Consider the following 129,432-nt stretch of genomic DNA (forward strand, 5'->3'; position numbering starts at 1 on the left):
CAACCTATTCTCGCGGTATTTGTGAGATCACAAACTCCCGAGAAGCCATCTTGTTGGTTCGGACCAATCACAGAGCGACATTGTATTTGGGGGGGCGGGATATGCAGCTGTGACGAAAAACGGTCGTGGGAAGAAACAAACCAAACACGGCGACAGCGGTGGACGAATGCGCGGACGCTGCAATTAATTCTGTTCTCGCTTCTTTTTTTTTCCTCCAGAAATTTTTTTTAAAAATTCTCGCCGAATTAGTCTCTTGTATCCGCATATCAACATTGCAAAACCCACACCATAAACTCAACGCCATGATATCAGCTCGTCGCAACAGTCGCATGTCGGTGACGACATTTTCATCCTTTGCCGTGATTGGTTGAAACAAAAGTTAGGTAGACGCGCGCACGATTCTGCTTGGTCCAATCAGCTCGAAGTGTTGTACAGCATGCCCCGCCTTTCCCGAGCAAATCAACGCGGAGTCCCAGACTGATATTGTGGAGAACTCTCTAAAGTGAAGCGCAAATCAATCTGGCTATTGCCAGGCTATGAATAAGCACCTCCCTTAACACTTCCATATTTAATTTCTCTTGCTTTGTTGTTATATATATATATATATATTTTTTTTTTTACAATTCTTGGGACTTACTGGGGTTATCTGCCTTATCTGGGACCTCGGGTATCATATTTTGTTTGTGAAAGTGTGTGTTGGTACGACAATAAAAAATCCTTGAATCCTTGAAAAATCAACTTTAAACATAACTTGAAGTTGAAAGTAAAATAAATGAGCAACAAAGTAAAATAAGAAAATTTAAAAAATTTAAAAAATAAATAAATATCAAATAAAAAATAATAATAATTAATAAAAAAAATAAAAAAAACAAAGACAATACTGGTTGTTCCTGTTGTGCGTCATAGAGGCAGTGTGGTGCTGTATATGCTTGCAGTACACACGAGATAGTAGAAGAAGAAAGTTGCACTTGAGATCTATTAATATAACCGTTTTTCAGATTGGGAACAATATCTGCCTTTTATTCTTGTGTGTATGTGTTTCTACACTGTTTGTATGTGATTATTCATTATTTGAAGGAATATCATTCCCAGATGTCAATGCTAATTAGCCGTTAGCATGTCAATGGGATTTGATACATTGGCGATGTTTTCTTTACAACAAAACTTATTTCTAAACATACAATTTAAGGTCATTTTTTTGTTGTATGTTTAGTTTTACGGCAAACTCCAATTGGGGTATCATTAATGCAGCAGTTTATAGCACGCTGAGGGACGGCAGAATCACATTAATGTCACACATTTGCTATGCTAGCAACACGGCACATTAAGGGTACTTCAAAAACGTCAGGAACTTTGGAACGCACATTAATCGTTTTTCTTCTATTGTAGTGTTTTAATAATCGTTTCCGCTTTGTTGCAGTTCCCCGTTAGTTGCTGGTTTTGACAGTAGAAACACATTGTTAGTGAATAGAGCGAGTAGGCGGCGCGCCGTGGAAAAGGACTACGTGTCGTCCAACTTCCTGCGATCACTTGCAATGTCTTAATGGAGCTTTTATGCTGCACAGGCTTGCTGCTTTAGAGTTCACAACAAAAAAAAAGCTCCTTTGATTTTTTTTTTTTTTCCATTTCAAAGTGTGGTATCATACAAATATGTCGGGCACACACATTTGTACATGCGGCTCTCATCACGGAGAATGGACTGTATCCCTAACAACTTGCAGATGTCCCACTTTTTGTCTAGTGCGGTTTACGTTGGGCTATAAATTGAAGGTAGATCCTTTTTTTTGTGTGTGATGTAGAAGACAGGTTTAAATGGGCCTAATTTCACTTTGAAATGTGCCACTCGTTAAATGGTGCCACTTTCAGCCCCCTTTTCTTTTTTTTTTTACTGGTCACGGGACATCTGGCACCCATTCCGGGTCGAGTGCCAACGAGCGACAGACCAAGCTGCTCTCGACTTTTGAACAAAAAGCTCATGATGAGCAAAAAACGGAAAGCTTTTGTTGTTTGTTTCGACTTTGTGTTCCTCTTAAGACTTCCTTTCGCCTTGACGCGCTCAGCTAAGAAACTGATCCTTATTGAGTTATATGTGAGGGATTGAACAACCGTGTAACGCAGCCGCCCTTAAATCCACTGCGGTCGGCGTGAAGAGAGTGCTTCATTTATGCGTTAGAGCAGCCAAAGGCTCGCGGGCTGCAGACGGTCTGCCATGTAAAACAACAACTCAATGCAGTCGAAGAGATAAGTACCTGTGATTGTCTGGCAACCATCCACGGTGTCTTTCGCCCCAAAGCTGGGATTGGCTCCACTTACACCTGACCTGAATGACAAGTGGTATGGAAAAAAAATTAAATATATATATATATATAAAATGTAAATATAGGTAATACACAGTAAATAACAAATAAATAAGTAACAAGTCTCTTAATGTATGGATATACTGTATGTATAAATTTGAATTTACATACAATGGAATGAAGACATAATATCTAAATATAATATTGGATACATAGTGAAAATACTGGACTACATAATGATTACATCTATTTAAAAAATTTTTTTTTAAATTAATGTACAAAACACATTTGCTCCCAAAAACGTATAAATACGTTCTATTGTATCGGTTCAATTTTAAATGTTTTCAGGGTCTCAAAAAACGTATTTATACGTTGTTGTTTTTCATGCTAGAGCATACAGGCTTCGATGCAGCCTCAAAGAACGGTTGAAGGAATGGTAGTTATTACAAAAACGGCCAGCAGTTGGCAGCAGAGCAAAAAAGATCAACCAGGGCCATGTTGAAAAAAAAGCTTATTTACTCACAATTCTAAATAGATTTGTGAATAATGATGAAACTTTGCTATATTCTAATGCTAATTGCTGAAAACAGAAACAGAAGAAGAAGAAGAAGAAGAGACTCTAATCTTTCTTTTGTTACGTTCCATGTTTTTATAGCAATAGAACACAATATATTCTGTGGGTCTTGCAAAATCAGTCAAAATCCATTAAAACAGCTGTGAGTGAAGGGGGTTGCTTCTGTGAAAATGGCTGGAAGTGAATGAGTTTAAATGACAAATAATAAATTATTTAAAAAAAAATTGTAAAATATGCACGTATAATGCAAATAAATAAAATGTATGAAGACAGATGTTTTGGAAGTATTTAAGGAGTGGAAAAAGTAAATAACTATCTGGGTTCCAAATTTTGCTTTTCCAATTATTCTGTATTACATACATACAGAAATGTATGTGTTAATGCACAGTATATATTTGTTATTATGTTGTAGTAAAAAAGTTGTGAAATGTATAAAGATCATAAAGGAAAAATACATATGTAATGCACACAATATATTTTTTTTTGGGGGGGGGGGGTGACATTTTCAAATTAAGTCAACAACAGTAAGTCTTATGATTAAAAATAATTATGACAATTAATATAAATTCAAATATATATTTTTTTTATTTGGCTTAATTGTAAGAAAATGTAATGTAAGAAAAAGATAACACATTAACCATAGCACATAAAAAAATGACAGACTGTATAATACATAATACAATAAATGAAGGTAAATTTGACTATTGTCATAGAGATGTTTCCCTTACCATTGTAGGCAAAAAGCTGTGATCATGTATATTCCCAATCTTGCACGGAACAACTTATTCTATAACCCGACACATTTATTTGACAGACAGCAATCGTATTCCACAAAACAACAGCCCAGTGTTATTTGTTCCAGGGAGTCAGGGAATAACAATGCCATAAAAAATGTAGACCTTTCCAGTTTTTCCATGGAGAGAACTTTTTGTGGCTTAGAATATTTAAATGCGTATATTTAATATTATTATGCCCCGTAAAAACAATCATTTTGGCTTATTATTTTGCTCCTTTTTATGGGATCCAAAGTGCACAAATAAAAGCATTGGTTTACATGTGCTTAAATTGCCTAAATGTGAGACATTTTGGACTTGATGTCAGAGTTTTTTGCACAGGAAAATAAAATCCTAACACCTCCATGTTTGAGTCCTTACTGTATGCTGGTTGCCAACATTTGTGGCATTTGCTGTGCCACTTTCTCAGGAAAACAAAAACATGGCCGCACAGCACTTCTCCGAAAAAGTGATCACTTGTACATTGACAAGAAATATAACCTGATTTTCTCTTACACGTCATTTGCGGAGAATTCTGTATTATAAGAGCAGCAAACGTACTGGAAGTTCACAAGCTCACTTTATTAAAAAATAATAACAATGGGCTTCTCGGCGCCATCACCGTGTAAACATTGATAACCAAAAACGAAAAAAGTGCTGCATATGCCAAACAAAAACAAGGAGGCGCCACACTGCGGATTGTTACCACACTCCACACCACAAGATAATCGTTCAGGATCTTTCAGGGTGTTCGAATTCGCCCAACCCCACTTTAGTATACAGGGTTTAAATAAATCTGCAAACTGAAATCAACAACATTTCTTCAGCACTACCTCTTTTTTTTTTGTTTCTGGAGAGCTCAGCATTGTTCATTCGGTAATTTTACCGATTTGACATGTCATCATCATTGCTCTTTTTTTTTTTTTTTTTAATATATACAGTATATATATTTTTTGTATTATTTTTTTTTTTTGTATGTGGGTGTGTGCGTGCGTATTCATTAGTTCACCTAAAATCTATTTAAAAAAAAAAAATCCCATACCGTTCAGCACAGCACAACACAGCACTACCTCTGTTGAAATTAATGAAAATTAGCTTTTCAAATTTGTATCGCTGCATTTGGAATTCCTCCTACCAGTTCCAGCATGAAAGATCAACCCGGCACTCATCTCTTCAAGCTGTTTGCGGGCCTTGTAGGCATTATTCAACCAGCGTAGCTCTCACTGACAATTAGCCCTCGCTGCAAAACATCCTGGCCCGAACCTCTACGTAAGTCTGTGAACGTGCCTTTTGCATGCTTTTGGATGACGAGGATGCAAAGAAAGCGGCCGCCGAGCACACAAGGACATGGCAGAGAGTTTCCAGATCTGTCACTCCGCTCTCCAGATGCCGTAATGCACATAAATGGAGGATTTGCGGTCAGCCTTGGGAGCACATGTGCGAGGGAAGTGAGGAGGAGTCACGGGGGGGGCGTTTGGGGGTCCGCACGAGGGCAGCTGCGAGGTTGTCGGCGGGGCGTGCGGTGCTTTGATCCATCGCCGCTCAGGTGTGACGGGACGTTGACGGATGGCGAGGCGGGACGGGTCCATGTGGTTGCAGCGAGAGCGTGAGAAAGGGCACCTGTTGAGGTGATGGGGAGCTGAAAAAAAATCATTTTAGAGTCGATGGGCCGCCGCTCCACTCATTTATACACTTGTTTGAATCAGCTGGGAGGTCCAGATGTGTGAAAGTGTACCGGCCAGTGATGGTATTAGGTCTAGGGATCGGCATTTTCATTTCCCCGTCCACATGAAAGCCCGTTTCAATGTATCCACACAAGTTTCTTACCGTTTGTTTGCAGTTCGTCCACACGGCGGCGCCGTTACGGAGTTTGAAACAGATAACTTTTGTATCCAGAGTGGAAAGATTTCAAAATGCGCCTCGTACATTCCAATGTGGACACAATACTCGATGACGACGCATTGTCATAGTTTGACGATGTATGCTCCAATTCTCGCGAACTGCCAGTCTGTCAACAACAATGGCGGATAGCCGTGTCATAGTCGTTTTGCGCAACCTCCTAAGCTTGCTTAAGCAAAATATTTTCTATGTAAAATGTATAGGTTCTAATGCCGAGAAACGTTTTTTGGGGAGGAGTAATATAGTGGCCTCGCGGCTTCAAAAGTCTTGGCCTATCGGCTAGCCAGTCATATATTCACATCAGTGGTTTGTCTTCTTGGCTAATTCTTCTTCTCTGCTTTCTGTCAACTCCCTGTGGCTACGCTACAGCGCCACTCCAGACTTGGCATACACATTACAGCCGCTAAACGTCCTCAGCGTCTTCTTTTGGACACTCGCATGTCTTGGAACGTTTCTGTCTGTAGAAGATTTTTGGAGAACGAATCCTGCTTTGCTTCCGTGTGAACAGGGCCTCCGCTATATTTAGAAAAAACGACAACTCGTCACAGGCCCATGAAAGTGCGACAACGGACAGCTAAGTCGAATAGTGCAGTGGTCCTCAACCCTGGTCCTCGAGGACCGGTATCCAGCCTGTTTTCCATGCCTCCCACAGCCAACACAGGTGATTCATATCATCAGCTAATCAGCAATCTCTGGAGAAGGCTAGATAACGATCTCCACCTGTGTTGGCTGTGGGAGACATGGAAAACAGGCTGGATACCGGTCCCTGAGGATCAGGGTTGAGGACCACTGGAATAGTGTATACAATTAGAATAATGACCAAGCGTGTAACGCAATTTACTTGTATAGAGAATCAATTCTCTTTTGTTACATTTTTATTTATCCGTCAAATGTTATACCCGTTCTAGAGAATATAGCCGTCCAAATGTCTACCTACCTTTCTACCCATCTATCTATCTATACATCTAGCTAATCATTGTATCATTCTAGTGGTGCGTGGCTTTCTTCCAGGAGAGCCCAATAAAAAGCTGATTACCTCTCAATTAAAGCTCAGTGCATCTTGATTACTGACTTGTCATTGCGTTGACCCTTCAGCAGGCAAGCTTCAGAGGAGCCTAACAGACTGTGCTCGCACAAACATGGTGCAAACATCATCATCATCATCACTATCACCTTCTCAGCAAGTTCATGTAGCAAGTGGCCCTCAGTAAATCAGTCCTGGCGAAAGGATTTATGTAAGTAGCCAAGTGAACCCAAAAGGTTCACGGGCGGTTTCCTTTCATACTTGACTGTAAATCCTCTAATTGTTTTTCATTGCGTCCTTAAAGTTTATACCACAAAACGAGCAGCTTGCATATCTGGATACGACGCAAGATCGTGCCTCTGGACACACCTATGTTTACTTTAATTGAACACTTGATTTTGCCCAATAAAACTCGTCTGGGGGAAAAAGGTCATTAGCCAACGCCTAATGAGTCCACTACAGATGATGCTTTGTGGAGATGTTGCAAAAAATAAAAAATAAGTTCTATATTTGCAAAGTCTTGTGGGATTATTAAGACATTAGACATGCTACTAAAACATACAAAATTAAAGAATTGTGAACGCTCTTGAAGGAGTTGTTCCAAGCGTGCGGGCGAGGACTCGAGGCTGAGGTTTTTCGACCGTCTGCAGCTGTAAATCTTGGCGGCGGAAGATAGTCTGCGACCGCGGTGACCTCCCTAACCTCGTCCATCTTCCTCAGCAACTCGGGGACGGGATAAAAGTTCTCAACAAAAGGTCACCGTCCGTGTACAGTGCCATTAACAAGCTCTGTAATGAGAAACAATATCTCGGGGAAATATTCCGGGTGTCAGCGTATGTTGCGGCCTGATGGCTTATAAATGGAATGTATCAGCGTGTTTATGTTGCCTGTTTAGCAGCACATTTTCATGCCTCGCTGGAGCACAGATGCTGTGTCAGTGCATTAACGCCAATGTCACTTGCAATAAGACTAAGATTCGGTCCTTGTTTGCCCTGACTGGAGCCTTTAAGCTTTCTACCTCCTTAATTGTGCAACACTAACATATTAAATGATACAGAATCCATACATAGAAAATGCTTATGTATGTAGTTAGTTACCTACATAATGTAGAAAATATTGGATATCGGTAGGTCAGTAGCCAGACCATAGGTTTGTAGGTAGATCGCTAGACTGATACTCTCGGTTTTGGTAGGTAGGTAGGTAGTTAGATAGGTGGCTTGGTAGATGGACAGATGGATAATTGTTGTACAGGAACAATATGGAGTTGCCAGACGAGGACAAGGAGCAGTAAATGGCTTGTGGCAGCTAACTAGCTAAGCGAAGTTAGGCTAGCTAGCTGATGAATGGACAGACGAATAGACAGACACTTGATAGAAAGCTGAAAAGAATGCTACATAGATAGATAGCTCGCACCAGTTAGGTGTGTTAGCAAAACCATTACTTGCTAGCTAATGTCAAACTTAACAACCACCACCTGAGGAAAAGCCCCAGAGCTAGCGCCGCTAAACTAGAATTGGGTAAAAAAAAAAAAAGTTCATAACTTACCACCTTGAGAATTATCCACGGTCCACGAATGGTGAATGACAACATTTATATCCGCCCATCAGGCAACAACCCTCGCATTTTGCCGGTATCGTTTCTATCTCCTAGCATCCAATGCACTGGCACGCTTTTGGTGCGCTCTGAATTTCGGAATGGCAAATTCGAGCAAAGAACAGATTCCAAATGGTCAGAGTGAACCAGTGCACTCTCGAAGCGTATATCCAAATAAGCTCTGTAAACAAAAAAAACATTACACAGTATTGATTGGGGTGCCAAATTAATAAAAATATTATTTAGGCTGTGATAGCTAGTTGGCTATGCCAGGTAAGGTTAACTAGCTGATAGTGACATACTTAACTGCGTGTACCAAGAACGCTAACCGAACCTCTATGTTTGAACGTCAAAGTGTAGAGGAAAAAGACAAAAAGTTCCTTCATTGACTCATTCCGCCTTTTGACCTTCTTCCCTTGAACACTCCTGGAGTTTTCCAAAGCTTTGTGTTGTGTGTTTCATTGGGCCAACGCACGCTGTCGGTGTAAATTAACAAGATTGACAGCGGCAAAGTGAGAGTGAGTGTGTACACAAGTTGCAAAAAAGCAAAGGGAAAAAGAACAGCGAGAGAAGCTCAGTGCGGTTTATTACAATAGCGATCAAAGGCTAGGGATGCTGTACGGCAGCCAGTCGCTGTCCGGCCGCCGGCGGGCCACTGCGGAGGAGCTTGATAGCATGCTTTATTTGAACGGAGGCTTCTCGTATTAAAAACAAAGGCTTTGCATGCCGCCTTATTCATGAGGTGCACATTCCTTGCTGTTGTTGTCATGGTTGATATTGCGGTGGAGCTGATACACAAACCAAAAGAGGCCATGGAGAGTCGCAATGAACTGAAATACAGTAAGCGCACTGCAACTATTAATGGAACGTAGACCGTATGAATAATAAGCTAGCAAATGCAATTACTTAATTGTAATTCTTGCTTCTTTGCTGTAGAGCAGTTTGAAGTTACTATCAGTGACAAAATCCATTTGTGTTTTTTAACATACTGAGCCGATCAACAATTCCGAACATCTGGGCATTTCTGATATTTCCCAAATTCAACACAATGCGGTTTAGTTGTTGTGAACGTCGATCTGTTGCCAATAAAGAAAATATGAAAATATATATTTTATTGTTTTTCAATTTTGTCAACTAAAAGATACTACTTTTTTTACAAATACAAAATAACTTTAGCTCTGAATTTTGCCATAGAATGAATCCATTTGAGCATAACGTGTTTTAATTCCCTGCCATCTGCCTGATTTGATTGACAAGTCACTTTGGCTCCAAATAGATATGTGCACACTCGCGCTGCCATCCAAAAGCGAAAGGGGGAGGGGGGGGGGGAAGCAAACCTTTTCCGTTGGTTCTGCGCGCTGCACGCCACAGCGTTTGTATGTTGTCCAGTAATGACAATGTCAGGCACAACGAGGCCCCACAAGGCTTCCTGGGCCGCAAAGTGACACATGCATGCGAGGAACCCTCATCACGGCTGCTCGCAACCGCAGCCGCCACCACCGCCACCCCTGGGCCTTCGTAGCCAAGACGTGTTCAGTGACCAGGATAGCATAACCTCAAGTGGATGACATAGTCCCGTGGCAGGCGCTCACAGAAAACGCTATGTTTTTCTACAAGGGTGTAACCGCTCTGTCTATTTCCCCTTTTTGAGACTTCGCAGTGCCTTCAGACTGACGGTGGAAAACAAAGCCACATGTCCACTGTTTGCGTTGGGATTTATGGAGCAGTATGATCCTTTAAATGGTCATTGGAGTGTTGCTAATTCTTTCAGCACACGGCCATCGTGGTTAAGTTTAATTATAACAATCCACAGTTAGCAAAGTATTCGTTGTGTCTTGAACAGATTAGCGTACGTGACTTGCAATTCTTTTTATTCTCGTCAAACTAGTCAGCAATAAACGTAGCGGTAAGCAGCTAAAATAGGGATGTTTAATGGTTAACATACCAAACATTACACCACAAATATGCAACTTAACTTTATATGTATGCTACGTACAGATGTAAAGGTACAACTAGTACTGTTTGGATTTTTTAGTATGGAACTTTGGTTATAAATTCTCATCTAGATTATGTAAGGCAGTGGTTCCCAACCTTTTTTGGCTTGTGTACTTGTCTGGTGTCAAGCGATTAATTTTTTTTTAGCGTAATTAACCGCATGACTTCAATAGTTAACTCACAATAAATCAAAACATTTGAATATTATAAAATATGAAAATGTCATAATAATTCATAACATTGAGTTCAAATTATAAAGATGTGTTGAGGTCATTTTTCTGCCACTAGATGGCATAATTGCATTTGCAAGACATTGGTGACGGCTCAGTGCATTTTTCTTTTCATATGAAGAGCTATATAATCATTAACATGAAGTAACTTGTGAAATTCTGCACATTTTTAAAATTCAAAAATACAACTTGACCCCAGTCTCCACAAACATATGCATCATTGATTATTAAATTTATTACTGCTAGATTTTGACGTGGACGTGTCTCCTCCCTTGTGACTGGAATTCCCCGAGTACAAAAAAAAAAAATGGCGTGAAATCAACTCAAAATGGCCGCACCAATGTTGACAACCCTAGTCTTAACAACACAGACATGATACGCGCTTTCATCAAAATACGTCAATGATCAAACAATTGTAGCACACAGACGTTGCATATGTTTTTTGGCAGCCCAATTTTTCCATTTTGTGTGGGTGTCCATGTCTCACACCAATGAGCCATTGCTTACCCTAGCCTCCTCCACTAAAGAGCCAAAATTGTGCATGGATTTTGTTGCTACGACGACTATTATACTAAAAGGTTTCCAAATGTTTCAAGAACTACACTTGACATTTGGTTCCTCCCTGAGACCCAAACTTAGCAAAATATATCACGTTGCCAATACCGAAATGTACATTCATGAATTTGCCAAGAAATTGTGCGCCCGCTTGATGATCAATTACATGGCTTACAACATTTTGCTTGGCCTGGGACCCATTCAGGTTCCCGAACCTAAGATTGTGAAACCGTTAAATCACAACTGTCAACATCTCCTTTCAAAATGTAAACCTCCTCAGAACATTTTCCAGTTGCTGTCACATTTGTCGTCCAGAACAAAATTAACCAACCATCTGTCATGCCGCCATTAAGAATGAGAGACGTGCAAAGTGAGCCAAAGGGTGACTTACTTCATCGGTTGTTGACGAATTCATTGTTAGTGCCTCACGCTACATCATAAATACACACATATGCATGTAAACCACTAAAAGGCGAAACCAAACGGGAAAAGCAGTGATCATTTTTCCTTGTTTGCATTCATAGTCAAGCTGAAGAAAACATGACATCGGTTAAAGGGAAAAAGTGATATTTACGAGATATAATTAATACCATCAACATGACATGAAGCTCAGTATGTTGAGTTGAATTACGCCACTTTGCCGCTCTATTAGTTCTAAAAGTTTCCTCCAAGGGGGAAAAAAAAATCTTACACACAAACCCGCTGTGGTTCGGCGTTGATTCTACCTGTGTCAAAAATGTTCGACGTGCCTTCAGAAGTCCTTCGCAAGCTGCCATTTCAAAGACAAAAAGAGTATGGCGAGCGTTGTGATAGAACACGGGACGCCAGTGTAAGCGACGATGCTTTACAAAAAGAGGCCCCCAGCGTTCCCAGGAGATGTCCTCGCGAGGTAATGCCGAGGACAAACCGCTCTCTCTCGCCTTTAATGTATATTTATAGAGCTTCACGTGCATTTAAAAAGTTTAAAACGCTATCCGAGGCCTGATGAGGATCTTTGATCTGCTTCTGAGCATAATGCAAACAGATAATTATGTTTGCTTTCTTATGCCTATTGATGCAGACAAAGTATTCCTTATGAAAAGACGAGGCGCTATCAAAGACAAGCCTGTTCTTACAAGCAATCTCCGTGACTGCAATTTGTCTCTGGTATATTTATATTCGCTTTTATGTTACTACTGGCTCGCATAAACACAATAAGGTTTATACAGATTATCTTCAATGCGATTTCATTAAGATAAACACTCACAATAGTCAAGGAACCATGTACCCATCCTTGTGTTTCAATATAGTCTAACCTTGTAAATAACCAACCATGATGAGATTTTATAACATTCGATGAGAGACGTGTCCATCATCATTGTCATTTTTGTTCCCCATATTCGTTAAAGAACGTTCAGGGTCATAAGAATGGACAGGAAGTATAACAGTCTCGTGCTCTAGCCACACACCTAGTCTGTTAAAAAATATGGAATTTGCCTGATAAACTCTCAGTTCTGTTTGGATTTTAAACTACTGTAAAGCTATTAAAAATGTATCACATTCTTAAAGTATTTTAAAGCTATTAAACATTCATCACAACATTAATAAAAGTGGTCACTGACATTACTGTCGCATATGATAATATATATATATATATAATATTTCAAAAATGAGATTTTCATTGTCCCTCAAAAATAGTCACTTTTAACCCCCAAAAACGGCACATTTGTTCAACCATTAACATTGCATCATCAAAAAGAGCGAGACATTTTCAACACTAATAGGTCAGTAATTTGTAAATAAATAAATAAATAAAAAGTAACATCCATATGTTTAGAATGACCAATAGTAGACTATAGATTTTTGAATAATAAAGAAAGAAATGTACCAAATTGTAACTTGAGGTTTCGGCTCAACGCCAGCGTTATGCGGCAGAATACTTCAGTTAAAAAAGTGTTTCTACCCTTGTCTCGTTATGTCTAACCATGTCCACCTGTGTGTGTCTTCCCTTCCCCTTCCCCCAGGTGTGTCTCATTAGTGTTGGTGTATTCCAGTCGGTGTGGGTGCATTGCCCATGTTATGTGTGGAAGTTCGTGCGTCAAGTCTTCGTCACAGCCAAGTCGTCTTCGTCACCGCCAAGTAGCCATCGTCACCGCCAAGAAGCCTTCGTCGACGCCAAGTAGCCTTGGCCACAGCCAAGTCCTCGTCACAGCTAACCAAGTCATCCCAGTCACAGCCAAGTCGTCCTCGTCATAGCTAGCCAAGTCGTCTTCGTCACAGCTAACCAAGTCGTCCTCGTCGCAGCTGACCAAGTCGTCTTCGTGACAGCCAAGTCGTCCTCGTCACAGCCAAGTCGTCCTCGTCACAGCCAAGTCGCCCTCGTCACAGCCAAGAAGCCATAGCCCCAGCCAAGTCAAGTCAAGGCAAATCAGGTCCTGCCACGTCATGGCGACCAGTCTACTTCCGTCCAGTCCAGTCATGGCGACCAGTCTACTCATGTCCTGTCCAGTCATGGCGACCAGTCTACTCATGTCCTGTCCAGTCATGGCGACCAGTCTACTCACGTCCCGTCCAGTCATGGTGACCAGTCCAGTCACGTCCCACCATGGTTATCTGTTCACCTGCTTCCCTATAGTTAATTAAAGTTCCACGCATTGCACTTGATTCCTGTTTCCCTGCATTTTGGTCCACCATCCCTCAACCACTCACGTTCCACCCTGACACCATGTATGGAAAAAAATGACAAAAGAGACTACTCTTGGGTATTCCCAGTGTTTATCATCCTAGGCTAATATAGAAATATTAGTCACGGTAACGCTGTAACGCCATTGGAAGGAACTTCCAAGATAAATTTTCCTCATGTGCTCATATTTAAATACAAGAAAAGCAAACAACCCATTTGCGTGCTCGCTCGTAGCTATTGGGTTGTTTTCCTCAACAGCTGACAGTCGATCAGTCACGCTGTTTTTTTGATCGCATCGCCGCTTCATGCTAGTCAATCACTCGCAACAATAAACTCCGTGGGCCGCGGGCGTGGCGGCTACTCGTCAGACTAATTAAGCAAACAGACGGCGGAGGGAAAGGAGGGGGCTGGTTGGCGTCATAACCCAAGACAATTCCAATCAGAGGGTCTGTAATTGAAGTGACAAGTTAATTACAGGCTGATATTATCGTGCGGTCCTTGTAACGCCGCCTTCATAAGACACTGGTCGCCTTCCCCAACCTGCTCCAGCTCTTCAGATGTGTTCATTAACAGAGGGACCCCCTGACCTGTTCACCCGTCTTGGATGTATAATTAAACGGGAATAAGTCCACTTTGTCTCGTTTTCATTTACAACATTTATGAGCTGCACTTATAGCGGGCGGGCGTCGGCCTCCACGCGGGGCCCTCGGGCGTCGCCCTCCTCGCTCCCCCCACGATCCCACCTCGGCGCACCTCTGTAATTAGCGCTAGCATCTCCTTTAAACAAGCGACAAGCAAAGTTTAGCGGCGGGATTCCGTCGGATCATTACCATAATATGGCGGGCGCAATTTGCCCCCTATCTCCCAGCTTTTCCGCCACATCAAAGTCTGGCAGAGCTGTGGTGTAATTGGGCCATGCCGCCTTGTCAAGATGATTCAGCCTGATGGCTGCAAAAGGAAAAAAAAAACCTCCTGGGCATGATAATTAATGGAGAAGAAAGTCAAGTCAACGTTGGAGAGCGGAAGGAGGAAAAAGTTTGGACAGCTTGGCATGAATATTTCACACCTATGACTTATTTAAAGTGATCAATTTGATGTATAATGGATATTAGCTTTCCCAACTGTGTTTTTCTTTGAATCCACACGTTTTCATTTGTCGACAGGACAGGACAGCTGCAATTCATCTTTGACACGTCCAGCAGATTTCCTTTAAGTTGGGGCGGACTCAGCCATCGGCACTTTTGGGAGTTTGCCGAGCCGAACGGCCAGTGGCTCCCTCTCGAAATATTAATCGGCGCACGTAGCTGCATGCACTCCGTTCCCCTTGTCAATGAATATGTTTCAGCACATGTCCCGTCGTCTCATCCGCATGCACAATGTTGATGAATATTTTCCAAGGGATGAATTTTGTCCTTGGTCCCTGTAATGACAAGTTTGCTCTATATTATTTATTTGGTTGCTACTAACATAACTATGAAATTCATTTTTCAAAAATCATTTCCAGTTTAATACATTTTGTAGAAAGTTGAGGTACGCCGCCATTGTTATTTACGGCTGGCTCTCTGTCGAGCAATGTGAAACGTCTATAAAGAAAGCAAGGTAAGTCTCCGTAGCGTTCCTAAAGGGGCGATCAATTCAAAACTCTTGAATGCGTCTGGTGAATGACGAGAGCATGACGTGGGGGAGGGTGTCTCTCCCGATCGCATGTTGTTTCTTTAGGAACGCTACCTTACACCCTTAACCTTGTGTTTAGATCTGTCATGATAACTTTTTGTTAAACACAAGACCAACACAACCCAAATACATCCGCTCCGTGGGTCACTGTTGATTTGTTGCAAATTAGCAGTGTATGTTTTATCTCTGTATTTCCATATGAATGAGTCAAACACAAACAAGGGGCTTGTTTAGGCTGGGGTGGGAGTCATCCGTATCTGTCATCTGTTCAGCCAGGACAATGCCTGTGACAGTTGGTGACAGCTGGTCTTCCTTACCCTAAAAAGTTGGGGGGGAAAAAAGTCCAAAATAAACAGGCCAGATGCCTTTCCTCTTGGCAAGAGCCAAAGACCCCCGAATAACGCCTCGCCATCAAACCTGGAACCTTTTCTTGCGCTTTCATTTTTTACCGACCCCAAATTTGAATATGAAAAGGGGTCTCTCACTCTCTCCCAGGCAGTCAAAGACCATCACTGTAATGACATTTGGCAGTCATTTGATTTATTGGGTTTTCGAGGGAGGGGAGAAGAAATCCACTAAATATTTCATACGCCATGCTAATCCTTGTAATATTGCCGGCTGAAGCCGTGTACCTGCGCCTGCTAAGACGCCAGCTACGTGGATCTCCCTCACAGTCTGCAAACGCCTGCAAGTCTCCTGAATAATAAACCAGCACCATTGAAATATTTAGACTTTGATTCCCATTAAAGGAATCTTTAAAACATGAGATTTACATTTCTGGAAGAAAAGAATAGCGATAGCGGCAATCACACCACCTCCAGCCAGTCGGAATAAGAGTCGCTGTTGCCGTGCAGGAAGTGGATTTGGGGATAAACATCAGGGTGCAGACAAAGAGATAAAATGCGGCGATGAGAGATGAGAGGTAAAACATGAAATGACAAAAAGCAGCTACAGAACCGGGAATGAGGTGTCAGCAGTTTTAGCGGAAACAGCGACACGTCTCTCGCGTGTTTCCGTGGCGGCTCTGAACTAAAAAGTCAACTCGGGTGCGCCAGCATCGCCTTTGTTCGCGCGACACTTTGCCATTTGGGCTGCGATCCAGACACGCTAGGAGAAAACACAAAAGACTAAGCGGAAGCATGTGGTTGAGGCCGAAGCTTGAGGGGCTTTACTTGGTACAGAGTACAGTGAACGGAACACAATCACATTCAGGACCTGATTGAATCAGGTCCTGAATGTGATTGTGATTGTGAATCAATAGCGTATTAGACCATCATTTTAAGGATTATTTCGCTTTGGCGGAGGTCTGCGATTGCAGTTTCTTGGCCTGTTCAATTTAGGCTTGAGCCGTCCGTCCGTCCGTCCGTCTTCTTCCGCTTATCCGGGGTCGGGTCGCGGGGGCAGCAGCTTTAGCAGGGAAGCCCAGACTTCCCTCTCCCCAGCCACTTCAGCCAGCTCATCCGACGGGACCCCAAGGCGTTCCCAGGACAGCCGAGAGACATAGTCTCTCCAGCGTGTCCTGGGCAATTTAGGCTTGAGCCATGTAACGTATTAGGGATTCTGTTCCACTTAAGCATGGATACAAGACAAGACAATCCACAAACTGAACCATTACAGTGTTCCATGATTTTTTGCAAATGATATATGTTCCATTATTCCCTGTGATAGGCAAATTTCCGCAAAGTAGAGGTTGACTTTATCTTGACAGTTTTCACCATTCTAAACACTTGTTACACTTAATAAATTGAACTTTTAAAATGCAAACTGAAGAAAAAATATCCTTGTTCTTTCAGCAGAAGTTCTTCTTCTTCAAAAACAGCAATCTCGGGAACTAGTTTTCAGTTTCCCCAACAACGGATTGACTGCACATAAAAGGTGCATTAACCCAAGAGGATTGTACCTTGCGGCATTCTGATCAAGGGAAACCATTTTAATCTAAATAGAAAAACTTTAACATAATTAAGCGGACAACTGTTTACTTTCCTTGTACTGCCTGACGTACTGGGCTCGCGTGCTCAGAATATTCGAATGACACATTTGAACAACGTTCTGAGTTTCCGAACAGTCTGAGCGAAGCAGTGTGCTTGGATCGTACTTCCGAATGCACCTAGGATGAGAGAACGGGGAATTTGGGTGCGAGGAGCTTTAATGTTAATGGTCTTGGTTTTTGTAAAAAAACGAAAATACATTTTTTGACTGACTTTGAAGGAGAAAAATAGCGAGAAAACATGCAAAACAGCAAGGTAAATCCGCAATAGATGAAGTGATGGGCACAAATGAAAATCTATCACAGTAGAGTAAAGACGCATTAACTAAACCAAAGTAAAGTAGCGAGGGAACACTGTATGTCATCTGATGATTTAGATTGAGAACAGCAAGGTCAAGGTCACCACTTGTAAGACAGTAGATCAATTCATAATGTAGCTAGGTACTGTAGGTAGTTATGTTGGCCATTTAAGCAGCTTGGTTATGTTTGTATGATTGTCGCTAGGTAGGTGGATTATTATGAAGAAAATATTAAGGAGCATAGTTCCTGTATTTACTATTAGACAATATGCCATACAGTAAATGTTGCCACCAGGAACACGTCACTAGCATTGCTAGCTTAGCCCGCTAGCTACTAGCTGCCTCACACACCCGGATGCTGTATCTGTTTGACACTGACCTCACCGGGACCTCCCCCGTCAAGCTACCGTGGCGTCAGTAGTGGTGACGTGATGAAAAACAACCATCATCAGGCCACCGTGCCGGCACACAAATCACCAAGGCCGCCATCGACGCAATGTGGCGCTCACATGTGGACCACCACCACACAGTGGAAATAAGCACGTTTCTTTCCGCACATAAGTGCATCGCTTGAGGCTATTTGCAATATGCAATACCCAGTAGGCTTTACGGCTGCGGAAGACGAGCGTTCGCCGTGTTGACGAGAGAAGAGGCTGTGATCTTTCCGTTGCTCCCCGTAGATGTTGTTTAGATGCGGGAATGAGTGTCACATGACAAGTGTCGTTTGGAAGTGCGCTCGCAGGAGACCATGTGCTTACATGGGGTGTACAATCTGCAACTGCACTCACAAAATGAGGTACAATGCAGGGCCGCTCATAGTGGTGGAAAGTGATGGAAAGTGTCTACTTAAGTTTGAATTTTCATGATTATTTCTTACTTTTACTTCCTGCAAACAGTGATAATTATATTTTATACTCATAACATAAAAAAGGTATGTGTTTCCCCATATAGATAGATAGATAGATAGACAGCTAGCTAGTTAGCTAGACAAACAGCTAGCTAGCTAGCTAAACAAACAAACAAGAGGAAGTGAATTCACTAGTGCTGTCACTATTGAATATTTTTAGAATTGATTAAACTATCAATTATTCAGTCGATTAATTGACTAATCGGATAAATTTGAATTTTGCATTAAAGTGTATTACAAAAGCATTTTTTATTTTTTTATTTTATTTTTTACTTGATTACGGTTTATTAACCAGTGATTGGTGGTTATTTCATACTTCATATTTGTATAGCGATTAAAAAAAACAATGTTACCGGTTCGGTCATTGTTTTCCGAAGTAAAAACATATGTTTGTAAATGTCTTATTTTGATTAAACAACCACAGATGATAATCAGTCTTCTTTCATGAAGGACTACAGAAATCGGTGAACAATTACTGTTGATATACTAAAATCAGAGGATTTGGACAATATTAAATTTAAAAAAAATGTCTCCAAAGGATTACTCAATTATTAAAATAGTTGTCGATTAATTTGATACTTGTCGGTTAATCGATTAATTTTGACAGCTCTACATTTATTATATTCACCAAAAGTAAACCGCAAATAATCAAGGGATTACTGTATTAACCATTGCAGAAACATGTGTTTTGGTTAGCAGTGCTTATCATTCAACTTTGCACTGGGTGGTGGTCTAATAAGTCTTCAGCTAACTTATTTTTACACAGTTTTTTTTCCCTTTCTTTTTCTTCCTGCACTGTCAGCGCAGGCAAATAAATGAGCAGCCATGACGTGCCGCCAAACGCCCCGTCGCTTGATTTGCCATCAGGGCTGCGGCGCCCAGGTAGCACAATTACTGCACACGAGCTCCCCCTCTAAATTGTGACGCGGAAGGGAAGTGACACCCATAAGGCGTACATCACTGTAATCGAATCTAAATGAAGCCTGTGCCAAACAGCGCGGCGGCCCACCTGAGACGCCACCGCAGCAGCCTGTCAACACCGTGTCAACGCCGCCGCTCACAGACCCCGTCCGAATGCATAATCACACCCATCATTAGGGTGTCACTGATGATAAGGTTAATAGAACGAGTGGAGCAGAAAGATGGAGAAAAAAATAAAAGGACAAAGTTGGGATTGTGACCAATGGGGAGATCACTTTAAATAAAGCGCACACAATACTTGAGTTATGTCATAACAACTCATGACACGTGTATGCAAATCATTTGACTGCTATGGTAAATAATAGCATTCTTTCTGGGTGGGTATTCAGTAATAAGTGTTGTCATGTAAGTTTTTACCAGCACAGTATATCTGTTTCAAATGTAAATTGACAGACATGTTGAGGAGGTAATCTTGGGAGGTAGGTAGGGTGACCAGAGGTCCCAAGTTCGATTTGAGTCCCGGCGGTCCCACTATTAAACAGGTCCCGTCCTGGTGTCCCTGCTTTTTCTTCGTTCCGTTCAGTCACCCATACATTAAACCGATTAAGAAAGAATTTAACACTTAAATCGCTTAACATGCATGTTTTTGTCATACGGGAACTCGAACTGCTACCGTGCCGAAGGATCATGGGAAACTCGCTTAGATAACCGTGAGTGCATTGCCCCGTTTACAGCTGTTGAACCGTCAACCAAGATAGATTTAGCATAGCTGAAGTAACAAGACAAAGTGCAATTAATGCAGAAATTGCGTGGGAATGCTGAATGCTAAGATTGGAATGCATGTTCTTATGAAGTTAATTGAAAGATAATTGATGTGAAAAATAATAATAATAATTGTAGTTAAATGGTACATAAATAAAAAGAACACTTTAATTGGAATCTGTCTGAGGTGGGATTTAATCATTTCAGAGAAATTATAATCCATTTCCTGATATGATTGTCAGTTGGTATCGAACCATCGAATGTACTCAAATGTGGTCCAAGCGGGGTTTGAACCCAGGTACTCCGTGGGTGGGAAGTAATTGCTCTGAGCACTGAGCTAACTTGACTTGTTCAAATTCATAGCTAATGATGTATTTATTTTTGAAAAGTGTCATCTGATGCTGAAAGCTAACCTGCATTTAATGATTTCAGTGAAATTAGAATCCATTTCCTGACCTGATAGTCAGTGCAGCCAAGTGTAATTTTTTTTTTTTGCTGTGGTCTGACGAGTCCACATTTTTCACAGTTTGCACATTAAATGGCATGTCTATGTAGTGTATTTGTTTTAATATTTGTTGAAAATAATTTGGAAATCGTTTTGTTTTTATTTACATTTTGCACAACCCAACATCATTGGAATTGGGTTTGTAAATATTTAATGACATTTTGTTATAAGAAACTGCCATTTGCCCACAATAACTGTGTGTGTCTGCGTGTATGCCTCGCAGAGCGAATGTATGAACTTTCTCTGTGTCGCAGGAGTTTTCAAATCATTGCCGATGTCAGGTGGGACACGCTCCGTGCCACCCAGCATCATTATCAGCATTTCCCAGTGCCAAAGGGGAGGTACTAAATCCTCTGCGCCAGCGCGCTGATTGAGACTGTGACTGTCATTAACCCGAGGTGACGTCGACGGGGGGCCGCTCAGCCCGGGTTTGCGGCGATTCACGTTGACACAGATGTACTGTATTTTGTATTGCTAATGCCTCACCTTGCAACCGGGGTACATACAGTTGCAGCTTATTTGCTTTATGTGACAGAAACAGAGGGCACACTGATGCTTAAAAGCAACCAATCAGACGGGCTGCTATAATGATTGACATTTGAAAACAACCAATGATCGCATCAATTCCAACTAGTCACCATGAATACTTCTCTGGAAGTGTCAATCAAAACTAGAAGAAATGTCTTCCCATCATCATCAACACTTTATTAACTGTCAAGGGAATGTTTGTTTATTTTGACATTAGGTAATAATAAAGTAACTACTGTGTAATAAAACTATAATAAAGTAAATGCACTTGATGATGCCCGAGGACCGCAAAACTGAAAGGGAATTTATTGATTTAAAATAAGCCTTATTATATTTGGTTATATCACACACAGGCTGTGGCCTTCACACATATGTTATACTGTAAACTTATTATTTTGCCCATTTTTTGGCATCTATCTACTTCCACATAATTCATACCGATTCTTGTCATTCCAATTTTAACATATTCATGTCATTCTAGGTCCGTTTTTTGTATTCCAAATATTCACGCCTTACCCACAATTTCCGATTTTCTACCCTAATTTCACCCGTTCATTCTTAATGGCAGATTCAACATTTCCCATTTATATCATTTCAAATTGACATTCAAAACAGTCAACTGTTTCATTTCACTTTAGGGATGTTTATTATATCTATTCCCTACTTGATTCTTAACACCATTCTAACTTTTCAACTGTTCAGCTCTTTCCAGGTCATTCTGCATCATTCCATGCCATTCAATATCATTCCGAATCATTCCAGTTTTCATTCAGGCTTCACGCGCAATTTCTACATGAATTGCATTTTCTGGTTGTTTATCGATATTATTTTATATCAACATATTATTCAGTTGTAATTCCTTATTTTGTCATATTAATATTATTGAAAATTTTAATTTTATTTAAAATTAAAGTAATAATAATTCAAGTAAATAAACAACATGTTTAAATGTTATTTTCCTAATGAAGTGGTGTAAAGTGAATTACATTTTTGTACAAGCTACACAGGTAGGTAAACTAAAATGGCTTAAGGACTGAATTTAATGAGAGGGATTTGCTTAAATTAATAAAGGCTTATTATATTTACAGGACATATTTCATACTGATTGGTCCCCACCACACTTTTGCCATGATTGGTACCTTTATGTCCGCCTTTTGAGGACGGTACCACCCTGTTTAATGAGTGCATGTACGTTGCGCTGTAACATAGCATTTACACTACCCCGGAATTATTTTTTAATGGTCCAGCTGACATCTTAGGTGATGATGAAGTGGCAGCGTGTGGATACGGGAGGTGGTCCACTCGATGGAGGCGTGTGCTCGCCACAATTAGAAGCGACCGACGCCGCCCCCCCCCCCCCCCCAAGTCTCCCTCTTCTCAGCAGAAATATATTTATCTGAGGATAATTGGCCATTAAATCCTTACTTGACAACTGTGGAAAATGCCAGCCCCAGTAGTAATCTGGCTGCCAGAAAATGACAACGGCTGGCAGGGCTGTCGACTGCTGGGAGTCACATCAGGAAGGGATGGATCTATTCCATACGCGCACACACACACATCGAACGGAGCTGGCGGTTCAAATCAAATCCTGTCCTGTTCACATGCTTCAGATTTATAAAAAAAAAAATATTTAAAAAAAGAGGAAAACGAAACCCCTCATTATGATTCCTAACAACAGACAGGTCTCGGTGCTAAGGATAAAGCAATATCCACTTAAGCCCAAGTATATTTTTCGTATACATTATGACGACAGAGCACGGTGACCGAGTTGTTAGCACAGCTGCCTCACAGTTTTGAGGTTCTGGTTCATGATTTTTCACAATAACTATCGACAATGATTTAATATGGTAGCAAACATATAAATAGCAATATGCAAAACTTTTGGTAAACTCTTTTTAAAAGAGGCCTATGAGCTGCTCATGTGGTCTTTTGGGCTTGATCATGTTGCCAAAGTGGCAATGCTATTATGCTGAACTAATGTTTTATTTAGTCAGGAAATAGCTTTGTCTACTAACCCTAACCCTAAACGTGTAAAAGCGTTCTATTTTAAATATTGCCATGGTCCCACTGACCTACCTGAAGAGGACGCTTAAAGCAATAGTAGTTATGACAAAAAACGACCAGCAGGTGGCAGCAGAGTATAAGAGATCAACCACGACCATGTTGCAAACAAAGCTCTTTTCCCCGGTGTTTTAAACAGATTTGTGAATAATGATGAAACTTAGCTATAGTCTAATACTAATTGCTGCAAAACGGAAACAGATAAAAATATACTTTTTTTCCTGACGAAAGAAGATAATCTAATCTTTCTTTTGGTAGGTTCCATGTTTTTATAGCAATAGAACACAATATTCTGTTGGCCTTGCAAAATCAATTAAAATCCAGTGAAACAGCCGGGAGCGAAGGGGGTTGCTTCAGTGAAAATGTCTGGGAGTGAATGAGTTAAAAGGCCAAAAATTGTGCGCAATTCTCACAATAAAATGACAATGGTGGACTTCCTGGTAGGTTTAGCATATGGCTACAAAATACTTTTTTTAAGGTCTTAGGCTGATAATCAAGGTGATTCATACAATCAGGAATGTTTCATTAAAATGTGTAGAGGGCGAGCCGTTTATAGGAATTTGCACAAGAAATCGAATATAATAAGGATTTGTCCGCCATTTTATTAAAAACCTTTTTTTCCCTACCAACTTGACCGAATGTTGACTCTTGCTGTTCTGCTGAACTTCCTTCACAGGATGCCAAAAACATGTATCTGAGAGATGCTCCAGATTTAAGCCAGAGTGCGAACAAGGCCTCATATAGCACAACACCCCTGCATGGAGGCTTTCAACCAAGCCGACTAAGAGGTTGGGTGAAGTGGGTGAAAAATAAATCACGCTTTCTAACTTTATCGTCATCTCATCTTTTCCTGTGTCATTTATGTTGCTCGATTCAGCCGGCTTACTCAAAATCACAGCGAGCTGCCACAGCACGTTTCGGGAAACGCTCGTCTCCAATTCCCAACCAAGGAGGAGAGAGCTTTCTCGGATATCTACCAGACAACAACGGTAGGATTAAAAAGTAATAATACTAATATTAGGCCGAGTGGTGGGGAGAGAAAGAGGATGGATTGCGCTCTAAAAGCACCAGCCCGTGTTGTTTATTAATTCAAAACAGTGTTACACTTTTCTCAATCCGTGTTATCAAAAATTCCAACATTGTCTTGAGTGCAATCTCGTGTCGGGGTGATAATGGCAAGGGAAGTACAGGCAGGTATGTGGCATCAACTATTCACCAGAGAGGTCGGAAAAGAGGGAGGGAGGGAACGCGGTTGTCTTCCTGCGTCGCCATCCGCCGGCGACAACACCCCAAAACAGTCGCACGACACGATTTAACGGTTTGTCGGAGGCGCTTTTGTTTGTTCCATTGTTTTCTCCCGCTGTTGTTTTTCCGTATTGCATCGTTCGCATACTCTGGAGGATCACAAAACAGCCGCCCTTTTCCCCAGCCGGATCCGTTTGATGACCTACATTACATTCTCTACAGCAGCGGCTTATACGACGTGTGTGTGCATAAACTGCAGTGAACAAAAAGGGAGGAGCCGGGATGGGAAAATGAAAGTGTAAGGTGGTGGTTGGAGGGATGTTGCATCGTCTAAACAAGCGTTTGTGTCAAGCGTGTGTGAATAAATACACGCGGGGTATTGTCGTTTGGGGCTTTGTCGTCCCTGCTCGCACTTCCTGTGGGAAACCGTCACGTTTGACAACGCAAGAACATGGCGTGTTGTGCATCATCCAAAAAGTAATCTAATTACAATAATTACTGGATCTTTTTTGACTTGTGTTTGCCGCTTTCCTGCATGGTCTGACTGCACCGTCATTGGTCGATTGGCCATGCTGTGTGTACATGTTCAATAAATGTACGTCTTTATTTTAACATATATAAAGTAGGGGTGTCAGAATTACTGTGTTCATTTTGAGCTTATTTAAAGTTTCTTTAACACAATTAAAAAATTTACTTTCATAATTTTAAAAATGTGTAAAATTTCACAAGTTACTTTATGTTAAAGATTAGACAGCTTTTCATATGAAAAGAAAAAATTACAGAGCTGTCACCAACATCTTACAAATGGAATTATGCCATCTAGTGGCAGAAAAATTACCTCACTATGACACTCTCTTTTTTTAGCATACAGTAAAAAAATAAATAATTTTAATTCAATTTTATGAATTATTATGAAATTACTAAACGATATTATGAAATTACTAAACGATGCAGCCACATTTCTATTAGTTTAACATTGTTTCTACTTTTATGTTAACAAGAGTATGAAAACTCATTTTATTGTACAATTAGAATAATTGTAAACAATATATATATAAATCGTGAGTTAACTATTGAAATCATGCGATTAATTATGATTTTAAAAAAAAAACTGACACCCCTAATATAAAGTACGGAAGAGGATTAAGGCCAGTGAAGAAAGAAAAAAATGTTTGGCAGGGCTCTCACTTCATTCTTAGAATTATCCCTTTAAAGTCAGAATTCTGACTTTATTCTCAAAATTCTGACTTTAAAGTGAGAATAATTCTAGCACTAATAAAGTCACAATTCTTACTTTCTGACTTTATTCTCTGAATTCTGACTTTAAAGTCAGAATTCTGAGAGTAAAGTCTGACTTTAAAGTGAGAATTCTAACTTTACGTGAGAATTCTGAGAATGAAGTGAGAATCCTGCTAAACTTTTTCTCTCTCTCTTCACTGGCCCTAATTCTCTTCCGTAATAAAGCTATTTTCCACTACGTTGTTAATTTTTGTTTTTTAGAAAAAAAGTAGCTACAGAATTTCTTTCTTTTTTTTAATCTGATAATTTACTTACTAAAAGCCATCAGAATCATTTCTGCAGTTGTTTTGGTGCAAAAGCAATAACTCAAAAATCACACAATATTACTGTCAACATATTGCAATGTGGAGAGAACAATATTCTAATACATTCAATTTCTGTCAAATGACAATTAACTAGCAATAATCGCCCCAACTCTGCGCTGAAGACGCTTGGGGGTCGGTCATGGGAGCCTCCAACCATCGCCCATCTGTAGCTCCTTTGAAAAATCATCCCAAATGAGTTTCATCTGGCAAAATGGCGAGCGCCTTGTATGTGCTTTGATCACGAGGCATTGTGCAGGCGCCCCCTAACATCATGTACTTGCTTCCACTGTATGTATGAGGATCGCGCTCAGTAACCCAAGGAGCCTCTTTTTGGGAAAACCACATATGTTCAGCGTGGATGAAAAGTCAACTCCGTGATGTTCGTCCAACAATGCGCCCCTTTGATTATGGCTTTTCAGGCACGAGCAATTTCACCATCTAAAAACCCCAGAGTTTGTGAAAACGTGCTGCAACTTGTGTAAGACGTCATGCGAACGTCTCGCAAAGGAAAAGAGCCATCACGCAAATTAAGCCCCTTGGTTTCCCCCCTCTCTGCACTCTCCAAAAACTAAAAAAGTTTGGTGTTATCCCAGCGAGCAGCACTAAAGCAGGAAGCCAGTTAAGCCCTATTAGGAGCCTTCGCGCTGCGACGATCTCATTGGAAGTGCTGGATGGAAATTGCCCGGATTAATGTGTTAATCCACCTCTTTAAAATGCTAATGTCCATTTTATGCCCATTAAATCTCAGTGTGCGTTTTTTTTGATGCGTGCAATTTCTATCAATTAAACACAGAGGAATGAAACAGGCAGCAGGGAGATTAGTCGCTTTGCTTCAAGCCTGAATTTCTCCGTTTGGTTTCATATTTATCTTGAATGGCGAGAGGGGGTGCGGGTTGTTTGGAGTGGGTTTAGGAAATACAGAAGGAGAAATGTGGCGATATGAAGAATTCTGGAAGTCCCTCATGCCTTTCACAGAGCTCGGAACAAACAAATAACAAACAGTAGCACTTGCTCACGTCTAATTTATTTCTTAACAATTTGTTCCATGTATGATTTTGCAGAGGACTCCATTTTCTTGGGATAAAAATTATGTATATATTCATGTCACATATATGTGTGTTTAAGCAGACTTTCAAGTACGTCCAAATGAACTCTGTGAATGTAATAATAGCTAATTGATACCATAAAGTCATCCAAGAATTCTATTGATATTTTGCCTTAAAATTAGCGGACTTTGTATCTTAAAGGCTAATTTATGTGCTCTAAATGAAACTTAATTCAGCCCCGGGATGCCACCAGATGGAGCCAAAGTGATACCCTTGTTGTTAGCCTTAACAGCAAAACCAACTTATAGGTGAGTTTTCAGCCAATGTACGAAAATACTTAGGCAAATTTGTGAATATATATTTACGACAACACAAAATAATGGTGGTGGGATGTGGTTTGTAGCCCAAGTATTAAGGGTGGGAATCTTTGACTCCCGATTTGATTTGATTCCGATTTTTGGGTCTGCGATGCGATTCAGAATCAATATTGATTCAGAATAATTTTTGATTCAAAATGATTTGATTGACAATAATTTCTGCTTCAGTTTATAGATGTGCAAAGAATCGTCATGATCTATTCCAGTCTGACTCGCTAACGCTAATTAGCGCGATACTCCCGGCACTATATAGAGAAGCATCTTAACATTATTTACTGGCATAGGCTCTTCCTACGCTGAAAAAAAAACTTTTATTGGAATAACTTGATCGAGACTTTTTTTTTCTACTCTAATGTGGCTACAACTAAACAGTGTATCAGACCGTGTGGAACTACACTGCCCCTAAGTGGTCAAATCGTGTACAACATGAACAGCGCTCCCAATAAAGGCGCACACAAACAAGGGCAAGACCGTATAAAATAATTTGAACAAAATTGATTTGGGGACATTTAAAATCGATTCTTAATCATACTAAATGAGAATCGCGGTTGTTATAAGAATACATTTTTGGCCACACCCCTACCAAGTATGTCTTTTGGAGGACAGATCTGTTTACCATTGGAGGTTTTTATTATTATTATTATTATTATTATTATTATATAATTATATTTTTTTATGTATTTTTTTATTTAACTTTTTGTATTTTAGCATTTTATTGACTGTTTTTTAGTTATTTTGTATGACTTTGTGAATCCTAATGTGCAGCACTTTGGAAACTTGTTTCTAAAATGTGCAATAGAAATAAAGTGGGTTGGATTGGATGTGGGTTATAAAACATTTCCATAGGCGGTACAGTGTCACAATTTTAACGTTACAGAGAATTGTATTGTCAAAAAAATGCACGCCAGATCACAAAATAAGCAGTCATTCACGATGCACCACAATGCCAAATAACTGATATGAATCATACCGAATAGAAACTAACCGTGCGGATAAACCTGTGCAGTGAAAATTTCTCACGCCACAAATTGTGTGATGACTTGCGGATGCCCTTGCCATTGTGCAAAACCTTTTAGGAGCAGGAATGGAGCTTGTCCAATCGCTGAGGGCTCTGCGGCTGACCAGAAAATGCTTCCAGATTTGTCACACACACATGCACAGATTCATTGTTCGCCGTTAAAATGCTTCCAGTAAACTTGCATCTATCATGCAAGCGCTATTTTTGAGGTACGGCGCTCGCAATGATTTATGGAAGCCTTTCGACGCCACGCGCGACTCACCCTCCATCACGAGCAAAACCCGCCGCTGTAAGAGTAAAATACACTCTGGCGAACCCAGCAAAAATGTACAAAGTCATATTTTATTCACGCTGGCTTTGTGTGCCAAGTTGCTATGTGCCACTGGGAAGGGTCGCGGAAGTCTGGGAATCTATCATTATTGATTATTTTAAGTAGAGGTGAAATGGCTTGAACCAAAGGACTCCTACATTATTTAGAAAACAGCAAAAATTCATAAACATTTCCCAAGCAGCAAAAAACAAACTCCCTCTGTCCATCACCGGCATATGCGGATGATAATTTATTAAAAACTGCACCTAATTTTCTGTGACATATTATATCTTTGCCTGAGTAATCATGAGCCCCATTTCATTGAGTGAATTAGGTGCGATCACAGACCTGGAAAATGAGTGTTCGCGGGCTGCTAATGGCCGGCAGATGAGGCAGACAATCATCTTTAATGTTCAGCAGCAACACAGAGCAGCAGGACATAAAACCATGGTCTGTTATTGCTGTACTATTATTATAGCGGCCAAGTAGGAACATACAGGGGCATTTTGAAGACGGACAATTGATTATATGGTGGGTATTGTTAGTGTTGTAGATCATGTTAGAAGACTATCTTTGTCTTCCGCGTGTTCGTTGTTGTTCGGGTAGAGAGAAAGTTGATTTTCTGAATACAGACTGGAGATCGGCGAACAGGTCCTTCGAAGGATTTATTTTACAGAAGATTCTGGACACAAGCAAGTTTACAGACAAATGGCTGCAGTCCTCTCGCAAGTGTGTTGTTACAGCGGACTCAGAGCATTCTTATACTATCTTGAAAACAGCCCCCAGCCCTGAGTTCAATGCACATGACGACAGCCGGAAGTAGATAAAGACTTTTTACACTTTTACAGCATATCATCCAATACACATTGACTTCAACACCAGACACTGGCCCATTGATGTGGAAACAGACTACCCCCCCCCCCCAGACCTAATTCAATACACTCACCAAGCTCTACTGAGTAAACTAAAACAGTTATAACTAAATCTGGGCAAATGACCCTCAACAATCATTTCAGGATAATTTTTTTCTTCAGTGAAGGGAGCAGCACGCAAGATCTATCACACACGAAAAAAACTGTCATTTGTGTTGTTTGCCTGTGTGTGTTTTTTTTCTTTCCAAACGCTTTGTGACTTTCCCTTCCAATAGTCACCCTAGTGCTCTCATCTGACTTCCACTGGTTCCAGTTGGTGTTACAGATCATGATCCTTAGGGAAAGTGTTGTTGTGGAAGTTGGGTCTTTTCTGCACCATCTATTCTAACTCCATTCAACAGCCTCCCCCCGTCCTTAACGCCGCGAGCTGTCAGCGGTGTCACAACATGACGGGCTGCGACACCACTGAATCTGGCATCGCTTTGTCACCCTGATACACTTAAGCATTGGTTGCACTGTGCTCCGGCTCGGCAAAGACATGCTGTCAAGTGAGGAAAGGCCATTATCTGCAATAGACACAAAAGTACAGGGGATCCCTGCAGACAGAGAGATGATTAAGGGCTAAGTGTCATTCTTCCCGTCTTGGCGGCTGTTTTAAAGAGCTCTATTTCTTACTGTCCTTTTTACTGCGGAGCCCGCGACTTATCGTCCTATCCGCCACATGGCTGTGAGGAAGGGACACGGGCCTTGACAACCACGCTGGGGGTATTATGTCGAGGGCCTGGCCGTTCAACCGTCACCACTCCAAACAACCGGAGAGGACAGAACTCAGTAGGATTTAAACACATGTGGCAGGGAATAAGTGATGACGGGCGTGAGTGGAATTCGGCTGTGAAGTATTTGAGGAATGTCCACACGGGGATTGGACATTTGGTGCAAAGGGGGGCAACATAATATGGCTAAGCCTCGTTGACACGAATCTGGCTACGGGTGTCTGATTTCTAGATGACAATAGCAATAGCGGGTCAGCAATAGTATAGTAGTCCACTCGGCTAAATTGATTCCCACTGCTTCATTTTAAGTGTAAATGGCCATGCGATGCACTGGTGACCAATACTGGGTGTCTAACCCATTGTTTGCTTTGATAAATGTCAGCATTTCTGTGATTTTTAACAGGGTAAGCAGTAGATAATGGACAGTAGTAGTAGTACTAGTAGTGTCACGTTCTTGTGCTTGTTACCCTCTCTGTAACTGAAAAGTCATGGTTTCCTAAAATAAAATTCACACATATCCAGAACCTTCCTCAACGCACTCATAATGCAAGCAGGATAATGCATTTGTAGTTGCCATTGGTTAGCTTCTATCTCAAGCACGGATTTGCATGTGCTAGCTAACAGCCAATCAGAGTGATTATCATGACAACATTTTGCATACTGCGATTGGTGCCTTATTCTTTCACATCACATTACTATTATTATGTGAAGGCAGCATTAACTATAAAGCCCGTATCCCACTGAGGGGTGAACATTTGTGAAGCTAGTGAGCACTCGAAAAACAGTCCGGTCAAAAATAATCTAAATTGAGTCAAAAAGGGACCTACCCACAATTTTTTTTTAAAATTAAAATAACATAAAATAAGAGCGAGAGAGAGAGAGATATGATAATGATGACATGTTGACTCGGGAAGGCTGCCGAATGAATAACATTTTTTTTTTAAATTAAATTAGTAACCCATTTACAATAACTAATTTTTGGGTTGTTTTGTCGGTTATTTCACACAACGTTTTGGGTTAAATAACTCAAAATGGTCGATTCTTGACTCATTTTGGGTTATTTTTTACCCAACTGTTTTCTAGAGTGAATGCTGATTTCCCGTCAGGGTTCATCTGGTTTCCTTCAAGATCACAACGTTTACTTTTTTTTTGAACAAGTTCAAAATTTCGGCCTGCGTTTTTTTCTTTTTTAAGACAAAGTTTTGTCTTACAAAAGAAAAATCACAGGACGATATACATTTGTAGACAAGATGATTTTTTTAGCCATGTTCGCTAGCTTTTCAAATGTTGGCCCCTCAGTGGGATATGGGCTTAAGACGAGATTCTGTTAGAGCTGACATTTAAATGTACCGCCTGGACAGTGACATTCCTGACAACCGTATACCTCAGGCCAATGATGTAGATTCAATTTACTGTTTCTTTTGAAAATAACTTCATGGGCTGCTCCCTCATCTGCCCGCTATGTCCGGCAGCCAGTCTAACCATGAAGGCAATTGACTGGAAACCAATCCATGGTGTCTTCGGTCCAAAGTTATTGCGATAGATTCGAGTATCTCCCGCGACCCTGGGCAGGATAAGCAGTTGAAAAATGGAAGCCGGGATGGATGGGAGTGCAGTCGTACGCAACTGTTTCCATTCCTGACCAGTGACGACCATTTCAGGGTGTCTTTCCCTCTCGATCAAACTGCTAGAAAATGGATGGGTGGAAAACCAATCCCAGTCTGTCCCGATTTCTCTGGATTTTAAATTGAGTCCATTTTTTTCCCTGATAGACTGAATGTTTATCCAACTAAAAACGCTACAAGAGTTTTGCCTTGGGGACTTTCAGTGGCAACTAAGCGAGAGTTTGGATTTGCATTCTGCCTGCCCCAGATTTTTGCAGCCAGTGTTACGCCCTGAGTGGGAATTCCATCAACAGCCATCCGCCTTCCAAAATTTCTAGGCTAGCATGTGTCTCCCGACCGGCAGCCCGAAGAGTGGCATTAGTATTCACGCGGACAGACAGACAATCAGGCTGCAGTTTTATCACTCAGCATTTGTAAGAATCAGATCTGAGACACGACAGTATCAATAAAAGATCTCATTTCCAGCCTCGACGCTACAACTGGGCCTCTTTCAAGCAACACTGCGGGTATCAATGGCGCTCTGAATAATGAAAAGCAATTATGTAGCTAAACAAAGCCGTCGCTGTAATAGGCTTTTGTTTTATTTTTACTTTCGAAATGGAAATAGATTCTGTGGTTGTATGTGTGTGTGTGTGTGTGTGTGTGTGTGTGTGTGCATGTGCGTGCGGCTTTCTTCCATCTCCTCCTCCATCCTGTGGGTCACACTCAGGACAATCTCCTCATCACACCCGTCGACCTACAGCGTTATTGGACGATGGTTGCAAGCCGCATGAATTAGACGGCAAAGTCTGCGTTGAAAGCTCGGCTGCCAGGCAATCTTGCCCAAACAGAAAAAGAGGGAAAGAGAAGCCAGCTCCTTAGATTGTCTTTATTAATTATTCAAGTGTCAGAATTTCTATCCAATGACCCCCATCAAAGGAGCGCACATTATTTAGCAGGCAGCCACGCATGAGCATGACGATAGTGACTGAGGTATCACACACGCCATGGGAACCTCGGATCATACTGCTGCTAATGCATGGCCTCAAGTGTAGTGACTGAAATTACACATTTTATTTCATGTGTTATACAAATTTTTATTCAATAAAAAAAAATATATATATATTTTTTTAAATAAGCCAAAAGATAAAAATGATTTATTTAACTACACAGAGTACGAGTAGTTTATTAGAGGGATGTACTTGTAAAATAGCATTTTTTATTTGCCATAGTAGTATAAGGACATTTAAATTTGCACACTGTACCAATGTACTGTGATCATTTATGAGTATGAATAAAATGCATTCATTCAATTGGATCAAAATTAGTGAATCAAAATGTAAACTGTATGACATTTATTTCATTTAGCCAGAATATTGTGATAATTTGCCAATAAAATTAAAAACAAATTCTACTTGTACAAGTAGATTAAATAAATAAATTAAGATTTAAAACATCAGATTGAACATTTTGTTCACTTGGTAACAAAGTTTGATGACAACTATTTAAGGAGAGACATTTTTAGTTTCAAATTAATTGAGGCCGGTCATCAATTATAGGCTACAAGGAGAGTTAATATTTTAATTAATTCATAGTCCTTCATATTAGCATGGGGACAGTTTGGGCCAGGCCGTTTTCTGGTCTTGGTGGACAAAACCAGGCCCCTAAAGAAGCATTTGTATGAGTTTGGTGTAGAAAAACCTTGCCAAACTAATTTTAGGGGAAACACAATGGAAATGGCGAACCTCTCAAAGTTGTAACAATAGTTACACCCTCCAAAACCTTGTAGAAAGACTTCCCATAAAAGTGGAAGTAAATCTTTTCTGATGGCTTTGTGTCCCTCCATACTAGGTCACGGTGGAAAAGATGATAAAAATATGTTAGCAACCAAATACATCTTTCCGAATTTCTTCTCTTGGTGATAAAACATGTTTGTGAGCGCGTGGCGGTTTCCAAACAAAGGCCTGAACTTGTTGACACAGAACGAAATGAACTGGAACACGTGTGTGATTGGCATGGTCGTCAGCCCGCCCTGTTATTTCCGTCTTTCGCCGCACTCATTGTGTGCTAATTTGTGAGGATGAAGGGTAAACTGAACTCACAGGTGTCTTGTATGCAGTTGATTGATGAAGACTGGGCATGTCCGGGTGCATTGGAGACCTCACATGGTGGTTGTGGTTCTCATGGTGCCTGGCGGGAGAGATGGCCACGTTTGCTCCGGAGTGTGGAGGTTCGGTCCTGGAGATGAAAAAGGCTTTATAGTAATGGCAACGCTTTGCAAAGGCAGGACGGGTGCGTTCTGGAAGGACACCATCAGCTTCAACAGTGGAAACAGGCTGCCATCTGCTGGCGTGTGTCGGAGTTGCATGGCTACTGGTTTACAAAGAGGATACAGTAGTTAATGTATTGAGTGAGGTATACGCATACAGATTTTTAAGATCACAATATCTTTTTTTTTTTTTTTTAATGTGACAGACCCAATACATGACATCAGAAGTTGTGTCCTTTCTGCTCTTAAGGTGCGTACTCAACTCAAAATGAAAGAGAGATGTGTCTTGGGCACATTACACATTTCACAAAGAATGGATCCAAAAAAGTACAGCTAATCCAATCTTCTAAATTACATTTATATTAGTATTTTTTGCATTTTCTTCAGCATGTTCAAAACATGTTGGGGTGTGCTTGTGCTCAACAACAACTAAACAAATTATCTTTTTTTCCCTTTAAATTGCTGTTCTTGTCACCAAGCTTACTGTTGACTGCTGGGTTTGAAAAAAATATGACTGAGACTGGGTGCTATCTCTCTTTCCACTTGGTGTCACTTCAGAATTATGTTTTGCCAAAAGCGGTCATAAACCTGAGCTATGGTAGCCTATAAGCGATTTGAAACAAACACACACACACACACATAAACATTAAAGGGCAACGACGAGGTAAAAAATGACACACTAACATTAAACTTTGATGTCAAGTAGTGGGCCGCTAAATGTCATCCTCTGGGCCGCAAATGCCCCCCGGCAGTGAGTTTGAGACCCCTGCTCTACAAATAATCGTGAGTCTTCTCTCCCAAACCCAAATGCCTGTCGTAGTACCAAGACTGACCCGCGAGTGGCAACTTGCAACTCGCCGACCCACGACCATTTTCTTAAGCAGAACAAAGGATCATTTCTCAGGATCATTTTTAAGTTTCTGATAAAAATCCTCTAATTTGATCCGATTATTGATATGTGTGTATCTAATAAACAGGGCTCTCATGAGCATCCAAAGCACATAAAAGTAGCTTTGTTTTACTTCTTGATGTTGACCGCACATAATTTGTGATCATAAAATCATAATTATCGAACAGGTTTAAAGTTGACGATTGACAGCTCAACTGTTTTCTGAGTAAATTGGAGAAAGGGGGAAAACAATCACTCTTAATTCATTAAAGGACAAAAACTCAGGTTAATAATTTGGTGACATTCAATAATGTGGAAAATTGGTGGCTTAGATTGGAATTGGAGGGAAAACAAAAACATTTTTTAGCCTGCTTGGTAGTACGTATATTGCCCAATGCTGAAACCAGGGTGTCCAAACTTCGGCCCGGGGGCCCATTTGTGGCCCGCCATACACTTTTCGGAGGCCCGCGGCATATATTAAAAATAATTTTGGACATGGCCACAATGTTATTTTTTTATAAAAAGAGGGCGGATTAAACTTTTCTAGCTATGCAAAAACACATAAATTAACAGCAAAAACAGTAACTGAATTTCTGTTTGTAACACTGTGGAGGTCAAGATAATTCAGTTTCAGAAACAAAAGTGGTTTCATCCACTTGCTGCTTATTATCATGGTGCAATTTGTGAAAACATCACATTGGTGGTCAGTTTACTACAGATTGTTCTTGTTGTGGTTCAGAATTTTGGGTTGGGATTCAGCAGCTGCTCGGTGAAACAAACCTGAACTATTTGCCTTATGACCTTAAGTAGTAGCAGTTTTTCAAAAATAACGACATTATATCAACAATGTATAATTGCGTCATTGATTTTACCGTGTTTAATAAATAAGTTGAAGTAAAAAAAATAAAATAAAATAAAAAATTCTTCTTTTTTTTTTTAACTCAAAGTGGAACTTGCATCTTTCTATTATTCTCTATGTGGCCCCTCGGAAGAAATTTTTTGGACACCCCTGTGCTAAAATAACATTTCTGGAACAAGTTAAATTGTCCCCTGGATGTAAAACAATGCCATTTGTCATGTGAATGCTTGTGGTTGTAAAGTTGCTTAATTAAAAGAATCCAGTCGCTAACAGTCAATCTTTCCAAACGAATGAATTATTCAGTAGCAGTGGCTAAGCAACAAAAGGCATGGCCGCCTAATGTGTTTGCCTAAATAGCAGTAAAGAGCCGGGCCTCGCCTCTCGCCGTGGATAAGGTACCACTGTTCTGCTTGTGCTAAGTGTGTCTCGTTTAATTTAATTCAATAATCCCGATTAATGAAATAAATCCCCTTTGGGACACCCGGCAAGATAATATAAAATGAGTTTGGCGGCGGGAAAAAAATTAGGACATTACGGTTGATTGAGCGTTGACAAAAAGCGGGAATATTACAGCGATATTCTTTATGTTTGTAATTTTCGCAATAATGAAATGAAGGCATCCAGGCGGAAAGCAATCAGCGCCCAAAATGGATGACAGCGATTTGGCGGCTTAGCCAAGGAGGGCGCATTAGCATTTTCGCGCACTCCCAATGCAAATTGTTTCACTTAAACTTTTTAAATACCAGTTTGCGTCGTGACTTCATTTTAATAAGCGCCGGGCGATAAGAAAGCGCCCAACTTGACTGGCAGATCGCGAGCAACACTTTTGATTCACAAAATTGAAAACGAGCGTGGTTTGCTCAGTTTACGCCGAATTGAGATTATTTGACTATATAATGAAAAATATCCATATCAAAACATTCATTTGAATTTAATAGAGACGCTGGTGTAATTAAATGTGCTCTTCTGCATAAATGGAATTGGTCTTTACTCGAGGCTGCGGCTGCTTGATAATCTTTTCCTTACAACCGAGGCCTTTCTGCTCACAACGCGAGTGATTTAATTAACAAGCTATTAAATATGGTTCATACTACAGGAGCTATATTAAAACGGTGCTTGTGTTTGACGCTGATAATGATTTTCAAGACATTATAACACATACAGTTACAGCATTGAGTGCTGTCAGTTTTTCGTTTTTTTTTTGATACCTCCATCTACTGTTGGGAAAATGAAGCTTTGTGACAAAAGATCAAAAAAACAGTCAAGCTTGAAGGCCATCTTAACGTCTCTGCTATAAATGTACATAACATAGTTAAAGAAATTAAATATACACATCTTAATGGTTCTTGTTGAGAAATATGATCACACTGATCGATTCAAAATCTGAGCATTTTTTCGCCCTTTTGATCAAAATCAGCATCTGGTGGGGGCAACAAATGTAATTGCGAAACAATTGTAACTTTAAATCTTACATTTGTTACCGGTGTGGTCAACACAGCTGAGTTCCAGACTTTGTAATATAAAAACATTTTTTTTTTAAATATTCAGACATTATTCTTTTTATAACCTGACTTTTTTTTCTCTCTAATGAATACAACTTTAATTGTTGTAACAGCGCAAATTCTCAAAACAACAAAAAGACTGTTAGCGTACCTGTAAATGAGCAGGGGGGCGTGCATTGACCTTTGGAGGGGCAGGTGCTCAAAGCAAAAAAAGGGGCACATGATAACATGCCTGCACTATCCACCCACTTGAGGTTCGAACCCTTGCCGCCATGTGTGGAGGGTTGGGGGAGGTGCTGAAAGTCGACGAATAGCTCAAGAAATTGTTAGAAGGTGTGTATGTAGATATGTGTGTGCGTGGGGTATTCATTGTAAAAATTCTCAATTGAAATACCGATAATGGTTAAACAATAAATCGCACATAATAACTGTTGTTTGTCTGCAATGCCGATGCCAATCACCATAAAAACTTTTGGACATTTGTGTCTGAAGAATCATTTATGAACAACACATTTACATAAATAAAAATGATTATGTAAAATGTACATGAAATTTACATTTTAAATTACACAATTAGGATTTTCCTATAGTGCAAGTAGCACAATTTTTTTTTTACTTGATTCAGGTAAGCGCAAAATGCCTTTTATTATTTTTCTGCAGGTGTAGATGTTAATATTTTATTATTGGGACTGTACCCAACAATTAACTGCCACATCTCAGCAAGCTACATTGATTGTTTTTGATAAAACACTGTGATTTTTGTTGTTTTTCCTTCTTCTTTTTTGGGGGGCGGGGGTTCTTCATGGTCCCCTTAATTTCCAAACACACTGCTACCTGTTCCATATTAGGATCATGTAGCATTTACCACATATATTTTGAAGTTTATTTCAATTCAGCTATTATTGGGTACACGCTACAAGTTGGAGTCTTCAGGAAAAGTTTATTAACATTCTGAGAGAGAGTTACAAATTCCGACATATTCTGCGTACTTTAAACGCATCAGTAGTTGGAGCAGATGCTCCATGCCCTGTCCCAATGGAAGAGGAACGTTAGTTTTACCGGAGTTTTTTGCCGTGGCGAACGTGGATGGAAAGGATCGTTGTCTTTATAAAACTCAGGGGGACATCCTCAGAGCCAACTGCGCCCAAACGTCGGACTTCATCGCTGATTACAACTTGTGTCACGACATTTCAATTGAAGCTAAGCTAGCACGCAATATGCTCTGTGGTCATGGCTATAAGATATATCAAATAAAGGCATTTGTTTTGCTTGAGTTTTCTGTATTCTATGACCTTGGCTTTTGTTTACTGTGAGTGAGACTACGTAAATACAAACGGAGCTACCAACTTACCGACCTGGTAGAGGTGCAGCGGTGTAGTGGCACGCGACCTGGCAGAAATTAGAATGGGGCGCGTCGCGTAGTATGACGTCATCCAAGGAAAACGTAATAATAACTGATAGCAACGCCGTGATTGGTCGTTATGTGAGCCCTGAGCATTTTCAGTAAAACAGCAAGAACATATTTGGAATGTTCTTACAAGATGATCACATTTTTTTTCCTCCTAATACTACGGCTTTATTTTCTCAACATTATTGCATAGACTTGGGCCTTTTTTGTAAAAAAAACAAACACATTAATTAATTAATAAAATGTAATTCCTCACAGCAATATGTCTTTATTTCGCTCTAATTAAAATGCATCCACACTCTTCTTAACATTCCAAAAAATCTTCTCAAAATACCTGTAAAATGTAGTATGACGTCATCCAAGGACAATGTAATAATAAAAATTTGTTTTATGTAAATTATGTTGTTGAATTTTAGTTTTGAAAGGCAACAAAGCTACTTCCACAAACTATTTTTAAAAATATTAAATATAAATATAAAATAAATAAATGGACAAAGGGGCACTTTGGGCATCAGTGTCAAAAGGGCATGTGCCCCGGCACCCATATTGGAAAAGGAATTGGGCCACGACTGATGACGTGTCACAAGATCACAATGATGTAGTAACCGACAAAAACGCCAAATGAGAAACGGCTAATTACAGTCTGTGATCTCAGGCGTTTTTATCAGGAAATAACATTATGAGGTGCCACACACTTAACTATACTAAGTCTACTGCATCATTTTTTATTGAACAACAAACAACATGGCACAGTTGAGAAGAATAAACATTGTCCAAGCTGCTGTTGGCTATGTTACGATAATACAAATAAGAGACAAGAACAAACAAGTGTGTTGATATTTGAGCGGGTGGTAGCAATGATATCTGCAACGTGCCACTGTTCACCTGCGATTAAAAATTTAAAATATATCGCAAACTGCGTGACAATTCAGTGGCGTTTAGTCGATTCTTTCACGGGTACCCACATTCATTTTGATTTGTAGTTTAGGGACAGCATCCTAAATGTTGGTCTCCGCCTAATTGCAGTGTTCTTATCCAAACGCTAGCTTCTATCCACTCTCACAGACGCATGGCTGGTTTCCGGCAACGGCGGCCTCAAATTGATTGAGCCGTCCTTGAACATCTGTTGTTCCGCCAAGTCTCAAAGGTAATCCCGCTAATGGCCCTCTAAGCTATCCACATAAACACATACATAAATAAAAATGTTTCCGAAGAGAGTCCCGTCATTGACTCACCGGTAATCAATTCTGCAGTCACATCTGTTGATGAAGGTTCAGGAAGTAGAGAACAAGATATATACGGCGATCAATGCCTGGCACCGCCGGATGGGCAGAGAGTGACAGTCACAGCTCCAGCGGGAATCCAAATTTACACACCAAGTCTGACGTGATGGAGGCTGGCAGGAAAAAAGTGAGCGGCGGAATGTTGTCTGCATCGACACGAGAGGGAAATTATGGGCCTTAGTGAAGGCGCTGGAGTGGCGGAGTGACATTCTATCATTTAACGTTGGCTAAGACAAAATACGACTGTGGCCGGATGAGTGACAGTGTTTGTTGCTGTGTTGTTCGAACTAGAAAAAGCTGTCAATCCAAAATGAATCACCATTTCGAAAAAGCTAAAAAGAACCCCGACTGTAATGACTAGTTTTCTCTATATTATTTATTTGGCTGGTACTAACATAACTATGAGATTAATTTTTCAAAAATCAGTTCCAGTTGAATGCATTTTGTAGAAACTTTATTTGGACCTACGCCGCCATTGTTATCAACGCATTCAGTGCGTAGTGACGTAGAATGGCGGCAGGCTCTCTGCCGAGCAATGTGAAACGCCTATAAACAAAACAAGTTGAGCCTCGTGGCGTTCCTAAAGAAACAACATGCGATCGGGAGAGTCACCCTCCGTCATTCACCAAGACGCATTCAAGAGTTTTGATCGTCCCTTTAGGAATGCTACTGAGGCTTACCTTGTGTTCTGCCTCTTGTGACCGAAATAACATTGCCGTACGTCCAAATAAAGTTCCTACAAAATGTATTCAACTGGAAATGATTTTTGAAGAATGAATCTCATACTTATGTTCGTACCAACCAAGTAAATACTATAGAGCAAACTTGTCATTACAGTCGGGGTTCCTTTTAACAACTTGAATGGTATACGGCTACAATGAATTCCACTGGACATTAGTGGTGTGCAAGATTGGTATTGATCAGATACGATGTAAGTGAAGTGCGGATCGATACAGATGCCTGATTTGTATGCTCAATAATCAATTGTCAAATCAAAAATATCAATACTTTTGATACCTCAGTCATTCCAGGTAATAAATCAGGAACATGGTGGAAGTAAAAAAATCATTGAGAACTTGTTTAAAGAATATGAAGTTGATGAAACTGTAAGTTGTTTTTCTTTCCTGCTTGGGTAATGCATACGCACAGCGGCACGCCACACTTTTTAGTTACTCATTCTCAGTCGGACATGTACAATGGCATCACGGTGGAGTGTATATGGAGCTAATTTCACCTCTGCGAACAGCTACAATGCTGTTTGTGATGTTTGTGGGAAAATGCTAAGCGTAAAACCAGTCCTAAAATTAACTCATTCACTGCCATTGACGGCTATAGACGTCAAAAATGCATTTGAACTATTTCTATTAGGTTCACATTTTTTTTCCACTTTGGTTGACACGAGTATGAAAACCTAGAAAAAAAATGTATTGTACATTTAGAACAGATATAAAATTTGTGATTAATCTTGAGTTTAAATAATTAAGTAATTGAACAAAAAATAAAATATTATTAAATAATTAGAGGCGTCAGTCGATTATATTTTTTAATTGTAATTAATCGCATGACTTCAAGCAACTAAGCATATCATATGAGTAACTAATTAAGAAAGTACTACATCCAATACATGCAAAAATAGAAGATGTCTTTATGTCCTTTAATGCCCCCCCCACCCCACCACCCCCCCACCCCAAATCTTGATATGACAGAATCTTCCTTTTGATGGCTCCTGCTGCCGTGCAATATTCATAAATTAGATTTCACATCTGCTCTTCTTTTATTAGTTTTGGTGTTATTAAACACGATTGCTTCATTCTAATAGAATATATTTCCAGGGGCCCGCTGGATGTGGTTAGGAGCTGATATTCAAATTCAATAACATGGCCTGTACTTAGTGCATGGCACTAATAAATGCCAATGTATGATGCATATGCAGACAGGGCTGTGCGCGGATGTTGTGGCAGGCAGTAATAACGCCGTCAATGTCCTTCAAGAGGAAGCGGCCGGCGAGGAGGGGACTGTGCTGAACGAAGCCCAGGTGGCCTACATACTGCCGCAGGAAGGATGAAAGGATGGAGGTGCTGAAAGGAGGAGAAGGTAGCACATCTGATTTCCTTGTATTCATGCTCAAGAACTTATACAATAGGGGTGGGGGTCACAGAGTAACTCATGAGACGTAAGCACCAGTTTCGATAGCTGATGTTCGAATATTGATGAAGATGAGTGCTAATTATATATTTTGGAATACTGTCGAATATAGAGTAGATATTTTGTGATATTGATATTTTTTCTCATCCTACACACTATAACATAAACCAGATGGACAGCGCCAGTATTGATATCTGATTTTTTTTGTATTGATACCATTTACCTTGAGAGATAATGATGCAATACACCGGTATATCTATGATTTGTTGGACCATTTTATACGCAAGAGCTGGTAATGTAAGCCAGGTTGGCAGCACTAGTATGGATATTTGTAAGGTAACGATATGATACGTTGATATTTGTCCACTCATTATGCTTACAGATAGCAAACAGTATGCTAGCTGGAAAGTATCAAATTCTGATATTTGTGTATCCATGTACTGTATTTCATGATGTCAATATTTTGTCCTAGTGTTAAGTCTCCTAATAACTCATTCACTGCCATACATTTATAAAAAAAAAAGAAAAGAAAAGATTATTAAAAATTAGAGGTGATTACATTTTTTAATTGTAATTAATCGCATGACTTCACTAGTTAACTCGCGATTAATCACAAATTTCATATCTGTTCTAAATGTACAATAAAAAAATTCTAGGTTTTCATACTCTTGTTAACAAAAGTGGGAAAAAAATGTTTAACTAATATAAATGGTACAAATGAATTTTTTACGTTTATAGCCGTCAATGGCAGTGAATGAGTTAATAACATTAGATAGTGATACAAAGGAATGCGAATGACAACAAAGGTTAGGACTGCTCCAATGGACACCCCAAAAATTTTTTATACCCTGTAACAGCAACGAATAACCCAAAAGCTAACATTCCAGTTCACAAGCGTATAGCTCGACTGCGGTGCCTCACCTCTCGGCCTTTCCGAGGTTAAAACTCGCCGTCCCCGCTGTTGTTCCCATTTTTATCAGAGAACCTGCTCCAGCAAAGGTTGCAGCTTAGCAAGCTTAGCAGCAGCGATGAGTGACCTTTACTTTTATTATGAATATTTCTATTTCATCATTATTATGATGGAATGAAGGCTATGCATATGATCAGCACAATGGATTTCTTTTTCATTAGTTGTGTAAAATGCCAGTCGGGTGAATGAATGGAAGGGCAGTCGCGAGTGCCTGACAGATTACCCACCCTCTACTGGCGTGATCTGACAATGGGAATTAATATGCACTCTGCGTCTCGCTTTCCATTTGTTGGCAGGGCTTTTTGCAAGCAACTTTATCATAGGTAACATTATCAAGAGCTTTGCCGAGAGCTTCTTCCATCTTGCTCGCACGCGAGTGAGCCCAACACTTGTCACTGTCAATCACAGGGTGATAATACGCAGACAATTCTCTCATTTGGTTTAATAAAATCCCTGGGTTTATTTGAAGTGCAGTCATTACAGCAAATAATTGCTGCATTGAGGTTTTAGCCCGGCCATAGCCTCGGGGATAAGAGAAGACTATTGCTATATGAAGGATCTGCCGGCTGGGTGGATTTTAACCCTTGCTCCCCAGTTGTTCATATTTCTAAAATGGATATTACATTTGAATCTAGACCTGGCTTTCTTTATTCAAACTAACATTGTTATTACGCATTATCCCAATATGGAGTCATCCGTTTTCCACTCGTTCTCAGCGCTTAGGAGGCTTCCGTGGGGGAACGCCAGCTGTCATTTAAACCAAATTGTGGATGTGAAAGGGCGGCCTAAAACTCTCTGAGGAAAAAGACAGACAGGAAGGAACATATTTCATCTCCAGTTTAAATATGCCGATGGCCGTCTGGAGTGGAATAATGACTGAAAATGGCCGTTGTTGACAGGTGGTCTAAAATGAGGGAAATATTGGATTATTCCTTATTAGCTCTGATTCTCTTTTCTGTTTACAAAAAAAAAATGCTTCGATCGAAGGCAGGGGCGGGCAATTAATTTTGCTAAACGGCCACATGAGAGACTGAATTGCTTGCCAAGCATCAAGCTAACATGCTAACCTCAATTTTGAGTTTGTGTTTAGAAAAGAAAATGAGAATGTTGCTAACATTGGGACGACTGTCGTTTTTGCTAGCAAAATAGTTGCTGGAGGGTTGAATTGGCAACATCGCAGTCGTAGCGCTTGGTCGCAATTTGTCCACATGACATAAAAACACAACTTTCAAAATAAAACCACTACATATTTGACATTTTACTTTGAGAGCCAGAAACTGAAAGCGGGCCAGATGAGGCCCCCGAGCCGTACTTTGCCTAACCCTGTCATCAGGGTTTGATCTCTTGTCTCATATTAATATTTTGTTTTTCAGATATGGCAAAAATAACTGAATTAGCCTCACTGTTCCAATACTTTTGGAGGCGGGTGTACATTAGTGAGTTACTGCTTCTCTAATTGTTAAAGTTCAAAGAAAGTTGATGGTTGGAGTAAAAGAAAAAAACTGCAGCGTGTCACACCTTCAATTAGTTAATCCAATCTCCCCACAGTCATTACATCCATTAGTATATTTGTTTGACCAAAACAAGGTCACAAGTTGATGAGATAAAGGTAACTCATTAGAAAAGCAGCGGCGTGTGCATTTGTTAGCGTCGGATAGTTGATCCCAATGTCGAAAGAAGGCAAAGGCGCCATCAACTTATTTGTTTGGAGGTCGCCTTTGATTTGTATGTGTCAAAAAAGCACAAGTGACCTTGCCTCCTCCTCCTCCTCCTCCTCCCCGCTGCTCAAATAAGCAAGCAGGACACTAATTAGCTTTGTCAGTCAAGTGTACATGGGACAATATACAATCAAATAACAAATAATGAGGTCAATAATTTCTATTTACTCTCAAACTTGGACAATGTCATTCCTCCCTTCATTAATACAACCGCTCAGGCGATAAATTAGTTTTTTTTCTTCACAGCCAGAGAAATATAATTAGGCGTAATTGTTAGGAAATCAATCCATCAACGGAACGCCGAGGAAGTGTGGTCAAAAACTAAGAGAAAAGCGAGACGCAGATGGCGTGGATGCGGTCAAACCCCGAGGGACGGTTGCTGTGCACCACACTGAAACATTCGATTTCAGGCAAGTGTGCAGTGTTGAGTGTCCTCATGCACTTAGAAGGTGTTTGCCCTACCTCTGTAACTTTGCTATTCTATTTGTATTATTCTACAGTGGCTGGACAATTAATTGATTTTATTGATTAAATCAAAATTATTTTAACTCTATTTTTTTCCAGCCTATTTTGCTTTTCAAATCGCATCCCAACTGATGCATTACACTAACAAAATAGCTGCAAAAGGAGAGAGTACTTTACAAAACAGGAGTCAGTGCTGCCGACATAGCATTTTGGTCACTATATTTGGAGACTTTACTGACTCCTCAAGCAGACATTTTGATGATCAGGATTTTAAAGAACAATGAATACCTGTATATACAAACAAGTCAAATCGGACGTAATCTTGTTGAAGACTTTATTATTCATTTAATTCCCTGCAATTTTCACCATTTTGTGTGCTGATTTGAATGAAATGGGGGTAAAATGTCCACTTTCTCTCACTTTAATTATATTTGAGCTTTATAGGCTACATTTTGAACAATCAAATGGGGGGGGGGGGGCATAATAAAAGGAAACAAAGAGACGCTATGCAAAGTGTTAAGTTAGAGAAGAGGCAGAAGGAAGTAAACATTTATCTTGTCCTACCCCCTCAATCCAAATCATTACCGATAAACAACTTTTGTTTGTAAATATTGGCTTACGTATCAATTTAACCAATTTTACACATCAAAACATCAAATTATCTCATAAACATAAATATAATAATTTACCATTTATAACAACATAAACAAAGCATGTTAAAAAACAAATTAAAATAAATAATAACTTAAAAAAAATACATAAATAAATCACCACATTCTAACAACAATACTATTAAATATTATATGCTCAATGTCTTGACATTGTCTGTAAAAAAGTTACCAACTAAGCTTAATTTGATGTCTTGGCAGCTGTTAAGGCAGACAGCTGGTTGCTGAGCCATTTGCTTTACTTTATTTTTACTTCCAATATACCACACCCATGCGAAACTAGCATGACTAGAAATGAAAAACAGTCATGATTTGCAGTCGATAATTTTGTGTGGTGCGGTGGGGTTAGTAGAATTCACTAAAAAGTTACCATTTTTGTACCTCTTCTATTTTGGGGGTTTCTTTTTCAGGCTTCATCCACACGTCGTCGCTGTGGCCTCAACCCAAAGCTTTTTCCATGTTACCCACATGACCATGTTTAAACCAATCAAACCCCAAAACGTAATTTCTACCGACCAATGACAATGCGCACTCACGCATAGAAACGCCCACCACTCATTAAGTTAGATTGTGCTCCGGCTGTCAAAGTGTTTAGCTGCTAGTTTAGCCGTGTTTACACCCGTGGAAATGGCGAGCAGCTGAGCATTTGATCACACGCGAGTCGAGGTAAACATTTGTAAAGGTATTGCGCGTCTTTAACAAACAAGGTGAGTATTTTAGCGTCAAATTCCTGCGTCGTTCAAGTTGTCATCGACGCTGAATCTACTTATGCTAATGCTAAAGGTTGGGTTAAGGCAGAAGCAGGTGAGATTACGTCAGATTGTTTTTAGAACAGCCCAGCGTATTAAAGAGTCATTTTGGGCAAGTAAACATAATGTTGTCTCCTAAAAAAAATAATAACATCCAGTAACAAAGAATAGTAAGTTATTCACGTAGCCCAGATAGGCGAATGACTGTGTAAAGTGATAGCTTGTCAAGCGTGCTAGTACTGCTAACAACTTATATAACGTTACATTTCAAGATGCATTTCTAATGTAGTCATCCCACTATTGTATGAGTAAAGTCGAAGAGGTGTGGCGAAATGAGTAAAACACTCGGCATGCTAAGATTATAAATTGTCCCCCCCCCCCCCATGCACGCTACTAAACAAAACATTTCACAAAAATTGAAATATTCTGTACTGAAATCATGATCTTATCTGTTTACTTATACTTACAAATGTACAAAGTGTGAAACCAGGGCCTGTTTTAGGTGAACACAACGCAATTCTAATGTTACTATGTAAATAAAGGTGAGCTGAGTAAATGGCAAAAGGTGGATGTACTGTACAGATTATTGTACCTTCTACCATCTAGTTTAGTGGAACAACATTTACTTGTTCTGCCTCACTGTGCGCCTCTGGTTTACATTGCAGAACAAAGTAAATAAATAATATTTCACAAACCAAATAAGGGAACTTGGTTAATTTCCTTCTGCACACGTCACTTAATTGTTTTCATATTTCAGACACTATTTTCACCTGTTTTGTTTTTGTCCTCAGCTGCAGAGCCACATAAATTACTGTCTGAATGGCTTGGCCAACACCTGTCATGGGACCTACTTAAAGAAAAAAAGAGGGGACACAACATTGAACTTCTACATGAGTTATGAACCTAAACCCCTTCTGGAGCATGTCTGCCAGTACGAATCGTAAGGTAATGTAAAGGAGACTATGTTTGTAGTAACTTGGGCTACAGTGAGCTAGAACCACATATTCAGCAGTGTAGAGTAGGCTCTAATATTGGTGGGAAAATGAGGTCTTACTGTGTCACGTGAGTGCATTTTTTGTGTACATGCAAGAGGAGGCCTGACTTGCCAGGAAGCTGTGACTTTCACATGAAGCTGTCAGATTTGCAGTCACAACTTGGTGGAAGGATTAGTTAAGAATCTATCAACCATTCACACGCACATTTGTACCTATGGACGCAATTTAGATTCATCAGTGAACCTAACATGCATGTTTTTTTAAATGTGGGAAGAATCAAGAGAACCCATAGAAAACCCACATAAGCACAGGGGGAGAGCATGCAAGGTGCATAGAAAGGCTTGAGTTGAATTTCAAACAGAGAATTGGGACACATATGTTTGTGTATAATGCTAAATGTCGCTATCTGGAAACCCGTTGTCAGTCTGTCCTCCAAGCCAAACAATGCAGCAATGTGTGCATGGCACCTTTGATTTTTTTTCGAGAGCTGTCCAAGTCCTTCTTTTTCTTTTTTTAAGCTTTTTTGGGCTAATCAAGTTAAATAACTCACGTAAGAAAACTACAAGCGTAAGGGCACCTCGGAGTCTGGGTGGGGCAAACTGAGTACGCGTGCGTGTTCATGACAATGATTGACCCGTTTTGGTCCTACCTTTTTGCCACAGCATACTCCACCGGCTGTTATTGTTATTGTCACATTGTGACATGTTAAGGCAAAAAATATATATAATTAGAGCAATAAGGTGGGGCCAGAGAGGGATGATATTTTAAGATACTTTTTAATATTGTCGTGTTGGCTCATGCAGTTTTATGCAAACTCCCTTTTAAATGTTATACAAGTGTGTGTATATATACATTTAAAAAAAAAAAATGAAATTAGAAAGCAATAGCTGCATTATACAGCAACAAAACTAATTGTTTGCACACCCTTAGCTCTGACTCAAATGTACATTGAAAAGAAGTGCAGAGGATGGAATATGTTAACTATCATTCAGTTTTTAACACAAACCATTGAATGAACGTGTAATTAAATGTAGCCCACTTATTTATTGTACATTTGTTTGAGTCATTTGATCCATATTTTAGTGAGCAGCCAGGACACAGACACGAGGGCCTTTTTTTGTTTTTTTTTGTTTTTTACTGTGTGTGTTGCAGCATGTTCAGTTTCGTTTTCTGCGATGATCATCACACATTACGTTTTTGCCACTACTGGCAATCATCTGTGCTAAGGTGCATTAAAGATAAGCAAGACGTGCATGTCTGACATCACATGACATTCCGAACTAAGTTACGCTCCATTCCCGGGTACTCGCTTGAGCCGAGTGGCTATAAATTTACAAGGATGTTTCCTCTTAACTGTTCACATCAGTAATAAAACAGTGGCTGCACATTTTTGATCTGACAAGCCTCATAACAGTTGAGTAGCACCATAATCCGATAGGATGGTTAAAGGACACAGGACCTTCATAGATGGATGTTTTATTTGTCCACTGAGGAGAATTAAATGGTCACAGCAGCAATTTTCACACCTAAACTCACTAAAAGGTAGAAATATTTGGCATTTGTATGAAATTTCTGAATGAACCTAAGGTGAAAAATGAACATAATTTGAACTCAAAACTTTTGACTGCAAATATCTAACGGTTCAATGCTTCATTGCTTTCAGCACAATTTGCCGTTCTGTCACAGGGAACTGAAGGGCAAAAATCAGGCTCAAAAATGACTTTGAGGAGTGTGTTAATCAATGACTTCATTTAAAGAGCAACATTCATTTTTTTGCAGGTTAATCCCAGGGGCCTGAGGCAAGGGTTATATTAAACAATACAAATATGACAATATAACAAATGAATAGTTAAGCTTCCTTTTTTATTTCTTAAATTCACATTGTGAATAGCAGCAAAGTGTATTTTATTTTCCTCTTTCAAAACATTTTCAATGGGGCAATTTCAAACTAATGTCAGAGCTCGGTCCTACTCCAAGTAGACTTGCAAAGTAAATATTCACCCCACTCATTGCATGGGCTGATTTGTCAAAAACAAAAATCAAGAATAGTGACCCGACACCCTCTCCATGCACATTTACTGTTCTCATGTGCGAGTAAATAGAAATTGCACGTTTTAGGAGCAAAATGCCACAATTTAGGGGCAGTCTGCAGCCCTTAATATAAATTTCCTGTTAAAATAGCTGTTCTAACTGAACCAGGAAATGTATTGTCTGATCCATGTGTCCAAATACCTGTGTGAATACTGACTGCATTTTAAGTTCATCCTATCCTACCTATTTTCTTGAGTAGAGAACAAAAACGAATATTAACATTGCTTGTTGGTATATGGTAAAATCCGATTAAAATCTCGTCTAATTATGTTGCTGTAAAATTTGCATATGTTGTACAAAGTGTTCACCCCGTGCTGAGATGTCTCCCGTGTTGCATTGCAGAGACCTGAAAGCGAGGACCAGGGCGAGCTGAAAAGCAGCCCGTCCCGGCTGCCCTTCGGCAAGAAACAGCTTCCAGCCATCCCCAAGAATGTGGCCGCCGTCACCAAGCCCACGGCCTTGGGAAGCCCCGCCCACTCCACAAACGGCCCACACGCACCCTACGGCCCTTTTTACTTGGAATACTCCCTGTTGGCGGAGTTGTAAGTTGCTGTGTTGCCACGTGAGAAACGAGTTTTAGTTTATGTGCATTTTGAATTGATTTGCTTGTCATGTGACCTGCAGCACACTCGTGATTAAGCAGAAACTCCCTGGAATTTACGTGCAGCCATCTTACAAGTCAGCACTTAGTAAGTATGCACCTAATGCTTAAAATGATTTAAAGCACGTCTTAAAAATGTGTCTTTAATTTCAACTAAATTATTGCTGGTAGTATTTAATACATTTGTGTTCCTGATCAGTGTGGTTTGGAGTCATATTCATCAGACATGGCTTGTACCAGGATGGAGTCTTCAAGTTCACTGTGTATATCCCAGATAACTATCCAGATGGCGATTGTCCAGTGAGTAAAGTTTTGTCTAGTAATGGTCTGTAAATAGTGGGGCCGAACGCAGTAAATTCATACCAATTTTCTAACGTGAGGGAGCGCACATATGAAGAAAATCAGCAACTGTGTATTTACTGACCTGACACAGCCCACTGCACACGTATCAATTTCTGCTGTAGTACCAAGACTGACCTGTGAAAGGCAGCATAGTGCCACAGGAAATCCAGACCACCAGAAAATACAAGATAGTAGAAGATGAAATGGAAGAAACTTGGCTAATTTATCTTCTTATCTATCTCAACTTTGTTAACGTGCCATCTAGTGTATCTACACATTTTTCTGTTTAAACCCTTGTTGAGGCTACTTCTCATTTTGGTGCTGTTTATATTTTTAAAAATGTGCATAGTTAATAATTTACTTGGGTGGGTTGGACTCAGGTCTTGCATTGCTATCTTTTTGTGTGATTTTAAATGGCATACGTCTCCCAAAAATGTTCTAATTTAGGCCAGTCTACTTCATATGACTTCTCCTTTCTTCTTACCACTGGTCTATTTTTAATAACTACCTTTACAACTGTCTCACAATGATATTGTTGATATCTGTTGGTGTTCTGTTTTACAGAAACTAGTGTTTGACATGCCAGTCTTCCATCCACTTGTCGACCCAGTTTCTGGCGAGCTTGACGTCAAAAGAGCTTTCACCAAATGGAGGTGAACACAAATATAATTGACAAACCTTAGATCAAAGTCCAATTATGTATAATTTGGCATTTCAGGCGGAATCACAACCACATCTGGCAAGTCCTCATGTATGCACGTACTGTTTTCTACAAGATTAACACCTCGGAGCCCCTCAACCCTGAAGCTGCTGTACTGTGAGTGTCCACAGTCGTATTTTAATTGTCATATTAAAATTAGAACATATGGAATGTACCAACAGATTGTTTGAGGCTACCATGGGATTGTTGTGCTTGTGCATGTGGACCTCATGCTGTTTTTAAAGCTGGCCTTATACTGTATTGTCAAAGCGATCGATCCCAATTTAATGCCTCAAGGATTCAATCATTCCTTGAACCGTCTATCCATTTTCTATTTCACTTGTCATTATTTGGGGTGGGGTTGAGCTGGAGCCCATCCCAGCTATAGACTCACATTCACATCTGTCTTGAATGACTCTAAGGTGCATGTTTTGGGGATGTGGGAGGGAGGGAGGTCGATTCTTACCCTGGACATCAAAATGTGAGGCAGACTTGCCAACCATGCTGGTCACTTCAACTATGCAGTGTGAATTCATTCACATTCTCTGTAGGGGATGTACTACTTTTAGTAGCAGCTCTTTGACCCCACGCATGATGCTCTGCACAACGTTTTCATAGCCGTCTTCCCCCTCAGGTATGAGAAGGATGTGCAGTTGTTCAAGAGTAAAGTGGTGGACAGTGTAAAACTATGCAACAGTCGTCTGTTTGACCCGCCCAAGATAGACGACCCCTACGCAATAAGGTTCATAAGGTCATCCTCGCTCGTTGTATAATGTTCGAGTGCATGAGAAATAATGTTGCCTATCGATGTTGCAGCTTTTCTCCGTGGAACCCAGCTGTTCACGAGGAAGCGAAAGAGCGAATGTTCGCATATAAAGTAAGTCCATCACGGAGTACGTGTGCTGTCCTATAGGGTGTACTCATAAGATGAAGAACTTAACTCTGACTGCCAAAAACGTTAAATAACGTTTAGTAAAATCCTATGGAGGAGTGCCAAAGACGTTAAAAGACGTTTTTTTCAAAACAGAGGTGAAACTAACCATTTTCTATTGTTGATTACTGAAAAACGGAATAAGGTAGAAACAAACTTTTTTTCTGATGAAAGATGAGAGTCCAATCTTTCATTTGGTAGTATGTGTGTTTCCATAGTCCAAACACATAATTTTCTGTGGACCTTGAAAGATCAGTCAAAAATGCTTAAATCGGCTGGCACCCACGGCATCCCTTTTCTGAAAACGTCTGGCAGTCAAAGAGTTAACTGGAGCGGCGGTCTGTTTTTGTTGTATTTATTTATTTACAATGAAAAATAAAGGCATTCTGATATCTGCAGTTCACTTTCTCAAGTCGGAGTCAGGTATGCGAAAGAACACTAAAAAAATGAAAAACAGAATGACTAAAAAAAAAAAGTGAGCAGTGTTATGGTGCTTTCACACTTAGAACTTTTATGCAAACAAGTCTGCTAAATAATTGTTCATAGTCTTGAGACGCTTTCATCCTAAAGTGTCCTTATATTTTTGTATGCCGTATTAATATGAGTCATTTACTCTAGAGACGACCTGAGGACCACCACAAGGGAACGCATGGCTCGGGCCTATCCTGGGTCAAACCCGGGTCAACGCAGCCCTTCAGCAAAGATGACAGTCCTCCTCAGAGTTGAACCGGTGCTTATACCACCACCGGCCACTAGTGGGACACACCCGCACCGCCGGCCGCGCCATATTTGGGAGCCGGATCCTCAAATGTGGACATTATGGATATTGCTCAGCTTTAAAAGCTTCGCCCATCAACAGCTTTAGCATATACAAACCAAGTTTATAAGGCAAAGATGACAAATGGATGTCTCCAATGTAGAAACTAGCGCAATTCTTGTAGGTGTTTCAGGATCCATACACAAATGCTGGCCAGGCTCAGTTGTTGCATACTGTACTAAAAGTCCAAAAAGAGTGCAGTGGATGTTATGATCTCTCAGCTCAGGACTGTTTTTAATTCATTACGCCTGGAATATCAATCACAGTTGGGCGAAGACCGGACCTCCAATCTGTCAATTTCTTTCATTTTTTTTCTTTTCTTCCCCCTTTCAACAGACTGGTTTTAAATATGTTGCTCAGTAATTATTTTTTTTGATCTGCTTATTGGAGGTTTGATGTGTAAATAAGAGGTGGGTTCAAAGACTTTTTTTTTTTTTTTTTTTTTTTACTTTTTGGTTTGGTTTTCTTAAGTTAATACAGTTATCCCACATGAGCCCAAAGGTTATTTTTTTGTTTTAGTTACAAGGATGTGAACATTTTTGTATTTTTTTTTAGTTCTTCTATTAGACTTAATGATCTGAACTTACATGATTGGTGCTTTAAAAAAATGAGCTGCTGGATCTAGTTGTAGAAGGTATTTTTTAAAGCATCACATCCAAATCATTTTCGTTTTGATATGTTCCTCACAAACATTACTGCATAAGATGACGCTATTATGTCAATGCTTTTCTGTGACATTAATAAAGATATTGACTTTATACCAATGTTTTGTTTTTCCAATTTTAATTGATTACCCAGCAATGTTACTGGAATGTAAATTGACATAATCAGGTAAAGCTTCCTAATTCTGTATTCAAAACTTAACTTTAATTGGATTTCACCAGGCTGGGTGCAGACTCTATTCCATGGTCGACAGGGCCTTCCAGATAGTTGCCCTGTGGCTCTGGAATGCCCTTCCAGAGACCGTGAGTTTTTTTTTTATTTTTAAAAAATGCTTTTTTTTTTTGTGTGCTCGGTTTTTCATCAATTCATGAAAATGTCCGGTTGACATTGCGCGTGACAAATAGGTGGTGAAGTACACTGTAACTGCGACTGGTACCACAATCTCAAGGCCGGGGGCAAGTGCCCTCTTTTTTGGGGGGAAATGGGAATATGGTGACCCTAATTTATAGTGATGTAAGTACTAAACAATTTAAACTAGAAATAAAAACTAATAAAATACAAGTAAACACAGTGTTGTGGCGCTTTAACATAAGCACCCGGCTGTATAGATTTATGTAACAGTTTTTTGTTTTGTTTTTTTAAGATAAATGCATATTTGGTCTTTCTTCTTAAATGTCCCATATTTTTTTAAACGTTACATGGTTGCTTTTGCTTTTTCACCTTTGGTGACATCACAACCGACAATCACCAGGCCTGCCTCTAATTCACTCATAAACAAGTAAAGATCACATTGCACATTGCTACAGGTGTAATACACTACATCGACCACTCGAGGTCCATATAGTTACACGGCGGTGGAGCTTATCTCCGGGGCGCCTGACATGTTCGCATGGGAGGACTGACTTGTAGTCCATGTGCCAAAGTAAAAGCTCTCCGGATTGGCTTCTTTGGCTTCCAACGCGGCCATCTTATGCACCGTGTCACGACAACACAACACACGGGGACTTTGGCCTGGAGGCACCCGGCTCAAATCAACCGCTCACCAAGTGTGGGCGGCGCCACAGTATCTCGCTCTCTCGCACCAGGGGAGCGTTTTTTTTTTTTTTTTAAACTTTATTTTAAAAATGTATTTCTTTAATGACACTTCTCCAGGGTGAAATTGCAGCGAACGCCCGGACGTCCAATCAGGGAGGAGGTCACTAGTATGCAAATGTGCCCTTATCGGCAGTCACGTCAGCAGCGGCAGCAGCAACACAGAAGCAGCCAGCAACACCCGCGGAGGTGGCGGTGGTGGTGGCCGGACTTGGGTTTGGGCTTGGCGGCGACGGAGCAGCAGCTGTGCCGAGGTCGCCGGCAGCGGACCCAACTTCACCGAGAATACGCGCGCATGCGCCCGCGTTTGGCGTCGCTTCCACCGGCTCCGTTTCGGGTAAGCCACCGCCGCCTTTCCCGTCACTCGGTTCTCTTGATGCGCTTGTGTGGCTTCCTTTCGTAGAGGAAGCTGTCAAACGTCTTGTCTCTTCGCACTTGTTCCACGCACTTTTCGAACAACGCTAGTCGGACTTTGGGCGCAGTTTCCCCGCCGAAGTGGAGCTGCTTGCCCGGGTCCTGAACTGACAGCGACCCGTGCCGCTCGGTGGGTCGGTAGTGGGTTTAACAGTTCGCAATTGAAACTGAAACTCAGCCCCCGGAAATAACACCCGGCGTGATGGTTGTTACCTCGGACACCATCGACGTCTATAGCCCCCCACTACACCTACACTCTGTTTCGTTCACCACCACCACCAACCCCCATGCCCACCACCCTTTTTGACTGGAAACTGTCTTCATTATAGTTTGCGCAATTTGCTTTCGACGTAGTTTGGCTAATTCTTCGAGAATTTTAGCTTTGTATGCGCCATTGGTTCTCGCTGGTTCCTTGGAGGATGCTACGACATCTAGAAGTGACGGAATATGGAAACGGACTTTTCTTCGGTAAATAAGAAATGGTATATATGTTCGTGTGTTGATATTATGGGGCAGCATCGTGGTGGTGCCAACAGCTGGAAGTGGACGCATGCGAGGTTTCTTTCGCCTGGAAGGAAAGAAGCGAGAGGGCGCGTGTAAAGGTTTCTTATACGGTTCAGGATTATGTTGATTGAAGGAAACGTGAAAGGCTTGGCTTGTTTTTGTGTCACTTCCCGCGTTCTTACCTCACTTGTCAATTCATTTCTGACCGCACTTTGAATGATGTCAACGAGGAAGTACCAAAAAACGTGAATGGCTTGTCTACTTACTGTAGCCCTCTTTCTTTTAGAGATTCTGCAAAATCTTCAATTCATATTCCCAGGTTTTACACAGGAATCCAGCAAAGAGAGAAAGTCCACCAGTTTTCCTCATGTATCAATTTTTGTCTTTTATACAGAACTCAGCAAAGGCAGTATTTTACTGCAACAACAGTGCACACTTTCAAATAGCTACATCCCAAAATTAGATGATTAACCAACGATATGGCATTTATCCATCTGTGGCTTTTGCACAGAACCCAGTGAAACAGGATATTTGTAGTTTCACGCAGTGACACAGTGTTCCATATGTACAGTAGGTAATTACATCAAGTCACATGCTGCTGCTGTCTTGCCTCTAGAGGAGTTTACTCATAGTTTGTGCAAAATTGTCACTTGAGCTATAAGGATAGAGCTGCCATTTTATGCAGACCCTTAGTGAAGTTGGATTTTTGTGGTTCCACATGGCAACACAGAAACATGTAATCAGTATGTGGCAACATCACATCTCTTGCTACTTAATTTATGTGCATCTGAGCCCTTACAGTAGATATAAAAAAACATTCTACCTGTGCATTTTACACATAACCCAGCAAAGGCTGGATATGGCCTGAATTGTGTGCACTTCTTCCTCCTCCCTTTTGAACATATGAACTGTGACTAATGAGGATTGTATAAGGTTTTTCTTTCTTCTTTTAAATTTTCTTTTTCTTCCCTGCTTTTTTTGTTTATATGTTCAACAAACAAACACAGTGATGCAGAATCCTGCAATCAGATGATTAGCGGTATGACGTTCCGCCTCCTTTAACTTTTACACAGCTCACTCAAAATTGGCACATTGGAGCCAAAACACTATCTGACATTTAGGCCGGATATTGATTGTTAAACTTCACACAAGAGTCCCGACATTACAGAATGTACCCTTTAGGGGTGTGAATTGCCTAGTACCTGGCGATTCATAGGTCACCATTCGATACAGATTAATCCCCATACAAATCTATAAATTGATTATTGCGATTTTTTAAATTTATTTTTTACTCATATTTAGAAAATACTAATCAGTAAACGTGTACATGTATACTGTAAGATTTGTATGAAAATGTATTTATTTATCTGAAACTTCATGCTTATAACTGTGAGCCACTGTATTTAACAAACAATCTGTTGCAATCTGTTTCATGTTTGAACAGCATTGATATAAAATATTTAGGCTTATTATGTTCCATTAATATAACATTCTTCCATGCTTAACGTGTGAACCCTAAGTAAGACGTGTTGTTGAATATTCCCTTCTTTTTTTTTTTTGTGCATCTCTGATACTAACTCCGGTTGACTCTCATACCACTGCCCCCCACCTTTTGTGTTGGTGCCGTTTTTAAAGAACAGCAACATGTGAAAAAAGTCAGATAAATCCCAGGTAAAGGTACAGGTAAAAGTCAGATAAATTCCAGCTACAAAAAGGGTGAAAAGTGTTTCTGATACCAACTCCAGAGGCGGAAAATTGCTGCGTCGACTTCATCCATGTAATTCCAAAAGCAACACTGAAGGAAATGCTGGGAAAATCTTGGCTTTGTCAATATAGTAAACGTAGTACATTTTAAGGCAGTGTAAGATGAGTTTTTGTTTTCTAATTAGCTTAGCATTAGCATTTATTTGTACAGTGTTCCCTCACTATAACGCGATTCACTTTTCATGGCCTCGCTGTATCGCACATTTTTTTTAGTGCAATTTTGCATGCTTTTTTTTTTTTTAACAGTAATGTACCTATTTTAAAAAATTATCAAGGTTTGAACATTGATAACGTTTAAACAAGAGAGAAATGTGAGACAATGTAAATGCCTTGATGAGAAAAGTGTATAAACTGTGTAGTGAGGGCTTTTAGAGCCTTAAAACATTTATAATAAATGTAAAACATAAAGCTACCTACTTCACGGATTTCATTTATTGCGGGAATTTTTGGGAATCTAACCCCAGTTGAAAACGAGGGAACACTGTATATGTGAATTTGGCGCAACACTATTATCGTTTTGAATAATTGTAGTGATAATTCCGTATTGCAAAACTTGGCCGCCAGTGTCTCTTCTCTCGAACAATTGTCAATATCTTGGGAGGGCAAATTACTGACCCCTGCAGGGTTAGTCGAACATCATCAACTGATGAGTTAGGACTGGTCAGGTCTGGTGTTTTTCCATTTTTAAATATTAACAGCAGAACGCATTGCCTCATATTCAACAGTATCCGTCTGTCACTGTGCAATATTAGCCTCTAGGAGAGATAGGAGGAAGGGATCTTCCACTATCTGCCATCATTGTTTGGCCTTGGCGGAGGTCTACAGGCTACTATTTGTTTCTCTGGTTTGTGGTTATAGGGTCAAGGCCAAATTTGGTGCCTGAGCTTTGTCGGTGCGTAACAATACGCTAAAGACAATAAGTCTTGTTTTTTTTCTGGTGTTATCAATAGAAATGTGATATCTGGATTTGTTTGGCATTCATTTGTTTTACTGTGTTCGTGCAATCGGCTAAATTAATGTCATTAGGCCACTAAGTCATGCACATCGCTTGTGGGCGACATCTTCACCACAGTGGTTGATTTATTGAGCTAAAATATCCATGACTGACAGTTGTCGCTAATAATTTATGCTAGAGTGAAGTGGATTTTTTTTTCCGCTGAGCTATTTGGTTGAAGAGAAGCTAACGTATACCATAGTGGTACTGAGTTGACCGACAGGTGATCTGTCCAGGGTGTACCCCACCTAGTAAGGACAACACTACAGAAAATGGATAGATAATAGATGATTGCATTCATCAATGGTGTAGCTTACGTTTTTCTTTCTAATACTTTATTGATAGATATTGCATCCTGTATATCTCACAGACTTACATCCATCTAAATTCCCACCCACATGTCTTAGAAATACCCAAATTCAAATGTTGTAATCTTCCTGAAAGCATCTCCCCGAGTTTGCCAAATAGCATGTCGGCACGACGGAACATTCGCTGACCTCTGTCATCTTCCGCTGGCCTGTGGTCGCCAAGCACAGGCCCTCAAAGGACCTCGTCTGCCTCTGTTCCTGGGCTGTTGAAATTCTATCAGCTGTCAACGCCTCCCTGTGCGTCCTGCCCTGCAGCTCTCTTGGCTGTCGAGTTTAGAAAAGGTTGCGGTGGGGGGGGGGGGGGCATTGGGAGGAGGGAGGGTTGTGGTGAGGGGTAGATTGGGAGGAAGGAGGGGGGCATACAAGGGGTTGCACGAAGAGGCACCTGCTGCCGGTGGCTGGCAGTTGGCTCGCGCCAGCTGCTTTTGCTACACACATGAAAAGCCTGCTGATAGATAATTGACAGCACAGAGTTCCTGACCTAGCTATTACGTGGTTTTAGAGCGCTTCTTTTCAACGCCGCATGGAGGGCCATTATGGAAATCTACTAGTCAACCAGCATGTTTCACTGAAGGACTAGACGATAAAAATAGATGCAATGAGGGGAGGGAAGTCACTTGATGATTTCTGTATGGCTCAGTTCATTGTTTGTTTGTTTTTTTAAAAATACAATCAACTTGAGACAAAATGTTTCTCAAGGACCAAATTTGTAAAAAAAAAAAACATTTCATGAATTGCCGTAGCACTCACATGTAAATGTAAGCAGCCTACAGATGGGCATTTGACTACATTTTCTGTGATGGGACAGTCTCTCTGGCAGCACAGCTTACTAGAGGTTGGCATGTCTAACTCAAAGCACAGCGGCTCTGGGTTGGAGTCTCAGACCCTCCGGTGTTGTTCGCGCATTCTCCATATGCTAATGTGGGTTTTCTCTAGGTATTCTGGCTTTCTCTCACATTCCAAAAACCTACATGTCAGATTCTATATAGATTCTAAAGTGTCCATAGTTGTGAGTGGTCTTTTGTCTATAACTACCTTCTGATTGACTGGCTACCCGTTCAAGGTGTACCCCGCCTCTCGTCCAGTCAGCAAGAAGTGGGATCGTATTGAGCAAAATATTCGTGCCTGCGAGAGTTGTCCCATTTTGCTGTTTTTGTTTTTTGCGACATAAATAACAGCGCCTTTGCTGGTTGTCTTTAACTGCTTCAAGACGCCATTAATCAACAACCGATTCCACACAATCAACAGAGCAATTGAAACAGACTGTAAACATGAATTAAAGAGTAATATGTGCTTGCCTGTTAAGCAATGAAGTGGCTAAGAGCATTTTTCATTGACAACTGTTGACTGCCACGCTAACAATGGTAAAGACTAACCCAAATAGTCAACCATATGAATTAGCATAAACCAAGAAAAAAATCACTTTTACTGCCAATGAATTAGTCAAGAAAAGGGAAGTACGTGTTATTAACTGTGGTCGTTAACATTTCTGCCTCACAGTCAGGAAATCCAGGTTTGAACCTCCATTGGAACATTTCTTAGTGGGGTTTACATGGTCTCTTCGAGCTTGTGTGCAATTTCTTCAGATAATCTGACTTCCTCTCACATCCCTAAAACCAATTCTTGGGTTCACTAATACTCTAAATTGCCCATAGCTGTGAATGTGACTGAACGGTCTTTTGTCTATGTGTGCCCTACGATTGACCGGTGACGAGTTAAATACAGGAAGTATGCCTCTCGCACTAAATCAGATGGATTAGACTTCAGCTACTTCAAATCTAAATGAAGAAATGGATGGATGGATGGATGGAAAAGCCTGAAGCACACTTGTGTGAAATGATTTTTGATCTAATATTTGTTTCGTGTTCCCTGTTTTTACAGACTCATGATGTGATGCCATAGCTCTTCGAACACTGGTTCATTGAACCAACGTGGATCCACTGAACTTCAGAAGGTTCCATCACCCGTCAGCTCCGACATGGATTTTTTTGACGACCCCAATCTCTTTGGTGGCGGCCTGGAAGGGGTGGACGTTGACGGCTTCCCGTCAGCACCGTCGTTTGTGGATGAGCTCAATCTCAGCACAGACTTTGAGCCCATCCAAATGGAGCCTCTCGCTGCGGGGAAAAACCGAGACATGATACTGCCGGCGTCTTCCACAACCACCCAGCAAGCCGTGCCCTCGTACAGTCAACAGATGGGGCACTACATTGGAATAAAAGCACAGAATCTTGTTGGGCAGCCGTTTTGCAGTCCTGGGGGTACAGTTGGTGTGGCGACAGAGCAACAGGGCCAGTACCACAATGGCCCTGTGAGTCAAGTACCTCAATCCAATGGCTTGTATTTTAACAGTAGTAGCCCAATGTGGGGGAATCAGGACCAGAATGGTAACCTGTACCATCCCTTGTCTCAGCAGCAACAACTGTACAACCATCAAATACATGTTGGACAGCAACAAACGCATCATCCACAGCAGCACAGAATGCGTCAGCAGCAACAACGGCAAAATCACCCGCAACAGCTGTTCAACCAGAGCCAGCATCAACAAATGAACATGCAGGCTATGCCTTTGGAGCAACCGCACCATCACGGGTTCCCCTTTCATCAGGGCAGCCAGCCTCGGAGCCAGCAGCAGATTCACCAGAGTCCACAGCAGCGCCAACACCAGCTAACTGCGGTGGGGACAAGGTTTCATTCAACGATTGTGCCAAGTCAAAATGACCCTCTGCCGGGTTCTTTCTTGCAGCAGCAACAGAAACGCAGTTTCCCTTGCAGATTACAAATGGCTGAAAATAACCCACCCATGGATTCGTCATCTTTGGTTCACTCGCTGCCCACTTACTCTGTGAGTACCGCCACCACTTACCAACCAGCTCAGTACCCTTCCTACCCCGGAGAGTCAGAAATGGGCTGTCTGAGTCGCCCGTCTTTGTCCTCGGTGTCGGCTCGGCCCGCCGCCACCGCCACTCCCCTCGCAGCAGCTCTGCCCGAGCTCCCAGGGGCAGCATGTCAGTTTCCATCCGCGTCAGTTATGGGTCAGCAGCATGCTCAGACCTCAGTTAACCAGGCAGAGGAATGTCAATTTCAGTCTTTACGTTGTCGCGGAGAAACGCAGGCGAACAACAAGTTGCCTGAGATATTTGGGGAATCAATGAGCTGTTACCCGAGCGTGGCCCACCAGTTGCCCTCTGAGCAGCCTCAGCGCTGCGGGGCAGTCAACGTGAACGGATACCCATCCCTAGGGGACAATCTCTTGGCATCGGAGGCTCAGGATGGAGATTTGGCAGAGTTGGAGCCCCCCGACCTCTTGCCTGACTTTCTACCCCAGCTGGAGGCCGCACTCAGTCAACCAGATCAATCTAACGGTTCCTGGGCAGATTCCAACCAGACGTGGGGGCATGAGCACAGGACACAAACACCTGTTGGTCAAAAGGAAGAAGAGGTAATACATTTTATTATTCTTATTATTTTACCTAGGTGTATGTTTGGAAAGATATGTAAGGATAGCATAGTTGATTGTGGTTAGTTGGCGAAATTCTCTCTGGTTACTCTCACTGCCCAAAAACATTGTTGATTTGAGCCCCATGATTGGCAGGTGATTTAGTCCAGAGTGTAGCCTCCTGGGGCAAGACCTCAGGGATTGGCTTTATCTCTCCTCGACACTGAACAGGGCAAGCGGAATAGGAACAGGGTGGCTGGATTTGGATATCCATCCATCCATCCATCCACCCACCCACCCATTTCCTTCTATGGCGGTTGTCCTTATTAGTGTTGCGGGTGATCTGCAGCCTATCCCATCTGACTTTGAGTGAGAGGCGGAAGGGCTGAACTATTAATCAAAATCAGTGATCAAATCACTTTAAACTGTTCAAAATGTACAAGTTTCATTGCATTTTTTAAAGGGACGTTCAGTGATCCCTAGCGCCATTTAGTGGTTAACTTATAATTCATTCATTTTAAAAACCGACTGTTCATGTAAAAACTAATTATATTACATTCATGTAGTCTCCCTTTACTTGAGCTGCCATGTTTCACCGCCATCTTCCTGCTACGGATGCCCAAAAGACAACTTCGCGAATGTAGTTAGTCCGGGTGGTGCTTGCGTTGAGTGTCGGACTCAATGGGTCGACCGCAGCTTACCTTCCACAGCTGGGGCCTGCAGGTGGTCGTCACTAACTCCTATGATTTGGGATCGTCGCTTGTCACTTTCTGCTTTGCGCTCGCAAGCTTTTGCAAAAAAATTTTTACTAGCTCCTCCTGCTAGCCACTCTTGTTAGCAACTCCAGCATATGGCTCCGACTAACTCCCGCTAGCTGCTCTTGTTAGCTGCTCCGGCTAATTCCGGCTCACTCGGTCTTTCAGCGTCGCTCGCCGGGCTCCAGAACGGCTGCCAAGTCACCATCGCTCGCCGAGATGCTCGTTTGCTCACGCATGACAAAAATTGGTGGTAGGGATGCGAAATGTGGTCTCTCTGAGCCACCGTAGTGTGCGTGCTCCTTCCTGCTTCTAATGTTATTCTTTGATCACTAGATGGTGCTAACAACTACACACTGGGTCTTTAAGAAAACACAAACAAAAACTAGGAAAGTTGTATGCAATTGAATGAAGTAAATAAACAAACATCCTGTACGATATTACAATATGTGTCGTAGTATGATATAAAAACATCAACTCTCCACTAACAATGATGTCAATGTAACTACAGCAAAACTACAACTTTGTGGTAGCTTGTTGCTGTCATCTGCACATACTCATTTACGTTGCTTCTGGAGGAGCATGGATGTAAACAGTGTACAACAATGTACAGAGGGCTACATTAGATATGACGTGTAAATGTAACGAACAACAATGGCAAACGTAGCCCCATCTAAATGGCCTCTGAGAAGATAAATGTCATAATATGGCATTTTCTCCACTTTGTTAACATTAAAAGAACATTTCTGTCCCTCCCGCTGTGTAATGGATGTCAATTTGACCAGTCTTGTAATGTTTAACTAGCTATGGCCAGATACAACGCACTTTGATGTCTAGTGCGGAATTGTCTTGTTTGGGCGGGAAGGTAAAAGAAAGCCTGCAGAAAATGATGATTAAGACGACCGTCCGTCCGTCCAGCCAGGCTTGTCTATCTTTTCTGTACACCAACAGCAGGTCAGGCCTGATTAGGCTAAGAGTGGAGTGTCTTCAGGACTTAGCTGTAAGCATACTTAGGGCTATATCAAGATGTGGGTCAGGGCAAGCCAGGAGCACACTGGAGTGGAGTGTGGGGGGAGGTTGCACGCTGTTGTGGTAGCTGCCGCGAGTGCACGCGCACGCATGAGTGAGGCAAGGCTGTCGGAGGAAGAAGAGGCCAGGGGAGTGAGAAAAAAAAGTGTGGCTGAAGGAGAGCACTCCGGGGAGGGGGGGAAGGGGAGATGAGGAGAGCAGTAGCTCATGGAAAAAGACGGACAGCTTAGGAAAGAAAGGGAGGGAATGAGACAGCAAGGAAGAGCATGAGTGGGAGAAAATAAGTGTGGGGTAGGTGGGGGAGAGATGCTGGGTGATTGCCTGAGCTGGCTGTAACAGGCTTCAGGCAGATCCCAGATCTTCACATGGCGAGTTACCTAGCAGCATCCAAAGAGGCTGTGGGCAGTGACACATGTCCAAAGGCAAAATCAGCCGGAGTTTGAACCCGCTCACGTGAATTTTGACACAGCAGTGTGGTCTTTTTACTATACAACAAAAATGCCCTTATGAAAACGTACAGAAGTCTTGGACCTTATATGAGACACCTGCACGTTTTTCCCCAAGAGCGCAGGCTTCGTGCATTTAACAGCAAACAGCACACAATGAACAATTTTGGGCAGCACTGTAAGAATATAAATTACTATATAGTAATTAAGGCTTTACTACCGCGTTAGGCATCCAAGTTGGTGATATTCTACGATGCATTGCAATTTCATACAAATTGGGGTTACACTTCTGCTATAGGAAAGAAAATCCAGTAACTCTGTGGAAGATCAACATCAAGTGTCCTATAGGCTGCGTTGTCTGGTTCCAATCAGTTGATGAGTAAACAACTCAAACTGTAAAAAGTCCACGCAAACTGAAATGTATCACAAGCAACTATGTAGGATTACTTTCTCAATCTATTGCTCAGTGGTGGGCACATAGTTTGTTTTGGACCTATTTAAGACCTTCAACTGGTGGATTTGGTACACAGAATTTCGTTTACTTTGTTCGTGCCTGAACTAATGGAATTCGGAAAAGTGGAAAACGAAAAGCTCCCTAATAACACAGGCCTTGTTCACACTTTGCATGACCATGTTTTCACATGACCACATGTTGCAGGACATCTGCCCCGCCTCTATTTGTAAACAAACACAATAGGGGGCAGAATAGGCTTACCTTGACCACAAAATGCCCTATAGAGTCACTCTAATGCACTTAAATGTAGCAGAACAAACACAATTTGAAAGTATGCAACTGTGACTACATTATGTTGTACTCATTAAAGTAGGATAAATAGTTGATTAGAAGACGAGATAGCAAAAACACACCATTAGCAATTTGTTGACTTCAAATTCAATGCCATTGCGGTGTAATATAGTTGACAAGGCTGTTCAACTCCAACCAAACGTATCATTGGATTTGGACATGAAAGTGGCTTATTATCTTCCCCCAGCCTAGCTTGTTGCAGAGAGCCGAAGTAGGGTTGGGGAAGGCGTTTATAATATAAATTAGCCCAGACTAGGCAGAAAACCCATTTACCTGGTTGATTAATTTCACATTTGATGGGTGGGGAGGCACTCCAGAGTCCAGAGACATAAGCACTTGTATACAAGCTATTAAAAGTCATTTTTTGTGACATGTCCTCTTTAAGGTAATATTTGCATTGACGCTGCTAAAAGAATGTGACCCTAGACCAGATATGAATCCAGTGAGGTCAACGCAAGGCTCCAGGGGTGTAACAGCTCCATATTTGTTTTCTGTTTTGGCTACTGTTTAAGCCAGGATGGATCTAGGAGTCGATCACAATCTGTGGTCTTTGCATGTCCAAGTGCGACTTCTTTTCAAGCACAACTGGCCGACGCCGGCACCTTTGTCCTTTTATCGAGACCCTTTTCACTGGACCTTTTGTCCGGCCCCCGTGTCGACGCTCGGCGGCTGACTGTGCTAAACATGTGCACTGATTTGTGAAGAGCCTGCTGATGGTGGCGTGTTTGCTGAGCAGGCGAGACATGGGGGGGTTAGCTGCCCATTCTCCACTCCCCCGCAGTGAATCCGCCTAATTAGGATCACCAAATGCTGCAACAGTCAGCTCGCAGGTGTGTCGAGCCCCTTGGTTTCAGGACTGAGTCATTGTCCTGGTTTTGGGGGCCTGTACTCAGAGAGGACCAGTCAAAAAATAATAATCATGTCTTTGCCTCACTTGGACAATGAACAGATGTGTACATTTCTTTCAACCTGCAACCTGAGTGTTTTCCATTGAGATGAGATCTATTTGAAATCATTTGTTCCGGAGTCTAACCCCATCCCTGGCTAACTGGGTGCCACCACTTGGCCTCCCCCACCTCGCCTTGCCTGTGGGTGACTGAGGCCAAGCTTGTGTGCTCCTGTCTGTGTCACGCTAGCTTCGCCGCCTGCTGACCTCACAGAGGTTTATATAACTCATAGGCAACGAACGATCGGAGCGGACGAGCTTGGGTGGGGGGGCCGCGATCGGCCCTGAAAGACGACACCCAGCGCCGGCTTTATATGACACGACGTGCAGATTTTACACCCAGCTGCCGTACAGCCTTGTGGAAACCTGCTGCTTCTGTAAGAACCCCCACCTCTCTACCTCACTCGCTAAACCTTCCCCTCCCTCGCTGTGTCAAGTTGTCTGCCTGTTTGCACTCGGCCCATCAGCTCCTCTGCTTGGAGGCCCGACAGATAAGAAAGGGCGGGTGGCGGGGGGGAGGGGGATAAGCGAGGGTCAGCAGTAAACAGGATGTTAGGCAGTTGAGGCGGAAGAGGCGGGACTATTGAGGGCAAGAAGGGGGAGGAGGGGAGCTGTACTTGACAGAGTGTGTGGCACATGTGAGAAGCCTCAACTACTGCACCGTAGGTATGAATTTGTTTTCTCCTTTCATCTCATTTGTACTTTTGCTGTTGTGTTCTGTTAAGGCCAGTGTTTTTATTGAGCTGAAGTTGACCTAGCCCGGCACAAATGTGGAGTACTGTGCGTGTAGTTGAAATGCAAGCATCGTGACGCGAGGCAACGTCCCTGAACTTGGTTTGACCTGCCATTTGGCGGAGAGAGAATACCACAGTCTCTCACTCTCTGGACATTTAATCATGAGTTTGAGGAAAAACCCTCGGACATGATGCAAAGTTTTAGCTTAGGACAAGGTGGCTTCTGACAGTGACTAGATGCCCTCTGTTTTTGTGTTTACAGCATCTTTCTATCAGAGACTATGTCACACGTGACTCATAGGTCATATATTCATATATATATATATATATATATATAAATGCATGCCCTTCAATCAGAGATATGTTGCGTTGGTTAGGGGGTACGTCACTGAAAAAAGGTTGACAACCACTGGAATAGTCTACATTAAAACAATAGTCCAATCTTACTAACAGGCTTACACAAACCACAGGTTTAAGTACCTCCAGCTGATTTATTTTTTGATTGTCTATTTCCATTCACATCCTTGTGACCTATATCAAATATCACTATGTTTACACAACACCTGAAAATGACCCATATGCGCAGACTTCCAGACCCGAAGCGTGTCAACATTGTGCAGCAACACGGATGTAGAGGATGAATGAATAATTTGAGTAATTTCTAGACTATAAGGCGCACCTGACTATAAGCCGCGCTACCTAAATTTAAGGAATACTCAAGTTTGTTACACATATAAGCCGCACCCCACTGTAAACCGCAGGTGTTTTAATGTTACAGCATCAGGTTCCCGCTACTTTCTTTTCCATAATGAGGGCGCAAATTGTCTCACTCTCGTTAGGTCCTACTGTATTTGTCCTACTGTATTTGGGCTCACTTGGTTTGTTTTGCTCTGCCTGACGCTGCTGCGCTTCCTTTATAGTGCACCCTCGTGTGATCTGATGTATAAGCCGCACCTTTGTATTAGCCGCAGGGTCAAATGCAAGTGAAAAAAGTAGCGGCTTATAGTCCAGATATTACTGTAATGCAAATATTAATAACTGCAATGAAGTTTGGTTGGCCTGGACTAATCAAATCTTTTGGCCAGAATTTAATCCTAGACTTTTCACAAACGTGTACATTATCTGTGAACATTACTCTAATTTAATGATTATCATTAGAACCTTTTAATTGCCTAAAATTGTTGCTCCCACGGTAGTTAGCAGGCTTTACTGACCGTGAAACAGGCCTGCATTTAGAGTGATAAAGTTTAATAAACGATCTAGAATGGGTCCCACTGTTGTGTGTAATTTGCAGAGTTTATGGACATTGCCAGTTTTGCTACCAGTCCCCTTAAATGACAGACCTTCAATCTTTCTGACTGAAGACCTTTCCAGAGCTCATGCTTTACGATGCAGGGACAGTTGCCCTAATTAGTGTCTTTACTACCTATTCAAGTAATGTCACAGATTTTTTTTTCTCCAAGATGTTTGAGAAAACACAAACTGTTTACTCTCAAGTAAAATAAACCTGAGCAATGGCTCAAGGCTGGATTAACACTACGTTTCCCCGCTACTGTATATCACTGTTCGATGTTTGCACCCTTGCTATGTTGACTAAAAATATATATATATTATTATTACAAGCAATCTTTTTTACTGTATACTTCCTCTTAATGCATTAGCATTTGGGAAAGGAGAGCCACAGTCACGGACTAATGCTGAATGTAGCCTCATTGAAAACAAGAGTTGGAAGAACACAGTTGTGAGACGTCTGAAACTACATTCTGACCCAAACTAAGCTATCTTCTAGTCTAGGCCAGGTCAATTAAACAATATGTAACATATTTGTAGTAGTTGTTGATGCTTGTAGAGTTACTTACGTATGTGCAATTTTAGAGTGTTGCGGTCTGTGTCTGTGGGGTTGTTTCATGTGTTGCGTACATCCGTATTCAACATAAACACGGCCATCTCGGACATATTTCCTTTGTACATAAAAATAGACGGTCAAAAATGTCGTATTATCGTAATTTTTTGCATAGACTTGGTATGGAAATCCATCCACATATGCTTAGACAGTACATACTGTACCTCAATAGTAGATAAATGTGACAAAAACATGCAAACCAGTTCATGTAATTGAACTTTAATTTCTTTGTTGTAAAGTTATTCTCCTTACCAGACTCCTATGTTTCTCTGTGACATCAGAAATTCTGATCACAGGGGGCCCTTTTCACTCTCTACCTTGCTTCTCAAAGTCCTCCCCTAGTGTTCAACTTGGCCATGATGACCCTGTGAGCAGTTTCAGCCTTTTCAACCGAAGCACTGCACACTGAGCATACACAGCTAATTTTGCGGGAGATCAAATCGCAGAGTTGCATACTTTCTAAAATACTTTACGTATAGGCTGTAAAACAGGCGTGAAACTGAACAGCATAAATGCTATTGAAAATGGAAGGATGGGCGTATGTATCTTCCAACTGCTCTCCATGGCTGGTGGGTAGTCAGGCATTATGTAAATTTGCTGCACAGAGAGGTTTATTGTGGTTGGCACAAGCAGCATCTGCACAAACTGGCACTGTACAAGTCCAGGTTTGGCACGTGGCCACAGGCCCAGTGTTCGAATTTAACCCGTTTAATGTGACATTACAGAACGCATGCACTGCAAGCTTGCACTCTGCTGCTTCGTCCATGCCGTGATTCCTTCTGGGCGGCAACAGCAGAGTAGGCCAGATAGCAGAGGGGGTCCAGTGTAGTGATAATGCACCGATGGGCTTTCAGCAGCTTCTCCAGAGGGGGGCCATGGTAAGCCTCAGCTGTTATACCATACCCTGTGACTTGAGGGGGAAAGGATCATTAATGGGCTTTTGTGTTTAATTAGCCGAGGAAGGCATGCTGCGCGTCTTGTTGACTTAAATTTATACTCCAAATTTCAAGCATTAAAATCTCTAGAAACTGTCCTGTCACTCCTGTGCTTGACTGACGACCAACGCAAGGTGTACCCAGCCTCTCGCCAGAAGTTGGCTGGAAGGTTGCTAGTCACCCTAATGAAGATGAGCGTTGTAGAAAGTGGATGGCTGGCTGGCTGGCTGGTTGGCTGGTTGGCTGGCTGGATGACTGTATCTCTGTAAACTGCCCTGTGATTGACTGGTGACTTTCCTGGGTGTACCTGAAGTCAGCAGGGATAGGCTACAATTGCTTGTGGTCCCAATGAAGCAGGGCAATTCAGAAAGGAAGGGTATTACTATGAATGAACATTTTTTGTAAATATATCAAATCTAAGTTGCTTGAGGTACCAGCAGTCATGAATTTCCCAATTCTACACCAATCATTGGGTCGAAATTGATAAGGTTGTGAACACTTTCTACAAGTCAAAACTGAAAACCTTACATTTGCAAGTCATTTTTTTTGCCACAGCTGTGCACCCCTGCGGATGCTGAATCTTGAGCTAGAGGAAAAAATACTCAACCCCCACCCAGAAATAAATAAAAATAAACTGGGCAGGGGGGTGGTCATAGAATGACAGCAATTAAAAATACCTGTAATCCGGGTTTGATACGTATCTTTATACGCTTTTTTGGACATGGTTCGGTTCAGTAAGGGAGGAAGTTGGAACTATGGACAACCTAGAGGCTTCAGTTAACATGCATGTTCTTGGAGTGTGGGAGGAAGATGAACCACCTGTAGAAAACCCACACAAGCACAAGGAGAACTCCACACAGGAAGAATAGAGCTGAAATTTGAATCCAAAGAGTAAACCTATGAGTCAGATGTGCTAACTAGAGTCTCAATTAAACAAAATAATACTTTCATACAGTTATTTAAAAGCACATTTTCAATAATACACAACACAATTAATTAGAACTATTTCTTTTTTTGAAGAAAGTGAAGCAGTTTACACAGTTTGATATGAATTATTAAGCTATAAAAACACCATTTGCATTTGTTACTGCTATAGCTGTATCAGAAGAGTCCGGGAGAGTGCGTCTAAATGGATCTTGAGCACAAAAACTTGCCCACCTCTGCTGGAGTCGCTCATTTTCAGTCCCTCTGTTCTTTTTGTAATGGAGATGCTCGCTGTGAAGGGGAGAAAGAAGGCAGGGAATGGAGTGTCAAGAGACTGTCACCTGTGGCTGTGCAGCCACCCACTCGCCTGCTCTTCCTCAGAGATCACACAGTCCCCTCCCCTTCCTGTACTGTTTCTCCCACCCCCTCTTCCCCCCCCATCTGCGTTTAGAGTTAGCCGCGCCCCCTCTAGTACAGAGCACCCAGGCCTGTTTGCATGTTAACACTTGAGTTGCCGTGTAGCCTGGAGCCATGTGACTGCCAAAGCACTCTGTTGTTGTCATTTTCAACACACATTGGCAATGGCGGCTGTCATTTTGTATGGCCATCAATAAGCTTGTTTGCTGAGTTTCATGTTTTGGATTTAGTTGTGTGCGTCTTTACCTTTTTAATAGAGAACATTTTATTACACTAAACATTAGCAGTATGTCTAGTGTGTTTCCCCGTCCATACTTATAAATTCACCTATTGTCAGATTATTTTTTTTTTTGACAAAAACTTGCCTATTTGCTGTTTTTATGCTCTGATAGGTTCTAAGATGCCACAACATGGCACCAAAGTTGTCCACTTTAGAGCTTTGGCGCCTTCTAGTGGCATCATGGCACCAAAGAAATAACGCCCAAGTTTTCCCCTTCGATGTAATCCCGCTAGAGTCTAACGTCCCCAGAGAGTCTGTTCTTCTGAGATACTCCGCAACTATCTTGATGTTTAAAAACGGGCTCCCTTGATGACCTCCTTGTGCTTGGGAAGGAGGGGAGGGAGAGACATAGCTTGATTGAGTGGGAAGCGGAGGTTTGCTCCAGCATGGTTTTGATCAGGAACTACCTGATACTTTGGACTTCGACTGTTCTGCTTTTTTTGACCTTGGCAATATCTGGCTCTTCTAATGAAGGCTCTGGCATTAGGTCCGCGAGTTGTACTCGGACATTCATGACTCATCATCGGTGATGACTCGACCAAGCAAGTCTGGTCTCATCCGGCTCATCATCACTCACTCTGTTCATAGTTTGATGAACTGACTCAGATGATATCTCAATAAAAGCATGTGGAAAAAAAGCTAAGTGTTTGCGGAGAGCTGAGGAAAAATGTATTCTGGATAGCACAGGCTACATACAAGGGGTATTATGGTTTGTTTTTAAAATATAGGTTTTGTGGCACACCTTTTATTTAAGTGGCAAATCTTGATTTAGAGATGAGCTTTGTATGTTTGGGAGGAGCTTAGTGTAGGCTAGGAGGCAGAAGAAGTTGCAAGAGCATGTTGTAAGATGAGTTTGACATTATGTGAAACTGTTTTGGCAGCATAGCTTGTGGTATATTTAGGGTTTAAGCTATTAATATAAGAAATTACAGGCCTAAATGTGTTTAGAGGGGGCATCAGTTATTCACATTTTTCTGCGATTGCTAGCAGGGCTCGGTCTCGATCCCCCAACAATTGTGGGGAATTGCTATATTATATGTGCTTTGCCACCTGTTGTACTCTCAATGTGTGTACTAGTTGGCAGCATGCTCAAATCCCTCCCGGGTGTTATCAGACGATACATTTGTGCTTGGACGAGACTTCGAGCCGAGCTTACAGTGAGAACACCGCCCCAGTTTCAAAGTCCAAACTCCAAAGCACAGCCTGGCAGGACAATCTGATGCCTGTGACTGCTCCTGCTGTTGTTATCTACAGCTACTGCAGCACACATATAGTATGGTGGCCATCCTCATAACTGTACCTCCTTTCACAGTGACCGTAAAAGCTGGTAGCCTTTTTGCCTCATTGTGGAATGCAGAGTTGCTGTGTGAAAGTGTACACAGTCGGGGCAATGTCTGGCCCTTGCAGACTTCTGTTACAAGAGGTTTGGAGAATATCTCGCGTTGCTAGAGAAATAAGACACTGCGGTTAAAAAAATAAATAAGACAAGATTCCAGTTAGTCACATAGACTTTTATTTACTTTTCAACATTCATCAAACACTAACATTTATTATTCAAACACTGCTGTTGTTTGAATGACTGTTTCGTTCATATTTACCAACACCCGTACGTTTCATGCGACTTGACTTCATGTCTTTCTGGAATTGCTATTCTAGCTGCATTCAAGCTGCCAATAATTGAGATTCAAATCCTCACTATATGCCGCTAGACTAGGCCGGTCAGGGTCTCTCTCACTCTAGTGTACTGTACCTGGATGTGGGCCAGCTATGTGTCATTCCTGGCGCCATGTGCCAGCTGTTGCACATGTCCGCCTGCTTTAGGGGACAGTCGTGGAAAGGCCAGCGCCTCCTGACCGCCGGAAGAGCTTGCACTTCTCTTAGATTCGTAGCCTGAAAATCCCAGGATTGTTTCAAACCTTTCCTTAAATAAATCATCACATCATTGGCTGTGACCTACAAAAAAAGGACAAAATGTGTTGAGGAAGTCATTCAGTATGGTGAGGGTTAAGTTTTGAAAGTTAATCTAATAACTGCTAGCACCATCTGCTGGCCTACTTCCTTTTCAAAAAGAGAGAGAGAGCAAGAGAGAGAGAGGGGGGAGCGAGCAAGGGAGAGAGAGAGTGAGAGAGAGAGAGAGAGAGAAAAAAACGAGCTTGGGTTTTAACGACATCTCTAATATTCATGCTGATGCATTTTGCTGCTTTGTGCTTTCATTTTCCTGCCGGAGCTCGCCGCGCTCAGGCCGCAGCCGACTGGGAAGCGGACAAACCCCCCCAAACCTTTTTAAACGGAGTTTACCTACCTTATCCCAGGACGACGAGGAAAAGACGGAAGGAGGAATCAATGACCCCACGGTAGGGAAACTCTGAGAGAGCGAGGGGGCAGCCAGCGCTTCTTGGACTGCCACACACCTCCTCTGCCTCTGCTCTCTCATCGCCCCGTGAAGAGACAAATGTGGGTGAGGGAGGGAGAGGGAGAGAGGGGTGAGAGAGCTCCCATGCACTCCTTTTGAGCCCTGCCCGCTGGGGGAGGAGGAGGAGACAAGCCAGTCCGGCGTTCACGCACCGCCTGAGGAAGAAGACGAGTGGACCGCCGCCGACACCGGAGGAGGAGGTGGTGGAGGAGGGGAGGCAGACCAGTGGGGAGGGGGAAGGGGAAGGGGGGGAATAGACACTCACCACTCAAGGAAGGAGCCTGTGGAAAAGTGTATTTATTCCGGAGAAGGAGCGTCGGCGAGAAAACCCGGCGAAAGGGCAACAAGGCTTTTGTTAGCCGGTCACAGAAAGAGAGAGAGAGCGAGGGAGGGAGGGAGTTTGTAGGGGGAGGTAAAGAGGAAGAAAAAAATGTCTACAGTGAAGAGGCCAAGAGGAAGGGTAAGTGAGCTCTGGTAGGGAGGAGGGAGGGAGGGAGGGAGGGGCTGGTGTGAGGGGAGGGGAGGAGCCGGCAGGAACTGAACAACCTACTCGACTCATGCTGCACTGCCGCCATCTTGAACTCATTGCTGCTTTTTTTCTCTTCCCCTTCCTCACCCTCCCTTCCCTTTCCCTGCCATACTCACATGCTTTGCTTATATAGAGCCGATGATGATACATTTCTTTCTACCCGCCCTGCCCCCTAAACTGCTCTCCTAAATGCCTTCCTCTTTTAATTCATGCGTTTGTTTGGGCTAGTCGCTCACCAGCCCTATGTAGCCCCCAAATCGAAGCATGGCTCTCTCCCTTTTTATGTTTCCATGAGGTAATAGTCCAAGCCGCAGTACCTGCAGCCTGTAATTTCAATTTTCTATTTATAGATGTGTGTTACACAGCAGCAACTTTCTTTCGTTTGCTGCATTTTACACGTATACACACACACACTAGCTTGTTTTTATGTCCCACCCTCCTCGCCATTCACGCTGCGTGTGCTCTCATGTTCTTCCACTCCTAGGCATTACTTTCAGCCCTTCCCCCATTTAACCATTCAATGAGAACATTCCAGCATGATCCGGTAAAATTTCAACCTAATGGTCTCAGCGGCGTGGCGCACGTGACTGGTCATAATGCAGCCTTTGTGTTCGCTTGTTTTTGTTGGCTTGCCTCCAGCGCACGTAGGTACACATGTTGCTGGTAAAGTTGGAGCTGGGGGTAGTTTTCACAACAACCTAGTCAAACTGGACGGGCATTTTTCCAAGTTTCACGTACAGACCTGCAAAATCGACACAGGAAAAGGGGGGGGTGTTCCTACATTGGTGTCGTAACCGTAATTTGTCAGCGCATGCTATCTTTCACCATCATAGTTACGTCATAATTACAGTATGTTTTGAATTGAACAATTCAAGGCCATGAATACAGCATAAACAATGCAGTCAAAAATGGTAAGCACACGTAGTCAAAATAGTGACCGTAGTTGGCCACTGGGACCAAAGGCCATAACTGTTTTCTTTTCATTGAAGTTCAAGAAATCGAGTGCCAGGCCTTTTCAGTTCTTCCAGACAGGACAAAAGTGGCCTCAATGAGAACGCATCCTTTTTGCTCAGCGGAATATAGATCTGACTGTCATCCATAGCAGTAAAAAAGAAAATCCCATGTTTTCATAAGATGGAACACAGGGGCAGCAAGTACAATGTAAACAACAGTGGCTCTAAAATAGAACCCTGTGGAAGACCATATCGGTATATCTCTGAGGGGAGTTTGCGTGTTCTTCCTGTGATGGTGTGTGCTTTCTTCAGGTACTCGGGCTTCTTCGCACATTCCAAAAACAGTTATGTCCATATAAAACCCTAATTTGCCCATAGGTGTCAATGTGAGTGTAAATAGTTGCCAATATTTGCCCTACCTTTTGGGTGGTGACCGGTCCAGGGTGTAAACTGCTTCTTACACAAAGTTAGCCAAGATAGGCTGTGGTTACTTGTTGGTTACAGCAGTGAGGATACAGTAAAGAAAACGGATGGATGGATGTTTTTTGTTGATTTTCTCTCATAAAGGAAATTTGCTTTCAATGTGGATGTTAATAATAACAGACCTCAGACATGTCAGCCCCCAATGTAGGCTGTACTGTAGATTGTCAATTTGTGGATCTGTCCTCCATGAGACTCAAGGCCAACGTCACGAGGCCTCACTGCAGTCACGTTTTCTATCATTTACATATGATCATGTATCAGCCTGGCCTGGATTATTTACGACCTCAAGGCTCAATAGAACACTGAGCTGGTGTTTACCTTTATTCCCACTGTGACTTTATTTCAGCAGACTTTTCACGTGGCACACACTTTCAAGGTTACTTTCCGGCTGATCTATATTAATTGGAGAAACATGGGCTTTTCTCAAACTGAAGGTCATCTAGGGGCCATTTAGACAAAGAATTTAAAACTTTGTCAGTGTTTGTTTATATGAATGAATGGTGGACTAGTCTACAGCTCTGTTTGTTGTTATGTCCAGCTCAAGATAATGAGTTTGATAACGTTTCTCCACCAAATTGTACATTTACTGCACTGCTGCAGAGGCCAGCGTAGAGTGAATACTTAGAAACGTCAAATATTTAACCTACATATACCGATATTTGCTGATATTTCGGATTACTTTTGGGTAAAATCGTTGAAGCTCAAAGTTGGTCACCATGCCTGTTTGTTTACAAAGTGACATCATCAACACGGTCTATGCAAAGTGGTGTCAGTATCTTTACATGAAGCCTATGGGGGGGGGGTCCTGTTATTGGATGTCTTTCTGCGTTTCAGTAGTGTTTTTATGAGCTGTTTTTCAGTTGCCGGAAACTGTCAACTGCATGTGTTTCCAAAATGGAGACATCAACTTTGGCTAATTTCTCCTTCACTGTTTCTTTCATTTAAAGCCTCGAAAGAACACCAATGGTCCCGCGAGTCACGTCCGGGTCCTCAGTCCCGTGATGAAGAGCAGCTCGTCGTCGTCCTCCTCCTCTTCGTCATCGTCGTCGTCATCATCATCGTCATCCTCGTCCTCGTCTAGCTCTCCCTCGGAGAAGAGGACGCCGCGACGGACGCACCAACAGCCAGACGTGCTACCCCTGGACAAGCAGGCAAAAGCCAATCGCATCATATCGGAGGCCATAGCTAAAGCCCGCCAGCGCGGCGAGAAGAACATCCCGAGGATCATGAGCCCCGGAAGCTTCCCTAGCTCGTCATCACAGCACAAGAGCCATCAGGAGCATAAAGGAAATGGCAAAGCACGGTCCAGATTTAAAGCTTCCAGGAAGGCCTGCATCGTCCCTTCCTCCGCATCCAAGCAGAAGCCCAAGATCGGGTATGTGCTTCTTATATTTTATTCCACCTCCATATCACATGACATAGACACAGATACAGTAGTCACAATCCATTCCATCTCTTAAAAGAGTGATTTTCAAGATGCTAGCAAGATTAGAATGTAGCCTCACTTCACTACTAACTACCCCACATTCACGTCACTGCCCAAAGCTACACCGCTCACGAATGTGCACGCAACATGAAGCTAAGTTGGTAGCATGGCTTATATGCTAAACGCAGTTTCATGTTTTATTTCTTTTAAAAAACAGACAAGTCGTTTAAAAACACATAATTATAGTTTTCTTCAGAAGGTTGTTAAAATTGTGAATAATGCATTTATAATGCAGAAATACATTTAGAAGGATGCTTTGGGTTCTGTATGAAATTGTGTGGAATCTGTGTGAAAAAGTCTAAAGTGGTTCTGTAAAAATGTGTCCACCAAAATGCTGCCTCACTGTGTACACAGCGTAGGCCTACTGTATTGCACGTCAACAGTGTCCCTGCCATCCCGGCGGCCGCGTTTACACGTCAACTCCTGATACACCACTCATTGCTACTTTTCTGCCGGATTATCGTTGAGACAATATCCAATGACTCTGTTTTTCCCCTTGATTTATATACGGTGTGGTGCAACATTCCCAGCCCGGAATGAGTGTGAAAAATGGGGGCTTTGTCTTGCTGAAATGAGCGTGGTATAGGAAAAGTATGCTTTCTTCCTTTTTCTTTTTTTTCTTCTGGTTCTTTAACAGCCCTCTGTTTATATCTGACGAGCTACCAGAATGCGTTCCAGCAATGAATATGAACGGGTTAGTGGTGGCAGTTTTTTTTAAATCATGGCTAATTGTTGGAGTTTAGAAAGATTGTATACAAACCTACTCTTCAATTATGGTATATATGGAGGTTTAGATTTGAGATGATATTTTTGCTGGTGTTTCTCCCGTCAGTTCATGGTTTATGGGAGCTCAAAGTTCAGACTTTTACAACGTGCCGTGACAATAAACCCGGCACAGTCCACCAGAAAAGGCACAGGTGCAAACAAAAGCTGCATTCACAAGTGACACAACGCTGGCTCGTATATACAAGCAAGTGTAACCCGCCTTCCCATCTCCCTGTTCCGCCATTATGGTGGTGTTGATTAGTTCCAGGCTAAACTGTGTGTGTTTCTATTGGAACAACCGGTGCAGATGTGAGGGCTGAGGCAGCTCTGTGAATGAATGAACGAATATGGTAATGTTGCAGAATTTTCTCCTAGTGAGAGTAATTTATGTCACGCTTGCTCGTTTAAATTAGTCAAAGCGGGAACGCAACGTGAGGCTGTCTGTTTTATCTCGGTTGCTCGCAAGTTAATTTGGTGGCGCCGCTTAAGCCACCAATTTTCAACAAAAGCATCGCTTGATCAACGGATTTATCTTTGAGGTGAAATATTGCTAGATGAGATCGCTTATGTGCTTCCCTCCACATCCACACTGCACCGGAGTCGACAAACCGACCGTTTAATCAAATGCATTCCCAATTGGTCTAATTTCTGTCTTTCAAAAGGTAGCACCGATAAGCGTCCTTGTTGTGGGGTAATGAGCTGCGTAACCCATTTTTTAGTCAGTGTAACCATGCATGGCCTACATTAGGAAAGAGCACAGCCTGCAAACGGAGCTTACTGTTCCACAGCCTCCTTGTGTAACAGTCATTATTACATCATGGCATTTTTTCTTCCATTTTACAACATTTATAGGAAATTACACCCTATGTTGTGGTGAATTAAGCTGTAGTGATGATCTGGTCGTATCCTTACCGACGAGTTGTGAGTGTCTCTTGCTGTGAGCTGATGGCAAGTTCAGATGTACAAGCTCCTGGTGGGAGTGTGTGAAATGTTGCATTAAAGGTGCATAGACTCAGTGTTGGCGATTGGTCACTGTTAGATATTATTAACATTTAAATTCTTTATTTTCATATATTAACCATTGTTATACATTATTAACATCTTAATTCTTTATATTAACCATGTTGAAATGTTTTATAGATGTGTAAAGCAAGTAGTGTTGAACTCAGTATAATTTGACCTTAAGCTGGGACATTATTATTTGGCCTAGAAGTTCCTTCTCTGTGGGAAAACACATTTGGTCCTTGAGAACAGAATCTGTTTCGAACACGCACCCCTGACTCTGTTTTCGCCATCGCTCATGGAAAAGTACCCAGAGAGTATGTTTTGTCTACAAATGAAAGAGAGGCGGTCGGTTTTAACTATAAGAAGCCATTTTACACGCGGAAGAGACACATTCGGCACTCTGAAATTCCACCTGTTATGTGATGTTTGGAGCATGTCATGATGTCCAGAGATCTCTGTTAGATTAAAATCATTTTTGCAAAGGTGTTTTTTCTTACATTAAATCTGTCTTCAAGTTTTGGAACACGCAAAGAGGACAAATAATTTTATTCCTCTTCATCACACACACGCAAATTACTTATGATGCCAGCACTCATCATGAAAACAGCACCTACAGTGACCATTTTGTTGCCGATTGATTCGAGAATGTTTTGAATAACTAAGTCTGTCACATTTGATGGTGGTTCAGTTCACTTTACCACAGTGCTTTGGATCAGGTTAAATGCCTTTCTACCATTGGGTTCGTGGGCCAGATGATAGCTACAAAGTACAGTAGTGACATTATATTAGACTAGCCAAACGGCATGTACGTACCGTATTTTTTCGGTCGAGAGAATTGTCAAACTATGTCACATATTAGTTTCCATGACGATTACTTCTTCATCTTAATAGAAATAGTCAAAATAGTAGTCGTTATGGCGACTGAGTGATGTCGCATGCTAGTGCAGCGACTACGAAAGGGTTTATTTACTAATTACAGCAGCAAAACAAGCAATAACAGACCAGGATTTTACCGTTTAGCCACAATGCGATGCAGGATTCTAGTGAAGATAAGCCCTTCTAAAGGGGCTGTATCTTGGCATTTTAAGCCCTTCCACAGTTAACTATAGGCATATAATGATTAAATCTTACTTTTGACTCCATGGAGATGATTTAATTTTTTTTTTTTAGGAAATATTAGGTATTTTGCTGGCTATTCTAACGCGGAAGTAAAACGCCCGGTTCAGTAAAACCCCGCCTCTCCGTGTGGTTGCCGCGTCCCTCTTGTATCCGATACGGATACAGTATCTGCAAAGTATGATGCAAGGAGCGAATGATGTTTTTTTTTTTTTTTTTTTGCCCGCCTTGACGAAAAGCACAACTCAGCCATCTGTGTCGATGTCACGACAATTCATGAACCAAAGAATAGAGGTGAACTCAGGCAAGATTTGCTTGAAATTTTCTGTAAACAGAATTGTTTGTTCAGCAAGGTTTCACTTTATATACTTTTTTGAGACTTATGTTTGTTAGTATGAAATTAAATTCGTCTAACCCTGCCATACATTTTCACCACAATTGTTAATTTTTTTTAGGTCTTTTGAGGCTTCCAAAAAGGCAATTAGGTCGTTGGGAGAATAATAATAAACAACGATACCAAGAGAGCCTTTTCCCCATCTGATGTCGGATGGCCTGGTTTTATTTAGCGAGTTGCAGCATCTAAGCTTATTTGTGATTCAAAGTTGGGTGAAAATATTGAATCGAAGGCAGTGTAATTCACTGGAGTCAGGTTTGTAAATTCAAATTCAGACTTACTTTGGTCACAGGGAATTCATGTTGACACAAAGACAAAGGAAGGAAGTTTGTAGCCTAACATAGCTAGCATGAGTGCCACGGGACAAACACATTTTGAAATGTTCTCTGGAAAAGGTCAAGGTCTTGTTGTCGTCGTGTCACCGCTGACGTCCCGAAGCGATGATGGAGCGGCGGGAGTGTGCTCGCTCATCGAGATTGGCTGCAGCCTCAATGTGCTATCGCTAATGAAGACAGCCCGCAAGGATGATGACAAGCAGCCTGGGAGGAGAGTCCTGCTCATTGGCACGCACTATTCAGGCTCTCCCCATCAAATATTAAAAGTTTTCAGCAGAGGATGTGCTTGGCCTCTCATTTTGGAGACGGCATTCTCCGGAAGCCCGCACGTGCTCACACTTGAGAATGGAGTTTGAAATGCGCTTGTTATCATTGTCTCAATTGTCATGCTACTGCCATGACAATGTTTTGTTCACAAACATCAAGTCTATTTTAATGTTGCAAAGAGTTCATGATTTCAGCAGTTGTTCTTGCAGCGCTTTGCGAAAGACTTCTGAGAAGCTCAAAGCAGCTGAGGATAACGCAAGACAAAAATTGTGATCGATAGACTACAACTAAGCACATTTGACACATCAGCTCTTCGCAGGCTTGGAGCATAATTTTCCATGCGCGCTACCTTCTGTAAAATAACGACGTATAGTTATTAGATGAGAGCATTGTGCCCCCCCTTCCCTGATTATAAATATGCTTCTTCCATCATGCTTAGAGCTGTTGAAATGTTTCCTGTGTGCCAGCCTTTTTCCCAAATACGCTGATGCTTCAAAGTGCTCAGAGTAGTGGGAAAAAACTACTACACAAAATGGTGCATGTGAGATCAATTACGTGATAGAAAATGGAGGTTTAAGTGTAGTCTACATTCCGCAGCATACTATATTGTATACCACACTATTGCTACCTTATCTTCCCTATTGCGGTTCGGTCTTTTTTAAATGACGTTTTTTTTTTTCCATTAATCTTTTGCAGGGTGTGTGCATGTTTGTGTGTGCGGTTGCCTAATACACGCGTGTTGGTGCGTCAGAGCAAGTGCAGTATCCATTCTTCATCTGAAAGGTTGAGCCAACCTTATTTGTTGCATAACAAAACAATATATGGCCTTTTTCTTTTTTTTATGCGTCTGACGGCGCCCTGCATTTTGCTTGTGTGGCTTCGAGAGATGATTAACCAACCATCAATTCCACACTAGTGACCCATTTCTGAACAATTAGCCAAGTAACCAACTCAATTGTTTTGTCTTCCAAAGATTGACTTGCCTTTGTGGAGGCCTAAAAGTCATAAAGTGTATTGTGGTGAAACTGCATTTTAGGGTGTCCTGAACAAAACTCTCAGTTCTAACACTAGTTTCACAGATATTCTTACACACACACTTTTATCTCTGCCAAATGAACACAAGTTCTGCATGAAATGTTATTTGCATTTTATTATCAGATAAAATATACAGTAGAGAGAGAAAGTGTGGGTCAATAAATACCATCCAACTACTTTTTTATTTATTTTCATTCGTCGTGTTCTTAGGATGAATAAGGCTTGGTTAGCTCACTAAAGAAATACTCTCCACACGTTTGAGTAATGCAGTCGTTTGTCTTTCAGTGAGGAAGATGAGGGATCTCTAAAGAAAGTAAATGAGCGGCGAAAAGAATGTACAATGAATCAATCTACTGTGTCAAAATAAGAATGAGAATGTACTGTAGGTTGCTTGGAATTAAAAGGGCATGATGAGAGTTGGAAACACAAAAAGGTTCTCAGAAAGAGTCCAGAGTTCAGTTATGGGGAAGAGGAAGGTGAAGGGTGAACGATAAAATGATTAACTGATGCAGAAGCGGGCTGATGTGACCAGGTAAAAAATAAAATGGCCGAGTAAGCGTTAAAAGCAACAGACAATGAGCTCATTGTGTTGTTTAAATACACACAAGATTAGTTTGGTGATCATGTGTAAATGATTAGTCCATTTATTTTTTATTTTGGGGCTATTTGACAGCCCAGTGCCAGTATCTCTCATGTTGTTATTCTGTTGAACGGCTTTGAAAATACTGCACGAGAAATGAGATTCACAGAATAACTCCCAGTCCTAATATGTTGTAATCATGGATTTTTGCACCGACTTATCATTCATTCAATTAATGTATTTATTTGTTGCTTATAAACAACACCACAGCAAAGGTGTGTGTGGAACGTCTTATAGCTGACATCATGTTGTTGAATAAACAAACCTTGCTTCTTCACAGCCAAATGGTGAACTTCATTTTCCTTGAGTTTTTTTTTTTTTTTCAAGACACAATTGCAGCTCCGTTTATGAAGGTGCCGACATACAATGATTCGAGGTTACGAACGGGGCACCATAAACTAATTGGCACAACGGTGTAAGGATTAGTTGGCACATGGCACAATCTTACATTTGTCCTTGAAGTGTTTTTCATATAAATATTTATAACAAGCTGTAACAGCCCTTACAACAAAATAAAAACCCTTCCCCATACACTTTAAACATATTACATACATTTTTAATCACACTGTGTTTGAACACACAAAAATTGCAAACATAAATAGTATAGAGAATACTGTACATATTGTAATTTCTGTTAAATTATGTGCCTTAAATTAAGCCTGGTTGGGTTGTGGGTGTTTGCAAGCTGGAGGATGTCTTGGCTTGTTGGCTCAAGCTAAGGCGAGTCTGCATGTGAGTGTCTTGTGAGCTGTGGTCAACAGCAGCTCCAGCTTGAGCGTGCATGTTATGTCAGTGGCGCGTAAAGCAGGATGGACATTTATTTATTTTGATTTATTGTTATTTGTTGCTATTGTTTGTTTATATATATATATATATATATATATATATATATATATATTATTAATTGTTTTTTTACTTTTTACAAATTTTCTGGCTGTTCTTTCATGACAGTTATATTTAAAGTTTGAGTTTTTGTCGTTGAATAAATGCTACTACGTTTTTTTTAATCATGATTTAATCTCAATCAAAAAATAAATAAATCAAGTACAGATGAAAAATCTAATCAAGTGCAGAAAAGTGGAGATTAGAGCTATTTCAGCCATGTCTTCTTTATTCTGCCGAGCCAGTGCCCGGCAACATTTTCATTCGTCTGATTGGCCGCAACGTTTCTCGATGTCACAGCTGGACGACTTCGTGTCACCCTGACTTGGCACATTTCTCGAGGCCCCCTGTCAGGGGCCGACGGACAGGCACTCGGCACGAGAGTGTTGCCTTTTGCACAGGAAGTGATGTCACCGGCAGGGCTGCAAAACCTCGGCACTCTAGGGCATGTTGCGTGGCAACCATAATGTGTCATTGTCAGAGGGTTTGTGAAATGTAATATCATGAGCATGGGAGGAGGGGGGAGGGGCCAGTAGAAAGAGGAGGCAGCTCTTTATAACACTGCACCGCTGCAGGAATAGGCTTTTTTCTAACAATTCCCATAAGCAGATAATAGTACATCCAGTCACCATATCCAAGAGCCACCATATATAATCCGAGTGATTCCCATGACCTTGGCTTTGCAAGGTGACACAGCAAAATGGGATAAGAAATTAACCATGTGACTGTTCCCCCCCACCCCACCCGTCTGAGGAATTTAGGTTTTGCTTTTTTACAAACAGAAGCACGTCAAACAACAAAAAGAACAGGCAGGTTCACATTTTTTCCCTTTGTTGGTCTTTGGTTCTAGCTGAAGTGTGGCGACTGCAATTAACCCACGACGTCTACCCCCACCACAAAACACTCACACACACAGCAGAGAGGGTGTGTGTGTGTGTGTTCGCCATTTTCTTTGCCTTTTTGATGAGGTACTTCAGTTTTTTGCCGGCCTTTTTTTGAGTCAAGGCACATTAACTGGGTTTACATAGAGATTTTTTTTTTAATCATTCCTATTGAAATCATTCCGCCTGAAGATCTCTGGTCAACTGTTTACAATCATATGACGTGATGTATTCCAATCTACCATTTACATGCACCAGTACTTTAATCAGAACCGGTGTTTTACAGCTGTGTGGCATGCGGAGATCGGTGTAAAATTCATGTGATCTATCAAAGACGTCAGGGTTCGTAAAATGTTGCAAAAGGTTGCAAAGATGTTCACAGACAGTTTTTTACTTGTCGCAAAGAAATTTGGAACATGTTTGGGACAAGTTTTCACTGTTTGCGAACATCTTTTGAAACTTTTCACGAGCCCTAAAGAAAACCCCAAATTTGCAATGTTTGCAATCATTTGTCACTTAGTGAGATAGCATCTTAAGAGATCAATTTAAAACAGGGTAAACTTCATGCAAGTGTTTATTTATTTACTGTATTTATACTTAATGAGAGGCTGCTGACATTAAGACCTCCTGCGCTTTTTGTTTTTGCTAGAAATTAAAACAAAAATAAGTGAAGACAGTTTAACATTTAAGCTCTATTAAAAATATTTACTATAAAAGAAACTTTAGGGAACTTAACACATGCCGGCAAAGCTGTGTAGTTTCTGTATGTAAATATGTTTTCTTTTCTTACAAATAATATCAGCTCAAAATATTGGTTAGCTGTCTCCTTACCTGCTATTAATCTGTATTGGTATTGGCCTATCACTAATGAATGGCAACAGGGGGAAACACAGGTTATTTGAACCTTCTGCTATCTAGTAGAAGAGCATTTAATTGTTCTGCCAGTAAATAAATGATAATTTTTGAATCAGTTAAATACAAATAGATAATTTCCTACTGCTTATCTCTTATAGCATACTAAGATGCTCACTATCTTGCACACGTTGACACAGAACAGCATTTTCTCACTTTCTTTCTTTACCAGTGACCCGTTATTTTTTTTCTCCCTCGAGAGGTAGTATGAAGGCTGTTACACCACCTGTATTTATGTGAATTCCGGAAAGGAAAAGGCAGTACTTTACTTGTTGTAACTGTCCAGCAAGTTTTTTTTTTTTTTTTAAAAAAAGGCCTCAAGACCTTTCTTTTTAAAAAGGCCTATTCATTTTTTTTAATTGCTTGATTTTATGTTTTTTAACTGATGTATTTATTGTATTTTTTTTTTAATCTTCCTATGTAGCACTTTGAGATTTCTTTGAAACGTAAAGTGCATTACAAATAAAATGTATTATTTATTTTATGCTGTGGGTGAAAGCGCACACACTTGTGGATGGCAATATCCCGCCTTCTTACATTTAAATTCCTTTTAGCCTGAAGATACTTTCTATGTACAGTGCAAGCCAAAAAGTCAACCACTAACGACAAGATGTAAAAATAGTAATGACAACGAGGTGAGGATGCGAGTGACCTCGCATTAATGCGGCTCACTTTCACATGTACCTTCTGTAAATATTGCTGTCAACGTAATTTAGCCAGGATTTGAATAGAGGCATGTATTTGCTTCCAAGTCTTCTTTATGGTTCCTTCCTCGGTCATCAGATTACGGTACCTGAGTAATCAATAGATTTGTTAGTGACGGCCCTAATCAAAACCCACCTTTGTAGGTCATCCTTAAGATTTGGTGAGGTATAAACGAGAGCGGCTCCTAGCTGGCGTGGGAACCCTTTTGTCCCCTCTCCCACTTTCATGGGAATCTGCTTACGTCGCAAGTTCACCATCTCACAATAAGCCCTCTGCATCAACACCTTTGCTTTGCTTACCTATTTCCGGCCTCAGTTAGTGGTATCTTTCTGCCATTTACGTCACACATTATGTCTGCAGATGTACAAACACGAGGTGTATGAATGTGTGAAGCGACAACACATTCATATGAGGTCAAATTTGCTTCTTCCTTGGTTGACATTTTTAATGCCTGACACCTCCTCATCTTTATCTGCTTGTGTGGCAGCACTTAGGAATAGATTCTTCCAGAATGCTGGCATCTATTACTCAGCTTGTCATTGTTTGTTTGTGAAAAATGTTTTCGAAATGCTCAGCATTTCCGTTTCAAGGCCGATGAAGTAAGAGCAATAACGCTGCTAAGAGTTCATGATCATCAGTGTTGATCACACGCATGACGATTTTCTATCATAAATATGGAACAGGTTTAATATTTACAGTTAAAACAACTCACACCACAGAATAAACGCAGTGTTTCCCACACCATGTTAATGCTTGGGCGGGCGGCCACACAAGTAAACTGGCCACCACCCAAATTTAATAAAAATATGTTTAAAAACAAAACAAAAACGTGTCGCGACCAGATACACCGCATGTTAAATAAATGAACGGTTGTTGTTTTTCCTCCGTCAGGAAAATTGTCATCAAGATTGGAAAGAAGAAGAAGCGAAAGCCCGACTCTTCCGAGGAGGAGTCAGACGAGGACCCTCCGCCTCGACACACTTCTAGAGACTCGGTAAGAATGGGTATTATGAATAAAAATGATTGCCGACGGGTCTACTTTTCCAATCTTGTAGTGGACAGTCATACATTTGGACCGCTGCCTTCGACTGCTGACTTTGAAAAGAAACGGCAAACGTGCTCAAATTAGTCCCGTTTGTCCGTATAGGTGTACTACTAAAGATGGGATAGTGTCAAAATGGCAACCTCAGAGAGACATTAATTCCAACTTTGCAGTTTTTGGGTTGGAGCTTGAAAGGTAGATGTGTGTGTATGTGTGCATGCGCAAGTGTGTTTGAGGGGGTAAGCCCAGCAGGTAGCGCTCTCGAGTTCATATGCTGATCTTTTGGTACAATCAACGAGGTCAAAACAAGGACAACAGCGCCTCATAGAACAGGATAAAGAATGTGCTGACAATGGAATGTTTATTTGGATGTTTAGCTGTTTTTTGTTTTTTAAAGGAGCAATGAACATGCATTCCTTTAACGCATTCCCGCCCCCCCCCCCCCCCCCAACTTTTCAATCAAGTAATCAACTTTTGCCACATTAGACCAAGAACGAAAATAATTCAGATTCATATGTTGTTTTGCAACATGAAATGGTGTCATCTTCCTTTCCTGACTTCCTCAACAAAACACTTCCTACACGTTGCACGCAATGTACCCAGTTAAAAAATAATTTCAGGTAATTATTTATATTATTCTCCAGTAAAATAATCACCATTGTGTTTGTGTTGGTTATTGTGAATGGACGACATACTGCTCAACTTGGCCATTTCGTGATAGTCATGTTATTGACTTCTGGTCAGTTGAGTTGAAGATGTGAGGGTTTAACGTTTCCATGGAGAAATTTTATTGTCTCACCAACCTAATTAGCTTCGTATCGGTGGCATTTCTTTTTAATTAACAACATATTATTATGAGAACGGTCTTGTGTATTGATGCGGCAAGCAGACACCCACGCGTATGTTATTTATAAATATCACAGTCAGGAAGGAACTGAACAGAAGTACCTTTTTTGTCACATTTATTGTTTATTTATAGTAACTTTGGGATGATGAGAAAGCATATATGTCATATATTAAAAGGGCCAGTGTGACAAACAATATCAGGATTGTTATATATTATTTTATTTATTATATACAGTAAAGCCTCTGAAGTCCTTCCGGAAGCTGTTCAGGGTTTAAAATTTTTGAAATAAAATTTTAATACTGTGAAATAGCTTCTGTTAATATGAAAACATAAACAAAACAGTTGTGTCGATGCTAACATGCCAACAGTTGGCGTGCTAACGTCTAGCAAGCTGGCTTTGTAATGTGGTACAGTTTAAAATACGATTTGATCAAATGTAGCAAGACTTAAACCGAGAACAGAAAGCAATACTTACGATTAGAATTGATTGTAGTTGGGCATTTTTTCTAACAAAAAAAAAAATGTTAACATGCTAACTGTTGTTATGTTAGCATGCAGCAAGATAGCAACCTAAGTGGAGAAAGTGTTAAGACGACTACATAAGGATTTGACATCATGATATTTTATTGGTTACTTCAATTCAGAATGAATAAAATGCTAACATGCTAACAGTTGGTATACTAACAATACAGTATAGCAAGACGGTCAACCTGAGCAGAGAAAGTGTTAATAGGGGTTTTACATCGCGCCTTGTGGTCAATTCTGGTACGATTTCAAATATCAATTGATAAAACGCCAAGACGCTAATGGTTAGCATAATAGTTTTCGTCTCTTTGTGTTTCAGAAGAGACGCTCTAATCGCCAGGTGAAGAGGAAGAAGTATGCCGAGGAGCTGGAGGCCAGGCTGTCAGACGAGGATGGCAAGGTGATCGTCAAAGCCAAGAAGGCCAACGCGCTGGTATCCAAGCAACCTGCGGTCCAGCTCTTTGTGGTGAGGACTTGCCACGTACATCGCTGTGAAGTCGTGCATTTTCACATTTGTAACTGTGTAAAAATAAGTTAATACTTTTAGAATAAGAATACTTTTAGAATTAGCATTCTACCGTTATTATCAGGCTAATAACCCGTTGATGTCACTCGTTTGTGTGTTGCTTTTTGACATTTTGAACTGTCATACAAGTGAAAAATTAACTTGAGCACAAGGCTTTACGGGATTAGGATTTTTGGGGGCTGGTTCGTCAAACAGCAAGTTTTAAGAAACAGTTACCAATCACCCATCCGATCATAAGCGTAATCCATAACCCACTGGTATAGATTGGCAGAAATAGTATTTTAAGATTACCAGAGGTGCACATATATAATATATGTAATTGTAGAGTCAATAGAAAAAAAAGCCTGACAAAAAAAATGCTAAAAAGTAAACGCTAAATAGCCTTGTGAGGCTAATTCTTCAGGGATTTGCTACATTTAATACAAGCTCCATTCCAAGGCACAATGTTACAACCTCCATTTATTATTAATAGTCCAAAATCACAATTTCACCCCAGGGCTTACCTTGTGATTTATGGTCACCTCAAATTGTAGATTCCCAATATATAAAAAAAAACCTCTCAGAAGACTCATACGAGTCATTTTCTCTCGTCTCCATCTGTAGGAAAACCCCAGTGAAGAAGACGCCGCCGTCGTGGACAAAATTATGTCCTCTCGCATCGTCAAGAAGGAGGTAACGCTTCGCTCTTTCCCTCTTGCTCCGCCGTGATGTGTTTGATGTCTGTCATCAGTGTGGTAAATTTCAGCTTTATTTCTTCTATATATCCCGTGTAGGTTTCTACAGGAGTGCTGGTTGAAGTTGAAGAATTTTTTGTCAAGTACAAAAACTAGTAAGTCCTTCTTGAATGCTTTTTTTTTTTTTTCGTCTTTTGAATGCCGATAAGCAGAATAAACATAAAGAAGCATTAAAGGAATCATTCTGTAAAGGAGGTAAGGTTACTGATAAATGCCGTATTTCTGTTATGATCTTTGTGTGAAAAAAATTTACAGGGAGTGCCATGTACATGCACATCTTGAAATTTAGCTCTAGTGCTCGCTTTGTATTATGTGTGCATGCTTAAAGTTATAAAACCAATAATCATGATCGTCTTGGTCATAATAATCTTGATGTGACATTTTCATACCGTTTCATCTCTAATTAGAATTTCTGCGTGTGTCTGTGTGTGTGTGTGTGTGTGTGCGCGTGCGCAGCTCCTACCTCCACTGCGAGTGGGCCACGGAGGGCCATCTGGAAAAGGACAAGAGGATCCAGCAGAAGATCAAACGCTTCAAGATGAAACAGGCGCAGCGGGCACTCTTCTTCGCCGACGTAAGGCGACGTACACTCTAATGCGCGTGCGTGCGCGTTACCTGCTGTGTGCTTATGACTACAGTATGAAGCAAGTGTGTGTAGGTTGAAGAGGCATCTTCACTTGCTGTGTGGGCGGGCACATCTGTGTATGCCTGTTGACTCCAGATGGCGAGTAGGCACTGGAGTTGATTCGCTCCCTTTGTCTCCCTCTTGTGATTCTCAGATGGAAGAAGAGCCCTTCAACCCGGACTATGTCGAGGTGGACCGGGTGCTCGAGGTGTCTTATTGCGAGGACAAAGACACAGGAGAGGTAATTAAAAAAAAAAAATGTGTCTATAGGAATGAAACAGTCTACGGTGTACCGGTAAATCGTGCCACATTTTTAAATTTGAGCTTTTTGAGTGATTATTCTGTGGTGTGGTGCGTGTAAGAGTGATTTTTTTTACCCCTCTTAGATCTCCTTGGAAAATGGTGGGGGGGGGGGGCAGGGGGAGTCGTGTTAAAATATTTATGAAAATCCTTATCTGTGGTCAACATCTGTCTTATCCAAGTAGCTCTCCAATTTTGCTCAATGCACATAATCGTGGTAGGAAATCCTCACGCTCATCTGTATTTGGTAATCATATCTGCTAGTCCTATCTACATCTTTGTGGCATTTATCTTTTCCACTCAAGCACCATCTTTTGTGCCTGACAAGTGCCCCAAGGCCACGCTAACGGGCTCCCTGGCGGGCCTTTTGTCGCCGCTATGAAAGCGCTCACTCTCCCCGCGTGTATGCCGGCAGGAAGTGGTCTACTACCTGGTGAAGTGGTGCTCGCTGCCGTACGAGGACAGCACCTGGGAGCTGAAGGACGACGTGGATCAGAGCAAGATAGAGGAGTTCGAGCAGCTGCAGGCGGTCAAGCCGGACTCGCGCAGAATGGTGAGTGGAGCAGCGGGACCCACAGCTCGCGTTCTTTTTGGATCAATTCAGAGGGATAATAGATTTGGGCTTGGGCTTCTACTTGTATGGCTTATTTTAGTACGTATCGCTATGAGGGATGCATCAATAAAAATGGTAATACGCTACGTGTCGCCTGTAGGAGCGGCCCCCGGCCAACCTGTGGAAGAAGAGGGAGCAATCCCGGCATTACAGGAACAGCAACAGCCTCAGGGACTACCAGCTGGAAGGGGTCAACTGGCTGCTCTTCAACTGGTACAACAGGTCGGTTTCAGGCAAAGCGTCACACTGTTTACATGCCGGTGCCGGTGTTTTGGTTAGCAACTGAGGCTAACCACGACATCAAAAATTAGTTGCAAAGAAAAGTATTTGCTATTAAGTTATGTTTAGCTAAAGGTGGTAGCCCAGATAGATAACAGTCTCAACATTGTGGCACAGCCACTTGTCTCAAGTCTCCATACTTTGTTTTATACGAGCATTTACATTCTTGGTAGGTCCTGCTGTTTTGGTTAGCAACAGTTCAAGTCCAAAAAGTTGCCCTAAAAATTATGCAGATACACCGAAAATAATTGACAACAGACCGGAAAAGTTTTATTTACCGGTAGATAAATGTGGCTACCAAGATAGCAGAAATAACTCTCGTCGTACCCATTCGTAGGTGCTGCTGTTTTTGGTGAGCAACCGGCTTCTTCCATTCAGTTATATTTAGCTCAATAACATTTTCAACGCTGCAGTGTCCAGACCAGTATCGCCTGTGTGTGGGCCAAGTCCATTTGATTCGGCTCGCCTTGCAAATTCTGCAAACAAATAAACCATGAGGAACTGCTTTATAAACAAGCCCATAAACATTGGAACCCACACAGTATATAATAATAAACATTTGTTCCAATCATGACTTCATTTTTTCCCCTTGGATTTGGTATTGCCTTCAGAGGACTTCATAAAAACTGAAATTGCTCCTGATAGGAAAAAAGGTTGATGTAGTTATGCCAGTGAGTATAGATTCAGCCATCTGATAATAAATATTGATTTACATTTTCTGTTGGCTGTCCCCGCTCTCATTTAAGGACTGCGGCATTCCCTCATTTTCATAACGTGCCTTTTCCGTTTTCACCCACTATCGAAAAAGGAGGTTGGCGCTGTACACCTGGAGTATCCACTCTATTATGCTTGTGTTACATTTGAGCGCGCAGGAGTATTGCGTGCCCACGCAGAGCAATTTGTCAGCAGCAAAAGGCTGCTTGAGCAGCCGGTGGGAATATCGGCATGTTACCCCCATCCTCTGGACAGCTGTGTAAATGCTACACAAAGGAGCTTGTGATTATGCTTTTCTCTTTTAGTCTTTTAATATCATTTGCTTTTGTTGTTATTTTTAGCTCCTGATGTGTTGTATGTTATGTGCTTGATGCGGTGCGACAATCCTACACCCACTTCGTTAAACAGCTTTTATCGGGATGAGCATGTTTTCTTTAATCATTTGTAAATGTTATTAGTTATTTCTTGGTTCAGTTAGTTCATTAATCAAAATTTTTTATTGCGTTATTATCAAGATAGCAGAGAGTCCAGATTGAAAATGATTTTAAATGATGCATATAATCTAGTGCTATTTCAAATAGGAATGCGTCACCATATTATATCGCTCTCTGTAGTCGGGTACTATTTAGAATGAAAATCTAAAATATCCTAACTCTTTGACTGCCAAAAACGTTAAATAACGTTTAGTAAAATCCTATGGAGGAGTGCCAAAGACGTTAAAAGACGTTTGTTTCAAAACAGAGGTGAAACTAACCATTTTCTATTGTTGATTACTGAAAAAAAGATGAAAGATGAGAGTTCAATCTTTCATTTGGTAGTATGTGTGTTTCCATAGTCCAAACACATAATTTTCTGTGGACCTTGAAAGATCAGTCAAAAGATCAGTCAAAATGCTTAAATCGGCTGGCACCCACGGCATCCCTTTTCTGAAAACGTCTGGCAGTCACTGCACTTGCGATGCTAACTAATAGCAAAACATAGTAAAAAAGTGGTAAGATAGATTCTATTCTAATGGAAATTGGATCAAATGCTTACTCACTAGCAGTTGGTAAGATGACAAACGGCAAGACTTTCATTTCCCCCCCTTCGTCCTTAGGCGAAACTGCATCCTGGCCGACGAGATGGGCCTGGGGAAAACCATCCAGTCCATCACCTTCCTGGAGGAGATTTACCGCGTGGGCATCAAGGCGCCTTTCCTCATCATCGCCCCGCTGTCCACCATCACCAACTGGGAGCGCGAGTTCCGCACGTGGACACGCCTGAACGTCATTGTGTACCACGGCAGCGTTGTCAGCAGGCAGATGCTGCAGCAGTACGAGATGTACTTCAGGGACGGGCAGGTAAACACCAGCGTTGTTTAAGGCTATCGCTTGCATACCAGATGGCTGGGAAGCGGAACACTTTTTGGGGTTTTCCAGAATGTTTTCAGTCGATTCTGATTGGCTAAAATTGACTTCTGTTTAAGGGTGCCAGCTGTTTGACATGCATTGTCATCCCCAGTGTGGGACTTTTTTTTTTTTTGCCTCTCTGTTGAGCTGATTTGCGTTAGAATCTCAGGACTTCCTACATGTGCTTGCATGCTTCCTCTGGCACTCCCACAACCCATTAACATGCATGTTACAGTGTTATCCACAGATTTGAAATCTACTTGGGTGGGTGGACTTCGAGGTGGGTGGTGGGGTGGGGTAACATGTAATGTTACATGCGATCTATCTGGCCGCGACACGTTTAAAAAAAAAAAAAAAAAAAGTATTTTCTTGAAATCTACTTGGGTTTTCTTGGGTGGCCCGCCCAAGTATTAACACGGTTGGGGAAACACTGTGTTAGGTTAATTGTCCATTTTTGTTTATATTATATGTGCGCTGTGACCAGCCCAGGGTGAAGAAAGGCTGCTGACACACCTAACTGGCACTTCTCCAGTATTTAAGATGCTACATTGTCAGTCATGTGATGGCTTAGCATTCCCGGCACCTCACAGTTGATGTCAGCGCAGCCTCCGATGAGGTGGTGGTGGGGGGGGGGGGTTCACTCCATCAGCGCCTCTCGGGCTTGTCTGTTGTGCGAAGGAGGCTGATGTATAATCGAGTGGGCCTCCGGAGGCCCGTTGTCAAGGCGATGGTAACAAATGCAGAGGCGGAGTGAGTCGATGGTTACTCGTACGTGCTGACAAATAAACAGTCCTGTGGGTGGGAGGAGGGTAGGTGTGGGGAGGGGATGGTGGGGGGGGAGTCTCTCCTGTGGCGAAATAGAATTGAAATGTGTCAAATTAGCTTTCACCTAAAATGGTTGACTCCTCCTGTCTAATGCGTTTGTTGTTGTTGTTTTAAGGGCCGCGTGTTGCGGGGCGCCTACAAGTTCCAGGCGGTCATCACCACGTTCGAGATGATCCTAGGAGGCTGCCCCGAGCTCAACGCCATCGAGTGGCGCTGTGTCATTATTGACGAGGCGCACCGCCTCAAAAACAAGAACTGCAAGCTGCTGGAAGGCTTCAAGCTCATGAGCCTGGTAAGCCGAACTTTGTTCACGTTTTATGCCACAATTCAGCAAAGTCATTCATACACTTATGAATGACTTCGTGTAATTGCTCTAACATTAGCGGCTTTGCTTGTGTTCTTTGTTAGGAGCACAAGGTCCTGCTGACAGGCACTCCTCTCCAAAACACGGTGGAGGAACTCTTCAGCCTGCTGCACTTCCTGGAGCCGGCACGTTTCCCGTCGGAAAACACCTTCATGCAGGAATTTGGGGACCTCAAAACTGAAGAGCAGGTGAGCTTGGGATCGCATGCCCTATCAAAATGCAGACTTGAATGGGGGGAGGGGGGGGGCTTTTATCTAACTAGGCCATGATGTCATTTTGTAGCACACACGCACATATGATGGATTGTGATGACAGATAGTTGTGGATTCATGCAACTCAATTTTATAAACACAGTGACTCCAAATGGAATTAAAGCTGAAAGCAGCAATAAATGATCTTACTATCAACATTTAATCCCTAGCAGGAGTCCTGAAATTTGTCTAAATGAGCTTCAGTCAGAAGCAGAATTGCAAATGGCTGTTTAAAATCTATTTGGCCATCTTTCAGACATCAGTTTACTTTTTTTTAATGCCATACCATTCATAAAGGTTTTTTGATAGTTTACTATCAACATTTAATCCCTAGTAGGAGTCCTGAAATTTTTCCAAATGAGCTTCAGTCAGAAGCAGAATTGCAAATGGCTGTTTCAAATCTATTTGGCCGACTTTCAGACATCAGTTTACTTTTTTTTAATGCCATAACATTCATAAGGGTTTTTTGTTAGTGACAGTTTGACCCTGGACCGGATTAATTTCCGCTATTTCCTATGGTGACGATGGGATTTCACTATATTTCTTTGAAGGGGCATATTGTGAGGCCTTGTTCAAGTTGCTGTTTACAAATAACTACAACGAGCCGTGGGGGGTGGTGGGGATTATTAATTAACAATCTTAACTGAATATTGATCTTGGTACGTGAGTTCCGCCTCCGTTGGCTGCCGCCGCAAGGCTTTTTTTGCCGGCTCACTGATCACTTCATAAGACTTGTTTGTGTGCATGTTTTGTGACAATGGAGTGTGTGTGTGTTTTGTCTGGAAAGTGGAAGCTCAAGCCTCATGTTGTTCTGTTAGCCGCAGACGCTGCAGTAAACATTTCATTCTTCATTTCTAAGGTTGGCACATTGTTGACCAAGAATCTAAGGGAAATAAACAACATCTGATCCAATAAACACATTTACAGTACTTATACATACCATGACTTATAATTGCGGGAATGCCTCGTGGGATGCATTTCTAATTTAAAAGTAAACCACATCTTTGTTGTTCTCGTTTACATGATGTTTTTTCAATGTCCAGATCTAGAGTCTACAATGTAAATACAGTAGGGTTGTGAATTGCCTCGTACCTGGCGATTCGATCCGTATCACGATTCATAGGTCACGATTTGATTAGATACCGATTAATCATGATACGAATCTATAAGTCGATTATTGTGATTTATTTATTTTTTAATTCAAAATTTAGAAAATACTAATCAGTAGTGATAGACAAATGAAGCTTCATGAAACACTTGTGATATTGTTTGACTCCTCCACTCTTGGTTTAAATGGGCCAGCTAGCTAGCTAGCTAAACAGCTAACCAGACAGACAGATAGACAAATGGAGATTCATGAAGCACCTGTGATATTTGTTTTACTCCTCTAGATGGCACTCTAGGTTTAAAAGCTAACCAAGATAACTAAGACTAAGATGTTTTGTTGAATATTTACATAAAAAATGGGATGTTTAAAAATCGATTTGGCCGCATATTGAATCAATACGAGAATTGTGCACGGTAATATCGCGATATATCGCCGAAACAATTTTTTCTAACACCCCTAAAATATCGTAATTCAAAGTTCTCGTTTTTGTGGGTCCAACAGGTGCAGAAGCTGCAGGCCATCCTTAAGCCGATGATGCTGCGGCGCTTGAAGGAGGATGTGGAGAAGAAGCTGGCGCCCAAGGAGGAGACCATCATCGAGGTGGAGCTCACCAACATTCAAAAGAAGTACTATCGCGCCATCCTGGAGAAGAACTTCTCCTTCCTGGCCAAAGGAGCAGGCCAGGCCAACATGCCCAACCTGGTCAACACTATGATGGAGCTACGGAAGTGCTGCAACCACCCCTACCTCATCAAAGGTAACATTAAAGCCCAGAAATGAAAACTTGAAAAGTTTTGCAAAGATATGGGTCGTGCAGCTAATGCCGTCTGTGCTCTTTTCAGGGGCAGAAGAGAAGATCCTGGAGGACTTCAGGGAGGTGTATAGCCCGGCCGCTTTGGACTTCCACCTGCAAGCCATGGTGCAGTCTGCCGGGAAGCTGGTCCTCATCGACAAACTGCTGCCCAAGATGAAAGCCGGCGGGCACAAGGTGCTCATCTTCTCCCAAATGGTGCGCTGCCTGGACATCTTGGAAGACTACCTCATTCAGAGAAGGTACTTTTATTTTTATTTTTTTACTATACACCACAACACTTTTTTTTTTTTTTTTAAATAGGTAACTGAAGGGAAAAAATGATTTAGATTTCACGCTCTTTGTTGGGCAGGGAAGCCAGAATCCAGAGTTTTCGTATACAAGCGTCAATTTTCCATAATATGTCCCATTTAGCATCACCTCCCCTGTCTTGGCAGGTACTTGTACGAGCGGATAGACGGTCGCGTTCGAGGCAACCTGCGACAGGCGGCCATCGACCGCTTCAGCAAGCCCGACTCGGACCGCTTTGTTTTCCTGCTGTGCACACGAGCCGGCGGCCTGGGGATCAACCTGACGGCGGCCGACACCTGCATCATCTTCGACTCGGACTGGAACCCACAGAACGACCTCCAGGTAACGCTTGTGAAAACCGTTGACGTCAAATCAAATTTTTATGCAAATGCTGTATTTTCATTTATTTAAATTGTTGATGCAAATGACGCTCAGGTTAATTTTCAATTCATGAACCGCTGGAGAATGATTACAAATGTTTTGAAAAAACTCCCAATGGGAACAGGTCAACAATCATTCCGTTTTTTGCAACCTGTAAAATGTTTTGAAACACTTTTGTCCCTAATAGGGAGGTTTGTTCAAAAACATTTCATTATACTCTCACGTTTTAGTTTATTTTTTTTTAAATGAGGTCGAGTGTCATTTGCATTTAAGAAAAACAGAGAAATATATAATTTGCTTAGTAGTTTGGGAAGTAGTGTATTTTCTAGGTTCTCCAAAATATGTTATTTTAATTCTGTAATATGGCTTTATTTAAAAACAAAACAAAAAAACACCACTTTGGTTGATGAGGTTCGTCTTACCTTATAAATGTCTTTAAGAAAAAATAAACAACACTTTATTCATGCAGGAATGTCCCCTTTGTGATGTCACAATCACATCAAAGCTTTCTATTCTATTGTGTTTGCTTTAGTCACCAACTGTTCCCCCACCCCTTTTTTTTTTTTTTTTTATAAATAATTTGACTTACTGTACGTTGTAACGTTTTGGTGGACCCCAATTTGAGAACCGCATTAATTGTTGTCCTCCTGTATTTGCACAGGCGCAGGCTCGCTGCCACCGGATTGGCCAGAACAAGGCGGTGAAGGTGTACCGCCTGATCACCAGGAACTCGTACGAGCGAGAGATGTTCGACCGCGCCAGCCTCAAACTCGGTTTGGATAAAGCCGTGTTGCAGAGCATGAGCGGCCGCGACAACAGCCTCGGAGGAGCAGGAGGCACTGGAGGAGGGGTGAGTCATGACAATTTATTTTATTTTTTATTTATGTTGGATTGATTCTGGTTCGATATTGATGCTTCCATATTGATTTAAAAATGAGGAATGAATTAATTTAACTAATACCTAGTCAAGATCAAAAGATAGTTTTATTTTATTTTATTTATATATATATATAAGATGGCAGTAACTTAATATAGGCGTTAGAAGGCTGCCATCAAGAGTTTCTTTGGGAAAAAAGGCTCCAATCGAAGCCATTCCTGCTAGCAGTAAATGGTCAAGAGGATGCAGAGATTACAGATTTTCGGTCGCTGTTCAGTTCCAACGTAACTGTTCCAGCAACATTTGGGGAAAGAACAAGTATCTGACAATTCTTACATAAAAGACCCTGTAAAGTTTACTCATGGATTTGTTTTTTTCTTTATTTATATACTGGATTTTATACACAAGCTAATAGTGTTGCTTTTGTGTTTCACATAGTTAAAATACAACATTTTGTGGCAAAAAAACATCTAAAGGTAAAATAATTAACGACATGTAAGATAAAAAGAATAATTTAAGATGTAAAGAATTAAAAAAATGTTTAATAAAATTACTAAATGAATGTACAGTGCAGGAACATCATTTTGTGAAGAAACAAACATTTGAATTTGACCCAAGGAAGCACATACAGGCTGAACAAAAGGGGTCCAACGATTGACCCTTGCGATACCTCACATGTCATGGCCGTTCGTTCACATCCAAAACTTTGCTCCCATTGTAATGATTTCATTGCCACTCCCAGGCGGTCCAGCAGCAGTTGTCCAAAAAGGAGATTGAGGACCTGCTGCGACGTGGAGCCTACGGCGCCATAATGGACGAGGAGGACGAGGGGGCCAAGTTCTGCGAGGAGGACATCGACCAGATCCTCCAACGCCGAACCAAGACCATCACTATCGAGTCCGAGGGCCGAGGGTCCACCTTTGCCAAGGTGACATGGCGTGCCTAGACATTTTACATTAGAGGGATGGATACCAAATGTGATTGCTAAGATTGTCCGACGTCGTCTTCCAGGCCAGTTTTGTAGCATCCGGGAACCGCACAGACATCTCTCTGGATGACCCCAACTTCTGGGACAAGTGGGCGAAAAAGGCAGACATCGATATGGAAATGGCCAATGGCAGAGTAAGTAGCTTACGTACCTTGCACTCGATCAAGTAGGGAACAGTTGTCTTCAGTAAGTTCTAGGTCAGTGATTTTGTAAAGTGGCATATGTGACTTTGACCTTCCCCAAGAACTTCCAAGTACTCCATGAGTCACTTGAACCTTTTCCCATGGAATTGTGGGTCCATATTTGATCCAAGTTCCAATGGACCTTTGGGGAGGGGGGGTTGAAAATAAGATGTCAGTGGAGTTTTGAAAATCTTGAAAACCGAACGTTCTTGTCACACCTACAGAACAGCCTGGTTATCGACACACCCCGCGTCAGGAAGCAGACGAGGCCCTTCAGCTCCACCAAGGATGAGTTGGCGGAGCTGTCCGAGGGCGACAGCGACAGTGACGACACCAAGCCCAAAGTCAGGCGGGCCCATGAGCGGCCCAACAGCTACGGACGGACAGAATGCTTCCGCGTGGAGAAGAACCTGCTGGTATACGGGTATGCGCATACATTTCTAAGAAGAGTGAAGGTCAGGGGATGAACGGGGGGGCCTCACCATGAGATCCTCTTTCAGGTGGGGCCGCTGGAAGGACATCCTCAACCACGGCCGTTTCAAGAAGCAGCTCACCGACTGGGACGTGGAGTCCATCTGCAGGTCGCTGCTGGCCTACTGCCTGGTGCACTATCGCGGCGACGACAAAATCAAAGGCTTCATGTGGGACCTGATCGCACCCGCCGAAGACGGACGCACCAAGGAGCTGCAGAATCACTTGGGTATGTGAACTCTTTGATGTCCTCGAACCCGAGGGAGAAGAGATGGAACCAACCTTGCGCTCCTCCGCCGCCAGGTCTATCTGCACCTGTTCCTCGGGGTCGCAAGGGCAAGAAGATGAAGACCCAGTCCAGCTCGTTTGACATCCACAAGGCCGAGTGGTTGCGGAAGCACAACCCGGAGCATATGCTGCAGGACGACGGCTACAAGAAACACCTCAAGCACCACTGCAACAAGTAGGTTGACGCAATTCACAGTTTTGATCAAATGTTGTATTTCAGTTTAATTGAGTTAGTAGTTTATAAACAGTAATGGTGATTTCAACATGGGCCAAGACGTTATATGTTTTTCTAAATGGCCATTATCAGTTCATCATTATCAGTCTTCATCCAGAGCTTGCTAATTAGCTAATCGTTTGAAACACCTGTGTTGGCTGTGGGAGACATGGAAAGCAGGTTGGATAGGGGTACTCGAGGACCGGGGTATAAACTATACGGTATACATACAGATTAGACATATACAGCTCGTAGGCAGTTAGTATTGTAAGTACAAAAATTAACAAGTGGACGGTATGTACTGCTTTGAAGACCCCCTTTTTCCGTTATCGCTCAGTTCCTTAGACCGCAACATTAGATTTGGTAAAGGCATCTTTTGTTAATAAAAAATATTCAAGTTTTCTCCTGTAAACACCATTAAGCATATAATTCATACATGTATTTAAGGCAAGTTGTAAAATGTCTGAAGTCCTTGTTTATGTTTAACAAATTTAAAACATCAAATCATGCTGTTTCTACTAAGTACCGTCTCAAATGTTGTCCAATTTCGATACTGTAAATGTATAGGATCGTATGCCGAGAAACGTTTCTTGGGAGGAGCAATATGGCGGCCTTCAAAAGTCTTGGCCTATCGGCTATCCAGTCATATATTCACATCAGTGGCTGGAGGCTATGCTAGCTGGCTAACAACTGGGCACATTCGCACCTATGCACACCTTATAGTCTTCAATGAACTTAGTAACATGCATGTTTTTTGGAATACAGGAGGAATTCGGGAAAAAAAAGCTAGAAATGCGCAGACAAAACATGCAAACTCAAAATTCAAGTCTGAGGCAAATGTGCGAGGCTTAGAAAATGTGTTTTAATAACATGAATCTTCCCCCATAGTCCATGAAGGAAATGTAGTCAAATGCAAAGAGAATGCACTCGTCACTCATTTGGCTTGCTCGGCTAACGACGAGCCACTAAAAGATGCACTGGAGCCGACGCTCTGCTGATTCATTATCAGACGCAGCGAGCGGTCGGTTGAGTGATGGAAATCTTAATGAGACTTCAGTCTTGGCTAATGGCCGCCATGGATCACCCTTACTCGCAGACAGAGGGGAGAGGGGGTTGCCTGCCATAGAGACAAAAGCCCAAATAGATGATGGCCGCCTGTGTTGTTTTCCATGGAAAGTTCCCCTTTGTTTCCCAGCCCAACCTCGTTGAATCCAGCCATTGTCCAATACGCGGGCTTTGCTGACGATGACGTTTTCCCTCCGGAGGACGCTCCCCGCCGTTCGATAGAAACCAAAAAGCGAGGAGTGACATGTCACGCTTAAGCGCTGGTGTTGTCACTTGCCACGTCTCGTCCCGCTCGTGTTGCTTCTGGCTGGTGTGGTGCCCGCGAACAGGGCCGAGGGGGATTCCTCGCATGCCAGCCGGCTGTGTCACGCAACTCAGCTGGCTCGCTGCGTAACGAGCGAGTGACAGCGCGCAGAGTGTTGCCTGTGAGTCACACGGCACGCGCTTGCATAGAACCTGGAAGGAAAGAAGTGTGATGACGGGCGCGGTGGAGCGTCACAGCAGCTGCTTCAGTCACACTGCAGTGTTTAGGGGGTGGGTGGGCGTAGCCGACTTGACACACTCCCATTTTACCCAGAAAAGATGTTGAGCTCAAACTGTATCAAACATGGATGTGGTTGACCTTCTATGACAGCTTTAGGTCATCATTTTCCATTCCAACAGCTTAGCTTGAATGTTTCTGTCTGATTTCCTGTTTCTGTTAGCGACGGTACGTGTGTATGTGTGTGACTTCCTGTTCATGCTGACTCTCTGCCAGTACAAGTACTCAACTCTTGAGTAGTTGCCGATACCAAGTGCTGATACCAATATTACTTTTGATAAATAAAAATATATTTTTTAAATTATTTTATATTCTTCAAATTTCTAGTTACTGATCGTAAACGGCCACAAGAGGGCTGCTGTTGCAAGAACGATACCTTGAAATATGTCCTGGTATCGGTACTCGCCCATCCCTAGTGTATATATGTTAGGGTTGGGTTTAAAAAAAAATGATGTATCATATTAATTGATTTTCCTTTTCATAGCCCAATATTGATTCATAAAACGATCCTTTTAATAGGTCTTTCCCCCCATAAATTCATATGAAAATGCAATTTTACTTGAAGTCAAAATAAAATTGTAATAAGTTTAGAGAAGAAGAATTTTTAAATATTTTCTTATATTTATGTAAGACCTGAATTATTGCACTTTTAAGACAATAAAGAGTATTTTTAATTTATATTATTTCAATTATATATATATATACATAAAATATACGTTAACATAGTTTTATCTATATATATATATATATATTTATTTATTTTTCTTTGCATTGAGGATTAACAGTGTTTTGTATCATTTGCTGTTCATTGTGTTCAACCAGACCATACGTGTGCGCGTGTGTGTGTTTGTGTCGCTCCATGAAGCGATTGTGCGCGGTCAGGGCTTTTTTCTTTTCTAAGCGGCTGCTTTTGTGCGTGCAGGGTGCTGCTCCGGGTCAGAATGCTGTACTACCTGAAACAAGAGGTGATAGGCGACGAGGCCCCGAACGTTTTGAACAACGTGGATGCTAGGTGAGTGCGCCGTTAACCTTCCAGTACTTGGGGAGACTTTTAAACAAACAAAGATGTGAAATTGATGCTTTCAATATTTGATGAGGAGAGACTAATTGCACAGCAACAGTCGATGACTAATTTCCAGGCCTGAACCTGCTCTGCAAATTGCAATCGTTGTGTCATTTTCACATTTTATTTGTTTTTATTCATGCTTTCTGTAGTTGGGCTTTTAAAAATGTTAAAAATGATGCCAAGGGCAGAGTACATTACGCTAACACATATATTACTTACATACCAGCATCACGTATACGCATACATGAATACAAACGGAAATATTTACATGGAAGAGAAAAAGGTGTTGTTTTTGAATGTAGACTCATCAACCTGTTGAAGGCTCCGGCCAAATATTTAAGACAACTATTGAGCTCCACCTGCTGGAAATCTTTAGAACTGCAAAACCAGCTCTAGGTAAAATGGCAATTAAGAGTGCATAGGAATGACAGTCTTTGGAAAAAACATACAAAGGAGGTTGAAATATTTCCATTATTTAATGTCATACTTTTTGTAATTGTAATGTCTTGCTCAATTGCTCCTTCAGTGAGATTAAGATCTGGGTGCCAGAACCGGACCACTCGGACCTGCCAGCCTTGTGGTGGGATACCATCTCTGACAAGTGTCTGCTACTGGGGGTCTACAAGCATGGTGAGTATATACCACTTATTCCAGCTGGGCCCCATCCCATTTCCTTTTTTAATTATTTTTTTTTATTCCAGGTTATGAGAAGTACAACACCATCCGAGCGGACCCTGCGCTCTGCTTCCTAGAGCGCGTCGGCCGACCGGACGACAAGGCCATCGCTGCCGAACAGAGAAGCAACGATTTCATGGACGGGTATGTAGAAAACACCCCCAAAAATATTTTTCAGGATACATTCATCTTGAAAGTGAGACATTTTGTGTGCGCGTCTGCAGGGACGTGGACGATCCGGAGTACAAGCCCGCTCCGGCTCTGCTGAAGGACGACATGGAGGTAAACATCCGACCCCGCCAAAGGTCAACCTTGTCTCCTTTTGAAAAGGCCGATCAATAATCAGACTGACAAGAGAGCAACGCGTTCACTCCCAGCAATGACTTAGCGGTTCGCGTCTGCTCTCGTTACTCATACAAAGAAGGTGTTGGGTATTTTTCCACAATTCGTGGTATTTTTGTCATGTCTGTGACATGTTTTTGTTACAATTCCGATCGGCAAGCAAGCATGCATCTTGTTACCATGACGACGAGGGGCGTGAGCTTAGAACTTCGAATCATACGCACACCCCAATTCTATTTTCTCTGCTGGAAACAGAAATTTGGTCACCAAACCAGATACCAAATTATTTGCATACAAATGATAAAAACGTCAATTTTCCATAAAATAATCCTTTTAATTTGAGATGTTCTTCAACACCAATTTCCCCACAGGATGACGCCTCCTCTCCCGGAGACTTGGTTGTCACCGACAACGCCGGAGGTGAGTATTAGTCACACAGAAATCCTGCACGTTGTCAGCATGTCCCGGGAATTCCCACAGACATAAATTAGCACAAACGCTTTCCTCCACCCCAGACGCGGTTTCGGGAGCAGCGAGCGCCTACTGGCCCTCGTCGTCCTCGCTCACCGCCCGGCTGAGGCGTCTGATCACGGCCTCGCAGCGCTACACCAAGAGCCGGCAGATCCTGCAAATCCACCAGGTGCAGTCGCAGTCGCAGCTGGCCGCCATGATGTCGGCGCCGCTCGGCCCGGCGCCGCTGCCTTCGGCGGCGCTGCTGCTGCCGCCGGTGGCTCTCAGTGACCCGCTTAACCCCAAGATGGCCGCCAAGATTGAACGTCAACAAAGGTGGGAAAAAGTGATAATAAAGTGGAATGAGAAATATATGTACTGATTAATATTGTATGTCTGTGCACACTACAGTAATGTAATGTATGTATGTGCATATTTTTGGCAGAAACGTCATTAGGTACCAAAACACAATCATAATGCAAAAGGTAAATCAAGCACATATTGCATTATGATGCAGAGCAGTTTTATATCACTACTGACTACAAAAGTAATAAAATAAATATGTCAAAAGATACATTTGTTAAGGTTTATTTAGTTATGAATTGATTGAATATTTTATTAAAAAAATTTCCCAGGAGAGCTCAGTATTGTTCATTCGATTTGACATCATCATTGCTCTCCTTTTTAAAAAAAAAAATAATAATGAAAAAATCTCATTTTTTTTTCTTTCTCTCTTTTTTTTAAATATATATACATATACACACATATATATAGATATATATTTATTTATTTTTTGTATGTGGGTGAGCATGTGCGCATTCATCAGTTCACCTAAAGCCCATTAAAAAAAAATCCCATACTAATAATATAATATAATAATAAATTGCCAAATGCAGAAACATCAATGTAAGTTATCACGATGTAGTGGCTCTCGCTAACAGATTGATTGAATATTATCACATGCTGATTACGTGAACATACTGGAAGAAAATTGGAAAACATACTAATAAAATGTTTGATTAAAAAAAAGTTCCAAAAATAATTCACATTTCAGCAAAACGCTTCGGAGAGGAATAAACGATTCAACTTTATGTTCAATTCACCACAACATTTATTGCGATTTTTTGCATCTTGTATTGTGCCAAGACATATTTTACATTGAGAAAATCTCATGGCAAAAAATTGTGAGGGCTATCGCTTGAAGTTTTCACCCAAAAGCTATATTGCATTGTGATGTAATGACGAGCTTGTTTCAGTTTGCTCACAAATGTATTTATCTCCGCCTGTTAAGTTGAACTTCAAGCTGAATTGAAACTTGCAAGAATTGAACAAAAACGCACGCAAATATGAAATCGGCCATCTATTTCCATTGTCAATAGATGGACCAGGCGGGAAGAGGCCGACTTCTACCGGGTGGTCTCCACGTTTGGCGTGGTCTTCAACCCGACGTTGGGCCGCTTCGACTGGACAAAATTCCGGGCGATGGCACGTCTGCACAAGAAGACCGACGAAAGCCTGCAGAAGTACCTGTGCGCCTTCGCCGCCATGTGCAGACGGGTTTGCCGCCTGCCACCCAAAGATGGAGGTCAGAGGATACATACAACTTGCATGTACAGTACGGCTCGCGTTACCATGGTGACCGGGTGTTGCAACTATGCGAGCGGCTACTTATTCTCCCGATGTAGCATTGTAACAGTAAACGGGGAAAAACAAACAGTTGTCTTTGGATTTAACGTGATTCGTCCCATCTTCATCCCCAGATTCCGCTGTGGATCCTTCCCTCAACATCCAACCCATCACGGAGGAACGGGCGTCTCGCACCTTGTACCGGGTGGAACTGCTGCGCCAGGTGAGAGAGCAGGTCCTTCGCCACCCGTTGCTCTACGAGCGCCTGCAACTGTGCCAGATCAGCTCCGACCTACCTGCCTGGTGGGAGGTCGGCACCCACGACCGGGACCTGCTCATTGGCGCCGCCAAGCACGGGGTCAGCCGCACGGATTATCACATACTCCGGGACCCCGATTTGGGCTTCATGGCGGCCCAGCGCAGCTACAGCCAGACGAAGGCCTTGCCGACGCCGCAGCAGTCGCTGGGCTTCACGCCGCTCCTGCAACCTCAGTACCCGGCGTCGGCCCCCGCTTCAGCGGTTCCGCCCCCAGCCCCGAGGGACTCCGAGACCGGCGGGGTTATCCCGAAAGCGGAGCCCCCCTCAGAAGGGGAGGAAAGCAGCGAGAAAGCGAAGGAGAGCTGGAGTCCCGCCCTAGCATTGGAGACCCCCGCAGGAGTTGCGGAGGACAAACCCAACAGCGAGGGACAGATGGTGGCAGCAAGGACGAAGCCCCTCACACCCAACTCCTCCGAGAGAAAGCCCAAGAAGGTCAGCAAGAGGAGCCGCAGGGAGAGGCGGGCCTCAGGGACCGACTCGGACGGCTCCTCGTCCAACTCTTCGTCGCGCTCTTCCTCAACTTCCTCGTCGTCCTCTTCTTCCTCATCGCACTCCGGGTCCAGTTCGTCTTCGTCTTCTTCGTCCTGTTCTACCGGCTCGTCCTCATCGTCGTCCTCATCCTCTTCTTCGGATGACAGTGGCAGCGAAGGAGAGGACGGGAAGAAGAAAGGTGAGAAGTCACCACGCGGTGTAGGCAGTAACCATAAAATGCTCTCGCCAAATTGGAATGATTAAATGAATTGACGACTGTCATGGCAAACAGAATAACAAATAGGGATGTGTGGATATCCAAACGATACGATATTGTCACGATGCTGTGGAAAGGTTAGCGGTATTAAAAAAAATTTATTAAAAAAAAGCTCACGATATTGTAGAAAAACTCTGAATATATATATTTTTTTTTAAAGAAAGAAAAGCTCATATTGGGAAAAAAAAAGCACAATATTGTGTTTTGTACATAACAGCCGACACAAAGAAATATGCTTCTCCAATCATTTGATTGACATGTGCTCGAGCCTATTGGCTTAAAAAAGTCAAAAAGTAATGTTTGTTGAAAAATATTTGCTGGTGCGAGTGATAACCGCTACAGTATGCCCGGTTAGGACATTTTTTTATCAATGTTTATTATTCTTAAAAAAAAAAATTTAAAAGTGGATCCGCTTTTTGGGTGCCTCAATGTGCCTGAAAACTGTCACAAAAAATGTATGTTGGGGAAATACAGCCTCTCAAAATTCTTTGAATGAATTCCAGAGCTCATTATGTGACAAACTTCTATTGGGTAATAATTGGCACAAATGAGCCCCATCAAAGATGATAAGCAATGCTAAATTGCTAAGCAAAGTTTAATCGTTTTTCTTGGATACTTCAAAAAAAAAAATCCTGAGACCACTGACCATAGCTATGGTAATAGGCGGCCCGAAAAAGTCTCAAAGCTTCCAACACGGTCTGTGATGTTTCCAGTGCCTGCAGTTGCAAGCGTGAAGGGCTTTGACGAGGACAGCGTGGCGTCGTTGGGCCCCACGCCCCACGGTGCGCAAGAGCCCCACGCGGCCCAGAACGGTGTCGCCAACAGCGCGCCGCATCCCTTCCAAGCGGGTGGTGGCTACATGCTCGGTGCTACCCACTGGCCCAAGGTGAGTCGCCATCTCGCTTATCGACCAACAGGAGGCGCCCTTCGAGTGCCTGATGACCGCATTGTTCAAATTCAGGACCGCGTCATCATCAACCGTCTGGACAGCATATGCCAAGCGGTGCTGAAGGGCAAGTGGCCGGCCACGCGGCGCGTCTACGAACCCGGCGGCCCCGTGGCGTCCTTCTACACCACCAAGCTCTTGGACGGCAGCCTGTGCGAAGACCCCTCGGCCTCGCCACAGGGGTCTAAGGTGACCGAGCATGTTGCAGAAAACAAGGAGTTCTCAGTCAAGCTCAACGATGTATGTTGATTTCACCCGTCCTCGTCTCTCCCCCTTCCCAGCTCCTCCGCCGCCACGTTGGGCATGTCACTCTGATTTTCCTGCTCTGTCTTTCCTTTTTTTTGGGGGGGGGGGGTAATTCTTTGAGCAGCGGGAGGAATGTACAGTAATAACAGCCTTTCCTCTCTTTTTCCCTACACGCTTTGAATTAGGCCCAAAGGACAACATTATGCCAACCGTTTAATTCTGCCTACTGTGTTCTGTGTGTCAGAACACGCAAAGTCACACAAGCACTTAGAGTGGAACCTCAGACTTGTACAAACGAGTTAAGATAGTGAAAAAAAAAAAATGGAGCGGGAAAAAGTAAAACCTGTAAAGGAAAAGAGGTTAACTAAAAAATTAATAATAAAGAAATAAAAATGTGTCAGAAAGAAAAACTTAAAAAAAAAAGAAAAAAAGTTAAATTGTCCCCAAAAATGGTACGTTTTTTTTAAAGGTAAAACTTTAAATTAATGAATTATTTTAAAATTGAAAGAAAATGCAAGAAAATGTGTCAAACTGTTAAATGAAAAGGGAAAACTTGTCAAGTAGGGAAACATTTCAAAAATAAATGTAATGGACAAATTACAAAACATAAATACAACTGTCAAAAATGAACATATTGTCAGAAAATGAATGGAAATTATCCGTGGATTTTTTTTTTGACCGTTTAAAAAAAAGTGTAAAAAAAAAATACGAACAATAAATGAAAAATAAAAACCTCAAAAAGTAAACTTTTTTTAAATGGAAATTTGTTCGGAAAATTGTCAAAAACTTACACTAACGACACCCATGATTTCCTTTCACTGGCCGCAAAAAAGGCTGTGGTGGGCCGCATCTGGCCCCCGGGCCTTGAGTTTGACAATAATCACTGAGCTACAGTCTTGCAAGATTTACTAAAGTCTGCCATAACTATTTTTTTAATCAATAGTGTGCTGTCCAAAAGTTGAGGTTCTGCTATATTAATTTTTGTTTTCAAAAGACATGTTCCATTGGTGCTATACAAAAAAACAAAACAAAACAAAAACCTTTGGACTTAACCAACAAAGGATTTCCCACATTTTCCCATCAGAATCCTCCACTAACCAAAACATGTGGCTGTGTTCAGCAGGAGGGAGGTCTCAAGTTGACCTTCCAGAAACAGGGTCTCCCCCTGAAGAGAGCCTTGGACTCTGAGGAGGCCCCCCAAGCCCAGCAGCAGCAGTACCTGGCCCGGCTCCACGACCTGCAGAGTGCCTGTGACACGGGCCTGGCCGACATCACCAAGCCGCAGTGCAGCTTCCAGAACGGTACGTGCGAGAAAAAAAAAAAGATGATGCTTTTACCTGAATAGCTTGTTGCAGAGATTTATTCGTGGGTGCTTCAGTGCCTTCAGGTTTTACTGGCGCCATGAGGCTGAACGGGGTTCTGGATAGCCAGCCGGTGGTGAAGCGACGACGGGGGAGGAGGAAGAATGTGGAGGGCATGGACCTGCTCTTTATGAACAGGACTCAAGTCCAGGATCAGGTAAAGTTCCTGGGATGGGCAAAAAAAAAATGGGAACACGATAGGAAGCTTCAAATTCCCCCACTCTGTGAACATGACACACAAAAGTCAGCAGGGGATGAAATCGAACCTCACCCATGTTTCCAGGCGGCTCCTGGTTGGGGCGGCATCGGCCAAGTGGGCGTGACTCCAGTGCCAGGTTACAACCACCACACCTCGGGGCCGGGCCCGGAGGACGCGGAGAGCAGGGTCCCGGTCATCAACCTCAAAGATGGCACCCGGCTGGCTGGGGACGACGCTCCCAAGAGGAAAGATCTGGACCAGTGGCTGAAGGAGCATCCGGGCTTTGTGGCCGACACGGGCGCCTTCATCCCCGTCAGTTATCTTGATGGATGTTGTCATTGTTGGTGGTGGTGGTGGTTTTTTTTTTTACATGTTTGTTTTTGTTTCCAGGGCGTGAATAAGATGCCTCTGCAGTTCCACGTCCAGGACGGGCGACCCAAGCAGAAGCGGCACCGCTGCAGGAATCCCAACAAGATCGACGTCAACAGCCTGACGGGTGAAGAGCGAGTGCAGATCATCAACAGGAGGAACGCTCGCAAGGTACGTTATCGTAGTGTGCCGCTTTGGTGTGTAGAACACAACTTTTTTTTTTTATTTAATTTTTTTATGAGTTTTGATTTTATACTTCCATTAAAAAAGACAACAACAAAATGTAATCTTACATCAATTGTATTTTTGACTTTCAGGTTGGTGGAGCTTTTGCGCCTCCACTCAAGGATCTGTGCCGCTTCCTTCAGGAGAACCCCGAGTACGGCGTCCCGCCTGAATGGGCCGACGTCGTCAAACAGTCGGTGAGTATTTAAACTGCAAACCCTGAACCCAGGTTTGGGAAAATGTTCAATTGGTAAAAAGAAAAAATCAAAAAATGAAAGAAATGGAAGACCTCCTTCAAATGAACACAGAATACTTGACCTCTTTCAGGGTTACCTCCCAGCGAGCATGTTCGACAGGATCCTGACGGGTCCCATCGTTCCTGAGGAGGTGAGCCGGCGAGGGCGCCGTCCAAAAAACCCTCTGGTTAAGGCGGCGACGGCGGCCATGGCGTCCAATGCTACAGCGGCGTCCTCCACATTAGGCCTCAACCCCCTGCTGGCCAACGGGCTCCTGGCGGGCATGGACCTGAGCAGCCTCCAGGCCTTCCAGCAGAACCTGCAGCTCACCGCCGGCCTCATGAGCCTGCCCTCCTCGGACGCCGGGAACCTGGCGGCGAGCAACCTGGCCGCCATGTTTCCCATGATGCTCTCGGGCATGGCGGGACTGCCCAATTTGTTGGGCGTGAGCGGCTTGCTCGGGAAGAATCAGGAAGGAGGCGCGGGAGGCGGAGGCTCCGAGGACAAGGAGATGGGAGTCGGCGGTGCGACGGGAGAACCATGCAGCCTCAGTGGGGAACGGACAAAAAGCACAGACGCCGCCGCCGCCACTTCCTCTCAAAGTGCCTCGTCCACCTCCAGCCCGCCTCTCCCGCTCAACCCCTTGTTGCTGTCTAGCATGCTTTACCCAGGGATGCTTCTCACTCCAGGCCTTAACCTCCCCGTGCCCAACGCGCCGCCCGACCACACGCCACCTCCCCCTCCTCCCCTCCCACCTCCAACTCCTCAAGCGACCGCCGTCGAAACGGAAACTTTGGAAGACGACGACGACGACGACGATGACGACGACGAAGAGTCGGGAGAGCCCAAAGACAACAGCGGGAAAGCCGAGTCGTCTTCATCCGAGTCCGGGAGCTCCTCCTCATCCTCGGACGACTCCGACTCCAGCAAGGACTGATGGAATATTAATTTATTTATATACTGCCTCCTTACAAATGTATTCATAAAATTCACATATATGTGGATTCCCCCCCCCCACACACACACACACACACACACACACACCACCACCAATCACCCTCCTCACAGCACTTAAGATTTCTTTACGTGTAAATAACTAACCAAATGGTTGCGTAATAAAACAAAAATGTCAACAACAAAAAAAGAACTGAACTCAAATGTTAACGTTTGTGGACGAGGTAGCGTCTTGTTTCCAGACATTTTGCATGTCGGACTTGAGTAGAAGCGTCACCTTGTACTGTTTCAAACAAAAAAAAAGAAAGAAAAGGCATTATTGTAATTATTATTAAGTCGGGATTTAATTTTATTATTAAAGAATGCATTGAGCTGTACTATTAATATATTTTGATGGCGGGGTGATGATGTAAATATGACACGCTTGCTTTGCAGATCATGCGGATACGGATGTGAGCAATAACTCGGGCAGCTAACGAATGTCACTCAAGCTGTAGATTCCGCCACGTTCCAAAAAAAAGGCTTTTCACGTTGGTCCTGTCATTCATAAATTCATTTCATTTTATTTTTTGGTGACCAGCACAAGTGGACTCCTGTTTTAGCACATCCGTCTTGCAGTCGAGGTGTCCCAAGAGGACTTTACTTCCTGTGCGGAGTTTTCATGTTCTCCTCGTGCTTGCTTTTCCGGTTACTTCCTCATCTCCACCAAAACAGGTAATTCAGTTTTATTGAAGACGCTAAATTGTCCATAGGTGTGAATGTTAATATGATTGTGAACGCTTGTCCACTTGCACCCTGTAATTTACCTCCTCAAAGCCTTCCTGAGCTGTTTCTGTGCCAAAATCACACTGGCTTCATTTTCTTCAAGCGCTTCCTGATCCCCCCACCCCCACCCCCACCGACCACCTTCCGACGGCACAAGCGCACACAAAAAAAAATGGTTTTGATTGTTGTTCGACACGGCAGTGCCACATTTAGCCAGCGCGCTAGCATGCTAGCTAGCTCGAGCAAAGGCTCGAACAGTCCCGCTACACACGCTAGTTTTTGATTGGTTTGCTTGTTTTTGAGCTTCAGCTGAGACTTAGAAGTGCCCTTATCTCGTACCTCTACTTTTCAACCCTCTTTTTGTTTTTGTTTTTGAAGGGGGGGATAATGGGGGGCCGCAAACACTGGAATTCCAGCAAAGTCGAAGTAGCTTTGCTGCCCTCTTGTGGACTGTTAGTTCAACACTCTTTAATTGTGGTCGTCTCTCCTTTCTCTAATGTAATGGTCAGTGATCGCACAGAGACTGAAAAGCTTGCAGTGATTCACACACAATACGCTTTTCCCCCTATTGTAGTGCCCTTATACATAATTATGTGACTATTATGGTACAATATTACACACACACACACACACACTACTGCTGTACAGGAAGGTATCCATGTCATCACTGAGAAAATATCTTTTTTTTTTTTTTCAATTTTATTTCAAGGTTTGACAAATGTCCAAGTGTCACCATGGTCAGTTTTTGTCGTGTTGTTTTTTGTAATATTTTGCGCTCTGTTTAGTCAAACTAATTTCATGTAGTCGAAAAGAGGAGGAAAAAAAAAGGTGGGAGGGGGGATGTGTCTTAAAAACAGACACACACAAAAAAAGAGTCATTTGTAATTTATTGGATTACTTTCTATGAAGTTCTATAGAGGAAACTGAGGTTTAATTATTTTTATTAAACATATTCTTCTGACTATCCATCAGGTGTCAATTTGTATGAGAATTTGTTTTCATTAATTTATTTCTGTATTCCATGTTTTTTTTTATTTTATATATTATAGTATTTTGTTAATATCAGTTTAAAATTGTACCTATTTGATCCATTTAAATATTTAGCATAGGCATGGTGGAATTTTAAAATATCACATTCAAACTAATTTTTGCATTAATATAATGAGCTCCTCTTTTAATTACATAATCTTCAATCTTGTGTATGGACATAAATGTATCGTCAGATCTGATTGAAAGTCTGTAGTTTGACTTTGACACATAATGAAGTAGTTTTTGATTTTGTTCAACATCTGTGAAAATCTTCAGTGTAGTTTTTTTTTTTTGCTCTGACCCGGATTTCATTCCAAATCATGTTTCCTTGCTTGGATTTCATGACGTCATCCTCAATCTTGTTCAAGAAGAGTAGTGTTTTTGTCTAGTTATAGAAACAAAATAGGAATTTACTAAAATATTTTTTTAATTTTTTGCTTTGATGTTTAAAGTAAAAAGAAAAGAAAAAAAATCTGACATTGTATAAAAAAAAAATAGATGGCCTTGTTCGGACATGCTGTCAGAAAACCTCTGATCCTGATTCCTGACCATAATAAGTTATATTATTCAGCAGCTAACGAATATTTGTAATAATTCTGAAATCAAAATCAGTTGGATCCTGTTCAAGATCAATCAATCAAATACCAAAACAATCTCCAGTTTAGTTCCAAAATCAATAGTCTTGCTCAAAACCAGTTGGACTTTTGTGATGCCCTCTTCATGTCTGACAGCATCACTCGAGTGTCCCGGCTCTGGTTGCCATGGTAACGGGCACACAATATCCTTGCCGTGTTTAGCCATCACCGGGGTGTGTGTTGCCTGGTAGGTGAGCCGGCAAAACAATAGGAGGAGGGCCCAGCCACAGGTCAGGAAGGGATCAAGGTCGCCGTGGAAACGCTCCACACGAATAACGCCACGCTGAGATTGCAGCAGAACTTGAGAAAAAGTCTCGACTGGCGAAAGCAGCAGCATTAAAGTCATGGGCTGCAACACCAGCAGGGCCGCCACCGCTGCGGCGGACCCTTCGGAAAAGTCAGCCGAAAGACCCGAGACGGCGGCGGCGTCTGTCTCGCCGGTGACGGCGACATCTTCGCAGAATGTTCACGTGGACGAGGGGACGGACAAAGAGGAAGCAGAACAACTCGGGGACAGCTGAGAGAAAGTAAGTCACCAAACATCTTCTTAGAGTGATATATAGCCTATATATAGTCGTATATAAAATAATAGAATAGACTAAGACTAAATTAGCAACATGATAAAGAGTAAAATATCCACTTTTTGCAGCACTACTCATACAGGTCAAAATACTAAGAAGAAAAAAGTTGTAATATCAGATGATAATATTACAAGAATGTAAAAAAAAGTTGTACTTTATTCATGTTCCTTAATGCCATTGTAATTAAGTAATGGCTTAGCAGCTAAGATTGATGATTATTTTTTTCTTAAGAGGGTGTGAATTTTGTTTTATTTATTTATTTTTTCTTTTCACTTTACAGATTTTCACTTCCGGGGGTGACTGAGAAGGACACAAGCCTGCACTGCTGTCCAATTCAACAACGATGATCATATTAAAAAGTATTTTGGGATAAACTTTGGTTTATTTATTATTATTATTATTATAATTATTATATCTACCTTTACAAATGTCTCATTCATTAACCATTGTTGTAATTTGACCTGTCCGCCACTAGATGGCGACGTGGTGTAAGCAACAAACTTAGCTGCAGTTTTTCTTTCCTCCACCAGAGGGTAGCAGCGCCCTTTACCTCATCGCGCCAAACAGGGAAACGCTCGGGGATATCAGATGTGAGAAAGTGTTTCTTGTATGCTTAGTGTATAAATATAATAAGATTCAACTTCAGCACATCATTTTTCATGTACAGTGGGTATTTTGCGTTGCTTAAAACAAAAAGATTCAACTTTATTACAATGTTATTTTGCTCAGCAGAATTTATGTATTTCATTAAACAGGTATAAAAAGGGTGTACAAGTAAGGGATGTGAAAGTCCTGAAGGCAAATCCAGTTCAACTGGACTTCAAAAGGTCAGCAGATACAAGGAGACATGTGGGTCACCAACAAGGATGCTAGCGCAAAAACTAACCTTTAGGGTACAAAATACAACCAGACATAATGACCTCATCATATTCAGACACACTTGGAATTTTAAGTCACCTTTTTGAGGGTCTCGACATGCCCGAAAAACATATTTTTCTTGAAAATATTGAGAGGCAGAACCCAAAACGCACTCAGTAGCGCGCCCTGGAAAATCAACAAAAATTTGTCCAAATTAATTGAGCAATCGATTATCAAGTTTTGTTATTTTTATATACAACATGTTTATATACACGTGTCGGTATAACCGTGTTCATTATGTGTGTGTGCGCCAGGTGGCCGTCATGTCTGAGCTGAGTGGTGTTATAATAATAATGATTATTATTAGGCTCTCATATCCTTTCCCAGGCCTAATTACGTGCCCGTCATTAAAATGCTAATTGGCGCTATAAAAGGGGCAATTAAAAGGCTCATTAAAAAGGCTTTGTTCCAGCAGCCTACCTGCACGACCACTGGTGCTAAAGTCTAATAATCCCTTTTAAATGGGAGTTCAGACGAGGGTCAGCGCCTTCTCATAGGGGGCGCTATGAGGCCTTTTATTCTCATGCTACACGTCAATCGTCGTCGTGTAGTCATTTTTTCAGTTTTTTTTTTTTTTAAACTCATTCACTGCCATTGACGGCTCTAAGTGTCAAAAATTCATTTGAACTATTTCCATTAGTTTAACTTTTTTCTTTCCACTTTTGTTAACTCGAGTATGAAAACCTCGATTTTTTTTTAATTGTACATTTAGAACAGATATAAAATGTGCATTAATCGTGAGTTAATTAGTAAAGTCATGCGATTAATTACGATTAAAAAATGTAATCGCTTGACACCCCGAATTTTTAATAATCTTTTTTTATTTTTTATTCATTCACTGCCATTGACGGTTATAAACGTAAAAAAAAATCATTTTAACTATTTCTATTGGTTCAACATTTTTTTCCACTTTTTTTAACAATAGTATGAAAACCTAGATTTTTTTTAATTGTAAATTTAGAACCGGCAAAATTTGTGATTAATCATGAGTTAACTACGAAATTACGATTAAAAATTTTAATCGCCTGTTGCCCCTAATTTTTTAATAATCTTTTATTTTTTTAAGGAATTTATGGCAGTGAATAAGTTAACATTGTAGTTCATGCCAGGCTCATTTTGTAAACAAGCACAAGTCACACAGACTTAGTGAGCTGACGATTTGCTGTTGACAAAGAGGAAGCAAATCTAGTCACGTGAGCCGTGCTAGCTAGCCACGTAGCCCGGGGGTGGAGGGGTGGGGGATGTTGTCCCCCTGGATCAGCTCCCTCCAAAAGGGGAGCATATGTTCAATATGACACATGGCTGCCTTGATACAAGTGAGCGTGTTCATGCTTTTATCTCCCCGCTCTCCTCCATCTTGTTGCTTTAAATACCATAGCAACCAACATACGAGATGCGATGGAGGCAAAGGATGCAGGTGACTACGTGTCCTCTACTTCTCTTGTGGGCATCTGAAAAGCTGAAGACAAATGTAAGGGGTCTATTTTGGTTTTGTCTCAGTGATGATATCGTTGTGTTTGGAAATTCCTCTCTTAAAAAGGTTAGCCGACTCCAAGAAGTCGCGGTATAAACCACCAGGAGCATGTTTGGTTCAGGCCGGATGAGTAAGTCGTACATATGTTGGAGTTGACATGGAGTCATTCTGTTGAACGGCACAATGTCAAGCAGGCCGGGATGTGATATGACAAGCAGGCCGGAGCCTCACGGCGCTCTCTGATCCGCTTTGTTCCAAGCACTATGACCTGTTTGGTGTATATACGTACCTACACATCGTAGGTCATAGTAAGCCATTCTGTGTCAAGTCAGTCTGTCACATAAACTGTAGCTAGTCGTAGAAATACAAAAGTTGTTCTTTAAAAAAAATTACCATCGTTAACTCATTCACTGCCATAAATTCATAAAAAAAAGAAAAGAAAATTATGAATTAAAAATTAGGGGCGACAGGCGATTAACATTTTTAATTGTAATTAATCGCATGACTTCACTAATTAACTCATGATTAATCACAAATTCTATTATCTGTTCTAAATGTACAATACATGTTTTTAGTAGGTTTTCATATTCTTGTTAATAAAAGTGAAATAAATGGTAAACTAATAGAAATAGTTAAAATTAATTTTTGTTATCTACAGTATAGCCGTCAATGGCAATGGATGAATTTAAAAAAAAAAAAAAGAAGAAAACATATAATATCTGTTCTAAACGTACAATAAAAAAAAATCTAGGTTTGTATACTCTTGTTAAAAAAGGTGGAAAAAATGTTTAACTAATAGAAATAGAATAAATTTTTGGCGTCTATAGCCATCAATGGCAATGGATGAATAAATAAAAAAAGAAAACATTATTCAAAATTAGGGGCGACAGGCGATTAAAATTTTCAATTGTAATTAATCACATGACTTCACTAATTAACTCATGATTAATCACAAGTTCTATTATCTGTTCTAAATGTACAATACATGTTTTTAGTAGGTTTTCATATTCTTGTTAATAAAAGTGGGGAAATAAATGTTAAACTAATAGAAATAGTTAAAATAAATTTTTGTTATCTACAGTATAGCCGTCAATGGCAAATGGATGAATTAAAAAAAAACAAAAAACATATCTGTTCTAAACGAACAATAAAAAAAATTCTAGGTTTGTATACTCTTGTTAACAAAGGTGGAAAAAATGTTTAACTAATAGAAATAGTTAGAATTAATTTTTGGCGTCTATAGCCGTCAATGGCAATGGATGAATAAATAAAAAAAGAAAACATTATTCAAAATTAGGGCCGACAGGCGATTAACATTTTCAATTGTAATTAATCGCATGACTTCACTAATTAACTCACGATTAATCAAACAATTCTATATCTGTTCTTAATGTACAATAAAAAAAAATCGAGGTTTTCAAACTCTTGTTAACAAAAGTGGAAAAAAAATAAACTAATAGAAATAGTTTAAATTAATTGTTGTCGTCTATAGCTGTCAATGGCAATGGATAAATAAAAAAAGAAAACATTATTCATAATTAGGGGCGACAGTTGATTAACATTTTTAATTGTAATTAATCGCATGACTTCACTAATTAACTCATGATTAATCACAAATTCTATTATCTGTTCTAAATGTACAATACATGTTTTTAGTAGGTTTTCATATTTTTGTTAATAAAAGTGGGGAAATAAATGTTAAACTAATAGAAATAGTTAAAATTAATTTTTGTTATCTACAGTATAGCCGTCAATGGCAATGGATGAATTAAAAAAAAAAAAGAAGAAAACATATAATATCTGTTCTAAACGTACAATAAAAAAAAATCTAGGTTTGTATACTCTTGTTAACAAAGGTGGAAAAAATGTTTAACTAATAGAAATAGTTAGAATTAATTTTTGGCGTCTATAGCCGTCAATGGCAATGGATGAATAAATAAAAAAAGAAAACATTATTCAAAATTAGGGGCGACAGGCGATTAACATTTTCAATTGTAATTAATCGCATGACTTCACTAATTAACTCACGATTAATCAAACAATTCTATATCTGTTCTTAATGTACAATAAAAAAAAATCTAGGTTTTCAAACTCTTGTTAACAAAAGTGGAAAAAAAATAAACTAATAGAAATAGTTAAAATTAATTGTTGTCGTCTATAGCCGTCAATGGCAATGGATAAATAAAAAAAGAAAACATTATTCAAAATTAGGGGCGACAGGCGATTAACATTTTTAATTGTAATTAATCGCATGACTTCACTAATTAACTCATGATTAATCACAAATTCTATTATCTGTTCTAAATGTACAATAAAAAAAAAATAGGTTTTCATACTCTTGTTAACTCTTTCACTGCCAGACGTTTTCAGAAACGGGTTGTCCCCACTGCCAGCCGATTTAAGCATTTAGAGTGATCTTTCAAGGTCCACAGAAAATGTTGTGTTTGGACTATGGAAACACACATACTACCAAATGAAAGATTGGACTCTCAGCTTTCATCAGAAAAAAAAAGTTTGTTTCTACCTTATTCCGTTCTTCAGTAATCAACAATAGAAAATGGTTACTTTCACCGAAATTCTCTCTTTTGAAACAAAAAACGGAGAAAAAGAGCTTTTTGTGAAACGATGTTATTTCATGCACTCTAGTGAATTGTACACTTCTTTTTGTCCATGAATGATGCCACAAACACCTAAATAGTGCTTTACTTCTGTAAAACGCTTTCACCAACAATGAAAAAGTGTTTTTTGATTGCAAAATGCGTTTATTTGCATTCAACAGTGTAACAATTTGACAAAACAATTTCGCAAACTATTTACTAATGTGTGCAACTGTGGTACTATTTACAATTATGTGGATGTTTCAAATACAGTTTTTCTTTTTGTAACGCGCTCCTGCGTACAAGGAGACGCCAGGACTCGCACACAGTTTACTTTCACTTTCACATTGGTCCGTTTTGCGTGCAAACGTTACACTTTCTTGACGGCCTTTTTTTCCGGGGAATAAAAAGCAAGTAGCAGACTGTACACACTTCCTCCGATGAATATGCATTGGACTCGGGGCACTCTCCGTCGTCCGATCGAACGTCCGCCTGTGCGTGCTCGGTTGCGCTCCGCGTTACGACACCGTAATAGCCGCCGCGTCAGCGGTTCCAATTTCGCCGTCAAGCTCGGATTCACCTTCATCATCATCGAGGATAATCACCGTCGTCATCAATGCACTATTTTAGCGTTGGTCGATGCCTTTCGTCTTGTAAGTGTAGAGCTGCTTGCAAACGCTCGCCATTGCCCGTTCCCCCCTCCATCTAGCTCCATCTAACGTCTTCTACTGCCGCGTCAATGCTTTCCAACCACGGAGTCACCCTCATCTTCATCATCTATGATGATCATCGTCAACAATGTGCTTTTTCAGCGATGCTTTTGGTCTTTGAAAAAAACGTCTCGGGTGTGAGCTCCTCGCGACCGGCCGCCATTTTTCCTTTGTCTTCCATTCTCATCTCCTGCTCGACGCTCTAGCTCCGCCTCTACTGACGCCCACCCGATCTTGTCAAAAGAGAGTCATCGCTGCCCTCTAGGGGCCAAAAATAGTCATTAGGCACAACAGACAGACTTGAAACTTTCATCAGACATGCGGAAGGGTTTCCTCTACCCGTTTCAAAAAAAAAAAAAAAAATCATTGGATGACGTCTTTTGACGTCATTGGCAGTGAAGCGTAGGTTTTTACTTGACGTCTTTAAACGTCAGTGGCAGTGAAAGAGTTAACAAAAGTGGAAAAAAAATGTTAAACTAATAGAAATAGTTGAAATGAATTTTTGACGTCTATAGCCGTCAATGGCAGTGAATGAGTTAAGATGCCTTACAGAGAGGCCACTGTCAATTAATAAGGCATTGGATGGAAAATGTTGCCTGCACCAAAGTCAGCAAGGCCTTTGGTATGAGTTTCGTTAAAAAACAAAAACAAACTATAAATATTACCAAACTAGAACCCCTTTCTATCAAGAGAGAATCATTGTCACCGTGTTTTTCTGATTTGACACAAGTATAAATTTGGTGTCTTGTGTTTTGTTAGCGTGTGACTACACATCCAATTTTCCACACCTTGAAAAGCACCTGCTCCATTTACTCTTCATATCAACAAGAGCGTGGCAGCCATATTCTGCTCCGACGTTGTCATATCTGAAAGAGGCACAAAAAGCATGAAACAAACAAAGAAAAAAATGATGGAGATTGCTTTGCGTGCATCACGTTGCATTGCCAGGGAGATGCATCCATTTATCCAGGCCAGACCACCACGACAACCGGATGAAGTGCAACAACGTGACTTTTTTGCTCCACTTTAATGACTTTGCAGGGCCGGGCCATGCGGGTTGAAAGCAAACAAACCATAACTTTCCCTGACATCCTCTCCCCCCTCCCCTCCCCCACCCTCCCATTCTGCCTTACAATGACCTCTGATGGATTCTCCTTGACAAAGCATTCCTTATGACAGAGCGGACACTGAAGTCTCCCATCATCTGCCTCGAGGCCCACGTCAAAGAAGAACAGGTCGTAGATGTTCACTGGTATCCCAAAAAAGGTGTAAAACCAAATCAAACAAATGATCAGCTAGACAATTGTCAAGCATACTGGTGTTTCATAAAGTTTTTTTTTATTTTTTTACGTAAAGCCTATACCGTAAACAAACAAATAATAAACATTAGTGACAGTCCTTAAAAGTTGTCAAATATACTTTCAACACAACTTTCAGTCATACATAAGAAGAATTAAGTTATCCAAAACAGAAAGCTAGTAGCGTTAATCAACCACCTATCAGAAGCTATCATTAGCTTAACTTCAATTGAAAATAACATACAAAAAAAACCAACTCATTTTTAGTAATTCAGGTCATTAAAAATCACAATAAAACAAATGAAACAACACAAATACCTTCAATTATTCCAGCTAGTATAGTCAGCAACAATGTAAATCGGCGTTTCAGGCAGCAATATGTTGAATCGCGGACCTTCTTTTTTGTTAGGTGTAAAGACACCTCTAGTGGATAGCACTTCCTGGACTGCCGGAAGTGCGTCAAAATAAAAGCACATAACATAAAAGTTACGACAAAAAAAAAAAGCATGGAAGGAACAGCATATTGACATTAGAAATCCAAAAGTCTTTTATGAGTTTGTTACAGATTCCATTTTGAGTAACTATATTGAAGAGTTGAGCCAATTCAATTGCTAGCTTAAGTGCACATCCATTCCAACAGGAAGGCAAAACCTTTTAGTACTTTATTTTTAAAAACTTTTTTTTTTAATATAATTTAATCCAAAAGAACATACCGGTCCATTAACTCTTTGACTGCCAAAAACGTTAAATAACGTTTAGTAAAATCCTACGGAGGAGCGCCAAAGACGTTAAAAGACGTTCACCAAGTTTTTTTTGTTTTGTTTTTTAAACGGGTGGAGGAAAGCCTTGGCCAGCTGTGCTGAAAGTATCAAGCAGATCTAGTTAGTATAATGCCTATTTTTGGCCCCTAGATGGCAGCGATGACTCTCTTTGGACAAGATTGGGTAAGTGTCAGTAGAAGACGTGAGGCGGCGCTAGAGTGTTGAGGGGACAATGGCTGAGGAAGCCATAATGGCGACCGGTTGCAAGCAGCTCACGCTTGAGCATTTTTTTTCAAAGACGAAAAGCATCGACCAATGCTAAAGAGCACATTGATGACGACGATGATGATGATGGTGACTCCGAGGTTGACGCCGAAGTTGGAAGCGTTGACGCGGCGCCTATGATCACGTCATAAAGCCTCACCGGCTAGCGATGCTAACGCCGGAAAACGCGGAGCTCAACCGAGCACTTCTGCTCAGGCGGACGTTCAATCGGACGACGAAGAGTGCCCCGAGTCCAATGCATATTCATCGGAGGAGTGGGTACAGTCTGATCACGGAGAAGACACTGGTTATGGACTACGATGCCACCATGAATGGAGCGGATAAGATGGATCAACCACCCGGTATAGGAACAGAAGGACATGAGGAAGCCAGACGTAACACCACCGTAACGTCACCGTATCATGATCCTCAGAGTAGACTTGATGGCAACATGGCCAAACACACACTGCAGTATATACTTCAGGGATGTGATTTTTCCGCTAATTCGCGGAATTCCGCTTTTTTTATCTCCCCCCAAAAAAAAAAACTTTTTTTTTTTTTTTTTTTTTTTTTAGTAGTAGTAGTTCATTGTGTATGCACATGACTCCGACAGATAACATCTTCTGCTATAACAAAGACATTTGTGGTATGCTCTAATATGAGTTACTTTTCATTTGGTCATGATACAATTATTTGTTCATGAAATTTGAACTCTTCAACATTATTTATGTGTTAACTTAGTAATCACATTAGTTAGATATGATGATATTCTCAGTGATAGTTTTTAAAAGCAAAGGCAGTCCAATGTTTTTGAATGTGACTGATTTTGAGTTGACTAAAACTGCCATTTTATATGGGATAGTTCAATATACATTGAAAATTTATGCTGTTGTTTTGTCTATTTCTTTGTCATGTGAGTGCATTGAAAGTACTTAAAAACACGGAAAACCCATGAGCTCCGGGCCGTGTCCCCCCACCAGGGCACTGCCCTGGACCTAGCTGGGTGCCAGCGGCCCCCAGACCCCCGGCTAAATTTTCAGATAATTTCACTTTGGTCAAATCACATCCCTGATACTTGCTATTCCCCGGGAAAAAAAGCCAGCAAAAAAGTGTAGCGTCTGCAATCGCAGTGAAACTAATCTGTTGTGCAAATCCTGCTGCGTCTCCTTGCACGCAGGGGAGTGTTACAAAAAGAAAAAACTGTATTTGAAACAGCCACATAATTGTAAATAGTACCACGGTTGCACACATTTGTAAATAGTTTGCCAAATTGTTTTGTGAAATTGTTACACTGTTGAATGTAAATAAACGTATTTTGCTATCAAAAAACACTTTTTCATTGTTGGTGGTAGTGTTTTACAGAAGTAAAGCACTGTTTAGGTGTTTGTGGCATCATTCATGGAAAAAAAAGTTGAGTGCATGAAATAATATCATTTCACAAAAAGCTTGATTTCTCCGTTTTTTGTTTCAAAACAGAGCATTTCGGTGAAACTAACCATTTTCTATTGTTGATTACTGAAAAACGGAATAAGGTAGAAACAAACTTTTTTTTTTTGTGTTATGTGTGTTTCCATAGTCCTAACACAAAATTTTCTGTGGACCTTGAAAGATCAGTCAAAATGCTTAAATCGGCTGGCACCCACGGCATCCCTTTTCTGAAAAAGTCTGGCAGTTAAAGAGTTAAAGAAAATATTCTCTGGGCATTTTTCAAAGAAAATATGTCACCACGAAGAAACTAAAGATGTGCTGTTGCTGTACATTGAATCCAGCGTCTCTCAAACCTTTTTGAGCTTTGCATTCTTTGTATAATCTTTCAAAATAATACAAAACTGCTTTTCAAAAACGGACTTTCTTTTGCCATATTTGCCACGCCATGTCCATTGAAACAGAAACAGCATCCAGCTCGAGTAGCGCAAGGTCACAAGAAAATCGCCGTTGACCCGCAAGCGGAGAGTAGAAAACCACTCGGAACATTTCCAAACTCAAGCAAACAGCAGCTTGTCACACACATTAGCGTCACGTGGTCGCTGAACATTTGATGAGTTTGGATTGCTGCTCAGAAAGGTTGGGCGGTGCACGATGATTTGATTCAAATATTGTGATTGGGAGGGTGGATTGAAAAAAAAAAAACTCTTCTGCAATCTTCAGTAATTGTTTCCCAGAGTGAAATTGATTCACGCCCAACCGAGCATGAAATAAGCTTGGCAGATGACACTGTTGTAACTGTGCCCGAGACCCGAACCACCATTGGAATAGCAATAATCAGCACCTTTTGAGGTGATTTGTTTTTTTGTAAAATACAGGTAAGATTTACGCAGTCACAATTGTATGTTTGTCCAAATCTGTATTGTGAAAATAAACTTCTCACGATCACACTGCATGCACTACAGACCCGCCGCGGGCCAGCAAGACAATCAAACCTGATCCAAAACAAATGGTCTGTTTAAGATGGGAGAAGAGAAATGGATTTCAAGATGGATTCAGAACAGAATGGATGATTAGGTGATTGATGACTTATTGATAGATTGGTTATATTGGAGGACAAATGGACACACAACTGGACGGATGGAGATTGAACCAATGCGCGTCCATTGGATGGATAGAAGGACTAATGGTTGGAAATATGGATAAAATGACAGCTGGATATTTTGGGAGACATTAAAGATGGAAAGACCGATGGTTTGATGCATGATGAATGCATTACTGAATTACTTGGATGGATCCATGGAAGGATGGATGCCTGGGAATGAGTGGATGAATGATGGCTGGATAAATGGTTGGATGGTTAGGAAACCATGGGATGGAAAGATCAACGCAAGTATGATTTATGAATGAATGTGGGTATGTATACAAGAATGTCATCATAAAGGATGGATGATATATAGATAAATGGATGAATCAGCAGATGAGAGAAGGAACCAAGCCTGGGTGGCTCAAAGAGTGGATGAACAGAAGGAGATATTACCGAATGTTGACACTGTGAGATGAGCCCAAATATTGCAACAGACAGCATGACTTTGTTGAGATCATCTATGAAATGGGACTACATAAGAGACGAACAATATAGTTACATGATTGTTATGGTAGGGGGTCAAGAAGACGGTTGTAAACTTCAAAGTCAGCATCTTGATTCCGATTGGCTGCTTTTAGCCCAGCCCATCCCCGTTCTCCTCCCCATTCGACCTCGCCAACAAGCCTCAGCAAAAAGACAAACTGCAATTTAGTGTAAGCACACATCACTATAGCACTTAAGTCCAAATCAATAGGACACGTTGACTTTGCCCACAGACAATCCAAACAAATAGAGCAGGGAGGCAGAATTGAACAGAACAAGCAATTACAACAGTGTTGTTGTGGGCAATCCTATACTGTAATTAAGATCGTTCTTTTCATTTAGTTTTAAAACTTAATGTTTACGGAACCAATTAGCGTTGATCTTGGTATAATTAGTTGATGGGCTGTGCTAATTTCTGCTAACATTTGCTTAAATTACAATTGTAAAAAAAAAAAAAATGAAAGGAAAAAAATTGAAAAACAAATATGTTTCTATTGTTCAAAATTAATATAAAAATGACACTTGGGAGAAAAAAAAGTGTTATACGCTAATTTAAAAGGAAAATAATTGATTGAGAAACCAATTGATCATGATGGTATAAAATATGTTAAAAAAAAAACATCTTGCATTTTGCCATTCTTAGTTTTGACACCTCCCCCCCCCCTCCCACACACACAATGACATTAACATTTTTCATTACTCTCATGGCTTAAAAGTTTCATTCAATTCACCTGAAATGCTATGCATTGGCCTTGGTAAGTGCTGCTGTTTTGGTTACCAAATGGGCTCAGTTATTAACTCTTTTATGCCCACGTTTTTACAATCACATTAATCTGAGGTGACTATCACAATGGAAAGGTTCAGATTTTGAAACTATTTTTCCTTAGGAAAAAGTGAAAAAATAAATGCCTTCTTGAATTTACTAATAATAGCCATGTCAACCATTTTACGTTGGTACGGGAAACTGGCCCGATTGGCTCAATTTAAAATAATGTTTTATTGAAATTCATCAAACTTGACTGAAACGCAATGAAGAAACAGCAACTGTATTGCAATTTAATGTTGCCCATCTGGTTTATACAGTATGTGCGCTTCAAATTCATATATATATATATATATATATATATATATATATATATCTATATAATTGGTTAGACAAAAGCTTGAAAACATATTATAACTTGTATATTTAACATTATTTAACATGTAAATATAAAACATAATGAAGTTTTGAATCTTTTTTGGGTTTTTGTTTCACCGTATTATTTTTATTATTATTTTTTTTTATCTAGCCAGCCCACAGTGTGTTTTTCCACTTCCTCCATGTGCCAGTAGGGGGCACTGACACAACACAGCAGGCTGCCAATCTGTTCTGCCTGGCTGGCCCTCAGAGATGTTTGCAGTAATTTAGTTCCACTGCCAATATATAAATAGGAATTCTGCTGTTAGCACAAAAGAGGAAAAGGGGGGATGGAGGGATGGGCGAATGGAGAGGGAGAGAGAGAGAGAGAGAGCAGAATGAATGCGAATTGCTCCCTTGCTCCCATTTCTACATCAAAGTAATCAAGGAAACAAGCATTTCTTTTAATGGAAAGTATGCAATTACAATAAAGCAAGAAATGGATGAAGGAATCCGCGAGAGATCATCCAACGTTCTGATTATTTCTTCATATATTCCTTTGTGCTGAAACAATATCTCCATTTTGCGCATTTGAAGGGCACTTTTTGTGTTTATGCGCTCCATCTCCCACGAATAAGATACGATTCACCGTGCAAGGACATGAGATCTTTTACCATGTTCATTTGTGTGGCAACTGCACGCACACACAGTACGAGCCATCTATAAGGCGACCCCATGCTGTCCTGTCCTGTGCAATGTCACAACAATGCTAAACATTTGGTAGCTATAGGGGCCGCAAAGCTGAATGGACTGTTTTGTCCCACAGAACAATAGCGAGGCTAAAAAGTGCTTAGCAGCTGTGCGCTGTGCACTGCGGCTGGCCCAGCACTTTGTGCATTTCATTCGAGGCATACAAGCTTTTACAGCACTGGCAACATTAAAGTGCCAAATATATAATACCAGAACCAGAATTTATGTTATTGGTATTATTTATTTATGGTGATGTTGTGTTATTGTTTATTTTTGTATTCATTTGAGTAATATTATGAGTATTAGAAGTAGTATTTTTTGTTGTCATGTTATTTTCTTTTTATTTATGGTGCTTTTCGTCATTTTAATTCTTACTTTATTATTATTATTATTATTAATAATAATAATTATTATTATATATATATTTATATATTATTATTATTATTATTATGATTATTATTAATAATAATAATAATAGTGGTGGTGGTAGTACTACTAGAAGTACTGTATTTTCTTACAAGTATTACAAAGACAGAAAGACTAAATGAGTCCGTAAGTGTCCAGTTAGTTTGGAAACACAAACACAGCGCGACTCTCCACAGTAGAGGCAGCAGCTGTCATGTTCGATGAATTGAACGCAGTCAACACCGAACGTCTGCTTTGGTGGCGTGTGTGAGTGTAATCAAGCTCTGTCACATGACTGACAAGCCATCTTCTCCACTTGACTTTTTCCCTCATTCACACCGTCCCCGT

General features: G+C 41.4%; 2 protein-coding genes, 3 long non-coding RNA genes and 1 other non-coding gene across 14 annotated transcripts in view; 3 read left to right on the forward strand and 3 right to left on the reverse strand.

Annotated features, from left to right (window-relative positions):
* LOC144049947 (uncharacterized) overlaps window positions 1-39,025 on the reverse strand; it is a 49,321-nt gene extending 10,296 nt beyond the window's left edge. The window contains exons 1-3 of one of the 2 annotated variants that reach the window (XR_013293734.1): window positions 38,970-39,025; window positions 34,198-34,333; window positions 2,250-2,320 (exon numbers count right to left, since the gene is read on the reverse strand). This is a non-coding gene — a long non-coding RNA (uncharacterized LOC144049947). Of the gene's footprint in view, window positions 1-2,249; window positions 2,321-34,197; window positions 34,334-38,965 lie in introns of both variants that reach the window. The other variant, XR_013293733.1, reaches the window with a different exon arrangement.
* Window positions 39,026-46,817: 7,792 nt separating this feature from the next.
* Window positions 46,818-54,255, forward strand: aktip (akt interacting protein). Of its 2 annotated transcripts, none has more exons than XM_077564578.1 (10): window positions 46,818-46,937; window positions 47,812-47,965; window positions 50,449-50,648; window positions 50,731-50,795; window positions 50,907-51,007; window positions 51,614-51,702; window positions 51,768-51,866; window positions 52,384-52,491; window positions 52,566-52,626; window positions 53,299-54,255. In XM_077564578.1, the coding sequence occupies exons 2-10, from the start codon at window positions 47,918-47,920 to the stop codon at window positions 53,404-53,406; spliced, it is 879 nt and encodes a 292-aa protein (XP_077420704.1). In that variant the 5' UTR covers window positions 46,818-46,937; window positions 47,812-47,917; the 3' UTR covers window positions 53,407-54,255. The 2 variants fall into 2 exon arrangements, with proteins under 2 accessions (XP_077420704.1, XP_077420705.1); XM_077564579.1 differs by having other exon boundaries at window positions 46,867-46,978.
* Window positions 54,256-55,179: 924 nt separating this feature from the next.
* Window positions 55,180-114,453, forward strand: chd9 (chromodomain helicase DNA binding protein 9). 7 transcript variants are annotated; one of them, XM_077564264.1, is made up of 40 exons: window positions 55,180-55,589; window positions 61,178-61,607; window positions 61,710-62,738; window positions 77,235-77,662; window positions 87,602-87,704; window positions 89,444-89,590; window positions 90,254-90,322; window positions 90,424-90,479; window positions 90,841-90,958; window positions 91,164-91,250; window positions 91,725-91,862; window positions 92,023-92,144; window positions 94,012-94,255; window positions 95,244-95,420; window positions 95,537-95,680; window positions 97,353-97,608; window positions 97,694-97,904; window positions 98,100-98,295; window positions 98,996-99,184; window positions 99,954-100,139; window positions 100,223-100,333; window positions 100,606-100,805; window positions 100,882-101,081; window positions 101,156-101,315; window positions 103,883-103,972; window positions 104,553-104,656; window positions 104,728-104,845; window positions 104,926-104,983; window positions 105,415-105,463; window positions 105,559-105,829; window positions 106,873-107,078; window positions 107,254-108,108; window positions 108,900-109,072; window positions 109,148-109,372; window positions 110,499-110,679; window positions 110,757-110,896; window positions 111,023-111,250; window positions 111,329-111,478; window positions 111,625-111,729; window positions 111,860-114,453. In XM_077564264.1, the coding sequence occupies exons 2-40, from the start codon at window positions 61,275-61,277 to the stop codon at window positions 112,703-112,705; spliced, it is 8,703 nt and encodes a 2,900-aa protein (XP_077420390.1). In that variant the 5' UTR covers window positions 55,180-55,589; window positions 61,178-61,274; the 3' UTR covers window positions 112,706-114,453. The 7 variants fall into 7 exon arrangements, with proteins under 7 accessions (XP_077420390.1, XP_077420386.1, XP_077420387.1 ...); XM_077564260.1 differs by having other exon boundaries at window positions 61,178-62,738; XM_077564261.1 differs by having other exon boundaries at window positions 61,178-62,738; window positions 110,502-110,679.
* Window positions 73,400-74,399, reverse strand: LOC144050723 (uncharacterized). Its single transcript, XR_013293911.1, has 2 exons — window positions 74,212-74,399; window positions 73,400-73,862 (listed from the first exon to the last, which is right to left on the reverse strand). It is a non-coding gene; the product is annotated as an uncharacterized LOC144050723 (long non-coding RNA).
* On the reverse strand, window positions 89,206-91,255 carry LOC144050724 (uncharacterized). The gene is made up of 2 exons (XR_013293912.1): window positions 90,154-91,255; window positions 89,206-89,643 (listed from the first exon to the last, which is right to left on the reverse strand). It is a non-coding gene; the product is annotated as an uncharacterized LOC144050724 (long non-coding RNA).
* On the forward strand, window positions 99,407-99,531 carry LOC144051135 (small nucleolar RNA SNORA16B/SNORA16A family). The gene has a single exon (XR_013294011.1). It is a non-coding gene; the product is annotated as a small nucleolar RNA SNORA16B/SNORA16A family (small nucleolar RNA).
* Window positions 114,454-129,432: the final 14,979 nt, after the last annotated feature.

The sequence above is a fragment of the Vanacampus margaritifer genome, chromosome 4 (assembly GCF_051991255.1).
Source record: "Vanacampus margaritifer isolate UIUO_Vmar chromosome 4, RoL_Vmar_1.0, whole genome shotgun sequence".
In the NCBI taxonomy this organism is placed as follows: Eukaryota; Metazoa; Chordata; class Actinopteri; order Syngnathiformes; family Syngnathidae; genus Vanacampus; species Vanacampus margaritifer.

What these genes read in the sequence shown, in the direction of transcription:
- chd9 (XM_077564260.1), top strand. Translation starts at nt 61,275, where the DNA reads ATGGATTTTTTTGACGACCCCAATCTCTTTGGTGGCGGCCTGGAAGGG. An exon ending in GGGCACTCTTCTTCGCCGAC is followed by an intron (nt 90,959 to 91,163) that starts GTAAGGCGACGT and finishes TGTGATTCTCAG; the next exon opens with ATGGAAGAAGAGCCCTTCAA. An exon ending in TTGAACAACGTGGATGCTAG is followed by an intron (nt 103,973 to 104,552) that starts GTGAGTGCGCCG and finishes TTGCTCCTTCAG; the next exon opens with TGAGATTAAGATCTGGGTGC.
- aktip (XM_077564578.1), top strand. Translation starts at nt 47,918, where the DNA reads ATGAACCTAAACCCCTTCTGGAGCATGTCTGCCAGTACGAATCGTAAG. An exon ending in ATCCAGATGGCGATTGTCCA is followed by an intron (nt 51,008 to 51,613) that starts GTGAGTAAAGTT and finishes TCTGTTTTACAG; the next exon opens with AAACTAGTGTTTGACATGCC. An exon ending in AACCCTGAAGCTGCTGTACT is followed by an intron (nt 51,867 to 52,383) that starts GTGAGTGTCCAC and finishes CTTCCCCCTCAG; the next exon opens with GTATGAGAAGGATGTGCAGT.